The sequence below is a fragment of the Myripristis murdjan genome, chromosome 22, assembly GCF_902150065.1.
Source record: "Myripristis murdjan chromosome 22, fMyrMur1.1, whole genome shotgun sequence".
Lineage (NCBI taxonomy): Eukaryota > Metazoa > Chordata > Actinopteri > Holocentriformes > Holocentridae > Myripristis > Myripristis murdjan.
In genome coordinates, this window is record NC_044001.1 from 27,255,228 (window position 1) to 27,399,406 (window position 144,179).

Here is a 144,179-nt window from a genome sequence, read left to right on the forward strand (position 1 = left end):
TAGTTCCCGGCATTTAGCAGTTCATGAGATGGTGAGGGCATTAGGCTCAGATCGATGTGAAGCCTTGCCAAGATGTTCCTTGCCTTTACTGGTTGTGACACTGTGTCATCATTTGGAGGCAGGGGCAAGAAGACGACATGGGACACATGGAAGAACTTCAGTGATGTGACTCGTGCCCTCTGTGCCTTGGCTACTACACCAGACACCGTAGATGACTTTATGGAGCCTCTTGAGCGATTTGTGGTATTGCTGTATGACCGCACTAGCAGCTAGGAATCACAGAAGCAGCTGTTCACCCAAAAAGGTACAACGACTGATGGACTCCCCCCTTTTTGCAACCCTGTGGTTGCAAAAAGGGGCGTTGTGGAAGATGCAAATGTGCCAAGGCAGCACTTCAGTGCACTGCCCTTTGCTACTGTGGTGGACTGTGTCATCAAACGCAACTTTGTGTTGTCACACTTTCTTTCCTCTTTGGCTTTGTTAAATATGCCTTTAGGCTAAATGCTATCCTGTCTCTGTACTGCTGTATAGTTCCACTTTGGCCATTGCCAAAAACACACATGCATTTCATGGCATATCTGTCAACATCTTAGAAAACATGTACAATATACTAAACCAAAATAGATATTTTGATGGTTTTTACTATTATTTAATTAACTGAATGCCAGAAATATGTAGTTAGGTAGTTGCTAGCGTGTTGAATATAGTACCACTGTATTCCTCATCCTTGAAAATGTAGGATTAGCCACCAGGATCAAGACCCTAGGTGGTCTAGAACCTGAGTTACAGGTAAAATCACAGCAGGTGGCAGCCGTTTGGAAAAATGGTAGCCACGGTTACCACGGGACAAATCTGCGATGGCCCTATAGCCAAAAATGATCCTAAGGGCATGCTCTAACAGTGTGCCAAATTTCATGCTTGTATCATAAAGTGAACGGTTCCATCGAAATATTGCGCGTAGCTGCTGGACTATCAGCCCGCCTGTTGTTTTTGTGTGATTTTTGTCCAGAAATGGAGTCAAGATGTGCTTGAATCTTTCTAATAACCATTTTAATGCATTCCTTTGGTCAAACTTGTATGGAAAACTGTGTTCATTTGTCTCTTTATGATGAGCACTTCAAAAGTTATGCTGCTCTCTACTTTTTCTATTTCGGGTTTGGTTAAGATATGTGTAAGAAAGGGTTCAAAATGAACCCCATGGGACATTACTTCAGCCTGGTACCTGGCAGAATCTTAAAGTGCACCCTTCAAGGATTGAGAAAAAATAATTGGCAAGAAAAATCCACCCAAAATATTTCGTAAACAGAGAAATATAGATGTGATCTGACGATTTTCGCCTAGTTTTTTGTAGTTTTTGTCCTGAAATGGAGTCAAAATATGCTTGAATCTTAATAATAACCATTTTAATGGATTCCCTGGGTCCAAATTGTATGGAAAATGTGTTCATTTGTCCCTGTAGCATGTATGGTTCAAAAGATATGCTATTTTCTATTTTTTCCATTTTCGGATTTTGTACCAGGGTTTTGTAAAAAGTGTTCAAAATGAACCCCATGGGACATTACTTCAGCCTGGTCCCTGGCAAAATCTTAAAGTGCACCCTTCAAGGATTGAGAAAAAATAATTGGCAAGAAAAATCCACCCAAAATATTTAGTAAACAGAGAAATATAGATGTCATCTAATGATTTTCGCCTAGTTTTTTGTAGTTTTTGTCCTGAAATGGAGTCAAAATGTACTTGAATCTTAATAATAACCATTTTAATGGATTCCCTGGGTCCAAATTGTATGGAAAAATGTGTTCATTTGTTCCTGTAGCATGTATGGTTCAAAAGTTATGCTATTTTCTATGTTTTCCATTTTCGAATTTTGAACCAGGGTTTTGTAAGAAAGGGTTAAAAATGAACCCCATGGGACATTATTTCAGCTTGGTACCTGGCAGATTCTTAAAATACACCCTTCAAGGATTTAGAAAAAGCAGGTCCCGATAAAAAACCCACCCTATGCGCGTGGACCTCCCTTTCCAACTAGACTAATAAGGTAACATACATAATATACTATGGCAGCGCGCATAGACGCAGCGGTTACAGCTCTCCACTCTCGGTGCCGTATTATATTATGTTTTTGTATGTGTGAACGGTTGTGTTTTTAGCTTAAAACACCACCTTATGTTGGGCAATGTACACGTACAGTCGTCAGCACCTTTTGAGCTTGGGATTGTGCTGCGAGGTACCAATTTCGCCGGACTTTCATCGCTACCAGGACACTCCGGAGGACACCGTTAGAACACCGGGGTCTCCGTGGATAGTTCTTCCCAGCGACAAGTCCAGGAGGAAACGTAAACAAGCAAAGGAAACAACAGTTATCAGGACCCTTTGAGCTTGGGATTGCGCTGCGGGATGCCAATTTCACCGGACTTTCATCGCTGCCAGGACATTCCGGAGGACGCCGAGGCTGCAGGGCCGGTGCGTTGACACGGCTGAAAGGACAGCCCTTTGGGCGCCGCCTCCCAGCATTTTCCAGCGCCAGGTCCATGGCGAACACGGGATGACGAACTGTGCTTGCACATCCAACAAGTGTTTCCGTGACTGTTGCATTTTTTCTGATATCAGAGACATGGCTGCAGCCATCTATTACTGGACTTGGCTATTCAACTAGCAAGATGCACGATGCTTTCTATTCTCCCCTGCACCGAAAGGACTGAGCCCTAATTTCGTTGCATTATGATTGTGCAATGACAATAAAAATCTATCTATCTATCTATCTATACTGTTGCTGTTGTTTGTGTGGTTGTGGGAGTGGAGTGTTCAGACTTCCTATAACTCTTCCCATTTAGTGTAGTATTTTCATAAATGAACTAGTGATGGTTATCCACATATGGCAAACAAATGTCAAACAAATGTCAAATGAAACTGCATTAAGAGTGAATAAAACAGATTTTTGAAAGTGACTTTTAAGATGTTTGAAGATGGCATATTGTATGCGCTTACATGAATTATAGCTATACTGTATTTAAGTGGGTGAAATAATATGCTTCAGTAAAATGCATTAAAATGTTGAAAAAAATATATGCTTAAAATCATACTTCTGAAAAGTGGGCTGAAGCACATGTTTATTATGCAAATGCTTAAAATATATTGCAGTACACTTTCAAGAATAAATGGCATAAATATATTTTTAACCCACTAAAAGTTGACTTTGTAAACTATATACTTATACAAAGTAATACTAAATGGTATTTTAAGTAAGAATGAAATAAATATGTTTTGTGGAAATATACTAAAATGTAAATAAAAATATGCTTATGTATTAGCATATTTTTTAAAAGCATCACTAAGTATATATTAAATACTAATGTATTCAAAGTATTCTTTTGACAAGTATATTAAAGTGCAAGAGAATACATCTTTAATGCACTTCAAGTAAGCATGCTAAGAATACAAATGTACTATAAATATACTGGATGGACTTCAAGTACGATTTTAATGTATTTAAGAGCACTTCTTTTCGACCTGGGGTCGGCATCTTACACAGAATACATTGTGCAAAACACAACGAGCACTTCAAAGATTTCTTGAGCATTGTATTTGAACGTGCTGTTCTGACCTGTCCAGTCATGTAAAACGCATATTCTGCTTGTCAAATGTTGGCTCCACTGAGCTGTTCATGTGCTCCACAACACATTGTTGATCTACATTGCTGCTGACATCTGACATCTCGTGCGTAACAGGTCTCCATACAGCCAGGCATCCAGAGCTGCGGCGTCCTGAGGCGTCCTGCAGGAGGGACACAGTTGACGTTGCGCTGAGACTTGAGGTGGCTCTTGAGGGTTTTATCGCCAGGCCTGGGTGCGTGGATTCTACACTAAAAGGTCACATAAGCACAAAACAGGAAAAGTGCGTGCGCTGAAAAATATTTCGATTTTTGAAACCGTGCGTACGCGCAGCAATAAGCAATTTCCTTTCACAAATCAAATCTACCTGAAATATTATGCAAGTTCACGGGCCTCAACTTCCACGTTATACACGCCCACAATTTGCCATATTTGATCAAGAAACGTCCTTCATGAATGCCGATATGCATATGAAAGAGTTTGTCCGTGTTGGCGAGAAAATAGGGTTAACTGAAGGGTTAACTGAAATTTGAGGGCTCCTCTCAGTTTTGTTTTGGTGAACTTATTAGAACCAATAATGAGGACATACAGTACAATGATTATGCAAGAGCTGCCATTGGCTTTGTTTTGTTTTGTTTTTAAATAAATTAGATGTAAATCAGATGTCTAGCTAATTTACAACATCCATATGTGCAGGTGGTGAGATGTGCCTGCTGAGGTGACTAGAGAAGTCTCCATTATAGTTGTGAATGAGCTCCTTGTGTTTATCTTTTTTCATGTTACTTTATTTAATGTGGTCTTGAATTATTGTATGTTTTTGTAGTTAATGTTTTATGTATTTCACAAGTAGCTGCACAACAAGTTTCCTTTCCAGGGATAATAAAGTAAATTGAATATGCATTTGTTTATTTATGTGTTTATCTGTTTTTGTTTGTTTTTTTACAGCACAACAAGTCTGTTGTGGATACACACCTTGCCTGAAGTGGACCAGAGATGGACATCCAATGCCCTGTTCAGGTGGACAGCACAGCTGGACTTTATCAAGGTGGACAAATTTTGGTGGTACCCTCCACAGGTGCCACTGAGGACCAGTGATCCTTCGCCATTGGAAAACGACTGTGGCCATTCCCTGTTGCTCTGGATGCCACAAAAGCTGTGGAGAGTCTAGCTGACCTTTCCACATCCAGACTGTCACAAAGAACTTCTTACCTCAGCTGGCCTGCATCAGAAGATCAGACAAGTGTTGGCCATGGGGAGGATGCACTTTGCTGATCCTCTGCTTGCATTTTTGGCAGGCCAGTACCTGACAGACTGCAATGGAATGGCCAGTGCTGCCACATCAGGCCTGATCCTGTCTGTGACATTTGAACTTGTACTCGCCATGCCTCCTGTCCTCAAGCACTGGTGCAGGTTTATACCCAGGAAGTCAAGCAAAGGCTGAATGAGATCAAGGCCACCATCACGTTCCAGTCACTCATCTCCAACTCCTCCAGCAACCAGAACCGTGCCACATGGTGGACAGAGTATCGCAGTAAAATTACTGATACACAAAATAGTAATTAACAAAGTAACAAAGTAGTTCTATTCAATTACTGTTCACCCCTGATAGAAGAACTGATACATCTCTTTATATCTATAGGAGCTATAGGGGCCACCCCTGAACCAAGCTCTGTGCCTCAGGAGGCATTAACATTTCAACACACACACACACACACACACACACACACACACACACACACACACACACACACACACACACTATACAAACATTATAAGACATGAGACTTTTTATTTTGGGTATTTCAACTCTCACAGACCTCACTGTTAACTTAATATGTGTTCTACATATGTAGCACAAGAGTAAAATATTATGGTATATTGTCTCATTCCCACAAAGCCTTAAATCAGTTACAGTAACTGACATATCAAGTCTCCTCACAGACTTTTCTCTGCCTTGTACCATTAGAAAAGGGGCAGTTTGGAGAAATACATTTAATACTAGCATCTGCTGCTCTTCATAGGTGAGCTGACAGGATAACAGGTCCAGCCCTTCATAAGTGCCACTGCTGACAGGCCACAAGAAGGTGAGTACAAGTTCATGTTCAAATGTGATTTGGTGCTTTTGATGTACTTAGATAGTATGAATGTCTCAAATAACTATCTAAAACAAGCAATTCATATGAAGCATGTACAGCTATAGAAGCAGAGGTGTTCAAATCATGTGACTATCATACAAACAGACCACTTTGTAGCACTCACTGGTTCCCCAGAGAATAATGTGTATAATGACAGTTTTTACTTTTGAGGACTGTTCCTTTATGTACAGTGCCAACTTAAAAATTTCAAATCACCATATCATTCAAATTTATTTCCTTCTCAGATATTGCACATTCAGGCGATATCAGACATGATGAAAAGACGTGGCCAGGATCTGCTCTCGACTGCTGCTTGCTAACATCAGTGGCTAAGCAGCACCACCTCCTGAAGACCAGCGCCTCAAAACGGCTGTCAGCCATTCACACTTTTGGAAAAATGGCAGCCTGACTAGTAAAAGGGCTGCGACATTAAAGTGGGCTGTCAGCCTACTGCTGTGGCATGCAGGAAGTCGGGTGCCGGCTCAAAGAGGCGGCTTTCAGCAGGGCGCCCTTTGAAATGTCACAGCTTGAGCTCATCAGTGGCTTTGAACGCCACCCTTGCCAAAAAATACTGAAGAGCTCAACCCCCTCTGATCCCTTGCGTTAGATGCAGGATGTTGTGTTTTGATGCCACTCTATTCTATCTCATCCCTCTCCTTAGAGGCAGGACATTGAGAATGAAGTGTTTGTTCTAGACAGGGGAAGGTATTTTAAAAATTTATAAACAGAGTAAAATTGGTATGAAAGACAGACTATGCAGTTTCAAATGGGAGGGTGCACTGCTTTGTTTACTGATTGTAAGGATGAGGCTGAGGAAGAAGGAAACCCTTCAGGTGCATGACAACACAAATATCCCATAGAATTGATGTAACACTGTCAAATGCATGTCTTAAATCTAATGTCTTGATTTCCAATATACAAAAAAAAATGAACAATGGAGTGAAATACTCTTATATGTTGGTTATGATGGAGCAAAAACAATGTCCTGAACTCCTGAGGCATTTCTAAGTTCTATTCTTTTGAGAACTGAGTGGCATTCGTCATTCACTCATCATAACAAGGTGAAATTTCCTCCCCTTTGAAGCCGTATAGTCTGCCTTCAACTGCAAAGTGAACCGCATGTTTCTAAAAGAGCTTAGATACCCTTTGGCTTTTCCATTTTTCTAAGTTGTTGTGCTTTATATTTGGCCACTACAGACTGAATAATGTAAAATCACACCAGGTGTCGCTTTGGCATTTCCTGGTTGCACATAGACAGCGTGACCCCCGGACAACAGCCTACTAAACGTCCCTCACAGGTCGGCGATGAGTGAGCGACTGACCAGTCAGTGTGTTCATGAGTGAATGAATGCACAGCCCACAGTGGCAGCACTGCACATGCCGTGTGAAAAAGATCTGTAAATACAATGCGAAAACAATGTTAGGAGAAAACTTGATATTTATGTGTATTAATATGACATTACTGTGGTCTGTATTGGCTAAGTGGCTTTGCTGGTGAATTGTAAAACAGTATTTTACAGAATATTTCATTCATCCGTAAACAAACTCAGCCAACTAAACAAAGCTCATGTTTCCTGCTGACTAAAATACCGAGCTTCTACATTGTTTTATTATTAAATTATCAATTTATCTTTATCATTATCTGTTAAAGGTTGTAGATTGTTGATTGATATAAATTGTTGAATCTTTCAACAATCTCGATTTCTGGCATTTTGTTAATTTTGACTAACAGCCAGTGAGCTCATTCACTTCTACAGTGTCTACAAGTGTCACCTGTCTGTTAATAATAAAGGCAAACTAAAAATCCAACATGTATAGTTGTATTTCCTTCAATAGGCTGACCTGCAAAGTTTGTTTACAGTAGCTTAGGTAGAAAACCTCTGTATCACTTAGACACAAGTTAATGGCACAGAGAAAACGGGCATGAACAGCTGAGCAATCTCAACTCAAGAAACTGGTGAAATCTTGTGTGTTGAGGCGTCAGGAAACAGTAACGAGTGGAAAATATTTCAGATTTTTTCAAATTTTCATCTGAGAAGAGTAAACTTGCTCAGTAATTATCTGCTTTAACTGGCCGTGTGGCGCTGCTGTGTAGATTTTGGCTTATTAAAGAAACTTGCTAAGCGATATAGAAACAACATAAAATAACCATTTTAGAAATGTGCGATTTTTCTGACCATCTTGTTTGACTGTATATCTTTGGCAAATTTGATTAGTGTAATGTGCAATTCAAATGAACCACCAATTTTCTACTTAAAGTAAACGCGAAAACTTATACTGAGGTTGACAGAGGTAAAGCTTTTGGATTTAATGATTATAAACATTAATGTCTTTTTATTATGTCATCAGGAATCCATGTTGTATTATTGATCAGTGGTCATGTACAGTATGTTTTCAGAATGGCAGGCATTTCCAAAAACTCACAGGTTTGTAGATTAGGATTAAGGAAATGTTGCATGTTGCAGTATATACATGTTTTCACCACAATGACACACACACATATACTGAACTTTATACATGAACACATAATCTGAGATTTATACCTTGGTGAGACACTAAGGGGCTCCCAGGGGCTTGAGAGATTTCCCTGGCAAAATGATTGTTAAATTTCACTACAAATGAATTCATCAGAAGTTATCCCAATCTGAGAATGAGAGGGAATGGCTGTTGGATTCAATGCGATAAAAATGGGGGTGTCTGTGACATAAAAACATTTGAGAACCCCTCGTAGAAAGGGAGAACTTTCTTCAAGGTTTGTCTTATTTTACACATCAGATCAGTAAGAGGAGTTGAAAATTAGGCATGAATTCAGCCATAATCCATTCATACATGCTACATTCTTCATTCTCTATCACTCTATCACCTAAAAAAAATGTCTCAAACTGGAAGCAGACTTGTTTAGGTCCACAAACAAAGATGTTTTAAAATAGTCCAGTTTTCCCCAAAAAATTCCAAAATGTCACAAGCTGGTGTCAGCTGTCTTTGTTTTTGGAGCGCTGACAGAGTTGGAGTACGCTGTGATGTCAGGCTGGGCGTCTCGGCAGAAAAACACAGCAGGGTTTTTACAGGCCCACATTGCCACCTCTCCTCCTCCCCCTTTTCCGGGACTTGAACTCGAAAGCCGACTGTTATTCACTCCAACCCGACTCACATAGTGGTCCCTGATCCGCTCCGCTTGGTTCAGCCGAATCTCATGGTTCTGGGTTTGGTTGGACAGGTATGCAGTTATATTTCTAGTCCGATAACCCTCCTCTCGACTGCGGCCCAGTAACATGGAAATGTTGGGGTTCCTCAAGGCATAAATTAGAGGGTTAATTGCTCCATTTGCCCAGGCTAGCCAGATAGCCACTGTGTCCATGGCAGGGTTGAATGTGTAGTCCCCCATTGCTGTAACCAACCCCATTAAACAATATGGCCCCCAGCAAAAAATAATAAAAACAATCATAATCAACACTGTGGTTGCTGTTCGCATCTCACTGTAGAATCGTAGTAAGTAAGCATATGTGGTCACTGGCCTGACACGGATTTCAGAAAGCCGAACTGTCTTACAGATGTTGTAATGGCAAAAACACATGAGAGAGAATGGCAATAGGTAGCAAACTACAATAAGAAAGATGCTATAAGCTGTGCCCATACGGGAGGTCCCAGAGTGGAATACATACATACAGTGGTAGAAACCCCGCTTATGGATTTCTGTAGGTGTTTGGACTAACAGGTACCATGGCAGGGAAAAAATAACAGCAGTTAACCATACAGCTACCAACAACTGAGTGGCTTTCTGGCGTCCTATTTTGGCCTGCGGCTGCCTCACTATGGCATAGTATCTGTCAAAGGATATTAGAGTCATGGTCAGGGTTGAGATGATCCCGAAGCAGGTATTGAAAAACCCATTGGCCACACAGAACTGATCCCCGAACATCCAGACCCCGTCTTTACTGAAGAGCATGACGAAGGAGAACGGCAGACAGAGAACGGCTGTGAGGAAGTCCGACAGCGACAGCGACATGATGAACGCATTGGTCACTGTTCTGAGCTGTCGGTGTTTGATGATGACGATGACAACTGCTGAGTTACCCAGGCTGGACAGGAGGAAGATGGAGAGGAGCACCAGGGCCTGGGCAGCCACCGTGATGCCCTGCAGGACAGAGTTCCTCTCGGCGGCACTCAGCACTGATGGAGTTGAGGCTGGCTGGTTTTGTCTGAGATCGCTCCCTTGCTGATCTCTGAAGTCTGATAGGTTCCCTGAGGCTGAGATTACCACTGTGGCCTCTGTCGTGATGGTCACCAGGCTGGTCACTATGGAAACAACCCTAGGGAACCAGAAACATGGAGGGGTCATGATATTAGCAGTAAAAAATGACAGTACATACAACAGTATAATAGGATAACTGAATGAATCAAGTGTGAGGGTGGCTGTAAGTCCACTTCCATTGATTGGGTGTAAGGGCAGCAGGGCGGCAGACGAGTACAAGGACTCAAAGACACAAGCTACTTACTACTAACCTTACTTCACTTTATTCTAAATGAGGCAATAGTCCAATTAATCTGTTTAGATGGGTGGTTTATACAACTATTGCCATCTACATGCTATGGAGTATAGCCCAGCATTTAGTCAGCTTAACAAGTGCTAAGTAAGATATGTCCATTCATTCACTGATTTTCAAACCACTTATCCTTAGTAGAATATTACATGCCCACTAAGTTCCTGCTTGAGAACTACTATTATCTGGCCCCAGCTAAGAGCCAACTTTTCAGTTTGGGAACCAATCTTTGGAAATGCAAAGAACGGTTCAAAATTTGGTGTGCAAACTGAAATGGAGCCGGTTCTTTGATGATGGAAAAGGGGAATCTGAGCCCCGCTGGTTTTGATTTTAGCCAATTAATTAGAGACCGATTTATACCTGGGATGTCAGAGAGTCGGATGAATGTAATTAACTAGCTTGAAGGTAATAAAACAGCAGCATCGTGTGGAATGTGAACCACTGCGCTAATTTCACCTTTGCCAGGGTTCCTACTCTTGCCCTTAAGTGAAAGTTCTCCATACGGACTAAAGTTAACTCTATTTACAGCTACAATGACACAAACAGGCCTCTGAATCTTGACAAGCAGAGTTGAGATCCATTGGTAATAATGAAAAAAGCTGCTTTTTGATATTCCCTAACTTTCTCAGAGAATTCACTGAAACCCTTAACTTTGCCTCTGTGGAGTGCACTAGGGATGCAACTGAGAGGAAAAAATCTCTAAATATTTAGTGAGGAGCAACTTTGGGTGTGAACACGTGTACATCAAAGCAAAAAAACTGCCAGGGGACTACAGTTTTGATGTATAAGCACTTAGATGGCACCAAAGACTGCCAAAAGTGCTAAATGCTGCCGTATTTCTCTTTCATTCATGGCAGTGATTGTGCGTTTCAGTTTCTTATGAATGTAGTATTTTTAGATGTGAAACACATATGAACTGTAGATGAAACTCACTCACTCACAGGGTCACAGTTAGTCATAGGTGCACTCCATTTGGACATGCTGGCTTGCCATTCCTTACGTAAGGGGGTCAACCAAAGCATTAAAAGGGAGTGTGGGTGGCAGCTATAGTAGCTGCTGGTTATTACATCAACTGTGTAACTGTGCCCATGAAAACAACAATAAATTAACCAATATTGTCTCTTCATCAAAGCTGTTAAAATCATCTTTGTGCCTCTGAAAGCACTGTGATAGAAAAACACCAGGATTTAGCTTTGCTGGTCAGGTTTTGGGGTAGAACAATTTCATCTCTGTCTGTGTCTGTCCTGTCCTGCAGTTGTGACCTCGGGGCTCTTGGCTTGAGTAATATTTGCAATGTGAGCCAAGGTTTTAGGTCTCCATTTTAATATTTAACTATTATCATTTTATTTCAGAGACTGCATGTCCCTCTGCTGAGACGACATTCAGGGCATCACAGATTTTTTGCCATAGTTAACTTTTTGATGTTCTTGTAATGCCGGTAGTGATGCTCCAGAAAATCACTTTTGCTTTTTTAAAATTTACTTAACAGAATATCAGTTCAGTTCGGTTCAGACCTTTATTGTCCCAAGGAGGGAAACCTGACTTGTAGCATGGCTCAGCATAAATCACACAGTCACAAACAGCTGATTTCAGCACTGCTTAAGTCATTCTTCCAACATCCTTGTTTTGGAGGAGTCTGCCAGGGTATTTTGCACACAGCACGACAGCTGCCAACCTGAGCCTGTAGGGACCTGTTGGGATCTGATGGGTCAGGCCGGGACAGGTTCAGACAAGTATTTAGAAATTATGTTCCAGTTCAGGTCGGGTTCGGCCAAGTCTGCATTATTTTCATGATACAGGACAAGCAAAATCTCAGGCTCGGGTCGGGTTCAGACACAAAAAAAGAATTCTTGCCGAGTTCGGGTTATGCTCCTGCCTCGGATCTGGTTTGGATAAAAATACATGGCCCAGTTTGCATTCTACCTAATATAGTGTTTAGGGGGCATTACTTATGCTAATAACAAATGCTAAAGCACAGCCTCTAGTTTACAAACAGTCAGATTCATCATTCAGTGCATTTTAATTAAGAGCAGATTTAGATAGTTAAGTCTAGGTTAGGATCCACAATATTCTTTTGTAACCATGATTTTTGGTTGCATGTAAATGGTACCTTAAAGCTGCTGTCCACCTACATCACATACAGTGGTCACATGGTCACATGTTCACAGTGGGCTTGGCCTTCAGTACATTACATTAAGTAACAGTAAAACGCGTGAAAGTCAAAATTCAGCACTAAAATGCATTATTTTTGTTCATGAACATGAAGTCTACTGTCTAACATTGGGAAAAAGAAACACAATGACTGTTTTGTAAGTAGTAGTGTGAAAATCATTATGTGTTACATAAAATTCATTTTTTAAATTCATTTTATTGGTGTGGTCCCTGTTACGCCTGCCTGTGCGATGCACGTCACTCTTTCCATGGCTGCCTGCAGCTACACTTTCTCTGTCCTCACGACTGCAACTTCTGCTGTCTTCATCACAAAAAGCACACAGTTTGACACCTGCTTGTCCTCCATGAGAAATGCCAACTTTGCAAAATGTTTTGTTTGGATCTTGTGAGTGCTTTTTGGCTGGATGTTGATGAGGTCTCAGGACACTGGGCTCCATGTCAGTGATGGATGGTGTAATTTCCCTCCTTAAATGTTTTAATTCAACAATGCGATAGCTATGTGCTGCTGCTATGCGTGGCTCACTTCACAGCACTACGGTACACTACTAATATAAAACTAAAACAGCCACAATAGGTTATGGCAAGGCACAAGGCTATGGACATTGCAGAGCACATATGCGGACAATAGAGTGCGAGTTGGGCCCCATACTTTTGTCCTACCCAACTCGTGATAGTAACTGAACCCGACCCAAACTCAGTATTTTGCTTGTCTTCCATCAAACCTGACCCAAACCCAGCCATAATTTCCAAATTTTAGTTCAAACCCGGCCTGACCTGTCTGGTCCCAACGGGCTCAGGTTGGGTATACATGCTGTAGTGGGAAACATGAAAATAATGTTTCACAATGTTTTATTAGGCTGCGGTAGGAAATCATGTACCATGGAGGGCCGAGACTCTGCAGGTTTTCATTCCAACCAAAAACTCCACCATGTCATTTCACTGATGAGTTCTTCCTCTCTGCTTTAAGGTGAGGTCATCAGTGGAATCACTTGGTGGAGTTTTTGGGTGGAATGAAAGCGTGCAGACTCTCGGCTCTCCATGGCACATGGTTACCTACACCTGTATTAGGTTATAACTAATCAAATTGGCATTCAGTCTTATCTATTTGTGATCCAGGATAACTGCTCATTATTGGGGACTGTCTCAAATTTTTAGGGACATCTGGTCAGCCTATTGTCCAGAGACTGTTAGACTGCTTCCCATGTGTTGTGCAGTTTTAATTACAAAAGCAGAGATAAAAGATGAGAAGGTGGATGGGCCTTACCTTGGAACAACAGGTGACGTCGTGCCTAGTTGGTGGGTGAAGCTTGAGCTAGAGGTATCAGTGGTGTGGTTGGTGCCACTGTTGCCCTGCAGGGCCGTGCTTAAAGGCAAATCCATTGATGAAGTACAAAACAGATGAAATGAAATTCATCCCTCCATTCACACACACATCTGCTCAGATCAGGCTAACTTTAGGTTAAATATGAATGCAGAGTGACTTGTGTTGACATTAAGAAACAGTATCTGTGATGGATGTCTGTCCTTGCAGCAGATCCAAACTGGCAACTGGCCATACATCTCCGTATGTCATCGTTATGGACCTTACAGTGTTAATGTGAGTGGTCTTTTATTAATGAGCATGTTTCTGCAGGCCAGTTGTCAAAAAGGTGGCGAATAAACCTAATCTCCTCACTTCTACCTACAAGAGCTCACTGCTGCCATGAATCTAAAAGAACACAACACAAAACTGCATATCAAAATCCAACAGCATTACCTTACTTTTTTTTCTCTTCAGATATCACCATGTTATATTTAGTCACTTTGTAGTTGTAGGATTTTCATTTGTATTTACAGCTAAATGGTATAGCACATATCTATGTGTAGTGTACTAACTGCTGCATTCATCTATAGAAAGCACTGTAATGTAATAATTCAATACACTTATATGTCGGCAGTGGTGTTACAGGATATGAATGTTCACCTAGGTTGGGGTTAAAATGATCTACAACCTCAGCTGTTGTGGGTTTCTGTTGATGTCACTACCAGCAAAGGTTCCTGAAAATAATCAGTCAGTCAAAATATTGAAAATAATCTTACTTACAGATATCCTGTTTATTTCTAGGCCCCAACGCAGAGATGGCTAACTTACCCTTAAGTTTTGTTTTTGTTGTTGTTGTTGTTGTTGTTGTTGTTGTCATGGCGTGGAGATTTGGCTGGAATATACAGGTGCACATCTTGTTCCTATCTTTGTCACTGTCCCTAAATTAGCATATCGCCCTATAATTTCTCTGTGATCAGGCCTGGTTTTTATGCTACCCCTCTGCATGTCAATATTTCACTCAGCAATCACACCACACGGATTATTAAGGACAAACAAACAAACAAGCAAGCAAGCAAGCAAACAAACAAACAAACAAAAGGATGCCTCTTGATCAGATCCGTTTCATAGGTTGTTTTTGGTAGGCCCCTTTGTTTTTCCTGCTGTCAACTTTGGTCCTTTGAACGCCACAGCTCTCCACAGGTTTCCTCCGAGCAGACACAGGCTTCATGTCGACAGAGCCATCGGCAGCCTCGGTGTGTTGCTCGCCGCCTGCGTGCGTCGTTCACTCTCGGTGTTTAAATGCCCCCGGTGTCAGAGAGACTGAGCCGGAGGAGAGCAGCGCCTTTGTCTCCTGCTCCTCCGCGCAGCTGGAGCCAAACAGCAGAATCAGCGTGGCAGCAAAACGCAGCTCCCATCCTCCGAGTGTCAGCCAGCAAAAACAGACAGACAAGAGGAATATGTTGGGCTCTGGCTTTGCATTAGCCTCCTCTCTCTCTCTCTCTCTCTCTCTCTCTCTCTCTCTCTCTCTCTCTCTCTCTCTCTCTCTCTCTCTCTCTCTCTCTCTCTCTCTCTGAAGCCACGCCTTCCATATGGATCTGCTCTCAGCCTCCAGTGACGTCTCATGCCATTGCCACAGTAACTGCTGGTGGATCATTGTATGTATGGTCCCATACGGTTACACGAAACATGAATATGGATACAAGTTAAGTCATCTTTTTTGGTTAAAATTGGATCTGGGTGGTCAGTGTAACGCTTTATTATTATTATTATTATTATTATTATTATTATTATTATTATGAGCATTATTGTTAAACAACAAGTTTTAGGGTGTTTTAGAGGGTGTTTAGTGTACACTGGGATCAGCCATCTTTCTGTTAAGCAAACCTATAAAATGGGTTTTCCATTGTGGGACAGTAAAATGAAAAAGCAAACCCTTAACTCTGAATATCTTTTTCTTTTTTCTTTTTTGTCTTTTTAGCAGAAACAGCTTTTAACACAAAACACAAATAAATATTTTTTGGCTTACATTTAGCCTATAGGCTACAGCATTTTGAGGGCTTCATTCCAAAGAACCCAAAAACCTCTTCTAAATGGTTCAACAAATGAATGCATTCGTTAGCAATCCACTACAGCCTCCAACAACAATGCAGCACACACCCAGTCTTCTCGCTGATGGTCTCGTTTGCTTATGTAGGTCATATACATACATCAGTATTAAACTGAGACTGCCAGTAAAAACTCCTTGTAGCTGCTTCAATCTAATTTAATCGTATTAAACCCCTGTAAAATGTTGAATCCTTTGTTTTATTAGACCCACTTGGACCTATCTGATATGTAACTTGAAGGAAATGCTAAACGTAGCATGGAGGAGAACGTATAAGGTGTAGATTTGCCCTTTCTTTCTGTTTTTATTCACTGAGGCACTTCTTTTATTTCGGCAGCAGGTGGCGGTAATGCGCCATAAAGCTGGATGCCACCCGCCGTAAAAACAAAAGAAGAAGAAGTAGAAGGAGGTGACGTCACTTGTCCAAACAAGTCGATTTCCCGTGTCGAAATTGACATCTTTATTTTGGCCCAAAATGGGTAAGTTAAGATTACATGTAGCTTTACAAAGAGCTTAATGTGTCGTTTTTGTCATCTGACTTCAGCTGTTAGTGTTAGCTTTGAGTGAAGGTGAGCTAGCCCTGATGCTGTCTGCGGCTGGCTGTCAAGCTGCTAGCTCACTGGCTAACCCAGCCACAGTCTGCACTCAGGACATGGAGCTTTCAGGGCAGTAAAATGACAATTATAAACATGCCTGGCCAGTTAGGTAGCACTGTTGGTACACTGTGGACTTCTTGAAAATGCTAAGTATTGAAATAGCTAACAGGCTCTGTTGTTTGATCGCTGGGCAGCTCCTCACCAGGCTACATAGACTGGCCCAGTGTTTTTTTTTTTTTTTTTTTAATGGGGTCTGGGGACCTCCAGGGGCCCTTGAGGCTCTTCAAAGGGGTGCTCAGCACAATGAGGAATAAATGCTTGTAAAGGCTACATAAACTAGAAATCTGCACAGTTCATATGACCTTTAAATATATGATGTTCAGTGTTTCCCCGAGTGTATTTTTTAGTGGAGGGTGGTATGTTTTCAAGTCTTTTTTCCCCAATATGTGTGTGTTAACTCAATGTTGATGCCTAATAATAAGGCAAATTAATTTATTTCTCCACATTTTGCAACCTATAGGGCATTTGTAAGTTCTTGCTGGGCCTGCATACGCAGTATGCCAGCCAGGAAGACCTGCTGCTACTACTGTCTCTGGTTGGCTAACCCAAACCAACCTTAGACAACCTAACCAACATTAGCAATGATTAGCAGCCAATCAGAAGGAGAGTATGGAGGGATATGCAGTAGGACTGTACCCGACTCATAATTTTCTTAGTCAAATAGGATTTGGCTGTTCAATATGAGGATTCTACTATTTGTTCCTATTTTGTGTGTGGCAATTAGAAAATCTGTTGGCATGAGTTTTATTGAGGATTTTGACCAGAGAGTCATGGGAACATATTTTTGAGCATTTAAAAATCAATAAAAGACAGATATGATATGATGCAAGTTTTGAATTGAAATGAAAAATTAAAAAATTGAATTGAAAAAAAAAAACAAAAAACAAAAACAAAAACAAAAAACAAATGAAAGAGTTGAAAATAAATTAAAACCATTGCCCACTATGACATAACTGACAACTCTTCTTCAATAGGGTAGGCCTACGTCTTTATTTCTCTTTAAAATTCAAAACAAATGAATAAATCAAATAGGATGATATAAAGATGATGCCCATAATGCTCAGCTTTTCTTGTTGTCACGGTAACATAGGTGTTCATTCAATTCTATGTTTGGCATTGAGCTCATAGTTAGTGCTGCTGCTGGACTGGACTGCACTTTACTGAGAGCTGTTTCCAATATTCTGTCCCCCTCGTGTATGTGAATAGGGAGGACAAAAAATTAGAAACACCTCTCAATATAATGTAGTCCAGTACAAGACCTCTGCAAACTATAACCTCAGTAGTAAACATAGAATTAAATCGACACATTCTTCACAATGTCAACAAAAACTAAGCATTATAAACTTTGTTAAAAGGTAGAATTTATGGCAGAGCTGTTGTGTTGAACTGCATTAGATTGTACAGGTGGAGCTGATAAAGTGGACACCGAGTGTAGTTCTGTTAATGATCGCTTTTCTAGATCAGCCAGTTTGGCGAGTATCAGTTGAGTCATTAGGAATGAAAATCATCCGATTTAAATCAGTGGCCATGGCCGCTATATCAGAGCATCCTTGCAAGACAGTTTATAGTTTCACTCATGTCACAGCCTCTTTTTTTCTGCTCTTTATTGTAATAATAAGTGCTTCTGTTTTGTTCCAGCTGTGGCCATGAGCTCCACATGTCCAGGCCTGTACTGCGGCAGGATCATGATCAATGAATCAGTCATGGGAGAGTGTGGTGTGAGTACAAAAACAAAAGATGTGCCTGGTGGGGGTTGTGCATGTGTGATTGTGAGGCAGTGCCATTTATGCCTCATCACTGATCATGGCTATGAATTAATAAGAGGTTTCATCTCTAAATACTGTATGTTCAGTTTTTGTAACACATTTGAAACACAGACTCAGCATCTGAATGAGTTTCAACACAAAACCACTTCAAATGCATGACAGTAGTGATGCATCTGTAGTTCACAGGGTTCCTATTGGTCCTTAAAAAGTAATTAATACAACAATCAGAGTTTTAGCCTAAAAAAGTGATAAAATGACTTAAGTAAGATTTCCATAGGTCTTAAACTTGACTGGATAATGAAGTAACTTTCATAATTTCATTTGAAATCAGAAACCTTTTTTTATGTAGCTTATTTTTCTCTTTGCTTGTTTTCAACTTAGAGGCACCACAAGAAAACACAGAGCCACAGGAAAGCCTTAGATTTGTCAGATTTGTCATATGCACAGTGAATTAAATGAATTTAATCAGCTTCACTGCCACCGCAGAGCTACAGTGGCAAAATGTTAAGTTTAATGAGAGGTGGATGAAATGTAGTGCATTTTGTTTCAGCCAATTCCTGGAAGCAAACATGACATCCTCTGCTGAATCCTAAGAAAATGCTCACATTACACACAGTGTGAGCATAAAGGAGTCATGCATGAAATTGAAACAACATAAAGCTTCATAAAGCTCTCCCAATATCGTTCCATCCCGTTTTTCCCTATCCTTCAGTCTTTGGTCTGCATGGTCATGAAAGAAGTCTTAGATTGCATTTGAAGCGGTCTGAAAAAGGAAATGAAACCTGGTGGACCCTGTATGACATCCTCTGTGGAGCATGCAGCAATTTGGATTGTAGAGCTCATGTCAACTTGATGCACATTTCACACGTTTGGAGCAAAACTTTAACAAATGGAACGGCAGGAACCTGTCTGAAGGAATTCTTGTAAAACATCCCTGTCCAGGTTTCATCTGTCACGCCACAGAAAAACAAAAACTCTTCATGGGGGAGAAAACAATGCTCGCTGTCTTCAGTTTTCACCTTGTCCATGGTGCATCTCTTTTTGCAAACAGGGTGAATTAAAATGTGCAGCAGCATGGCAGAAATGCAGTAGGTCTACAATCCACACCTATGAAGCATCCAAAATCTTTTTCTTAGTATTTACAGCTTCAAGGCTTACATTGATTTTTACCTCTGCTAACAGCGTTTGATGAGTTTATAGTTTTGCCCTCAGTCTGTCTGCTTGTTAGCAGGATTTCTCAAAAAGTTTTGAATGGATTTTTTTTTTGTGGAAAAGGTTAGTCATAGTTGGAGTTGTTCTGATACTTATACCAATTATTTTGTCTTCATGAAGATGCAAAAAATTAAGATAATTGTTACACCTCACAAATTGCAACAGACTATCCCAATTAAAGTAATTGTACACATGGCTACATTGTAACGTACCTGATGCGCTGATGGTTGCTATGGAAACATCATGCAAAATGCCTATCTAACTCATCTAACTAAACTTGCATTTCCAGGTGTTGTTTGGATACAGTTAACAGCTAAACCGAATCTATGGTGGTAATTATAGGCACGAAAACTTATCAAAACGTTATGATATAAACATTAAGACGGTCTAAAACATGTTTAATAATTCCAGCAATGGTGGCTGATCCAGAAATTCAACTGGACCGAAAGGTACCCTGGGAAGTAGGCTGTGATGTCGGCCGCGAAGCATCGTGGAGGTGTGTCCTGCAGATTAGTCAAAAATAGGCTGGATCTGTGGGCTGCATTTGCAGGACCCTACGCGGTAAAACTGAATTGGGACAGCACTTGTCGCGCCGCCGTGACGTAAGCGGCCTACAAATACGACCTAGGTAGCGTACAGCCTTTGAATTGGGACAGAGCCTATGTGAGTCTGAAAAAAATCCTGACATGTGGTTGTGTTTTTCTGGGGTGAGATTACCCACTGCAGGTCAGCAGTCTATAGAGCTGACACATGAAACACAACACTGTAAAAAAAAAAAAAAAAAAAAAAAAATGTGCGTAAAAAGGTTACATAGCCTGATGTTTCACTGCTTTCTTAAGTCAGTGTACCACAGACTACTATAAAAAAAAAAAATGCCAGTAATTTTGCAGTGTTTTACAGTGGAATGTGTATATCAGGCAAGGCTTCAGATTCAGTCATATCACAGCCATACAGATAGATAGATAGATAGATAGATAGATAGATAGATAGATAGATAGATAGATAGATAGATAGGTATACTTTATTGATCCCAAACTGGGAAATTCCCACGTTACAGCAGCATCATCAATAAAAAACATAAAATAAAATAAAAATTAAGAAGTACAGTGGTCCCTTGTTTATCGTGGGAGTTACGTTCTAAAAATAACCCGCAATAGGCGAAATCCGCGAAGTAGTCAGCTTTATTTTTTACAATTATTCTAGATGTTTTAAGGCTGTAAAACCCCTCACTACACACTTTATACACTTTTCTCAGACAGGCATTAACATTTACTCACTTTTCTCTCTTGTTTAAACACTCTCAAAGTTCAAACCTTCGGAGAAAAATAAGGAGGAGGAGATTAAAAAAAAAAAAAAAAAAAAATTGCACAAAAAAAAATCCGCGAAACTGTGAGGCCGCGAAAGGTGAACCGCGTTATAGCGAGGGACAACTGTATATACAATAGAGACTAAATACACTAAATATGTACACTAAAGACAATAAGGGCTAAGTGTATACAATAAACTGACCTAAGAATAGGAGATGTTGAAATGTTGAAACGATGGTAATAATAAATATGAAAAAATGAAATATACAGATAGTAGATGGTATGGCACAGGGTAAGCTACAAACCATGAAACCAGGAAACCAAGTGGCAGAACCCGACGCCCCGTACTGGGATTCGGGAACTGTCCGACTTGATTAAGCCCCATGGAATCACCACTTCCAAATAAATAAACAGTTAAGGTGCTGAAAGGGTTAGTAGTATACAGCTGTTACATTTTTTTAACACAGTGGTATTGGATCAGTATCAGCCGGTACGCAAGTCCAGGTATCAGAGTTGTTATCGGGAAGGAAAAAATGCTATTGGAACATCTCTAGTCATAAGGCTAAGAAAGCTGATAAACTTTTCACGCTGATTGGCCAAAAGGGAGTGTGGTGGTAGGTGTGGTCTGTCACAGAGAGTGCATAACTTCAGTGTTTGAATTTATTCGACAAAAAACATCAATTAACAGCATGAAGAATAAGAAAAGTTTAATTTGATCAACTGTTTGATCAGCTTTCCAGTGTATTTCATTCTTGCATGGTCCCAGTCACATCCATCTGTGTTTTCCCCTCTCCTCCCTCCTGTGTCACTAGGTTTGTCCTCGTGGAGAGCGGACAAATCTGCAGAGGGTGTGTGAGCGCTGTTCAGAATCCCCCGAGCTCTACGACTGGCTGTACCTGGGTTTCATGGCCATGTTACCACTGGTGCTACACTGGTTCTTCATAGAGTGGTACTCTGGCAAGAAGAGGTGTGGCAACGCGCCAACACACACACACACACACACACACACACACACACACACACACACACACACCCACACACTTACATGCTTACACTGGAATTGTATGTTCCAGTGCAAATCACTCAGTGGGTAACAATCACATGACACATCACATGCTGACAGATTTTCATTGATTGTGTTTTACGTAATGCCACTGATGCATTGCAGATTTATTATGCACAGTCTGTTCTATATTTATCTGGTGTGCTGCCTCAGCAGCAGTCTTCTGCCACAATGAGAGTTTCATCCTGTGCTCCTTTGTTTTGTTCAGCTCCAGTGCTTTGCTGCAGCACATCACAGCCATGCTGGAGTGCAGTGTGTCGGCTGTGGTCACCTTGCTAGTGAGCGAGCCGGTGGGGATGTTCAGTATCCGCTCATGCCGTGTCCAGATGCTGTCAGATTGGTACACCATGCTATATAATCCCAGTCCGGACTACGTCACTACCTTACACTGCACACAGGAAGCTGTCTACCCACTGTAAGTAGTTACAATATAGTGGCACTGTTTCAAATACCTATCACATTTGAACAAGCACAATACAGTGGTCCCTCGTTTATCGCAGGAGTTACGTTCTAAAAATAACCCGCAATAGGCGAAATCTGCAAAGTAGTCAGCTTTATTTTTTACAATTATTATAGATGTTTTAAGGCTGTAAAACCCCTCACTACACACTTTATACACTTTTCTCAGACAGGCATTAACATTTTCTCACTTTTCTCTCTTGTTTAAACTCTCAAAGTTCAAACCTTTGTAGAAAAATAAGTCCAGTATTATAGATGAACGCATTCTGTACTGTACAGGAGACACGGCACGGAGGAGATTGACTGACAATGGTCTACAGTCCCTTAGCCAATCAGGACGCAGAACACAATGCGCTGTGTAAAAAAAAAAAAAAAGAACATGCAAAATTGCACTAAAAAAATCCGCGAAACTGCAAGGCTGCGAAAGGTGAACCGCGTTATAGCGAGGGACCACTGTATTACATACTGAACCTTTGTAAAAGAAAGCTTCCAGTATGTCCTATAACCTAAAAGCTGCATCACAATAACTAAACTAAACAGCACCGTCTGTACACTCAACCCTGTAGGATAATGTTTTGACAGTCAGTGTGATAGACATTCAAGATACTGCACCTTTTTTTTTACTAACCAGAAATGAGGCGTCACATCTGTGTCATGTGACCTACGTCGTATGATCTTCTGACACCTTTTAACTACCAATTTTGAAAAATGGCTAACATATGAAAACATATATCTCAACAGATATTTTGGCTTATTTTTGGTTTTCATAAACTTCTCATTTACTCTTCTCATTCTGCATTTTCATACTTTTATCATGTGAACACACTATATACTCAAAACCTGGTTAGAATAGAGTGAGCACTGGGCAGCATGTTTTTGTCCAAAACCCAAAGCAAAAAGTGCATCAGAATATCCTCACTAGATCTACTAAACATGGCAGCTTCAGCCCTCACGACCAAATTACCAAACATTTGGAGATGTTGGAAAAAAACTAGTTGGCCAGTAAAGTGGGCTGATGAATTTTGGGATGCGCTGTCCCATCCCAAGCTGTCGTCTCATTGTTTCTGGCCCCTCTTGCAGCATTGCAAAAATGACACAGAGTTGAAAAGAATATCAGCTTGGTTGCTCAGTCTTCTTTGTCTAACCCTCCTCTGTCCATGGCTTGTATTTTTTTTTTTTTTGTCTATTTCCTCAGGTACACCATTGTGTTAATCTACTATGCATTCTGCCTGGTGCTGATGATGCTGCTGCGCCCCCTGTTGGTCAAGAAAATAGCATGCGGTCTGGGGAAGTCTGATCGCTTCAAAAGTATCTACGCTGCTCTGTACTTCTTCCCCATCCTCACTGTGCTCCAGGCTGTGGGAGGAGGGCTGCTGTGTGAGTGTTCTCGACAAGTAGAGGCACTGCTAGGAAATGGGCTTGGGCCAGAATTTAATATCAAGCTGAAGCTGAAGGAGCTGAAGAGACCAGAGGGTTAATTCCTCTGTATTCTCTGACTCTCAGAATACATACTTGTGAAAGTGAACATAAGAAGATCAGATCTTTAAATAGTCCAGATTCTTCCCCACACAGTGCTATTTGATGGTCTGTGTGAGTGTAACACATCCACAAAGTTTAGTCCGTGAAATCCTTCCCTGTCATGAGAACGAGAGCTTCACTGAGAATGTATTGCTTCAAATTTTGTTTGTTTTTATTTATTTATTACGAGGTGAATTGTGCGGCTCTGACTGACTGGTTGTTTCTTCCAGACTATGCGTTTCCCTACATCATCCTGGTGCTGTCACTGGTCACCCTGGCTGTTTACATGTCTGCCTCCGAAATACAGGTAACTATAGTCTCCTCCCTGTGTGTGCATGTGCATGTGCATATGAGTAAGTGCACATGCACACAGTGGACAGGAAATTAGGCACATCCTGTGAGATGACACTCTCCATGGTATGTGGAGCACTATGTAATCATGGTGGCAGCACACTGTGTGTTTTCTTGAAACTACTATAACCCTTTTGATGCTTCAAGATATGGAGTTCATATTAATACGACCCACGTCTAATTTAAAGACGGTTATGTTGACAAAGGCATATTTACCCATTAATGCATTGATTAGTTGAGGGATTTCAAACTTTTTCATGTTCTGGAACCCCAAGATGATTTTCATGGAGCTGTAGAACTCCATCTGAAATGATTTTGCCTCAGGGATCTTGATTTAAAAAAAAAAAAAAGATATTTTTGTCTGTATTAACTATTACATAGTTTAGATGCCAATCTTTAACACTGACAAAGAGTCAAGGAGGTTGTGTTAAAACAATCACTCATGCTTTTTTGTATCATTAACTTAGGGTGGCTGAATTAAGAGTAAAATTAACTGATTGTCAAATTAGCGACTTTTTTTTTTTTTTTTTTACTGGAGCATTAGTGAATAAAATTGCCCAAAAGTACAAGACAGTTACCATAAAAAATGCAAAAAAAAAAAAAAACTACAACAAATAACCTGAAATTTTAAAAGAAAAAATTAGCTGAACTATTTTTCTGTTTATTAAAATGATACATTTAAAGGTCAGATCAGTGATGCTTGGCTGCATCCAGATACTTTTCTCAAGCATTTCAGCTGTTCTCATTTCACTGTCGACCTGTCAGAAGGCCCTCAAGGCAAACATTTACAAGAGCCCACTTTGAAAACCACTGGATTAGATCATGAAATGACTGTGCCACTCTAAATGATTATGGTCCTGTTGCCTGCTGTTGTGTGCTGTATGCTTGTGGATATTGTTTATATAGTTCATTTGACTGAAACACACAGGCTGCATTGTTAGTTTGTTACTAACATGTTCTCTGCCTCTCTCGCTCCTCCTCTCTGTGTGTACCCGCACAGTCCTTCAAGAACCTGGTAGCTAAGAAGAAGCGCCTTGTTGTCCTCTTCAGCCATTGGCTGCTCCATGCTTACGGCATCATCTCTATCTCCCGATTGGACAAGCTGGAGCAAGACCTGCCGCTGCTGGCCCTGGTGCCCGGTCCTGCCCTGTTCTACATAGCAACAGCCAAGTTCACAGAGCCCAGCCGCATTTTGTCTGATGGCGGCAATGGACACTAATCTCATTTGATGGGAAGTTTGACACAAGTCTTATACTTTGCTGTGAGGGTCCAAAATTAACACCATTCTTTGTTTTGTTTTTTTTTTGGTTTGGCAGGTCAATAAATTGAGCTCCCCAGCCAGGCAGCCAGTAGATAATTTGGACTTACAGTGTTGGGCCAGGCTCACATCGCTGCCTACCAGCTAGAGTGACCCTCTTTGTCCACCACACCTGCTGTGACATCAGCCAGTCAGGGCAAAGCTGCTTATAACTATGTGGCGCTTTCTACACCACAACTATTTTTTCTGTGGTGACAACATTTCCGGTGTTAAGCCACCAAAAAGAAAAACCTGTACATGTTGTCATTGTCGTTCTTGCAGGAGGTGTCATCTGAACGATGCAGGAGCCTCGAAAGCATGAAGCGGAAAAGTACAGGATGTAAATAATGCATGATGCAGTTTTACAGCTCGCAACAAATATTTCTGGCTGTCTTTTTTTTTTTTTTTTTTTTTTTTTTTTCAGTTTACCTGCCATTTACTGATGAGCCAAAAAGTAAGAGTTATGAAGAATGAAAATGCCAAAACTACAGTTATGATGATGCCAGATAAGTTAGAAGGCTGCTGCTCTTCACCAGTCATCATTGGTTACACACAGTGTCGTGGTCAGTGGTGTTTTAGGGCTTTAATGGATGGAGAAATTGTGTCTATATTGCATGATTTAAACATTTCCATAGTTTGGTATTGAAAAGAAAGCATCGATGCAGCCTTCTCACGACCCGCCTGCCTGTCTGCTCACACCCAGTTTGGAAATCACTCATGATCTAACACTGTCTTTAATGGAAGTGCAGTGCATTCATGTGGAAAAACTTCTGGAAGAAAAAATGTTTTTTTTTTTTTTTTTTTTTCTGAATTGATAAGATAATTATTTTAGAATTCTGACAAAAGTTTTCATGGATTTTTTTTTAATTACTGAGAATTTTCTCAGAATTCTCACCATTATCTCATTAATTCAGAGTTTTTCCCTTGTTTTTATCTGTGGTATTGACAGTTGGCATTGTTAGCTAACTAATTGGCCTAGAATGTTGTTTAAGCAGCTCCAGTCATGCAGTACTAAAATTTAAATGAGTGTAATTTGAAAAACAAACAAACAAAAAACAAGCATGTTAGCAGTGTAGGCCATGCATCCATGCTGACATGATGTCATACTACTGCATCTGCTAGTTAAGAATCCTTGTTCAAGCTTAAATGGAAAAGGTGTCAGTGTTAAATATTGAAACAGGGTTTCCCTTTTTATACAACCATTAAATGTATTCCTCTGTATATCTCCCCTTAAAATGCATCCTCATTCAGCCACGTCTCTTTCAGAGTGCAGTCATGTGTTTCCATGTACAACAACCAGGGTGAAGGATAAATATCTAAGCAGGTGGTCTAGTAGGATGAATTGCACATTTTTATTCTTGTTTGCAGATTTATGTCAGTGTACAAATGCGGTTAGTTGCTTGCTTTCAGGACATCTTACTACATGTCGAGAGTGTTAGAGGGGTGTTCTAGTCGGACAGATGGGCCTTATTTTGAGTGCAATGAATGAAAAGATCCTGTGCCTGAATCTAGATGTGACTTGGGCTGGTCCAGACCAGCTGAGTAGAAGCTACCACTCACATCAAGGCATGGCCTTCTGAACAATGTATAAATGTAAATATGTACAGTATATTTATATTTATGTGCTTGTAAATGTTGAATGGTGTGCTCGGTGCTACCTGAGGTCTTTAATTGTAAATGTCAGATGTGTTTTCTGGACTCCACTTTCCTTCAGCAACACTAAAAGCAAATATTGATGGCATGCCGGTACTGTCTGTAGAAAACTGAAGTGAAATGAGAGCTCGCCTTCCTTCTCATGGAGGCGTGAAGGGAGGTAAGGTCCGTACAAGGTAGTGTGCATTTGCAGAAGAGGACTAGGGCTGTGTAAAAATAAAACCAGTTCTGAGATTAATTACAGGTCAAATTCCTTGCTTTAACTGCAGAATTCTGAAAAAAAAAGTCAGAATTTTGACTTGAATAAGTCGCATCAGACACTGAACTGCATGTTCCAGCAGCTGTAGACACAAACTTTTTCAGCGCATCGTTTTTATCTCAATCTGTTGTCATCTAAGAGCAGGCATGCTTGTTTCAGACTTCATGTGCCAGACCCTGATGTGCAAGTGATGTCATACAACACAAGGAAATAAAACCTCATGACTTGGTAAACTACCAATGACTTGTTTTGCTTTCCCTCTCTGCCTCCAGTAAATGATAGCCCACCAGATCCATGTTTCCTTGGTTTTGGTGAGAAGAGCTCATTGCTTTGAGGATTGTTAGAGTAATTTAAAAACACGGTGATGCTCATTCACTAACACTAACACTAAAAGTGAAGATTTTAATTGAACCTCCAGGGAAGCAGCTTCTGTTTCTGGAGTTCCACACTCCCAAACCAAGACTTTACATTTTCTCTTTAAATTTAATCAAGGACTCCATAGTCCAGAAGCAGCCAGTCTGAAGTTAAGATGTTTTGGGAAGTCACTTCTTAGGCCTTGATTAACTATTCCAGATTAAAACCTAGTCCAGTTTGAAATTAATCCCTGTCTGAGAAACCGCTACAATATGTATAAAGGATAATTTGTACCATTTTCGACTTCATTTCCCTCATTTTTGTGAAGACAAATCTGATCATAATTCAAATATTGTCCCTTCACAGTTGAACCATACACTATATACCTTATCGGCTGTGGTGCATGACAAGAAAAGCCCACCACCGTCATTTGAGACTTTAGTACTTGCAGAGTTTTACAAAGCTGCAGATAATCTGCTACAGCATAAGGAAGTCTGTTCAGCATGAGAAAGCCCTCCACCACTGTCACTGAATGTTATATTCTGTGGTAATACAATGTTGATGGCTAAAAACGGCCAAATAACAGCCAAGAACACATTCTATAAGAACATTAACATTTTATTCATATGCATTGCAATACATTTCATGTTCGATATTTTCTCTAGTTATACGTAAAACTCAGTGCAAATGCTTTAGAAACACAATAAATTAGTTAAAAATAACTTTCAAAACAATTTCTTAAAAGAAGGACAAATGCAGCATGGCTACATTGCTTCATTGGTAAACGTATGCCACCGTCGGTGACTCCCGATATGTCGACAGTTTTTCCCTGGCAAAATGTTCAGTAGTGAAGCTGAAACTTAAAAAAAAGAAAGAAAGAAACACTGACAGTGACAGTTTCAATCTTTACCATTAGTGTGCCCTCAGTGCTTACATACCTGAACTCACCAAACCATCCCAAAACATCACCATCCTGATCCTGGACATTTTAGCATCACTTCATCACTTCAAATGTATCAGCAAAATATACAAATGGCTCTTAAAGAACAGAAATAGCAAAAGAAAAATATATGAAATTACATGCTTGAGTGATGAAAAATCCTCCCACACAGTTAAATCTCAGGATTTCAGTTAATTTTCTGTTTCCCTGAACGCCTTTCAACAAACTCCAATGAACAAGTGTGAACATGTTGCTCTCCATCAGAGCTGAGCAAACGGGTTTGTAAATGACTTCATTCAGCTAGCAGCCTGTGTGACTTACAGTAAGTGGCTGCATTACAATCCGTGCATGACTGTTGATAGCTGGTGCAAAATGGTGGCTCTAGAGAGAAAACTTGCTTGTTGATTGTGAGAAACAGACAACAAAACCTGAAATTTACTGCTGTTTTTGATTGCTAAAATATTTTCTGCCATCATTTCATCATAATGAATCAAGCTCCTGTTTTACATGTCAGTCGTCTGAAAGCTGATGTTGAAAAAGTCAGAAAAATGTCAAAATTCTGTCTTTATTCTCTGAAATCTGACTTGAACTTCTCAATTCTGACTTAAATGTCACAATTATGAGATTAATGTTAAAGCAGGTTAGGTTAAATCAGGTTAGAATGCCATTTAACCAACCAGTTCGTTGCCATGACAGGTTACACTGCCACACTACAGGTACATGAACACGCCGTGTTGTAGGTTTAGTACAAAAACACGCATTTCTGATTGTTTAAAGGCATCCGGGTACAGTAAGAATGTTGCTTTTACTGCTTACACCAAACAAATGGCTCACAGTCACGGTTCAGCCACACAGCGTAACACACTCCCCTGGCTCTGCTCCAACAACGTGTCTTGATAACCATCAATCAGGCTTCATTTCCCTCCACAACGTTCAAGTTCTTCAGCTGTTTTCTCGCTGTACATGACATGAATGCTGACATTTCTTCCTCTACGGCTGTCAGTGTAGATTTTCCTGTCCAACCACTGCTCCGCATCTGCTGAAAATTTTCAACTCAGCCACCCAAATTTACTCCGACACCCACAGGACGAGACCAAATGACACTATTTTTAGCAAGAGGTCAGCAGGGGATGAACGAAATAAAATGAGCATATTATGATGTTAATCTTGATTGAATATGACAGTTAAAGTTGATTAGTAATGTTAAGTACTGAATAACATTTGATTACAATGCATAAATCAATTTTGTGTGAGTTTTTCATTAAAATACATAAGTTAGCTACTACATTGCGCATACTCAGGTTTGGACAAAAATTGACTAATTATGTTTGGGTTCAGGTCGGGTTTGGTCACGTCAGCGTTATTTAAAATAAAAATGCTGAAGGCAACATGTAGGCTATTTCAGGCTGGAAATGGAACCTAGTGATGGAGGACAAGCAAAATCTCAGGTTCAGGTCAGACTGACACTAGGGGGCGTATTCCAACTGTACTCCAAGTTGTGTGTGTGGTCATGTACAGTGGAAAGGCAGCTTGACACTGGCATTCACATATGCAAAAAAAAAAAAAAAAAAAAAAATTACAGATATAATCAAAACACTGGGTGATGATGGCAATTAGGGCTGGGACAATATGCAATTTTGAAAAATCAATATATTGGAAGAGAATTATCGATATAATCTATATTTTTATATTTACAGTTGTGTAAAGTTGTCAGTAGATCAGCTGTAATCTACTTGATATGTCTGCCACAGGGAGGCACGAAAGCTTGATGCTGAATTAGGGCCACTGGGGAAGAGAATTATAGAGCCAGGGGAGGGGCGGTAAACTCCAGAGATTTCCAAGACTAAAGTTGTAAAATAATGAGAAAAAAACTCACAAGATTATGAGACATAAACTCTAAAATTCCGAGATGATAAAATCACAACTTTACAAGAGAAAACTGCAAATCAATCCATCAAATTCTACTCTGCAATGGGATTTAGGAACAAGGAGATCCTGCTTAATTTATCCCAGGATCACAACATTGTTTTCTTCTGAATCGGCTGAAGTCACGGCGATGTCTCTTCAAAGTCCAAATGCTGATGAGAAGACTGTGATATTGAGAAAATCACCAGTAATTCCTTGTAACTAAATCTAATAGTATAAGATTTTTTTTCATGTAAATTTACAAATTTAATCTCGGAAATTCTGAGGTTCTTTTTTCTCTAAATATTATCCCACTTCCCAGCTCTGTATTTTTTTCCTTCCCACAACGGCACTAATACACCATCGTACCAAAGTGTCTTCAGCACAGATGAACTAAGTTTTCCCCCTCACACAGTAATGGAGCATTTGGAAAACCAATCGACATTCAAATTAATTTATCCATACAAAATAACAATAATAATGAAACAATATGTTTTAGTCACAGATTATCCACATGTTATGGATTTATTGATAACTATGGATAAGTGGTCCCAGCCCTAATAGCAGCCACAGAACAGTGACCCTTACTGTAACTGAGGGCTTGCTGCGGTGCTGGGAAGGTGATCATGATTAACAGCCGCTTTCTGTTTTACTCGTGTTTTGGTTTTATTGTCCTCATTTTGCAAGTAAACATTACCATGAGCAGAGCCAAAATATTAAATAACAAATACTTTAACTGCTAATAATAAAGAGACAGACAGTCATCCCCCGGCTGTGGAGAGTGGAGCAGAGCTGGCTTCCATGTCATGCTCATGCTACAGAAAATCCACATGCATGTTGTTTAATGCCCAACACGGAGCCTGGCTGTGGAACATCTGGCTTTAACAGCTGTTAATGTAATACCTTCCCAGCAAGGTAATCAATCATTAATTGCAGAGAATAATGCAATCATTTTACAATCAACCAATGAAGCCCTTTAACTAGAATGCACCTATCTGAAAAGATCTGAACATGAATATTGTTTGGTATCAAATAATGTGAACATTAAATGAAAAAATATCAGAGGCGACTGCTACAGCTCTCCAGTGACACGGCACGCTCCATGCTGTGTCACCCTTACATTCAGATATGTGGAGAGCTAGATTTGTATTCCTGAGGCCATATCCACAAAGCAGTTCACCTTACCGTGAAGGCAGCACTACAGGTTCTACATGTAGTGAAACCTTCACAACATGAAGGTTTCACTACAGGCTCTACATGAAGGCAGCACTGCAAGTTCCTGGCTGACAGAGCCCTCTTTACACCTTTTCACAAAGCTGCTGAGGCCAACTTTTACTAAGCAATTAGGAAAACTATCAAACGAACAATAAGGACATGGCTGACCTTGTTGGTAAGAGGATGTAATGTTTCATCAATGTGCTTCATGTGATTTCACAACTGTTATCTGAACAGCACACAGGGGCAAACGGTCCTGACCGTTTAGATCTAAACCTTTAATTCCTGACTCTGTAGCCTACAGCTCTTTCTTTTGTCTAGTTGTAAAACACACAATAATGCTTGAAACAGTGAATCCCACTCTGGTGTCATTTTAATGCTGACTGTAAAGAAGCCTTTCTGCCATTTTGTGTGCACTCTCACAGCCCTGTGGATGGAACCTGTACTACACAGAGGCCTACTAGTTTAATTTTGTTCCATTGAATAAAATACAGCAACTAGAATCAATGTTGTCCATTTTCATCCCTCAGTTGGTCTACCTTTAATGTCGATTGTTGCTAGTGAAATGCTAATTCCTGGTATTTGGGAAACACGACTGCAACACTAAGTCCCACCTATCTAATGGTTGGATGTAATGAGCTAAACATGTCAGCAATAACAACTAAACAACTGTTCAGTGCAATGAGTGATATGGCAATTGCTTGTTATAGTCTCCCAGAGATATGGTATATTTCCCCAATGATAAGCATTATGTGAAGAATATATGATATTTATTCCTCCTGCCCCCCTTTGACTGACATTCTTCAGCTGCACCTGTTATCCTCTGGTAGTCTCAACACACGGTAGTCACTCTAACCGATTTTGTGCTGTTTCTGGCCATAAGTGCACCATTTTCCCACTTACCAATGGTGGAACAAATGGTACAAATCTTGGTGGATGGTGAAACTCAAGAATAATACTAAAGAAGAAAATATCCATTGTTGACTAGGTTTACCATACCTTATAGACATGTACTATACACACTAATTCATATATGGCAGAAAAGTTCTGCTACACTGCCCTCCAAAGCAGTGTTGCACCTTTGGCCGTGTCCATTCAGTGCTGCCACAGTGAGGAGCCTGCAGGCGACCCCTGATGACAAATCCTCACTGTGACATGGCTGCCTGGGTGTGACCGGCTTTTCTGCTAGTGTGTATGCACTCTTTAAACTGACTGACAGATCAAAAGTCAGTTAGGTGATCTTAGTGGATGTACTGAACAAAACATAGAATATCGTGGATATATTCAACACAGCCCTTATTTCCTGGCAATCTGATATGTTAACATGACAATGAATTTTTAAAAATGATTTTGCTCCCAACCATGGTGCCTGTGTTGGGTTTTCCTCCCCACAGTCTGTGTTATCATTGCTTCACAAAGCCATGATGTGCCGCAACGATAAGTATGGCATTTTTATAAGCAACGGATACAGGAACCATTTCAGACCCCTGCTCTTTTTCACATGCAGCTGAAAGAGGGTGATATCTGAAATCCCTCATTTGTGACAAAAAAAAAAAAAAAAGTTATGTTTGAGAGGACCAATAGTTTGACTGTCTGAAATCTGTTGGGAAACTCTCTGATTGTACACTTCATTTTTGCAGTTATTCTAACTGAAAAAGCTTGAAACCCAAAACACAACTCCTTCAGTAGTGACTGATCAAACTAACGCCATGTCCAAAGCCAGCCACGCTGGAAGCACAGTATCTGTCCTCAGACAGTCTCCTACCATTAACTGAGTCCGGGAAATGTCTGCATTAACCAAATAAACAGTAAGAGACTTGGCTCTGGCTGTCAGCTCTGCTTACTTTTGGATATAGATGATAATGATGCAGAGTGTTCCCACCAGTCCCAGAGCCTGGATCCCTAGGAACCAGAGCAGGAGCCAGAAGAACACGATCACTACCGGCTCCACAATCTTCTCTCCAAAGTACATCTGGCTGAAGCCCATCCCACGCAGGCACTTGTTCAGCATCCCGAACAGAGTCCCCATCCGCTCACAGTCGTCCAGCTGCGGCTCCCTGGTGGTGGGGTCGGCGATGTGGGGCCAGTGGGCGGTAGGGTCACTGGAAGATGGAGGCCGGGCCCTGGAGTGAGCGGGGGCTCTTGACCTGGTTCTGCTGTTGTCACCCTGTGGAGACAGAAGCTCCGGTCAGACTGCTCATAATGCCAGAATGGTCATGTCCTGACAGCATTCACCCACAAATTCAATATGAAAAAACATTCATCCTGTAACATTTCCACCCCAACATAAATACTAAAATGAGTCTCTGACGCTCAAAGGAAAGGAGGAGGTAGTGAAGGAGACTAGGAGGCATTTTAAGGGTACTGGGATGCACCCAAGGAAGTTAATCTCTCTTCAAGACACTTTGGCGCCTCCCTGTGGTAAAAATATAAACTGAGGTTGAACAGTTGATTTCTAGACAACTTCACTAGACTGTAAATATAATAAAAATAGATAATTATTTATAAATTTGTCCTTATTTAATTTTGAAAAGTCATTGTACATCATTCTAGCCATACTGTTTTGCATATGTCGCTTTATAATTACACATGAAATGTGAATTTTGCTTCTAAATAATTTAACATAACTTGCAACAAAAGAAAGTAAAAACAGTCACACCAAAAGACTAAAAATCAAGTTGAAGTGTGTGGCCAGATACATTACAACCACAAGCTCCTCCAAGCAGGACTATATACCATGTAGATATCACCACAGGCAGGAAAACACAATCGAAACCAGCTCTGTAGTGTACACAGTTCACCAGGGTCTGCCCCACACTTATTACAGTTTTGCATTTTTCATTCGTTTTTATTTTGATTTCATTTATAATTTTTGTGGTCAATCCAGTTTAGTTTCGGTTCGTTTTCCGAATTCCCAGTTTAAGTATTAGTTTAGTTTTGAAAGCAACCGTATCGTTTCAGTTCATTTTCATTTCACTTCAAGTCTAGTTTTTATTTTTAGTTCAGTTAACTAAAATGTTTCCTGTCACCTGGTTTTAGTTTTTAGTTTAGTTTTAGTGAACTGTAATAACCCTGGTGTGCCCCTGCTTTGATAAGAACAAGTTAGATGGATTGGTGAGTTTATAGCACACCAATCCAGCAAAGCCTTACAGCACCTAGTAAAGTCCTTTACACAGTGCACTTAACATGCACCTCAAGCACAGAGGAAACACATAGCCATAAATCACATAAAGAACTCAAATGGAGGTTGTGAGTTGAAAAATGTGGTGTTACTTGCTAGTCAGGTTGATCAGCAACCTGGTACTACTGCTCTACAGAAATAAATCCAGACACATTCCTGTTCATCTACCCCGTTTCTCACTGCTGATAATCAACACAGTCATCAACACATATTGTTTGACAATATACTGTAATGTAGATCCACCTGTGCAATCTAATGTAGTTCAATGCAACATCACTGCAATAAATTCTACCTTTTAACTTTTAATGCTCATTTTTTGTTGACATTGTGAAATTGTGTAAATTTAATTCTATGTTTATTAATGAGGTTGTAGTTTGCAAAGGTCTTGCACTGGACTACATTATACTGAGAGGGGTTTCCGTTTTTTTGTCCTCCCTATTTACATATACATGAGTATTGGAAACAGCTCTCAATAAAATACAGTCCTGTACAACAACAGCACTAACTATGAGCACATTAGAGCAGACATTTTTATCGATGAAAGTTGAACGGGGTCGATCATGCATGTGTCGACCTGCACGGTGGGCCCTCATTATTCTAGTCACATGTTCCACCAGGTATTAGTTAGCTATAATTAGTGTGTATGCCAGCACATATTAATCTGATATTGTTTGGCGTAACGTTACAGGTCTGTTACACGGGCACAGTTAGCGATATATTAGGCCTAGCAATCAAAGTAGCTACCCTCTAGTGACAAAATAAGTTGTCATGAACAAAAATACACACCGACCGTCACCTGTTTATTACTCGGCTGAGGTTAGCATAGCTTTCTAATCCCAGCAGCCTGACTGTGAGCTGGTTTGGCTAAGCTAGCTGGTCACTACCTGGTGGTGCTGCTGTGCGGCTTCTCTCGCAGTGTGAGCGGCATGACGAGGCGCTTGCCATCTCCTTTGACTGTCTATCGTCAGCTCCTCAAAGTCCCGTCGCTGGGCAAGGTACTGGTCATTGACTGGCCGTGTGGCGGTGGACATTTTGAGTGCTGTCACAGATACTATGGAGCTGGACTGCTGGCCAACTCGGCAAGGGCAAGTCGGCTATCGCTAACTTTCACAAATCAAAACATGCCAGGCGACTGCTCACAGGACGCACCGCCCACTTCCTGGTCCCAGCTAACGAAAGGCGGGCCGTGCTACATTCAAGTCTTCCAGCGCGGGCGGGAAATAGAAACTACCTATAATATGCAACTCACTGTTCCTCAGCTCTCAACGGATAAATGCTGCCCAAAAAAAAAAAAAAAAAAAATCACCAACAACAAAATTGTTCACTCTGCCAAACTCTAACATGACCAGAAAATCTGTCACTCCAGCATTCGACTGTTAAACATGACTTGATCAGCTTGAAGTTTCAGGTTCAAATATTATATAAATTCACATTATATTCAAATAATATTTCTGTAGATCACACCAAATGTATTTCCAAAAAAAAAAAAAAACAGAATCGACATTTACACGTTATTGCTTTTATGCATTTACTTTTCCCCGTTGTTTTATTCACGTATTGTCTTAAGGTCTTTACACAAAGGGTTTTTTTCGATATATTTTTTTCGAGCTGCTGTTTTTGTGATGAGTGCTTTCACACAGGGCGCAAATATTAGCGTATTTTCTACGGAAGGCCGTCGATTTTTTTTTCCAGAGCTTTGATACCGCGTGTAAAATCATCAACCAATCACATTGTGCGAAACGGACGCACGCCACAACTGACAGTGACTTGTTGATTGGGTTGACTGTGATAGTTCTTTTTCTTTTCCATTTCTGTTTTTTTTTCCTTTTATGATACTAATAGGTGCTGATGCTGTTCACCTTGTGAATTTTGATTGTCCTGTTGACGTTTAAAATGAAAATGAATGTGTTCTTGATGTACAATCTAATGAGATGTTTTCATGAATGTACGTGAACGTTAAATGACCATTGTATTGTATGCGAAGAGCTGAAGAAGAAGAAGAAAAAGAAAAAGAAAAACAAAACAAAACAAAACAAACAAACAAAAACAATTGTTGATTGGGTTTAGTTTCACATCTCCCAGCCTGGTGTCTTTTACAGGGATCAAGGGTCAACAGAGCATTTTCCTGCAGCGTGACTCAGTGGGTGAGGAAAGTGGGAATGGAGCATTAAAGTATTGCAAAACATACAAGCTGGATATCTGAACCTTCTTGGCAAATGCAAGAGCCGAACATTGATCTTACTCTTTTACAAGAATAGGCTAACAGTGTGATAGTGTCACAAATGGAAACTCTGTTTTCACAACTCATTCTCATTTTTTCTGATTCAGCAGCTTCTCTGACCTCTTCAATGAAGGTAAATCAAAAGCCTGGCCTTTATCAATAAGATCCCACCTGTCTTTTTCAGCATTGGGAGGACTGGTTCTGAAGTCAAGTTCTGCTGGGGTCCAGGGCATGCTGGAGATGAGGGAAATGAAACAGCTGACTCTATACCACAGGCAATCCACAGGCACTATTTTTCTTTTAATCCTCAGATCACAAAAGCCACTTATTGTTCTGGCTCCCTAAGAGATTCAGTTAAATCATGCAGACTGAGACTGGGACACTGTGGGTTAAACTAGTACTTGCACATTATAGGAAAACATTTAAGTGAGTAATGTGAGAGCGGACATCCTGAAACAGTCCAGCATGTTCTCCTAGAGTGCACCAAATACAGCACAGAGAGAAGTACTTTTTTACAAGAGCCTGACAGAGCTTGGACTCTTGGACAGCTGATCCCAAAAGCACTTACACATTTCCTGCATGATTCAGGTTTATATGTGAAAATAGGTGTGGTGTTATAGTAATAGTGTGGTTGTGTCAGTTGAGTTTGTCCTGGGGAGGGCAGTGATACGCCTGGTAGAGTTTCAGCTGCCAGAGAGGAACAGGAGGGATTTCCTCGAGCAGCATTTGGTGCGAGGGAGTGTGAGGAGAGAGACGCTGGCTCTGTTTCTCACTAGCCGGGCTCCAGCCGTGAGACGACTGCCCTCACACAGGCGGCCGAGGCTCCAGGTTGGGATGCAGGACCTGCTCCATGAGGCAGAGACTGCTGCTTCATAATCACAGCCGCCAAATGCCAGCTCACATTATGTACAGCTGCACTGTGTGTAAATATGTATGACACGTGCAGTATAATTGTTTTGATGTTACTTTAAGATGTTGATTGTTTATATTGTACATGTTCCTGCTCTATGTTTTGGGAAAATGAAATCACATTTACTTTAGCATCATGTCATTTTTACAGCCTAGAGACTGTTTTAAATATTTGACAAAAAGGAGAAATGGTTAACCTTGCTCTTGTGGAACAATGTACCGCCTTATATTGTATGTGAGGATGCACATGTGCAGTCAGTCAGTGTGTCCTTTCACTGCAACACCGAGGTATCTTTTTCTTCTTTTGTCATTTTTGCCAGCTGAGCTTAGTTTTCCATGCCTTTGAACCCTTTGATCAATGTTCTGAACAATAATTTATTGTATTATTTTGAAGCATAAGAGATGAATTTATCATGAGTAATTAAAATTGGAATTTACTACAAAATAAACATATGCACAACCTAAACATGAATGAGTCTAGCTAAAGTTAATATTTACAAGTCAAGAGAGACTGGGCGATTCGGACAAAATCAAACATCACAATATTTTTGATCAAATACTTTATCGATATTGCCGGGATGACTATTGATGCTTTCACAAAATATTTACACAATGACATTTTTGATAAATAATCATCAGTAATGCCTTTGTCATACTTAAGTGGGTAGAGACAAATGATAGAACAACTACTGTAGTCTGATAAGTTCAGAAAATTACAACTCTATACTGTAATACAGCCTTTAAAACCAGGAAAAATCATAATATTATGATATCCAAAATCCCTGATGATATTTAGTGTCCTATTGATATAATAGAGATATTGTCCAGTCCTAAGAGAGACCACGGCACACATGGTCATATCTTCCAGACTCCTAATGGCAGTGAGCTAAGATGTATTTTAGAAATTGTTATATAAATAAAATTATATTCCTCTTCCTCTTATCGTTATTTATGTAAACAACATGGATTTTCTGCTTGTGATTGACATTGCAATGGGATGGTTTGCTGCAAATACTAAGAGATGGCACTGGGAGCATAGTGGTGTATCCCAGTTTGCATATTGCTGAATAGTATTGCTCTTAGATGCCAGACCTGTCCAACAGCATATCAACACACAATTAGTGGTGTGTATTCTTGCTGGAAAAGGGTGTAAATGAAGGGGATTTTGGATTGAGATGAAGTGTGTAACCTAAATTGACAACCAAAAACCCCATACGTTTTATGAACAAAAAATAGTGTGCACACTATTTTTTGTTCATAAAACATGGAGCAATATGAATATTGTCCAGTTGTGTTGTCATTCGTTTCTGTTTTAAGGTTGGAGATTATTTCCTGTCTGATGTTGTGCATCATTTTCACTTTAAGGTGTAGGGTTATTAATTAGCCCACCATATCAAAAGTCCATCAAATTCATTCCAGGCTGTGTTCAAAGTGCTTGATCTTTTCATGAGCTTGTCTGACACTAAGACACAGGATTAAACGCTGCGTGAAACCTGCGTAATCTCAGCTAATCTGACCCCCAGTTCCACGCTGCTGTACAAAGAGTCTGACACTTGACAGGACCTGGACTGGGAATATGGAGCTACAGAGGGCTTCTGGAAACGTGGGGCTTGTGAGCTGAAAGATGTATCTGCTGATGCTTGTGGTCACCTTTCATTCTTACCTGATGGCCGTCCACTCTTGTCCATCTTTGTGCGCCTGCGGCAATGGAAGCACTGGGATAGGAGAGCTCAGGTGGAGTGACACTGTTTCATTCAGCTCATATTAGCACTTCTGTAAGACATTCACTCTTTCATGAAATTCTTGCTTGGAATAGTTTAGGTATTGTTAAGCTGTGACATCAGTGCAACAGTATTGTTAATATAAAATATGGAGCAATTTTCTGTGAAGTACATGTAAGCAAATTTGTTTGTTAGATGATGACATAACCAAATACCAGCAAATATTTGCCAATTATGTGCAGTAGCATGGTGCTAAAGAAAGTTGTAATAATACTCTGACTCTCATGCTTGTTTGTTTACAACACGTGTACAGTAACAGGATTAGACTAATCTAGCTGCAGTCAAAAATGGTGAACTGCTATCTGACAGGTTCACTTAATCAAACACATACTGATAATCATGAAAACACTTGATAACACTATTCCAAGTGCATCAGTAGAGTGGAATAATTGCCAGTTTAATGTAAGGTGCAGGTGTCTGCTTGATCATATTGGTGGCTGCACTTCTACATTTTAAAAGCAACCTCTCCAGCCTTGCTTTATCACATGCATTAAGCTGTGTTGGAGTAGCTTACTCAAACAGATACTAATACAGAGTGGGAGTTCAGCAATGGCTTTCTGATGTTTGCTTCATCAGTGCAATCAACGTCCTGGCAAATACTGAAGGAATACTCAGAATTATCCAGAATTAGGCACATGAACTAAACTTCTGTGGCACTTTCATCTGTCCATACTTGAGAACTTACACTGTCTGTGACATGTCAGGTGGGTGCAATGCAGCGACCCTGGTATCTCAGCTGTTCCCATCAATGCCCCGGCCAACACGGTCAAACTGCGCCTGGAGAAGACCTCAATCACCAGAGTGCCCAGGGCAGCCTTCTACAACCTATCAGAGCTGCAGTTCCTGTGGCTGACTTACAACTCCATCACCTCCATCCACCCCAGCAGCTTTGTTAATCTGAAGGCGCTCCGGGAGCTTCGGCTGGACGGGAACCTCCTGTCTGCTTTTCCCTGGGAGGGGTTGAGGGACATGCCTTACCTTCGAACTCTGGGCCTGCACAATAACCGGCTGTCCAGCCTGCCTGCCCATGCTGCTCTCTTTCTCCCTAACATCACCTACCTGGATCTCTCCAGCAACAGGTGTGTCTGTATGTGAAGGGACCATGCACTGGAATAGACAATGTTCAAAAGTGCAGGTTTGGCAACTTTGGGGAAAGACAAGTTGTGGTGGAGGTGTGTTTAGTTGCAGGTGGTGCAAGAGGATTTGTTGTAAGGTTGCCAAAATCAACAGGGTGTGAGTGATTATTGCTCTTTCTGGGAGCATGAATGAAGTGATGAAATTTGATGTTAGTGAAACTGCAAATGTTCAGTCATGCTGTGACTGCATCATTTAACTGACACACACCCCCACAAAAAATAATCTTTTTGCTTACATTGCTATACATTAAGACATTAACTGTATACAGCCAGTTTGCTAAACCTCCATTATGGCACCAGACGTGGGTGAGGGAAGATTTGTTAACAACTGCAAGCCTCTAAGTGCTGAGTGTTGTATTGTGTTTTGGCAAAAGCCACTCTAGAGAGTCTTACAAGCGAATTAACAAGAATATTAATTCTCTTTCTCTTCTCTCCCCCAGGTTAACTATATTACCTGCTGAGCTGCTGGATCTTTGGTTCCCCCTTCCAGGACAACAGGGAGGTCCTGTGCAAAGAAGAGTTTTAGGTACTGTATGTTTTGGATTAATAGAAAGGCATCTCCTTCTATATCTACATCTAATACTTCTAATATAAAATAAACTCATGCTTGTATCTTTTATCGACTACTTTATTTACCTTACTAATGTTAGTCAGATCATCATTTTACCTTTCTTTTCCCAAACTGGGTGTTTCTCACCTTCATATTTGCCAGCATTATCAGTTATCATCTTAGCGTTTCCCGCCCTGAGTATGATGTAAGTCAGAAATGGCTACCATGTGAATGAAGCAATTTTGTCCTGGATACCCAGGTCTCCATGACAATCCCTGGCTGTGTGACTGCCAGATCTCCATGGCCATGTCTTTGTCAATGTCCCTGGGAAGCCCTGTTGTTCTCATGGACCAGCTGCTGACCTGCAGCAGGTCTCTGGGGCAGTCAGGGCTGTTGCTAACCCAGGCAGACCTGTCCCGCTGTATGAGGCCCTCAGTCCAGCCTGCAGCCACCAGAATCGTTTCTCCACTGGGCAGTAACGTAATCCTTCGCTGTGATGCCACTGGCTACCCAACACCCACTCTGACCTGGATCAAAGCCTCAGCTTATACTGGTAACTATTCTTAGGTCACTCTCAGGTGATGAAATGATATCACTCACATTTGAAGAATAATCAAATTATGTTGTCATGGTTTGTAATGCTATATAGATTGCTGCCAACGGGACGTCCCAGGCAACTCTGAACAGCTCCCAAAGACACTGTCAAGTTGTAAGTAGCACTACCTTATTTCATCAAAGTTGTTCTTTGTTCTTAAATTATTTTTTTCTACTCAGCTTTGTACATGTTTTATATATGAATTTACAGCTAAACAAAGTCAGTGCCTTGGCCAAAAAGTGTCTGTCAGATAAAATCATCACTGCTAACTTGTGATGTGTTGTGCTGGTCGAGCTTTTTCATGTTTAAGGACCAAACCAGTGGGTACTAAAGATTAGATACTGAAGAGGCTAATCTAATCACAGAGTGGGAAAGAAACTGTTTCTCTGAGAATATATGAGCATAAGTTTCCTTTGAGTGCAGAGGTTTTTTTTCCATTTCTTCCCTAACTGAATGCAGAATATTATTGGGGCATATCTATATTGATAATGATGTTAATTAGTCCCAGCAGCTGAGTTAATGCTAACTGATGTCTGCTAATGCAGTGTAGTAGCTATTAGCCACACCCTGTGTCCATATGTGCTTTAGTTAACTTAATGTCAACTAAACGTTTTGAATGTTTGACCCATTTACTACAGTTTACCCACATTTTTACATTACAACAAACCAGTTTGCAAATCATGCAGACGTGTTAAAGATTTCACAGCATGTAATCAAAATCCCTCATTTTTCAAATTTGAATTTTTGGTCAAAATAGCCACCTTATAATGTTCTGCTTCTGTGGCAAATGAATTCATCGCCACTCATAAACCCTGGAACTGATAATTGGGGATGATGTTCCAGCAGAGAGGCTGTTTCACTCTGCCGAGTTTCAAGTCATCAAAACACAACAGTGCTGTTGTTCTGTTTGACACAGCAGTCACACATCTTCTCCAGATAATGCACCTTTCTAGTTATTCATAGGTGCTGTTAGCTTTCATTTGTCAGAATCTGTCCAACATGCATGGTCATCTCTAGTGTGTGAGAAGCTGCCAACTTGTCACTCAAAGCTCTGGTATGCATGGGATCAGTACATACAGCCATACCATAACGGGTGCAATATGTTGTGGAAATGTAAGTACATAGAACCAGTATTTCTACTGAGAAATACTGAAAGCACCAACAAGGGCCTTTAAGTTGTCTATGTGAAAAAATGTGTCTGCCCATTTACGTAAAGAGACCATTTAGAGAAAAAGTATATATTTTTATAAATGTTTTCAGTATGGTAGGATTGGGTCAGTGTGAACTGCACTGTGTTCTATTTGATGATTTAAAATTTTCTGCCTCTTATGTTTCAGTTATGCAGAAATCTCCTCGAGTGGGAGTTCGCTGGTCAATCATTAGCCTCAATGGTCTATCGTACAAGGATGCTGGTGAGTACCGCTGCCAGGCACGGAATATGGCAGGCATATCCGAAGCCCCTATTAAACTTAAGGTGGTGGCTGTCACTGGAGCATCTCGTTTCCCAAAGATCAAGTCCCAGAAAACTCTATCCAAATCATTATCAAAAAACAGAAAGCAAATATTCTTCAAAAAGCCAAAACCCTCTCCAGCTGCGTCTTCTATCTTCATCTCCAAGAAGGATAACCAGACACTGATTAGTGTCAAATCATTTACTCCTGTTAACGAGACCCGGGCAACTGCTTTTGGTGCGGGGAAAGTGGTGCCCACGAAAAAGTACATCAAAAGGCGCAAAATAAACTTGCTGCCAGTGTCAAAGAGAAAGACCCGCATGTTCATCAAGACAACACCTGAGCTCCCAGGAAAGTCCACTAGTGCTTTGCTCTCAGAAACAGAGACAGCTTTATGAGATGCAAATGTGTGTGATCTCTGCATTGTAGACGCAAAAAATGTTTCTTGTAGACTGGGTTTTGTTTGCAAAAAATGCAAAAATGATATGAGCTGATTGTACTTTCCAACCATTTTTCTAATGACAGCATTATCTGTGTGAAATGGACAATTTACTCATTTTCCTTTAATGTTTGTTTTTCTGTTTCCATAGAAGTCCTTCCAGTTGTAATCCTTTATGATATGTACACTGATAACAACGCCAGTGATACGACTTGGCTCAATGAACTTCACTTTCCTAATCTAACTATCTGTCTATTGCCACATAGACAGATAGTTAGATTACCTCTGTTTCAGGGTGTTCGTTTCTGTTGCTGGCCTGTTGTTAGCCTGGCCCAGAGTGCAGATCAGACTGCATATTTTTGCCCGAACTGGACAGGCATTCTTTTTGTGTCGGAACCCAACCTGAGCCCCAGATTTTGCTTGTTCTTCATCATAGGGTTACTTTTACTGCCTGAAATAGCCTACGTGTTGCCATGTAAACTCTAGCACTATACAGGAAGTTGCCCAGAACAGACAGTAGGTCCATCTTTTATCGCTAAAATAACACTGACATGACCGAACCCGACCTGAACCCGAATATCATTTCTAAATTTTTGTCCAAAGCCGGGTTCTGACAGATCCCTAGGGGCGTGGGTCAGGTATTCACATTCTACCCATCCCCACTAACCATTGACCAAATTCTCACTGTCTCTACTTTACAGACTGGCTTTAGTATAGTTAAGTTATTCACTGCAGTAAAGCTGTTTTGTAATCATGAAAGACTTTCTCCATGCTGGCTATGGTCTTCATTCTCAAAGTCTTGTTTAAAAGTACATTTTAGCATAAAATGTGATGTTGCCGTGTTCAGCTTTCAGCTTTCAGGTCAGCATGCACCAGATTTCTTTCTGTTAGTAACAGAGCAAGCACGTTTTTTTTTCCCCCCTCTGGCAGAGCATCATGGTCTAATATCCAGTAATATCCAGTTAGAATGAAATTATTAGTGTCTTCGGAGAGTTGGTGGTAAATAGTGATTGTAGCCAGGTGAAGGCGTCGTCATGCCAGGTGTGCTCAAGAGTGAATATTTCTCCATGTCATTTTGTGATTTAACTGAGATCAAAATTATTATTATTATTATTATCCAGGTTGCCACGTCAAATGGTTCTGGCTATACTTGATGGTGCTGAATCAGGCAAAAGATTAAGACTGAAGTTTTGGCTCTCAACTTCCCAACGGACTGCTGATATGATGTTTTGATGTTGTACAGACTATGCCCTGTAAGCAGTCACACTGTGTGCATTGACAGAGCAGGAGGTTCAGTGACTCGGCCATGACTTGCGATGACTCGTTCATGGAACATTTCCTATGGGTAGAAGAATGCGTTATCATTCTAACAAACAGAAGTTAGTTCCTCTTTTTTCTCTATAAAAACATAGACAGGAATTCAGAGGCTGGGTGTCTTCTGCTTTTTGCCACAGAGCCTTTATGTGTTTAAAAATTAGAACTTTTTGAGCAACAGCCTTTTTTTTTCTCTGGAGTCTCTCCTTCCATCATCCACCGTGCTTGGTGAGCTTCTCTACAGTTCAGGTAAGGTCCCCTTCCACTATAAAGTTAACTCTGATCAGATCTAACAGTAGACGCTTGGAGCCCCAGTCAGACTGGGGGTCTGTCAGGAACAGGGTTTACAGGCTTTTTATTACAGTGAATGGCTGTTGGGCTGTTCCCTGACACCGAGATCAATCTGGTGTATCTAGAAAACAAAAAGGTAGAGTAGGAAATCTCAGCTGTTCAGCTACATGTCGACCTGAGGCTCAGGCAGACCTCATGGAGAATCGAGCTCTAGTGCTGTTCACACTTACAAGAACGTGTCTCTTGAGATCAGGCCTGCTGCTCTGTCAAAGCCTGACACTTGCGGTGTAGAGAGGTCAGTTGTGAGAGCTCTGCATCATTATACAAGATGATAGCAAAATAAAAAGTCTCATTTATTATAAGAGGCAACTTTTTACATTGACCTCTATGTGTGTCTTATCAATCGCCAAAAAAAAAAAAAAAAAATGGCTCTTGCTTCCTTGATTTGATGTAGTTCCTGTTGAAACAGGATGTTAGAGCGGGACATGGTGCAGGGAAGGATCATTCACAAGTGCAAACACAGTTTTATTCTAAAGGGACAGGTGGATGAAAGACGGTTTTTAAAGATTCGTGACGGTTTTATTGGTTGAAATTTTAATGTACACACACTAGTGCAGGATGATGTCACTATTTCAGATGCTCAGTTTTACAGGAAGCAGTCTTGTGAGGTCATTTCATGGGAACTTTAGGGCAAAGAGCACTCAGCTGCAAAATGTTATGGGCATGTTTGTGCTGTAATATCATTAGCACAATATCTTTTTTTAATCGGACCTTAAGACGAGGCAGATAGCGTGATGCAGAAATCATGGCGCTATCTGTGGCTGCAATCTATTATTTGTGAATTCACCCTGAAAGTGCTAATGCCACATTTCATGTTAGACTGTCCTTTTTAAACAAAGAAAAGGAGAAAAGTCATTCCTGAATCCATAAGTGTTTACTTTACTTTACTATTTCTATTGTCCCTGGTACGGTGTTAGTAGAGTAAGGCTAACAACAGGCTAACTACAGAAACCAGCGCCCTGGATCAGAGCTAAATGTAGATGGGTTAATGACAAAGTTGAAGGGACAAAGACATTTATTATGATTGTAATGTATGGTGATGATAACGGTCTGCTCAAATCAGTCTGTAAATTGGAATAAACTTGTTTTAACTGCATGTTCTTTGGATTTCAAAGCAAAGTTATTTCAAAGCTGTAGTAACTGGTGGAAGTAATCAGATTATGCTGCAAAGTTTGAGTATTTGAGGGAAGTGCGTTAATAGTTAAAAATCTGATCATGTTAATCTGAAATTTGTAATTTATTGTGTTTTGAAGCTAACCAAAATTGCACAGCCTGCCCAACACTAAGTTGCCTCTTTAATCAAGAAGAGAGATGTTAATAGCGGACTTTTATTCAGATGTTATCATGACCACATTATGCTTGACGACACTGACAATGTTTACCTCAATACAAAATTATCAGAATGATTCTGATCTGGAGAACCAGCCTGATGTCATTATGTCATCAAGAAAGTAATTAATGCACTTGAAAGGAAGCACTTGAAAACAGTTAAATGGTCCACTTTTTTGTGTTCTTTAACTGTAAACTGGCTTATGTGTTTCCTTTAGTATGACTGGATGTCACTAGAGTGCCCCAAACACAACATCTCTTTTTTTCATGGTGATAACAATGTTTTAAGTCCTATTGTAGAAACCATATGCACACTGACCAGTAGGTGGCACTCTAAATATACATAATGTTGCTCTGCCTACACCTCAAACAAAATAGACAGATTTGGAAAATGGAGAGAAAGAGTCATTTCTCGGATATCGCAGAGAGGAGGAGATCATTGTACATCCTGCTGAGTCACTTGGTGTCTTGTCTGTCCTGTGTAATGTGTGCCCTTTACCAAAAACTACAGCACACATAGTGGTGCATGCACTCTGTACCAACAGTTTTCATCAGATAGGCACATCTAGTTTAACACAGAAAAATGCACGTTGTTGAAAATTTAGAGGGAAAGATTCAGTCCTTGCCATACAAAATGCACGAATGCAATTTTATTTCTTTGCAAATTTCTCCAACATTATAAATGGCACTCAGCCTGTGCTGGAGCTACAGGTAGCGCTGTGCTTGTGTTACTACTACTTTCAAAACCAATTCTTTACTTGGTCACTTCACTTACAAAGTAAATTACATTACAGGTTACTTTTTATCAAAAGTAACTGTTGGAGTTCTTTGTCTTACTTAAGGCAATATGGTTTGTGTTGCCCATCATTCAGCCGGCACAAGATATTGTGATTTTAACTTTAGTACTTTTGTGATGATAAAAATGACACACTGAAAACAACATCTAAAAGTAGCAAAATAATTTCACATAGCAATTACAAATAATTACAATTGCCATAAAATGCAATTTACGACATAAAATAAGCTTAATACTACTCAGTCTTTTAAACATATCTTTGCAGCTGAGATGCCCACAGCAATTTTTTCAACTTAATAATAGTAACTTTCAATGCCTTTTCATTAGCATTCATCACATGTTTGGCAGATTTTATTCATAGGATGAACAGTTAACTCATTTTCAGACATATTGAAGATGCTGTAGACTGCACCTCACCTCCATGATCAAATCATTAGGATAAGGAAGCATAGTGATGGAATATTTCAGCAGAAACATGTTCTCTTCAGGGTTATTACTGGTTCAGTGTCTTATCAGGTGTATAGGTCAACAATCTGTATAATAAAGTTCATACACGTGATAAAACACCATCAGAGTGGGGCAAAATGGAAACCTATCACAGTAAATAAGCTGAAAGAAATATTAACAAAATGAAAAGAGGACAAACTTCAGAATGATAATATTGATCAACATAATGTTAGGAGATCCACTAATTTGGAGCAATAAAACATATACACTCAGTGTCCACTTTCTCAGGTCCACCTGTCCAGTCTAATGCAGTTCAGTGCAACAGCTCTTTCATAAACTCTACCTTTTAACAAAGTTTATAATGTTCAGTAGTTTGCAGAGGTCTTGTACTAGACTACGCTACATTGAGAGGTGTTTCTATTTTTTCATCCTCCATATTCATATACATGAGGGGGGACAGAATAGTAGAAACAGCTCTCGATAAAATGCAGTCCAGTCCAACAGCAGCACTAACTATGAGCTCAATGCCAAACATAGAAGTTAATGAACACCTCTATTACTGTGACAACAAGAAAACCTGAACATTATAGGCAGTTTATGGATCAATCAAAACAGTTTATGGATCAATCACAGTGATATCATACTAGAACAATTATAGATATGGCCAATGGAGATTTTTTTTTTTTTTTTTTGTAGTTTTCATGATTATGGATGTTTACATGCTATAATATAATTAACTGGGCTCTGTTTAACTCATGGCCCTTATTTATGGATCTATGGTTTATTATACAGTTACAGTGCAGCCATTCTGATCTTAAAATGAGATCTTTTTTCTCTATGCTTATTGGTCAGCTATATAATTTTTGCTCTCTGATCACTGTACTTGATCCAGAGAGTTTTTTCTACTAGTGACATTCAGGCTTTCGGAGTTCTATATATTTTGTTGCACCCAGTGAATGGATCTTGTGACATGTTGACATGATATGGATGTTGATATTATCATACTAAAGTTCTTTTCAATTTTTAACTATGTGATAGATTTTTGTTTGGCTCCTCTCTAATTGTTGTGATCATGGGTATGAAATCCATTATGCAGATTGTTTACACCTGCTGACACGTGTTTATGACTACAGTCTTCATGTCACGCCAGCAATGACCCCAGAGGACAAGTTTCTGTTGAAGCTAACTAATAAAATGCATCGGAGCTAGAGTGTGTGTGAGCTAGAGTCTCCCTCCTGCTCAGCTGGCACCACATCAATACATGGTGTGTGTTGCTCTCTTCCTTCATAACGTAGCATAGCAGCAATGCCGGTGCTCTTTTCTTTGTGTATGCAACATGGTGACTATTAATCATTTTATTTCAAACAAACTGGAAACATGAAATGCACCACTTCCTGAGCCGCAGAGAATTTTTCCAGGAGAGAGCTTCCAGTGTTTACAGCAGGATGGAGGAGATTTCACAAACTGGATTGTGTCTTTAAATATGAAATGGCAGTTTATTTGAAAATGGTTAAAGTTAGAGTAGAGCTAGATGCTCCATTTTTTTTTTTTTTTTTTTGGTTGTTGTTTGGTTTTTGGATGATTCAACAGTTCAAAACACTCTGCTTTCTACCATGCTGTATTCCCAGATATTTTTACAGGTCTTTTATGACTTGAATTCTGAGCTGGGATGCAGATCATTTTAGTATAGGTTGAAGGTGAGAGAGCAATAACATTTATGAGTGACTTATCTCTCAAAATTTTATCTTGACAATAAAGATACAATGAACAGTGTGAGGAAGGAGCTCAGGGTCAAATCAGTTGCACAAGCTGGTGTGTGTGAAAGGGAAAACGAGTGAGAGATAACGGTATCCTGACACAAATGAGAGGCTCTGAAAAGGTCATAGCAGATTTATTAAAGCAACAATGTACACATGTTGCAAGATAATAAGAAATATGTTCAGAAGCAAATCTGTTTGCAGACTGTAAAACACTCAGGAGAGACAAATGGTCATATTATTGATACGGGTCAACTCCTGTTGTTTTTAAATGTGCTATATAAAAAAAGTAACTTGTCTTCACTTGATTAATGTGTGGATAGTTTCTTATTTCCTCCACTCCGCTCTATCAGACATGTTAGGTGTACCTTTCAGGCACTTACCAGCCACCTCTGAAACTGAGATTACAATATTTTTTTTACTCCATTTCAGGCTGTAAAAAGTCCACCTCAATGGCAGGAGGCTAACAGTTAGCATTTGGAGCATCGAGCCAGTATCCAGCACTCAGTAACAATGAGAGGAAGATAGTACCACTACTGTCCTACAGAACAGCTGGGGGTAGGTTTGGGGAATAATATCACATTTTTCAATATAACTGAACCGTCCCTTTAAATGGAACTTCAGGACTTATTTTATTACACTGCTGTGATTGCATACACAATATAAGCATTGTTTTGATGTTGTTGCACAAGTTAATGTTCCCACTGCAAGTCAGAGAGAACATGGACATGTGAAAGAATGACTGAAGAGCTGGCAAATGCAGCTGCATACTCAGAGCTATCAAAGCACGACATCTTCCCAAGTGTGTTTTGGCACCATGTTAGCATGGCAAATTCCTTCCTTATCAGACTTGGAAATTAAAGTAATTCTTACTTTGATTCAAAAGAGGTGAAATGATGTATGCTAATGCACTCACGCACAAACATGTATATGAAAAGGACATTGATCACACATCACACATGAGATCACACATGAAAAGTGCATTAAAGCTTGCATATTCATGTCCAGTTATTTATGAAGTTCATTTTAGATTGTTCCTTGGCATTTTAGTTACATGGATACAGAGAATGCCAAGCATATTGAGCACACTGATCACCACACACACACAGCACCTACAGTCATACTTGACTTTAGCCCAGAGGTTGTTGATTTACAGGAAATGATAGATGTTTAACAAGAGGAGTGGGTGGGAATAGTCCTGCAGTAGCTGTTCTGTGGACAGAATAAAGCTCTCATTCAGTGTGTGTGTGTGTGTGTGTGTGTGTGTTTGGTGGATTTTCTTCACGTCTCCTCCTCTTTTTCCCCTCCACCCCTTAATACCACAGAGGCAAAGCTCAAATCAGCCCACTTTGCTAAGCTTCCTAAGTTAGGTACCAAAGCCTGGGGCTCTGATTTCAGGCCAATTCAACCGCAGCTTGCTTGGGGTCTGTCAAGTCTGTCAATATATTTTTCACTTGATTCTGGTCTGAGTGGATCAGCTGTCGTGAACATCAGTGTCATCTGGGCTGATATCTGCTGCTGTTCCGTTAAAGGGTCCAGGGTTGACCTACAGGTCATCATGGTGGAGAGCATGGAGTTCGAGAAGCAAGACAAGCGCTACTGCATTAGTGGCAAGCATGCGGCCATCATCGGCATAACCATTGTGGTTTGCTCTCTAGCTGTGGGCCTTGGTGTGGGTCTCACCTGCTCTGATACCACCCCTGCCCCCACCCCAAGCCCCACAGAGGAGCCTCCTCAGCCCCCGCCGGCAGATAGAGGGCCCTGCAAAGCCTCCACCGATTCCAGCGGGGACTGGAACAATTTCCGTCTGCCCAGCTATGTGAACCCAGTGCATTATGACCTGCATCTGGAACCTGACCTAAGCACTGACCTGTACACAGGCAGTGTAGCGGTCCATCTGAAGGTCAGCAAGCCCACCCGCCACCTGTGGCTCCACATCAGGGAGACTTTTGTCACTGCTGTTCCCAAGCTGGAGCTGAAGAACCAGGCGGGCCAGACTGAGGTGCCGGTGAAACGTTGCTTTGAGTACAAAGCTCAGCAGTATGTGGTGGTGGAGGCTGAGAAAGAGCTGGCAGCCACTGGTGTGGATGAAGAGTATGTCCTCCACCTGGACTTCCAGGGATGGCTCAACGGGTCTGTGGTGGGTTTCTACAGAGTCATCTACATAGAGGATGGGGTCACCAAGTAAGTTCTTTGCATATATTGTATTGTATGTATTGTAATTCTTAATTTTGTTTAAATGGTTTTGAAAGACTTAATGACATGGCCTAGATCAAACTTTTATTCTTTATTTATTTTACTTTTTTTTTTTTTTAACTAATGTTCTAATAATGGTCGTTTTGGGTAGGAAGATATCAGATTTTGGCATTAGCCTCAAAATTATCATTCAAAAATGATGTCAAGTTTAGTCAGCAGTTCCTCTCTCTTGGAAATGATCAGAGATGTTTCTGTTGACACCTGAACCCTGAGCATCTTTCAAAAACATGGTGACAAAGGTGCTGAGAAAATGAGCAAGAAACAATGTGAAAATGAGCAAGAAATTGTTTTTAATTACAAAAAATCAGCAAAAAAAAAATAAAAATAACAAAAAGGTAACACATTATCAAAAATTTTCCACAAATAGTAGAAATTTAAAAAATAAAAATTAAATTAAATTAAATTAAATTACAAGAAAATTACAAGATATTGACATAGAATTACCACAAAATTCATTCCCCCAAGTAATTAAAAAGACGTGAATTTTGTTAAGAGGGTAAAATGAAACTTTCCAAATAAAAGCTCATCCATAGGCCTCTGGATTTCAAAGGATTAAGATTACACAAAGTCCATGGAAAAACATGGCACCATGGCAAGATGGTGGCCCTCCAAAAAAGTTACATGCTGATTGTCAAGGGTGAACCTAGAACTTTCCTTAACCTTGGACTTGCTTGAACCCTTGATGTTCAGGGGCTGCCTTTCGTGTCTTTTTCCACTGCATGGAGAACCAACTATGAGGGCAAGAAGTGCCCCATGGAAGAATCTCAGTTTTAATCTTGTTGTAGTGTCTTCGTTTTCCGCCACTGTTTGCCTGTGTAATGGACGCCTCTCCCAAATGCAATGAAATTTTTCAATAGGATTTTTTTTTGTTTTTTTTTTACATTTCTAACCACTGACCTATACTATTTTACTCTTGATCACGCTTAGATCAGTCTTGCTTCACTCTGGACTCAAACTCAGGTGCCTACAGTGAAAGTCCTAGACCAGTGCTCCACCTCAGCCACTTGTCAGTCCTTATACTGTGTCACCTGAACACGTGATCTCTTCACAATGGAGGTCTATGGGCACTAAATGGCATTAAATAATGTGCAAAAAAAACAAGCATCATTGTACCAAGAGCACCTTAAAGGTACCTTAAAAGTAGCGTACTATTTACACACCATTTGGTGATACCATGCTGTTCTAACAGCCCAGACAAGCTCCTGGTGAGTACTGAAAAACTTCAGTTAGAAGTCAGTTATATTAAAACAGTTATGCCTCAGTGTGTTAAAGTAACCTTGCTAAGCTTGCTTGCTGCCCTGGGATCAGCATCAGTGCTCCTGCTGAGCGACCAGTATGCTGTTGTTAAACTGTGTGCACAAGGCATTCAAGATAGACACTTTATTCTCCCCAAATACTGATCAAGACATGCACCTGGTTGTACAACTTGTATTTTGCATTGTTTCACCACTTGTTTGTGCAGTTTGTTTTTCGTTGGCTGCTTTCTGCCGGAGTCCTGCCGGATAGTACATATTTGTTGCCAAGTTGCCGCTTGGACCAATGAACATGACAGCCCCACCAGACTCTTAAAGCTCCTGGAATTCAGATTTTAGCTTCCTCTCTCAAGCAAGGTCTAAATCATTTTCCAGAAACATAATGTGTAACCATGTCAGTGCCAGTGGAAGCACTGCTAGAACCCGTGGAATAGGTGCACCCGTGGTCTGGTGTGCTAGGGCGACTGCCATGTAGCTGAAGCCTTCTCAGTTTGGATCCACACTTTTCTAAGACCTTTGAACCTTTGTCACATGTCCCCCTCAACATCCAATTTACATTTTTTTTTTGGAGAGTACTTAAACCATATAACCCTTATGCTATACATTGTCAAAGATCTCTTCTGTAATTCAGTTGTGCTAAATCTGCTTTTTCAAGCTATATAAAATATATGGAGTTAATGTGTAAGCTTCACCATGACTTACGATCATTCACTCCCAATCACTGCTGACACTGATGTTCCTTTGAGCACCTGTGTCAGCATTTTATTGGATATGACACACAATACATGAAGGAAAGGAACAGTTAAATTTACATAATCTGCTCAGAGTTCTGTAGTTTTTTAATGTTGTTGAGTGTTGTTGTTGTGCGTGTGTGCATGTGTGTGTGTGTGTGTGCATATATATATATATATATATATATATACCTTATGCAATAATTTGTCTTTTACCTGTTACCAGAAAAATTGCTGCGACTGATCATGAACCTACAGATGCCCGCAAGTCCTTTCCCTGCTTTGATGAGCCCAACAAAAAGGCCACCTACAAAATCTCCATCACTCATGATGCTGCCTATCAGGCTCTGTCCAATATGCCAATTGAGGTATGACTTTAGTTAGCAGTCTATCATTTTATCCACATGAAAGGCTTTATTCCAAAATGCTGACCGTTTTGTAAAAGATGTAATACGAGGTAAGATGAGGAAAGGTAAGATAAAATGAAACTCAAAGTACATGTACAGTAAGTATGTACTCAGTGACCACTTTATCAGGTCCAGCTGTCCAGTCTAATGCAGTTCAGGTCAACAGCTCTGCCATAAATTCTACCCTTTAAGAAAGTTTATTACGTTCAGTTTTTGTTGACATTTTGCAGAATGTGTAAATTTAATTCCATGTTTATTACTGCGGTTGTAGTTTGCAGCGATTTTGTACTGGACTACATTATATTGAGAGATGTTTCTTATTTTTTGTCCTCCCTATTCCTATACATGAGGGGGACAGAATAGTGGAAACAGCTCTCAGTCAAATGCAGTCCAGTCCAACAGCAGCACTAACTATGAGCTCAATGCCAAACATAGAAGTGAATGAACACCTCTATGTCTGTGACAAAAAGAAAAGCTGAGCACTATAGGCATCAGAAAAGGAAACTTTATGGGACAACAGTTGGATTGGACTGGATTGGATTGTACAGGTGGACCTAATAAAGTGGCCACTGAGTGTATATTTTTATGATTAAAAATGTCACATGGTGCCAGTGAAAGTCTTTGTAATGTCAACCTTTAAGGAGCTACAAAACAGACTGTTTTTTAGCTTTACTACTGTGCACTATGTAGATTGTCCAGTTGGTTTTGAAAGGCCTCTGTGAACCTTGTAGAAGGCTTGTAGAAAACTCAAAAGCGAAACGCTCCCAAACATTGCCAGAACTTAGAAATGGCAATATTACCTCTTCTTTATGCATGCAGACGCCTCTGATTCTGATTATTGGGGCGGTTATATTCTGTGGTAGCATCGTTTCCCCAAAGTTTCAATGGTTGGGAGCGCACAAAGGGAGAGGAAGGAATACTGTGAATACTAAAAGTGGAGGAATCAATCTTCTGCCTCTGTTTTGCAGGGCAGAGGACCCACCCAGCTCTACAGGCTGAATGACATCCACATTAACCCATTACCCTTTTCCTTTGCCTTCCAGGGTTCCCCACAACCACAGCCCAGTGGTAAAGTGAAAACCTCCTTCCTCAAATCAGTTTCAATGAGTACCTATTTGGTATGTTTTGCTGTGCACCAATTTGGCTATGTGGAAAGACTGTCTTCACGAGGAATTCCTGTGAGTTTACCACTTTGAGCTCAAACCATCTACACACACACACACACACACACACACATATATACATATATATATATATATATATATATATATATATATATATATATATATATATATATATATGCATGCATACATACATACATACCTACAAAATACAGAAATATCTAAAAAAAAATATTTGAAACTTTTAAACGTTTTAATTTCCACTTCTCCCACTGCCATGGCTGCAAAAACACTAAAATGCATCTTTATTTAATGTATAATGATGTAACATATATTTAAATATTTAAGTATATAAATATATTTAATATTGAATATTAAATCCATGATATTACACATATAATCCATCTCTATCACCATATTTTGGGGGGGCATATTTATTTTCTTGTCCTATCTATAAGCAATTTGTGAATCCTGTTCTAATAACTTCTGAAAAAGAATTAATTTTCTTCCTTATGTTTTACAGCCATCTTAAAGCTGTGCAGTAGGATATACCTGCGGTTCTCAAATAGGGGCATACGTACCCCAAGGGTTACATTGGAATACTGCAGGGCATATGTGAGATTTTTTAAAAAATGTTAATTTAAAAAATATCAGCCATGTATAATTCCTAAAATAATTATCCTATGTTAAAATAAGTTTAATAAAAAATGTTAATGTACGGGATATACCAACAGAAATCCGCACTGTTGTGGATTTTATGTCCAGCAGTTACAATGCTGGTCTTAGTCAAAACATAAAAACTCACATAGAGTCACAGAGATGATGAATCAGTTGTCTCTTAAATAGGATCCTGTTAGAAGTGCAGATCACACATGATACCTGATGAGCACATTGGTGCATTTCCACAGATCCTCTATCTCATCTTGTATTTGTAGGAAACTACAGACATTCAATACTTTTTCAAAAATGGAAATTCTATGGTGTCTGTCCACCTGCCATCAACATATCAGATTCAAACCTCACAGGCTCAACTCACTATTTGTTTTCTCTTGTTCATTACAGTTGAGAATCTATGCACAGCCAAGTCAGCTAGAAACTGCTGAGTATGCTGCCAACACCACCAAAGTCATCTTTGACTATTTTGAGGAATATTTCAACATGACATACTCCATCACAAAACTAGGTAATTTTACTAATCCTGTTTCCTTCATTATCATTTAGATAGCAACATTTCACATCTGACTTGTGGGCTACACTATTCTTTTTATGCAACTTCTATACTTCAGCCATTGGATCTCACTGAGCCAGACACGATTTGCATCCACACCAGAGAGAGAGAACGTTATCTCTGTGATCACAGATGTAATCTTCTTTTAAACTTTATTAAACATCTCAGTTGACGAAGGGCCCGTGCAAAGTGTACTCTAATGAGAAAGCAGCAGATCAGACTATTGTGCTGCTACTGATAGGGTGGTAAGGAGGGTATGGAGGTGCAAACACTGGTGGATTCATGTTGTACACAGCCTCATTGATTGTGGCTTTGTGAATTGACATGACAACATCATGCAGTTGCTGCAGATTTGTCGGCTGCAATCTGCCGTTTCATCACATCCCAAAGCTCCTCTGCTGGATTGAGATCTGGTGGCTGTGGAGGCCATTTGAGTACAGGGAACACTGTCATGTTCAAGAAACCAATTTGAGATGATCTGAGCTTTGTGACATGGTGTGCTGTCCTGCTGGAAGTAGCCATCAGAAGATGGTCATAAAGGGATGGACATGGTCAGCAACAATACTCAAGTAGTCTTCTGCTGCTGCAGCCCGTCTGCTTCAAGGTTCCACGTGTCGTGTGTTCAGAGATGCTCTTCTGCAGACCTCAGCTGGCACAAGTGGTTATTTGAAGTCCTGTTGCCTTTCTAACAGCTCCAACCAGTCTGACTATTCTCCTGTGACCTTTGGCAACAACAAGGCACCCTCACCCAGAGAACCACCGCTTGCTGGATATTTTCTCTTTTTCACACCATTCTCTGTAAGCCTTAGAGATGGTTGTGTGTGAAAATCCAAGGAGATCAGCAGTTTCTGAAATCCTCAGACCAACAGCCATGCCACGTTCAAAGTCACTAAAATCACCTTTCTTCCCCGTGCTGATGCTCAGTTTGAACTTCACCAGATCGTCTTGACCATGTCTACATGCCTCAATGCATTGAGGAGCTGCCATGTGATTGGCTGATTAGATATTTGTATTAACAAGTAGTTGAACCGGTGAACCTAATAAAGGGGCTGGTAAGTGAATGTGTGTGTGTGTGTGTGTGTGTGTGTGTGTGTGTGTGTGTGTGTGTGTGTGCGTGTATGCGACTTGCATGCAGTATTAAACAGGTAAAACTGAAGTATTTGCACATGCACAGCGTTTCTGTGTCTGTGCAGTGTAATAACTTTACTGGAACAGGTCAACAGGAGATGGACATACTGTATTTACACAAAATGTCCCAACATTTCAACGTGTTGAAAAAGATCATACACTTGTCAGTGTATTCACTTTGACATACAGAAAGCATCTGTACAGGGTGTTGGTGAATGAATATTACTGAGACACACACAGGCTATAAAAGCCAAGCCTTACTCATATATAGTGTTGAGTCAGTCATTTTCTCTCTGTTGGGAACAATAATTATGCTGTAACACAATAAAAGCTGATAAGCTCACGGCAGTGTACTCCCTTTGTTTTCTTGATACAGATAAGATAGCCATCCCTGACTTTGGTACAGGCGCCATGGAAAATTGGGGCCTCATCACCTACAGGGAGACCAACCTGCTGTACGATGAGAGCCAGTCATCGTCCTACAACAAGCAGCGCGTGGCCAGCGTCATCGCCCATGAGCTGGTTCACCAGGTATAACACCAAACAGGCCTGGTAAACCAGACCAGGGTTTAAATCATGCAGACATCGGGGTCAACTCACACAGGTTTTCAACACTTTAGAAACACATTTCTCAAGTCAGAAACTGTAGAAATCATCCCTGTAAGCATTCAGTAGCTTCACTGACGGCTGAAAGGCAATATTCTGTGTCTATTTTCAATTCAAATCTTAAATTAAACTAGATCAAATTATCAGAAAGTTTCCACAAAAAATCTAAACCTTTGCGAATAATTTTGTTTAAAAAAAGTAAAAATTAGCAAACATTGCCAGGAAACTACACTTAAAGTTATTACATGCAGATAGATAGATAGAAAAATGAAGGTAAGTACAATAAATAGATAAACAGAACTATGTTCACAGAGCAAGGGCTTCTTTCTAGAGTTGTTGCTTTACTCTGATGTTCAGCAATAATGGTGGCACAAATCACTGTACAAGAGGCACAAAGAGCATTTTGTGGGAAAGTCAGTGGTGTAATGGCAGTTCCAGTTCACTGTTATCTCACTTAGTCAGTTTAATCATGTGGGATGCAAAAGCCAGATGTTATTATTCTTTTGGCAGTGGTACAATGCTATCTTTATTTCACTTGTTCATGGAATTGAGCATGAAATCACCAGAGTGACACTGGCTAAGCCAATAAAGTTCAATGCTCTAAATGTTGTAAATCCATTGTGTGTTATCTTTCAAGCTTTTTACGATAAGCGATGCAGGAAGTCTTTGTGAGATATCAGTTATTTTCCAGTCAAGTGAGATAAAAATAGAGGCAGTCAGTATATTTTTATGGAGTGTTTATTGTTAGAGACTGAAAGATTAGCAGTACAGGAAATTTTAAATGTAACCCAAATGTTGTAAATTTGTTTATTATATATATAGAGGCAGTAAGAGGTGCACCAGAGCAAGTCAGTGAAAGTCTGTAGCAAGAGAAAGCAGATCTAAGGCCACTGACTGCTGAGACAGAGCACAGTGTTTTTGGCACTGCTGCGCTCTTATTAAATCAAGTAGAATACATCGCAAATGGTACTCAGTGTTATAAAATGACCACTTGAGTTGATTCCAAAATATTAACCAGTAACTGAACTTTTTCCATCATTCTTACATGTCACTGTTACACGGCCCAATCGCAATGAAATCCATAGTTGCAAAATTATGGCAAATTCACAAGATTTCCACTGACACTGAGGCTATGGGACAGTTGCAGAACCAGAAGAAAAAAATACTGCAATTTTTGAAGATTAGATGAAATAAAAAAGCATGAAATAATAAAAGCATTTTTCATCTGCATAATCAGTGAACTGTTTTTAGATAAACGGTGAGCAAATATTTTTGGGTGCATGTGTATGTATAGGCAGGCCAGGGACACATGGGCATTAATGAAGCATTCCAACATTAGCAGAGCACAGGCAGCCAGAAACTGGATGGTCCTTAATTGTAATTGCCACCCGAATTGACTTTGAAATACATCTGTGCCATGAAATAACAGTAAACTTGAATGCGTGCACTGCACCTTCCTTTGTGTGGGTCCAACAACTCATGCCAAGTGTCTTGTCTCCAGTGGTTCGGGAACATAGTGACTATGGATTGGTGGGATGACCTCTGGCTGAATGAGGGCTTTGCCAGTTTTTTTGAGTACATCGGCGTGGAGAAAGCTGAACCTACCTGGGGAATGGTGAGTCCTTCTTTAGTGACCTGAGTGTGTTTTCATGACATTGTTCTTCTACAGTTCATCTTGCACTCTGCAACCGTACGTGGAGGCGCCATGAAACGCTGCCCATTTTTTAATCCCGTGCCCGTGTTGACTAACTGGGCTGTTCAGGCTGAGCTCCACGGGCAGCTTGTGATCAGAAGCAGCAGTTCCAGTGTCTGTCAGAGCTTGCCAATCCTTCTGGTTTTCCTGCCTCTCTTCCTGCTGTTCCTCTGGGCTTTCATGTCCCCTGTTTTTCTCTCACAGTTTTCAAAACCCGCCACTCCACTATAATTGTTAGAAATAGTATCACTTCTGTTTCTGAACGGTCAAGAGGATACATTAGAAAATACATTTGCATGGTCTCCTTACTAGCGGGTCTCTCTTCCAGCTGCTTCCATCTCCACTGAAAACCCATTGTTTTCTGTCAGAGTCAGTAAAATAAGGTAAAGTAAAGTAAAGTAAATGTGTTGTCACACTGCAATTAGAAAACAGAAATCCACAGCTAGTAGGTCAGACTTACTGTTCACTTTTAGTTTACTTGTTTCATACAGAGGATTCCCCATCAGTCACCCTACCAAAAACCAGAATATTAATAATAATTGGTGAGATTGGATAAATGCACAGCACCCTAAATAAGCCGGCAGGGCTGCCACTCTCTGCTCTGTTGATAAAACAGTTGAATTTTAGATGCATGGAAACCCTATGGCTTTGTAACCTCACAACACATGACTTTTCATGACTTTACAATACTTTAAAAAAAAAAAAAAAGTGTGTGGGAGGGGGATCTTAATGTATTAGTTTGTAAGATTTTGGTCATAGGGTTTAGTGTTACAGAATTGTAAACACTCAAATAGTAAGTAAGTAAGTAAGTAAGTAAATCAGTAATTTTTCCAACTGACATGCACCAAAAGGTGCCCAGTCTGCAAGACAAAACATAATAGACAAGAGCAATAACATAATGAGAGCGAAAGAACAAATATCACACTCCTCCATGCATGTCAAACAAAGTCCAAACCAAACAAGCCTGTTCATCAGACATCACATCGGACTTTTAAACACAAAGTGTCTTCATACGCTGGTGATAAGCATTTAACACAATCTGAGCTAGATAAAACTCTGCATGCATCAGTCTTGGAAAACAAATCAGTACATCCTGCAGCAATTTTTAAGAAAAGCCTATATCTAAGCTTATGATATAATGTTTAATAAAACAAGAAGTGCATTTTCAACCTCTCCCAGATCACACAAGAGACACATTCTGTCCCCCTCTGGAGTAAAATGGAAGCATCCAGCCTCCACTGCCAGATGCAAGACACCACATGTTAAAATAAGTTGGCGCATCATAAACACTCAAATAACAGTACACCTTGCACAGCACACCTTGGCCAGCTTGGTGAAAGTTCAAGTCCTTGACACTGGAAGCAGCAATCAAAACTGCTCCTACCTGCCTGGACTCCTCCTCTTCCAGGTTTACGCTCCCTCCCACCCACTTCACTCTTCCATGGAGCGGCGCCTGGTGCCTCAAGCACAGCAAGACCCTAAATCACCAGCTAGACTCTTCTCTTCTGTGGTTCCTCGGTGATGGAATGAACTACCAAACTCCATTCGATCTGCAGAGTCACTCATAGGGCCCTATCTTGTGCCACCCGCTATCCGCTGCCACTACCCGCTACCCGCAAATTGCGGATTTAGGAACCTCCGCTATCCCTAAACGGTATCTTGCGCCACCCGCTACCCGCTATCCGTTATGCCGACTCCGTCATTTGCGCCTGGAGGTGTGTCCGTGGGTGTGTTTCATGCGCTATCCCTAAAGTTGCTATCTTGCGCACACACTTTAGGGATAGCGGATAGCGGGTGGTCAGGACCACCCGCTATCCGCTATCCTAAAGTTTGGGCTGTTACGAGAGCGCGCCCAGGCGGCTTCAATGCGCGCCCCGACGGAGCTTCGCCACGCACACGGTCGGACTGATACCGGGACGCCGCCGGAATGGACTGAGTATATTACTCATATAGACTGTTTAGAGGAAAGACTGTTTTAATTGGACACTTACGCCAGCACGTTTTATTGTTTTATCATAAGCCAGCAGCTGTGCTATATTTTTATTTTTAATATTTTATTTGCCCAATCTACCTTGTGAATAAATTAGTTTACACATAGTTCCACCTCTGCCTCTTGTGTGTCTGTGGTGTGACCCGGGGATTTTACTCAATCAGTACAACCTTGTGACACGTCCACTTGGACACATGTGGCTCCACCTCCCGAATTAACTCACCTATAATATAATGTATAATATGTATATAAAGCCAACTTGCTTTAGCCTCAGCAGAACCCCTGAGAAAATCTACCTCCCTCTCTCCATCGCGGGTTTAGGATTTAGGATTTAGGATAGCGCATCCTGCCCTTAAAGGCAATGGCACCTGGCACACTGATTGGTTTAACTGGCGTAACGCCCAAAACACGCCTATGCATAATATAGCGGGTAGCGCAGGTGTTTTGCGGATAGCGGGAGGTGCACAAGATAGCAACTTTTACGGGGGAACGCCTCTTCCTAAATCCTAAATCCGCAAATAGCGGGTTTAGGGAGTCTGGCGCAAGACAGGGCCCTCAGTCTTTAAGAGAAGGCTAAAAACTAGCTCTTTTAGGGAACACCTTCTCACCTAATGGATAATGGAAAATTCTGCCTCTATGCTTTGTTCTGTCCTCTACATACTTTATGCAGAGGACATACTCTTTGCATTGCCTTGTAGCTCCTCTGCCCTTTGGACCAGAACCAGAGCTTCATGGCACTTGATGTCGTTGCTCTCTCCTGAATAAATCTTTGCTTATGGTGTACTGTGGTGACTGACATAGTAATGCAATGCCACACATGGTACAGGGACAACATGACAGGCCTGCTGACTACAGCAGGCACTGAATTTGTTGTGGTGAAACTGGCTTTGGACTTGAGTGTTTTATCCCCTGTCTATGTTCTACAGCGCGACATCATGATCATCAGTGATGTACTTCCTGTCATGGTGGACGACGCCCTTCTCTCCTCTCACCCAATCATAGTCGATGTGTCGACTCCTGCAGAGATTACCTCTGTGTTTGATGCCATCTCATATAGCAAGGTATGAGCACAGTACCTGCTATTACCTAGAATTTAAATCCAGAATGAGATATCCAGCATTTTTTTTTTTTTTTTTTTTTTTTAAATGGTACCAACCCTTTTGCTTTAGAATTACTGGCATGAAATAAGAGGTCATTATGGATTACAGGGTTACACTCATTGGGCTCTACTGATCATCTATAAATTGCTTCTATGATTGGTTGATTATTCATTCATTAATCTAGCAAATGTTCAAAATATTTAGAGGTACCCATTACAAGTTACCAGAGGCTAAATAAAGCCTAACCAGGGACAAGTACCACAAATTAGCTTCAGCTAGAAATCCCTCATACACTATAGACTATCAGTTGCATTTTTTTTAATGTATCAATATCTATCTGCATTGTGATTGTATCCCTGTCAAATAAAGCAATAAAATAAATAAAACTATGGTCTTAAAAATGCTGATCAGCATCCATAAAAATCAGAGTATTGGATTTGTAATAATAAACAAGTAAAGCAAGCACAGACTTAACATTTGTGAAGCGTCAACCAGAAAATGTTTGGTATTTTTATTGGATTAAAATTCAACTTGTCGCAAAAGTGCACAACCACGGCTCTGGATAGCCTCCAGTACAGCATATGCAGTATGTTCTGTAACTTTTATTGTTAAGCTCGTTAAATCTTTGTTTCCGATGGGGACAAAAATATTTTTCAGAGTGAAAAAGAGGCAAGATTGTAGATGTTTCTTCAAGACACCAATAAATGTGTCACATACATCAATGCACTTTGTAATGAAAAATATCTGCTTTGACTTCCTAGGGGGCCTCCATTCTCAGGATGCTAGAGGATTGGATGGGTAAAGAGAAGTTCAGAGATGGCTGTCGAGTAAGTCAAAGAGCATCCTGACTCATTCATAAGAAGCCATGATAAGCCATTTTAATGAAGTCTGAAACCTTTAAGCCTGTTAACTGAAGTTTTAAGGTGTTTACGACAGGATTCAGTCTTTGAGCAGTCAGAACAGAAGCTGCTATTCTATTGAAAACTGTTTGAACAGACATATAGCTCTCTCTCACATTCATAACGCCTCATGTTTGCATGCAATGCCTGACTAAGAGAGAGCAGGGAAAATGACTTTCATCATATCTATTATGCCGCATATTTCAGCATCATGGACAGAGAGCAGAGGTCTAATTATCATTTGTCTGAACTTCTTGTAAATTAAAGGAATACATGGAATTGCATGCTAATTTCTTGTCGGTAACCAAAGGCTGTTCAGAAAACACAGCAAAACAAAAGGCAGTTTGGTCACAAAATTAATTGTTGACCAATCAGAGGCCTATTTTCTCCTTATTGACAAATGAGCCTGAATGTGTGCATATTGTGCATATAAACCTGATTCCAAGGTATGGCAGCTGCCAATTAGATTTTTTTGAAAACACATTTACCTTCAATGTTGTCTTTATTCAATAACGGCATAGATTTATTGTAGTGTCTTCTTTTAACCTGATGAATGGACCTAGTAGAAGCAGAGATGACTGCACCTAGCCCAGCTGACATTATCTATTGCTATTGACTCTCGTTGGCAAGTCATTTGCTGTCAGTGGACATAACAGTGTTTTTCTATTTTCTGCGTCCATGTTGGTTGGACCACATTCAGCATGGAGGTGGAAAGTTGCAACTAGGAAGTCTGAACATTTGGCGTTTATTTCTCTCTCTCTCATCAGAAATACTTGAGGGACTTCGAGTTCAGGAACGCCAAAACAGCTGACTTCTGGGCATCGCTTGCAAGTGTATGTTTGAACTTCAGTATTTTTGTACACACAGTACACACAAGCTGCAAATAACAGCTTACTCATGCTAAATTTATTAATGATGAATTTCGGTAAATTTCTCTGAATAGTATCTTCCTATCCCCGCTTAGGTGAGTGGTTTGCCAGTTGCAGACGTAATGGACACATGGACCAAACAGATGGGTTATCCTGTGCTGGATGTGGCTGTTTCAGGGACTGGTGCCAGACTGAGACAAAAACGCTTCCTCCTGGATCCCCTGGCTAATCCCAACGAGCCTGCTTCACCTTTTAGGTCAGAGATACTCATGATCCACAGGCATTGGTTGAATTCCCAGAGTTGTGGAAAGACAGGGCAAATGGATAGAGATGGCATCATCTTGTACCTAGTCATCTGTTCCTGCCTCAAAATGCATTAATTCATTCCTTTATTCAAAAGATGGTTTAATAGGATATTTTATATAATATAATATGTTTGAGTAACACTTGTATGCCAGTGCTTTACAACAATAAATGTGCTATCCCAACAGCTACAAGTGGACGATCCCTGTGAAGTGGCACTCCATAGAAAGCAACAAGAATAGCCTGGTCATGTTCGACAAGAGTGAAGCAGGTAGTGTGCTGAATTTTCTAGTTACGTCATGATATTCATAGTAGAGAAATTAGCATAAAAAACCCATTATGATGGTTTCAAAGCTGGAGCCACATCACGTCATCCATGTTTGCCCCGCATGTTATACAGTGGGGTAACCTGTCTACTGTTTTCAATCACACAACGCCAAAATACAAAGATATTTTCCCACTTACCTCTATTGTAATCCATTCATCCAGGTAGTAGGTAGTCTTTGTGTGATTTGACCAGGTGACAATGGCACAGATAAATGTCAAAGCAAAGAATTTTGTTGGCCACTATACACTAGCATACTGTATCTATCCAGTGTCAGATTGAATTTTCCTGTTTCATGCTCTTGTGTCTTTAATTACTTGGTAGTTCCTTGAGGGATTTCTTTTTTTCTCTTTTCCAAAAAGCCTCTGCAAAATAAGTACTTTTGTTACAAGTCAGGTGAAATTTGATACCCATTTTGATATTCTGCATACAGGCTGGTATTTGTTGTTAAGCTAATTTTGTCCTTGAAACAATTGTGAATATGCATGAATTAGGCATTTCTTGTTTTTGATTATTACTCTGTGAAATTTATGAAACAAGAAACATGCATTTCCTGGAGAAAATGTATGTAACTGCTGAGTCAAATATACCTACTGTTTATTTTATTTTTTATTACTATGTAAATCATAGTCTTGGTGGAAGGCTTGTAAAGCGATATTTCCAGGAGCAGCTCCTGCCTTCATTGCTCAGTAAAGCTCCTACTCCTCCACCAGCCGGAGTTCCTCTACAATTTTATCATTTGAAATTGATTTTTTCCCCACAGTTTTTGGAGTAAGCTCCTAAGGCATTATAAGCATCAATAAGTTGTGTGTGTGTTTTTACACAATAACAGAATGGAATTTTCATTGAAAATTGACAATGTTTTATTATTATTTAATTACTATAGAAATGTAGAAAAGTATGAAATAAGCAAGACATCAACAAGAGGGAATAATGCAAAGATCATAATGTGATTGCTAGCCAAGCAATTTCATGCTGACTCACATGAAAAGCTATACCCTCATGCTGTCTGTTTTTCAGAGCTGGTGATTGGTACCTACTCCCCTGCAACAGATGGGCTGCTGAAGGTTAACAGTGATCACACTGGATTCTACAGAGTAAACCATGATGACCAGATGTGGAGCATCATCAGTCAGCAGCTTCAAAACAACCATTCGGTAAGGCTAATAGATCCAATTGATGACAGTAGATTTAATGAAACACCTGCAAAGATGTGGTGCACTGTGACTGTTGCATAAGCTTTGGCTCCATATGACATCCAGGCATCTGTTGTTATGGCCACTCGATGTGTTTTTGACAGTTCTTGTCTAACTTGGTTCTTTACTTTGGTATATCTTGTACCTTGGCTATTTATCATGTCATGAAAGCCATCACTCTCGACTACGCTGTAAGGTTCAATCAAACGGCTATAACGGACTATATATTCTGGCTAAGTTGGGAAGTGTTTAATATCCATGTCCTTGTCTTGCGTGTTCTTGCTTGTGCCAGTTGAACTAGAATTCACAGATTCCTCGTCACCTAGGCAGCACAGGTGACGCTGCATAGGTGCATGCCGTCTCACCGGGCAAGCGCTAAGATTTGTCATGCAACCACTTAATTGCTGTTTTACAGACAAATGCTCAGACTTTAGTCCAGTTTTCCCTCCTTCTTATAAATCCCATTTCTTCCCAGCTTTAGATTTTAGATTTGATAGTGAACTGTAAATGTATGACATGTGTTGTCAGACACCTTGTTCTTGTTTTTACCTTGCAAGCAACACTATGCTAACGTTACTCTTGTAAAAGATAACAGATGAACGTGAGTCGCTGCGAGACTTGCATGAGAGTGGAAACACTGTGCAGAATTAACAGCAAAGCCTCAGTCAACTTTTAGAATCAGGCCAATGACCGGTTCATGGTGCATTTAGATTGATCCAGGGGTCCCTATGTCGATGTAGTCACATCTTTAACAGTAAAACTATTTTTGTATTTGTGAATCATCGCACTCCTCATAGATATCCTCTGGAGATGAGAGCCTCCCCCCTGCAGGGGAAGATGGTGCAACAGATGAAGTGTTGGCTTTGGCTAATTTTCAAGATATCATTGAAATATCATGATGTCATGCCTGTGGACATTTAAATCCCAAACCAAGGCCTGAGGTCATCCAAATGAGATGATGGGGGAACATGCCCAGCCTCAATCTCAACCCTGGCCCTGTATCAGTGAGTCTGAGGGTCCGGTGGAGCAGCTGCAGCACGTCTCTGGGCTTCTGCTGTCAAGGGTTTTGAAAAAATAGGTAGAGGCTTAGGGGTTGGCTGTCTAAGCCAGAGGCTAAAGAGGAACTGCTGAGAGTCCGTGACCCCTATGCCTAATCTCCACAGGACCTCTGGACTTAGCTGGATAATGGACACCAGGCGAGGGCCAGGCAGGGTAAACAAGGCAGCAGATTTCAGGCCCACAACTCCAAAGCCCTTGCTCAAGCCCTGACCATTTATAACACCTGACCTGCACCCCTTTAGGCTGGCTCCAGGCCCGGGAGGTGCTCAGGGCAGACCCTGAGTACCTTCCATTATGACCCAGGGCTGTTGTTCACAGTTCATGTGTAAACGTCCAGTAACAAATTCAGCCACCCACTCAGCTGTTACACGAGCTCAGCACAGGCAGCTGTTGCTTACAGAAACTGCTACAGTGCTACAGCAATGCAGAAGAACAAAGAGCAATTTGTCTCTTAGCTGTTTTTTGTTTGTTCACATCCACAAGGTTTTCTTCTTCTTCTTTGTCTTCTTCTTCTTCAACTTCTTTTTCTTCTCACTGTTGTTGTTGATGTTGTTGTTGTTTATGTATTCACTTATTATTTCTTCTGGCACACTGTGGGATTTCCAGAATGCCAAAGTCTGGTGCATCTGGGGATACATCCCCAGTGCTGCAAATGGGTGCTTCTCCAGCTGCCAGAGGGGGAGACAAAGTGGGAAAATTTGTAAACTGAGTAAACTGATGGAAATTGAAAAACAATCTCTTAGAATTTTACTGTATATCTTCAATATGTTGAGACTGCTGTTTTTTGTGACTACTGTATAGTAAATAACCCAAATAATCCAGGTTTTATTTATATTTAACTTTATTTTTATTTGCTATTATGGATTGCTACAATAAAACCCCAAATTTCTCAAAGATCATGAAAGTTTCATCTTATGTTAGATCTAAATCTCATATTTGTTCTGTTGTTTAACAGGGGTTTGATGCAGCTGATCGCACCAGTTTCATTGATGATGTTTTTGCTCTTGGGAGGTAAGCTCTTAAGTGAAATAAAAAGTAAAAATACTGTGTTTAAAAAAATTCCCTGTCATATAACTTTAAATTAATGATATGTTATTGCTTGATTTCACTGATTAGGGCAGATGTTGTAGATTATGGCAACGCCTTCAACCTGACCAGGTACCTGCAAAATGAGACTGACTACATAGTTTGGGACCGTGTGTCTTCTTCCACTGCATATGTTCGGAATATGCTGCAAGACAACGACGCACTCTACCCAAAGTTTCAGGTATGTTGGTCTCTCTCATATTTAAAGCAGAATATCTCAATCGCAATCATTTTTTCGTCATCCCATCTCTTTTTTCTGTCTTCTGAATTGCAGCTAAACATTTAAGCAAAATCAGCTCATCAGTGTAGTTCTTTATTTTTATCTTGCCGTTGCTCTGTGGCATCTTGAACATCAGCATATTGTTCTCATCTTGAAGATGCTGCATGTTGCATTTTAACATTAATAAATCACCTCATTTCTTTGGAGACATTAAGATAATTACTGTGAGCAAACAGAACTGTCATTGTCTGGAAAGGTAGACTCTTAAATCCAGTGGGTGTGATCAGTAATAGTAGCAGTATTGGTAAAAAAAACAAAACAAAACAAAACAAAACAAAAAAACAGCATGAGAACAGTCTACAGTGCTAATAACAATAAAATCAGGAACGGACTTGACAATGAGTGACACTGCATTTAGGCTCTGTGATGATGCAGTAAATGGACCAGGGGTCACCTCCTTCCCTGCTCAGAGATTTGCAGGGATGAGGGGAAAAGAGGGGCGATGCTGCGGATGACCCCTCTGAAGAAAAGCAGAAAAAGGAGAGAAATCTGCCATCAAAGCAGACAGTTCTCTTAAGGCTTAAAGCTCAATGTTGAGTACGTATATGGATACGGACGTAGCCTTCTGTCCATACTTGGTGTTCATTTAGTCTGTATTTGCATATTTTCAGGAAGCTTATGGCTGTGAACGAAATAGAGCAGCGCCAGAGGAAATTGTGGGCGCAGTGTAGCCAAGAGTTCAGGAGATACTATGAGTCTGTCAGAGGAAATGTTTAAAAATGATAATATTAGAGAAAAGAAATCTCTTTCCTCCTGTGGTGATGTATTTAATGACCTCACAGCCCACCGCCGTCTTCAACGCCGCCTCTGTTGTTGACTCTTTGTAGCAGGTTCATTATTACGACCCCCTCCACCGTTGCCATGTTTGCTGTTGTCAGAAACTTTTGACTCTGAGCTGCCCTCTAGTGGATTCATTGCTTAACATCCACGCCAATAGAAAGGACGCAGGAAAGTATGTGGACAGTGAAAATTACATCATTTGAAATGGACATGTTAATTTTTCGTTCATAAAGGGAGCATAGATGAGCCTTAAGTCTGACAAGTAGATGTGTTCTGCAGCCTATTTATTTTTGTGATGACAGCTTGTTGTACTATTGAATGTAGTGATTATTTATTATTCAATACTGAAGTTTGCTGCATGGTGCACAGAGAGCTAAACTAAACAGTGACTTGACAAAATGACATTAAGCGTATTAGCACATCTGACCAAGTAGTACTATCCAAAGTACTGTAATGAGCAGTGAGGGATTTAATTCTTCCATGTTAAATTAGCATTTAACCTTTTGTGTCGCTGTATATGATCACACCTCTTATGTGTCTGGATGAGGAAGAGACAAGGCATGAACCTGACATCACATCACTGAGAGTGAAAATATCACACTACATGATTATTATTATTATTATTATTTTTAATTAGATTGCTTTTACAATAAAGTAATTGAAAATTTAACTACTCATTTTATGTGCACTTTTTTTTTTTGTTTGACCCAGTTGTTGCATTCAAAGCTGCAGCAGATATTTTTGTAGGCAGAATATCTCCCTATTTAAAATATCTTTAACAGCCATGTAGGTTGGGATCAAATGGGCTAAAGTCGGCCATTTTTTATATTATCCTGGTGTTAAATAAAAGAAATTGTAATTTGTTTATTTTTTCCCTAGACACTATTTCGCGGCCATGTCAAAGACATCTCAAACAGGCTTGGATGGCAAGATGAAGGAACACAGACTGAAAGGTAGGGACAACAAAACAGCTGTATTGCTGAGGGTGCCCCAATGGCTCACTGGATAAGACTGAGTACCATGTACCAAGACTGAGTCCTGAACGCAGTGCCCTGGGTTTGAATCCGTTTAAACAAACAAATTATTTCACGGTGAATTAAACCAATACATTGTTTGTAACACTGAACTTTACATATATAGAATATACAGTTTTGTCTCTTCACTTCTGTCATGTAACTGAATGGCGTTGGGTTTGTCTGACAGGTTACTGAGGGAAAGTGTCCTTGGTATTGCTTGCCAGATGGGAGATGAGGACGCCCTGAGAGAGGCATCTCGCATTTTTGACCAGTGGATTGCTGGAAGCGTCAGGTAAAACCCAAAGAACCAAATCACCATGCTGGTTTGAGTTGGAGGAGGAGGAGATGTGGGTGGGCTGGTGGGCTGGCTCGCAGGCCACTGCCTGTCAGCAACCGGTCCACAAACTGGCTACGCACAGTGTGGCATCTTTGCAAAACAAGTCACTCATTCTCAGCTAAAAAAAAAAAAAAAAAAAACTTCCTCTCATTTACCGTTCAAACTGACTGCAATTCTCCTGGTCACTGTGATACATTTTGCTGACTAAAGCAAAATTGTGACCAATGATGTATTAGAAATTCCATCTGTAATACAGTAAAGCTTGCCTACATACATAACAACTGTGTCTGCTCTACTGTGCTTTTTTGCAAGGGTTTGCTACACTGTGAGTAGCATGTCTTAGGCCGAGTTACTTTTTTTTTTCAATTGCTTTACCTCCTCTGTCAACTCAGAAACCATGGTATCAAAACAGTAAATCCATAGGCCTTATGAGAGGCGCTCTGCCCAAAATAACACATTTTGTTTGCAAAAGGCTCTTACCATAACAAAACATTTCAAACATGGAGCAAAAGCACATTTTGTCACATTTTGAGTGAATCCAGCCACTCACTCACTTCATACTCAACACCAAAATGCAACACACCCTTTTCAGTCTGAGCAGGTTCAACCTTACTTTTTTCCTGTGTGTATTGCAGTCATATTTTTGACAATTTACATAGTTACATATTGTAAAGCAAGTAGCAAAAGCCAATATTTCCCTCAAACAACTCAACTTCTGCCCAAATGAGTAGATTTCTTCAGTCAGCTCTACTGTACTGTAACAGCTGACAACAGAATACAAAATACAGCTATCAGTTTGAACAAGTTTCTCCTGTGAGCTACACATTCAAATGTGAACTTACAGTAAAGAACTGCATCCAAACTCTTTGAAGTGAAATTTTACTGTATTGATGGCAAAAACTGTAATACTGCAATTCACATACAGTATTACACAGAAAAACTCAAAGGAATTGAAAAAAAAATACAGGTGTAGGTGCATACTGATTGATTGGTGAATGGTGATTTGTGGAAAGGGTAGTGATGCAGGTGCACTAGTGATTTCACAGTGATGCAGTGATTTCTATCTGCTGTGAGCAGATGTTTTGCTTTTGACTACCACAGTGAAGTCAATGGAGTCAGGGCCATGTAAATGACACATGTGAGAATGAAATTTGAAAAAGGAAAACTTCTGCTGTGGTTTGGAGGTGAAGATGATGACAAAGTAGATCCCAGTTTCATTATACTGGAAAAAGCGATTGAAAAAAACTGTATCAATGATCTCTTAATGTGCTTTTGTTTTTGTAGGGAAAAAAATCCAAGGTTTTATTTTATTTTTCTTCTGTCAGTGAAATGAGCTTAAACAAAATTATCAGTTTAAAGCTACGTTATGCAATATTATTTGCATTTTTTGCAGCAAAATGACTTTTTGCAATGTGAGAATGGTCGCTGTATGGTCACTTCCCAAAATACAATCAATAGCCAGTTTGTTGTTCCTAGTTTCTAAAATTCTGTATCAGCCCAACAATAAGTTCCTCCACTGTCCTCCACATGTCCTGCTTTTAACAGAAATGCAGCAACATAAAAGATACATCTATAGCTTACCTTGCAGCTGAACATCTGCAATTTTACCACATTGAATTCAAGTTAAAAAAAAAAAAAAAAAAAAAAAAAAGTAATCCAAATAATCCAAGAGGAGCAATCAGAATCAAATATTTTACTGATCCCTGAGAGGAAATTGGTTCAGTTGCAGTCATTTAATTCCAAGACATAGAAAACCCAGATTTTGTTCTTTATTTTTGGTTTCTACAAATGTAGAACCGCTGTGGAGGGAGTGGTTTTCTGTACTTACAAAGTTGGTGCTCTTGACAGCCTCTAGTGGTCAGAAAATCACCGAGTGCAGCTTTAAGCTTTGCATTTATGCATTTGTTTGCCTGTGTGACATATACGTTTTCCGTTTCTTTATTTATTTTTACAAAGTTGTTTTTGTAGTTCTGTGTTTTATCATCTTCAGACGGTGGTGCCATGGAGGGGATATTGGGTTTGGTTGTGTGTGTCTGTTCATTTGTCTGTCCACAGCTAATGTCAGACACCAATGGACCTATCAACCTAATATTTTTGCTTATACATACACACATGTCCAAAAATATTGGTGTGCTGACTAGCATCTAAAAATAGTTAAATGATTATGCTGATTATGTTTAAGTGGAAAAAAGTGAGTTACTGTCTTAGGTGTGACCTGAAATTTGGATCAGGCTAATGCTACACTGTCAGCCTTTGTTTGCATGAAAAAGAACAGCACTATGAATGAACTTTGTGTGTGTGTGTGTGTGTGTGTGTGTGTGTGTGTGTGTGTGCGCGCGCGCATAGTCTGTGTCACTGTTGGAGAAAAAACATGTTCATAACAGAAGGTGAATGAGAGAATTAAAGGCAATTCAGTGAGTACTGAAATATCAGATATTTACAATCTTTAATCAGTGTTTTCAGCCTTACAGTTGCGGAGGAATGTGGCTTCACCCTGCCTCACACAGAGCCAGTGATATTTACAGAAAATATACAGCTTGACTTTTACCCCCATTTGGCAAGTTGGTGGGTCTTCATTTCAAAGCCTGCTCAAATCAACATGAAATGCTTTCTTTTAACTTCAGTTTTGTCTGCTGATCCTCTCCCATAAAAAATAGTGTCTCCCTTTATTGATGAGCTGTGATCTTACCATCTCTCCCTCTCCACTTTGTGTACTACATCACCTCATGTGCTCATGCCAAGCTTGTACATTCTCATGTGCATGCCTGAAAATCACATGGGGAGTGGTACTGTTGTACAGGGACTAATGCTTTTGGCAAAGAAAAAAAAAAAAAAAAAAAAAAAAAAAAACCTCCTTTGGTCATCTTGAAACAGGCTCGTATTACAATTTTGTCTGGAGCCAGGCATTTTGACACAGATGTATACACTGACCTTTACTATTCTTATGGTGTTGGAAACCCAGAAATTTAAACTCATGTTTCACCATGTCAAGAAACACTTCTGATTGCTTTGCATTGCTTTTATTTTTCTCCAGTCTTTGCCTCCTTGCAGCTTTTCTCAATTACTCTCTGTATGCGTCTGTGTGTAAAAATCAAACACATAGTTTCCCATTGACTCAAGAAACCTGGGAAGGCCAAATGGACAATTAATTTTTTCCAAATGGGAAATTGTCTAAGGATGTTGGAGTCTGTTTGCTGTGGTTCAAATCAGGTGAATAGTTGATACTTTGTTACACTGATCATTTATTTTGGTTTGAATTTATACAATAAATTTTGTCCTCTCTCACTTTATGATACAAACACATGTGGCCAATACAATATCTAACATGGGTATGGAGCGCCAGCTGCAGCTTTGGCATTACTTCATTATCACAGTGCTAGTTTGGTCCTTACAGCAGTCTATACTAGCATGGACAAAAGTATTGGACCGCCTGCACATCACACCTACAGGAGCTTTTCTGACATCTCATTCTAAATCAATGGGCATTAATATGGAGTTGGTCCCCCTTTGCTGCTAGAACAGCTTCCATTCTTCAGGGAAGGCTTTCTACAAAAGTTTGGAGTGTGTCTGTGGGAATTTTTGCCTGTTCATCCAGAAGAGCATTTGTGAGCTCAGACACTGATGTTGGACCAGAGGGCCCGGCTCACAATCTCTGTTCTAGTTCATCCCAAAGGTGTTGGATGGGGTTGAGGTCAGGGCTCTGTGCAGGCCGGTCAAGTTCCTCCACACCAAACTCAGCCGGCCATGCCTTTATGGAGCTGCTCTGTGCACTGGGGCTCAGTCATGCTGGGACAGGACAGGGCCTTCCCCAAACTGTTCCCACAAAGTCTGAAGCAGAGAATTGTCCAAAATGTCTTGGTGAGCTGAAGCATTTAGATTTCCCTTCAGTGGAACTGAGGGGCCGAGGCCGAGACCAGAAACACCAGCCCACAGCGTTATCCCTCCTCCAGCAAACTGCACAGTCAGCACAATGCAGTCAGGCAGGGAACGTTCTCCTGGCATTCACCAAACCCAGACTCATCCATCAGACCGCCAGATAGTGAAGCCTGATTGGTCGCTCCACAGAACACGTTTCCACTGATCCAGAGTCCATTGGCAGCGTGCTTTACACCGCTCCATCCGATGCTTGACGTTGTGTTTGGTGATGTAAGGTTTGCATGCGGCCGCTCAGCCATGAAGCTCCCAGTTTTTGTGCTGATGTTGATGCCAGAGGAGGTTTGGAGCTCTGCAGTTACTGAGTCAGAAGAGCGTCGGCCACTTTTACGCACTAAGAGCCTTGGCGCTCGGCGACCCCACTCTGTGGGCTCTAGTTTCCCGGCGCAGCGCAGGGTGGCGCAGTGAGGCGCACCCCGCGCAGAGCTAGTTTCGACCAGCACAACACGCGAGGCGAGCGGTTTCCAAGTTTCGCAGACCGATTTGCGCCGAGATGGGAGTGGCGGCGCAGCAGGGGGAGGTGTCGACAGATTCATCTTGGCGCAGTGGCAGTTTCGTGCCAAAAGGCTTTGCCGAGGTGCGCCAAAAGCTCGCCTCCTGAAACCACGTCTTCTTTCAGTGGAAGGCGCAGCGGGGCCGGCGCAGTGGAAGTTTGGCTGGCAGGCGGGCAGTGCGCACACGTCACCACAACCTCACAGATTGTCAGGCACATTAACAATGCAATAAATACCCACAGAAACCACTATTCAATGCTATAATCTCAGTCAGCACATAAATGTATCTCCATATCGACTGTGCCGTCACAACTGATGTCAGATCAAAGGAGATTGGCACCGTTTGGCAGCGTAATGGAAACCCAACCTGATCACCTGTCAGTCAAACAGTGTATCCAGTACTGTGATGTCTTTTTTCCAGTCATGGTGTCTGGCGCTGCTCGTGTTAACTACACAGTTCTTCTTCCATATATATAAATATTCCACTCTGGGTTTTCGTTATCTGGTAATCACCGGACTATGACTGGTAAATCTGTTAAAGTCCGGAAATTTTTAAATGTCCGGTGAAAATATTCACAATTTGAATTTTATTAAAACAGTCAATTTCCACGTAATTTTATTTATAATTTAAAAAAAAAATAGACTGCGTGATCCCTGTCTCCGGTGCAGGGACGGTTTTTGCTATGGGCAGTCTGGGCAACCGCCCAGGGCGCAATCTACTTGGGGGCACACGAGAAAAAAAAATCGCCCGTTTTCTAGACTACCGTATTGACCCGCACATGCCATCAGTACCATCAGTCAGCATTAGGCGGGCCGGCGGGCCGGGTGCGGCACCGGCCGGTACCGCGCCCACCCGGTCTGGTCTGCCAGATCTGACAGGTGAGCGGCTTAATGCCGGCCAGTGCCGGCTCGCCTGATGCCGACTGATGCTGCCCCGGTTGGAGTAGTAACATGAAAGGGCGCAAGCCAGTAATTTTGCCTAGAGCGGCAACATACGCAGAACCGCCACTGCTCCGGTGTACCAGAGGGAGAGAGAGGGTTTTTTTCTGCAGAACCGGATCAAAACAGTGCAGCGAAGTCGCCTGGGGGAGAACAAGGTCACAAGACTGATGGCATTGCAAGTTGCTGAGAGACACTTAAGACTTTTGATTTTAATTCAGCTGCTGAATTAAGTTTTTATTGCATCTATTTGATTTCAAGTTGGCAGCACGCCGCGTTATTAAAATGATATGAGCCCGTTTTTTTGTTTGCAAATTGTAGTTGCAATTGTATGCAATGTTCATGTTAAAAGAGCACAGGCTTGTGCAATATTTATTTATTTATTTATTTTAGACGTTACGCACGTGAGTCAATTGACGGCGCTAATTTTATTTGATACAGCCTGCTTTTCAATAAAAAGATTACGCTATAAATTGACATGCCTTGATATCATTCTTATATAGCCTGCATATAATTTTAAGCTCAGTAAATTCAGATAATATTTGACCGGAATTTCAAACATTTGTCCGGTAAATTGAAAACCTGCCGGTCACGTTGTCCGGTGCCAATTTTTTCTAACGGAAACCCTGATTCCACACAAATCGAAAATGTAAAACGCATCGGTTCCTTGCTAGACTCTGGGCGTTTAGAACAGCGAATGTAAAAGCTTTCATGAACCGGATTTTGTTTTAATCTCTAGTGTGTTGTTGCATCAGTAGGTGATGGAGTCGAAAGTTGCAAAACAAACATGTAGGCTATTTATATGAATATGGCAAGGATTATCCTTTGAGGTAAAAACATTCATTAAAAATGGGGGCTTCACAGTAAAATTTATATTTGCCTGTAAAAATCAATAACTTTAACAGACGGTGACAGAGCTGGAAAAAAAGAGATGCGAGGCAGGCAGGTAATGGAAAGACAGGGGACTCAGGAAGACGAATTTAAGGATAGATGCATGGATGGATGGATGGATGGGTGGTTAGATGGATGGGTGGACAGATGGATGGCAGGTAGCTCCAGCAACATTGCAGCAGCCAAGACTGGCCTCACTGAGTGTGTGATGCGGCTGCTCTCTTTCTCCATGTCAAATGTGTAGACTACCACTACGCCTTCGCGGAGCGCATTTTAAAGGCGAGGACAGGGGCTCATTTGATTGGTTTAAAGTGAATCGGCTGTGTCAAACCCACACCATGCCTTCTCTCCTCCCTTGCGCAGGTAGGAGGAACGGCGCAGTAGTTGCGCCAAGGCGCACGGCGTGCCAAACTTGCAAAATCCACTTGGCCACACCCAGTTGGCGCAGCGCAGCTGTGCTGCGCCCGCGCCTCGCCAGGTCTGCGAAACTAGAGCCCTAAAACTTTACGTGGTGCTGCCACCTGGTGGCTGTGTTGCTGTGGTTCTTAAATGCTTCAACTTTGCAATAATCCCACTTCCAGCTGATGGTGGAATATCTAGGAGGGAAGAAACTTCAGCAGCTGACTTGTTGCAGCGGTAGCATCCTATTACAGTACTATTACAGCAGCATGCTGGAGTTCAGTGAGCTCTTTAGAACGAGCCATTCTTTCACAAATGTTTGTAAAGGCAGACTGTATGGCTAGCTGCTGGATTTTATACACCTGTGGCAATGGGACTGAATGAAACATTGAATAATTGAATTATTAAGAGGTGTGGCCCAATACTTTTGTCCATATAGTGCATGTCCTGCTCCATATCAGCTCCTGCTTCATTTTGTCCCTATGCTGCTACCTGCTAGTTGCTTATTCTAACCAGTTGATTCTTTCTGTATTAAGTCCATAAGTCCACATACCGGTAATTTGAATCAGCCCAAAACACACTATGCTTTCTTTAGTTATGTTGAAGTGTGTGTGTAACCATACCAAGAACACCTCCACAGCAGGGTCTCAGTCCAGTTGTTTTGATCCACACTGAGTGTGACTGCTGGTTTCACACCTGCCCAAACAAACCACATCAAGGTGTTAATGCACCAGAGTTCAATTCAATCAATCATACAGTAATTTATACAGGAAGAGAAAAATATAGTAAAACCATGGTAAAATGTTTCTGTACACACCTGCACATGTGAGCTTTATACACAATTCAGTAGTCTGTTAACCCCCCGTTTCCTTGGTGTTATCCTCCTGATGTTTATCAAGCAAGATGAAATGTGTATGAGAAGAGATCTGTTATGGGATCTGCTCACAACCATTGAGAGCAACATACAGGGAGCCTCAGTGCTGCCAGGATTGCATTCCTTCCTCTGATTCCCAATTCCTGACATGGTTAACAAAACCGGTGCCCTTTTCCTTCTACCATGTTCTGACAATTCCCGATGTTCAGCCAGGAAAATGTTACAGGACTACCAAACTGCCAGATGTCTTCATTTTCGCCCCGTATTTCAGCGCCAAAATTAATAACTGCAACATAAGCAGAGCCGCCTGTTTCAACCCATAGGGCTAAAGCCATGCAACAAAGTCTTACAGCATTTGTTTGAGGAACATGTAGCTTATTAAAGGACCTTATCAGTGATTCTGCACGTTAAGCATGATCTCTACAAAATATATTTCTGCCAATCTTTGCGATATGAAAAAGAACTTTCAGAGACTTCAAACTTTCTTCACACCAGTGAAGTATCACTGTGATAAAGTCCTCCACATAAGTTTTCCTAAAAGCAGCAGCACTGTTGTGTTTTGATGACATGGATGACTTGAGTTGGAGTGAAACAGTCTCTCCACTGGAAAACAGTCCCCAGGGAAATATTTGCTCCACACAGGGAGTTATTAATTCATGGTTTATGAATGGTGCAGAACATTATAAGGTGGGCATTTGAACAAAAAAAAAAAAATCATACTCAAAAATGGAGGGATGTTGTGAAATCTTTAGTATGCCCACATGATTTGCAAAATGGTTTGTTGCCATGTTATGAATGGTGCAGAACATTATAAGGTGGGCATTTGAACAAAAAAAAAAAAAATCATACTCAAAAATGGAGGGATGTTGTGAAATCTTTAGTATGCCCACATGATTTGCAAAATGGTTTGTTGCCATGTAAAATGTGTGTAGTAAATGGGCCAAACATTCAAAATCACTGGTATAGTCCTTTAACAGTATTGGAGCAGGCCAACCATAAAGCAAACAGCTGTACTCTAACACTGACAGAATGACAGTGAGTTATACTGTCTGATGTCAACAAGATGTCCCAGCAGCCAGAGACTCATCTCATGATGTAGACAAGCCTCTCTGACTTACACCTGTAAGTCAGAGAGACTTACACCCTGACCTACACCCTTACCTAACAGAATGCAAGCAAGTGAGAGGAGGGCTGACGTGAAAAAAAAATGTATTTCAGCAACATATCACAGAGGTACCAAGCATGAAGCTTTGCTATTGGCTGGAAACTGCATTCCACGTTGTTGATGCTGGTGAAAGTACAGATGGATGTAGAGATGCTTGTCTTGGAAGTGGAGAAGTGTCCGCCACTCTGTGATGTTCCAGCACAAGTTACAAGGGCCTGAACAAAAACCAGAACCATGGGTGGAAATTCCTCAAGATTTCTGCCAGCACTCTTTCTTTGTTGCCTTAGTGACTCTCCTTTCTTCTCCGCTTCATCTCTAAACCTCTAAAGCTCCGTGGAATTTTCCTCCACAGCCTCTAGAATGTATTTCGAGGAACATATACATTTTTGACTTTATGCATTGACTTTTATGACATTTTGTGGAAGTTACAACAACAAGCGAATGTACATGAATGGTTGATTGGAACATACTGTATTTACAGTGATCCTTGCTGAATCCTCCCAATGGCACTGTAAGATCAATAAAATATACTGTATGCTTTGGCCTGGAAATTAGTACCACTGCCGCATGTGTTCCATTAACCCTATTTTCAGTGCAAGAGAAGCAGAGTGGTTCTCAGTATGAACACACAGTCTCTTTGGGCAGGTTAATATTAGAGCTTGTGTCATGTAAGAGCCTCTTTGAAATCAGTCCCAAGGCCTCCCACAAACAGGTTGTACTTTCTGCCCTGGTTATATAGCTGTCCCAGGCAGAGGAACCACAAATCCAACCAAACCAAACAGCATGGCCTGTGAATATTTGGTCTGCTGCTTCTTTTGGGGTACAGGTTGCTTTTTTGCCTGTTTTGGTTTCAAAATGAATCAATCAATAGCAGGGATGTGCAATGATGTGTTTAAATAAACTATATAGTAGCTATTAGAAAACAGTAACACACCACAGTTCTAACCTAGCTCCATAATTTACTAATAAACATGAAAGGCAACACAGAAATGGTATTACTTGTAATTAGTGATGTTTGTGAAAAAACTGAGTTGCAAACCTTTCATTGCCTTGTTCTGTTGTAACCTGATTTCCTTATTGAGGAACAGTCAACAGGGATCTGGTTTCAAGACATCTAGCAAATTTTGAACCTTGCAACTATGTGGATTGCTTTTCTAAGTAAATGTAAATGTAGTTAGTGACCTGATATTAAACTCTATTTATCTTTTGGTTTTCAGCAGTGTGGCAGTGAACCTGAGGCTGCTGGTCTATAGATACGGAATGAAGAATTCAGGCTCTGAAGAAAAGTGGAATATAATGTTCCAGAGGTACAAGGATACCACATTGGCCCAAGAGAGGGACAAGCTGCTGCATGGACTGGCATCTGTGGAGAATGTGACCCTTCTATACAAGTAAACAAAATTACACGCCTCTTTTTAGAATTAACTTTATTAAAGTCAATAATATTTCATACGGACAGAAGACATTTCAGCTTCTTATAAATGTGCATGATCTGTAATGCTATTTATTAATACAAGTCTTACCAATTATTTGTATAGTTTGTATAAGATTGCCCATCAGTGACCATGTAAACAGCAGAAATTAATCCAGCCAAATAGAGTAAATCTATGGTATTTTCATTAGTGCTTGCAGACAATGAAGTTTGTTCTCCCCCTTTGTCTTTCTTCAAAGGCTTCTAGAGGCAACTAAAGATGAAAGTGTGATGAAGAGTCAGGATCTATTCACTGTGGTGCGGTATGTCTCCTCGAACCCACTAGGGAAGGACATGTCTTGGGATTGGACAACACTCAACTGGGATTACTTGGTCAACAGGTCAGTGCAAAAGGTCTTATAATCTGATGGGTTCAGTCCAGTCAGGTTCAATGTCTCATTAATTCTCTTGTGCTTGGAACAGTTTCAGAAGCTGTTGAAAGATGCTGTTATTATTAGAAGACTTAAATTTTAGTAATTTAGTCATTTTGAGCAATAGTCAGGTTTGGGATGTTATTGTGTCTGGAATAATGCATGGACTGGATTTGGCTGAAGTTTAGGGACCTTTAGGGATTTCTGGGTGAGGCTGCTGTGTTAAAGGGGTTACTTAAATCCATTTATTTGATAGAAATGTGTGTGAACAGAAGAGGGGGACAGTCTGTTCCATTCTGTTGGTCCAAAAATCTTTTTGTGCCTCCGCTCCCTCAAACCACCTCTCAGCACAGACACAGGTGCTGTGTTCGTGGCTTCAGCTGGCAGAGGTGCGTCAGCACAGGCCTTTCCAAAATCTCTACTACCTGTTGATGTATATTATGCTGACATGTTCACTTGTACATCAACTCCGCTCTGTCCAACACAATGGAAAAGTGCGTAGGCTAAGTCACACTGATTTTGGAAGCAAGCAAGTTCCTTGTAAGGTTCCCATTTACATGTTTTGAAACTCATATTTGAACTATTTCTAGAGATGTGTGGTTTGCAACTGACTCCTTGATTATACTGCATTATAATGTAAACTTAAAATAAATGGTCCTATGACCTGTCTCAAATAATCACTTTCATATCAACTTTTTTGGGGTTGCTATGCTAGCGCAATTATGATCTAAGACTAGACAGTACATCCACTCAGCCCTCAGTGACCCAGACTCCCACTCCCTTTTTTATTTTATTTCATTTTATTTTTATTTTTTTTTTTTACAAATATGAGATAAGAAAAATCTTCAAATCAGGACATGTGGAAGAATTTTGTTGTTTTGATGGTCAGGTCACTTCTCGAGTGCATGGTGTCATTCAAAGTGGTCAATGGGATATGTATTTTGCAAAAATGTCCACAAAAAAGACTTAAAACTTTACATTTTGGAAATCACTGAAACATTTAATGATACTCACATTGCACCAGCTAATTCAGGACTGGTTCCGCTGTTGAAACATAACTTATTTCAAATTGGAGAGGATCATGTCTCAAACCCAGCATACAGTACGTTCTCGGTGGACTTCCAAAACCATAGCCTGACCAGTGATGACGTGCACCCACTGTCCTACTCTATAAGGAGGATGAAGTAAATAAGTGTACGTCCCAGCAGCTGCAACTCAAAAGCCTGTTGCATAGGCTATCCAAAGAGCACTTACACAGAGAGCAATGCTAGACTTATCTCAGTTTCTTGAATTGCAAAATGGGCAGCTGAAAAATTAATTAATCAATTTAGCGCAAATGTCTGTTTCAATTAGTCTTTTTTGCAGTTATTTTTTTAGTGGTGACAGAATATCATGTAAAGCATGTGCTTCTCCATGGCAGACATTTTTAAATCTCCAGCTTTAAATTCTCCAGCTTCACAATTGGCCTCATTCACCAGTATATTGCTAAGTTTTTTTCTTGAATTTCTTTTTAAGAAAGGTCCTAAGAAAAGTCAAAGTTGCATTCTTGATGTGCTCTTAAACCACTCGATTGTTCGCACCTGTGTTCTTATCCCGCTGTAAGTTGAAAGCATGTGCCAGTTGGTCCTAATTAGCATACAGCAGGTAAATGCCCTGCCAGTCCCCATAAAAGGGCATGAGACTGCAGGGCTATGTGCACACTAGAGTCTGGACACCCGACCCAAACCTGTCGGGACCTCTCAGGACCTGTCGGGACAAGCAAAATCTTAGACTCTGGTCGGGTTTGGACACAAAAAAAGAAAGCCTGTTGGGTTCGGGTCAGGCTCGGTTACTATGTTGCAGGGCTCAGGTCGGGTTCAGAAAAAAATATGCAACCCGATCCGCACTCTAGTGCACGCACACAATCACACACAGACACAGGTAAAGTAGAGAAGACAAGTCAAGAATGCCCAAATGAAAGTCTATAGCTCTGAAATGGGTGTACTGCTGCAGGTAATGAACACCAAATGAGCTGTCATATAATGTATTTTTTTTATTGTGCAAGAAAGTGATTACAAACAAGTGAGGGCAAGTACAGATGGAAGAGGTCATACAAAGTAAGTAACAACATGCAGCCAGTTAGTCAAAAATGAAGTGTGTTTCCTGCAGCTTTCAGTTGGGACCAAAAAGTAGCCTTGATCACCATATGATCACCACTGAGTTGATAATGTTGATTTGCAGCCCTACTGCGGCCATTATCATGTCATCATTTAGTTGCTGTTTTATTGACTATGGATGTTGCTTTTCTGTCAACAGATACACCATCAACGACAGAAACCTGGGTCGCCTGCTGACTCAAATCACAACCACTTACAACACAGACTTACAGCTGTGGAAGGTTAGTGTCAGCTTTGGACATTTAACTGTGGGACTTTAATACCATCAAGAGAAGTCTCTATCCTGCACGTGATGCAGATGTCCACACTGAAACACCACTACAATCTTTCCCGAAAATTGTAGATTCCACTAAATAGACATGGTTCAACACGCAACTGTAACAGTACTATTTAACAGACCATTTGTTGTATTGTCTGATGGCTGAGACGTTGGCAAAATTAGGATTTTCCAAAGAGGGATCCTAAATAATATGAATATTATGTTATAATATCTAACATTAGGTTAGGTACCTAAGATACCTAACATACATAGTGCCTCTAATTTGCATTTTTGAACAATATTAAGAGATTATATGCATTTAAAACATATGCAATTTTCTTGTAGCAGATGACACTGAGGGCTCTAGTTTCGCAGACATGGCGAGGCGGGGGCGTAGCGCAGATGCGCTTCGCCAACTGGGTGTGGCCAAGCGGATTTTCCAAGTTTGGCACGCCGTGCTCGGTGGCGCAAGTACTCCGCCATCCCTCCTACCGGCGCAAGGGAGGAGAGAAGGCGTGGAGTGGGTTTGACACAGCCGATTCACATTTAACCAATCAAATGAGCCCCTGTCCTCGCCTTTAAAATGCGCTGCGCGAAGGCGTAATGAAAGTTTACACAGCTGATATGGAGGTCTAATGCCGCAGGCGGAGCGGAGCTCAGGAGACAGGCGCAGAGCGGAGACCGGCGAGCTGTGCGGACACGTCACCAAAACCTCACAGGCAGGCTTCCGGAATGTCAGGCACATGAACGATGCAATAAATACCGAAAAAAACACTATTCAATGCTACGATCACAATCAGCACATACATATATCTCCATATCAACTGTCCCGTCACAGCTGATGTCAGATCAAAGGAGATTGGCACCGTTTGTGCTGATTGTGAGGTTTTGGTGATGTGCGCCAGGCAGCCAAACTTCCACTGCGCCGGCTCCGCTCCGCCTTGCGCTGAAAGTAGACGTGGTTTCAGATGGCGAGCTTTTGGCGCACCTCGGCGAAGCCTTTTGGCACAAAACTGTCACTGCGCCAAGCCGAATCTGTCGGCACCTCCCCCCGCTGCGCCGCCACTCCCATCTCGGCGAACCTCCGGCTGCGAAACTTGGACACTGTCCGCCTCTGCCGTTTCGCCGGTCGAAACTAGCTCTGCGCGGGGTTCGCCTCACTGCGCCACCCCGCGCTGCGCCGGGAAACTAGAGCCCTGAGTGTTCACACATCACATAACATATTTCAACATGCTGCTATATGTGTGCTTGTCTTTTAGATGGAGCATTTCTTCAGCCGAACACCTGATGCTGGTGCTGGAGAGATGCCTAGAAAGCAGGCTCTGGAGACGGTGAGGAACAACATTGAGTGGGTGCGGAGGAATGAGAACGAGATCAGATCATGGTTGGAAAGCAACGTTGTCTAAGACGGCATCAGGTTTTAAATCCCCTAAGCTCAGTGGTTTTCTCAGTAACCCAGCTAACTTTAAATGGACAACCTTTCCCAAGGCCCTATGGATTCATGTGGCACATATACATACCTACAGGTTACAGCTAACCACCCCCTCTCCTTTTTCATGTGTTGGTCTCATATTCTCTGTTTGTTGAGGTGCATTTATTTAAGGGATACTGGTCAATACTGATACTGGTGTTGATGGGGTGGAGTTTAAAGGATTGTACCAGTGATTTTGCCTGTTTAGCATAATATCTACAAAATGTACAAACTTCATGTTTCTGCTAGTTATTTATATTTTCTTAAAGGAAACTGTCATATTTTAGAACCCCAGTATCATTTTTCGTATCCTGTATCCAGCCATTGTTTCCATTCATTCCACTACGAGATGAAAATGAACTTTCAAAGACTTCAAACTTTCTTCACACCAGTATTCCATTACCGTAATAAAGTCGTCCACATTAGTTTCACTAGTATGGTCATTTAAGACAACAGTTGAAACTAGCAGCAACCAGTTGAGTTCATTGTTTGGTGTGCATCCTTGCATATATGTGCAAGGTTGTATGAATATATTAAAGGATGGATGATATGATTTTAGTTTATGTGGTGGTAGTGTTTACCTTGACCATCATGCGGTTTAGCTAGTAGCCTACCCTAATATATTCATACAACGTTGCACACAAGTAAGGACACACAACATACGATAGACTGAACAGTTAAATGACAACCACAAAGAACCAAACCACTGAAATATATGGCAACTTTAATTCCTTTTGAATTTACATTCAGTGGTATTAACTGTTTCATAATAAATGTGTTTTTTTTTTTTGTTTTTTTTTGCACATTGCCTCATAATTGCCCATCCCTCCCTCACACCTAACAACAACAAAAAAAAAAAAAAACAAAGTTAACAATAAAAATCAGTAATAATTATGATCTAAACTATATAACCAATAATAGTAGTTAGTAGCTAGTAATAATAGCCCACACAGTCATAAGAGGGCTACAAGCACCTTGGAGGCCACCAATAATATTAACAATATTAATAATGGTAATCTGAACAAAAACGTGAGGTATCAGCACCTTTGGACCACCTTTATTTCTCTAAAATTCTTCCTCTCCTCCTCCTTCTTCTACTTCTTCTTCTGCTCATTATAATTTTTGTTATGGTCCTTGACGTCTGATGAGAAACCTTCATCACACACAAAGTGATGACTAAAAACTTAAGAGTGAAGTGCCTCTTAAGCTTCACAAAGTTAAGGTGAACATTTGGGCCAGGCCCTTTCAGATAGATCCACATTATCCAGTTGGGATTTGGATGATATTAGTATTCATTTACTTAGAAAACTTTGTGTTATGTCCTATCAAGGTTGCTTTTCTAGACAATAGGGATGAGGCGTGCACATCCAGAATGAGAACTCAGGTCCCAGACAGGCAAGGTAACAAGTTGAAAAGACCTTGACCTTGCAGAATGAAGCCCTCCACCATGCATGCAGCTGACTAGTGCAGCTTAAAGAAGCCCCTCTCCCTCTGGTTGCTTGAGCACAGTAGTTTTTCCCACTATACAGCTAAAAAAAATTTAGCATTGCTTCCAGTTTGCTGTTATATGTTTTCACACTGTTTCGGTTTGTCTCACTGGTGGCACAATGAGTTGACCCTGCTGTGTGTATTGACAGCTTCCATGGGCCAATCACTGAGTCACACCTAAATTATCAGTATGGAAAATTATAAATCCTGTTTCAAACCCCTTGGTAATTTTTTGACTCAATCACTTGAGTTCCCTCATGCCTTATGTGACAATGCCTTTAGTATTTTTATACCTTATAATGCATTTTTGCAAAATTGTAACCCGTAAGTCATAATGTAAGGATGAGCAATTTTGTTCATCAAAACTAACAAACAGAAATTCTATGACACGCCCCAATTACTCAGGTTTTGTAATTTACATGAGCACGGGAATTATGTCCATTTTGTATTTGTAAATTATGGCTCGATCAAATGCAAACAGACATATGAACTTTGTTGTTTAATAAACACATTTTTGCTAAAACTACCTCATGTTCATCTTTATCCTGCAGTTGTTTTTTCATGTTATTTGTTCAGTACAATTACATAAATCCGGTTGGGAATAGCTGTATTGTTTTCACCACAGTGCAAATCCTGGTGCAGCACATAACACATAATCCTCACCACAGAGCATGCGAGGAGGGAACGCTTCTGGGTTTGCTCCTCTTGCTTTTGCCTTATGCAGGTGATAAAATAGCGTTCAGGGCACATAAAAGGATTGTGTCCGGGTGTTGAGGAATGCGGGTCATACACAGAACAATTTACATTTCAGTTTATTATTGAAGTCAACCACTGAGTGCTGAACAAACAGTAGCTATGGTACCTCAAAAAGTGGAATTTACCCAGTAAAGACCACCCAGCATATAAAAAGTCATTCAAAAAAATGATTGATTGACAAATACTGATAATGAAAACTAAATGGTTATAGCATCTAAAATGAACATTGAATGGAACTGAGATGCATGATATTTTTATGGAAATCCATAGTGATTCATGCCATGTGCCCAGTGCCTAGTGGCTTGTTTTATAATATCTGGGGATGTTAATACGCTGCGATGTAAAATACTGAGGCAGTGTTACGTCACTGGGTCAGAGGGAGTTGGGAAGTCGTCATGGGAACCTGGTTATTGATGGTAATTCGCTGCCTGGTTTGACATCGGATCATTCCCATGATGGCTCTTCTGAACCTGCAGAAAAAGATTTCACAAGTGAATGAGAGTACTGCCTAACCATTAGCTAGAACTATCACCAGTAGATTATAGATTCAGTGCATTATCATACTGTGATGAGGAGAAAAAGACTTGCTTTTTGTTGGCAACAACATAAATACAGGGGTTGTAGAAGGTGGAGGACTTGGCAAACAGTGGAGCAATGATGGCCATTGGGGCAGGAATCTTCTTGGGGTCGCCAAACGATGCCCAGAGACACACCATGGAGTATGGAGACCAGGCAACCAGGAACATAATGATCATCACTACGGACATCTGTTGGCCACACACAGGACACCATGGCTTTAAAGCAGCAGTTTGGACACTTTCAACAACCAGTTATCTCAAATGCAGATGCCCCTCTAGGCCTGTTGGTGGAGCTAGATGGAAGGTCACAGGCTCACCCAAATTGCCAGGTTTCATCTGACATGATATACTTTATTGACCCCACAGGGAAATTTGGCTTTGAGTCAGAAGTCATTGCACTTTATCAAATAGACAAATGTAAGGGCATATTTATGAAAATGGATGTGTGGTGAGAGTGTCTGTAGCTTCCAGCAGATCTCACACCATGCACACACAGAGTTTTGTGTTATTTCCAATTTCATTGTGCATGCATGATTTTATACAAGCCATTTTTTTTTCAATATTATTATGGTTATATTTATGAGCGAGAATCTGTGTGCTACACTGTGTCACACATAATCCAGATGTGACTGATGGGAGGATTGATTTGGAGGCACATGTGTGATCAGTTAATAGTCAATATGATGAGCTATAAGCAGGTTTAGTTGTGTGTAATGACAGCAATGGTAGCTTTGGTGCTGTGGAAGGACCTCGCTGTCCTTTTAGTTGCCATGGCCAAAAAAATGAATGAGCAGCAGCAAGTATTTATATGGAAATGAGCTTATTGGGGAGGGTGTCATCTTTCATTTATGGCTGATTCTGGGAGCGTGCATGAGGCTCGTACACATGCAAACAATAACACGGAGACTGAGATTTATAAAACAGAAGCATGTGTATGCACGGCTTTATAAATGTGATAAAAAAGAATGCGTATGCATGTTTCTGGCTTTGTGCGTGCACAGTTTTAGTCATGAAACACAACAACATTTTATGCATCTGGCCCTGGTTGAATTAAACTCAGTGGGTGCAGCCAAAGAGGCAGACGCAAAGAAAGAATTCTGATCAAAATATACATAAAAAGAGAAACGTCTGGGGCATCTTTCCTCATTCATGCATGATGATGGCATTCATGATCAACAGGCTAACAGGTAAGTGAATAAAAACAAAACAAAACAAAAAAAAACTGTGAATAAGTTTGGCTTGCTTTTCACCTTGGTAACATCTATCTGGTCCGACCAGTCCAAGTTGATGCTATCCAGGCAGTTGCTTGCTTTGTATCTCTTCATGGTGACGGACACATTATAGTAGCAGTAAAACATGACGGAAAGAGGCATCACAAAGTTTACAGCAATCACTGCCATGGTGTAAGAAATGAAGGAGCTGTGAAGAGAGAGCAGAAACATTTGTGGTGTCTGTTCACAGAACAGTACATCGACTTTTAAACTTTTCAGGAACTGACCAAAATTTCTTAGTATCTGTGTTAGTATTAGTTAGGGATTGACCAGTTATCAGTCCTGATGATGATCTTCATAAACAGCTGATTTTCTTCCGCCTCCTCTCCTCTCCTCCACAGTCAGGCACACACACGCGAGTTGCGACACCCCCTTCTCAACATGCTGCCTGTGTTTACAACGTACTCGGACTGTTGGGGCGGGTGTTAATCAAAACAAACCAATCACGTCTTGATCTCTTCAACGGTTGCTGGCCCCTGATTGGCCTGACCTGTCTCTCTGACTTAAAAAAAAAAAAAAAAAAAAGGTCAGACTGGCGGGGCCAGCCAGACCGGACCGGCCTGACAGCTGATTGGCCTGGCCGGCGACCTGTCTTAAAAAAAAAAAAAAAGACAGGCAGGCCACCAGGCCAGTGGCAGGCCGGCACTTTGTGAATTCTCCTGGTTCTCCCGATGTACAGTCCGGGTCTGAAAAACACTCACATCCCACCTCTCAGTCTGAAATAGCTGCCTTATGGACAGAAGGGTGACATTTTTTGTTGCAGTCCCACTGGATTTAGATGCTTGTGAAAAGCGTATGAATATCGCCTCATGCTGAACATGAAATCTGATCCAACATCACTGATCTGACCTGTAACCCCTCACCGGCAGGTCCAGCCAACTTAATGTCTCTGAGAGGATGTAAAGGGCTCAGTCATGCAAGGTTATTGGTAAGCAGTTATTGGTGTCCTTGATTATTAATAATCAGTATTGCTATCAGACCTTATCAATAATAATCAACATAGGTCAATCCCTTGCAATAGTATTGGCATCAATGGTTGTAGTAGTATCACCAGTAGTAGAGAAAGCTGCAGCAGCACTCGTACAAACAGTAGTTTCTAGAAAGTGAGTGAGAAAGTGTGAGAGTAGTGGTTATATTAAGCAGTAATACTAAAAACTAGAAACAGCAACTATAATAGCAGCAGTAGTAGATAGTTATGATATTATATTGTTAGCATTAGTGAACACTTCCCTGTCATTTTTAGACCAAATTTGCACTAACTTACACTGACTGTATGAGTGCTGGGGAAACTCAACCCAAAACATCACTCTTTTGAACCATCCTGCGTGTTCCCCTGATCTAAATCCAATTGAGAACATTTGGGATTGGATGGCAAGGGAAGTTTACAAAAATGGACACCAGTTCCAGACAGTGGATGCCCTCCGTGAAGCCATCTTCACCACTTGGAGCAACATTCCCACTAGCCTCCTGGAAACACTAGCATCAAGCATGCCGAAACCAATTTTTGAGGTGATTAACAAGAAAGCTTTTTTGCCTTTGCCATCAGGAGGTCATGACAGTGTGGATACCTGACAGAAAATGACACTGAATCCACATTTTTGCCAAGATTTGGGCTTTTAAAGGCTGTGGTCTTAAACTTTCAAAACTGATCAGCTGATGAACAGCTTATTTCAGTTTAATGGTTGTTTGCAATAAATTGCTTACTCAATTTTTTTTGTCTCACTCCCATTTCTTCTTTTTGCATTTTGAAGCTCTACTTAGAACCTTCTTAAGATCCAACAGTGCAAAATGTAAATTCTTGCAATTTCTCAACTGGTCTTAAGATTTTGATCAGGAGTGTATGACCTCTATCATGATCATACACAGACAGAATGATGACTCACGCATCGTTTTGTCTCCAGTTGATGGTGCACGTGGCTCCAGTGGGGTCGGGGGCGTAGCCGGCCCAGCCCACTATAGGCATGGAGGACCAGAACACAGCGTTGAGCCATGCTGCCACAATAAGAAGGGTGTATGATCGCACGGTCATCTTCTGCCCTGTGGGAGAAAAATCACATCAACATGGACAATAAATGTCAGGATGCATGACAAACTACAGAGCCAAATTATTGGCTTTATGAAGCAACACTAGGAAGTTGAGTTGAAAGCTGCCAGAAACAATTTTTTAGAGGCCAAACAAATCCCTTATTAAAATTCACTATGGTTCCCTGTGATGTTTATCTAATAATCAGTTTATGGTAGCTTATGGTAACTATGGTTACTATATTATCCACAGTAGTACTACAGTTTTACAGTGACACTGACTGATTACTTGCTTCTCCATGCTTTTAACTGCCTCTATTTTTTATTTGTGTCATTGTTGTTATAACAGTCTCTGCTTTTTTTTTTTTTTTTTTTAATATCCACCTTTGTACTATTGTTTTATTTATATGATTTTGTTCTCTTTATAGTAAAGTGTCTTGACGACCATGAAAAGCGCCAATAGTATTATTTATCATAAAATAAAGTGAAAATTGATTAAAGTCACTTAACAAGTAATATTATTAAAATATTTTTGAAAATATGAAGAATTAATACACACCAATCATCTGTGAGACTGATTACCAATATAATGCAAACATATATTAAAACTACATTATGTATATGCACAAATATGTAATAACAATAATAATGATTTAAAGTAGAGATTAATAAGAAGGTGAAATATTAATATAAATATTAGTGCTTTTTTAAATTTGAATAATTCCACCAAAAAAACATAGCTCCCACACACAACCATGGGGTTTGTTTGCCATAATAATAACTACGTTTCATTTTTGTACGGGACAACTGACAGACATCGTTCATTCAGATCTTTGTCAAAATATACAAAACATAAAGTCATTTATTTCATGTGTTTATGCAGATGAGCAGTGAGGTAAACACATACCTATGTCAGGCCTGCAGATAGTGAGATATCGGTCGATGGCCACCACAGTCAGGAGGCCAATACTGGCCATGCCAAAGAAAATGTTGAGAGCTGCATAGATCTGGAGGCAGAAAACGCATACATCATTCCTTTTTTCTTGGTAGTTCATATTAGGCCAAGTAACAAAGTGTCCAGTGTTGTAAGAAAAAAAAAAAACCTCACACTTCCTTTGTATAATCCTCTATATTGTAGATATTCAACAGAATGTCACCTGACATACAGGTCAAACATTAACATGAGTTCAGTAGAATATCAGCACATAAAATACATTTTAACAATCAGCATTCTGAGAAAATGATCTCATTAATTCAGAAAAATTGTTTCTTTTTTTCTCAAGAGAGTTGCTTTCTTAGCAAGGAGTGAACGACTGATGGAAGTGATTTCTCCATCAGTCTTTCATTCCTTACACTATTTGCTGCTGGCTGAGACTGCAGGGGTTGGCAGGGGGAACAGGACATAGTGATAGCCATGGTCTCATATTTAATTTGACAATGACATAATGATGTTCAGAAATTTGACTTGTAGCACCTTTACAAGGCCCTACTGATGCAACACGTAATGCACACACTCAGTGTGACTGAAAACACTGACAGGAGAGAGCAGGGACAGGGGTTTTGTGTAGATTCAAAACATTCATAGCTCTAGGGACAGAAAAAAACACTGTGCATTAATGTTGGTCTGTAGAATCTGTGAACAATCAGAGTACTTGGATCTAGGTTTCCCAATTCAGTTCCTCGTTCCAGATAAGCAGGCTGTTACGTGGCTCAAAATTGCTGTATGAAAAGCCCATAATCTGCCAGAAGAATCCAAACGTGGAGACTGCTGCACAACAGCAGCAAAATGTGAGTACTAGCTTCATGGGCAGCTGAGGATTCAGCTATTTTAGAGTCTTTCATCATGTGATTTTGGCCTCTTTAAATGTGAAAATTTTGACATTCTCAAGTTCACGTTTTCTTCTGTTTGAAGCTTGTGTAGGTATTTTTTTCTTCGTAGTTGTACAAAGGAAGTGTCATTATCCAAGTTCAGTCATCTCTTGTGCACGTGCACCACCGCCGTGCATGCTGGCTTCCCCTTGCTGCCTCTTCCTCCCGAAAACTCTCCTCAGCCCACCTTAGCTGGAAAAATTAGTTTTACCGTAGCTATGGCTCGCCAGTTCCTACTTCATCACTGCATCAGCAGGCCACACACACCAGCGTGCATGTGCATGGTAGTGACATGGAAGTGGGACTGAATTTCAGGTGGGTGCTGTTTGAGTTCACATTTTTGACAAATTTAACTCTGACCATTTTGGAAGGTTCCCTACAAACTCCAAGCAACATTTAGGCCCTGATTTCAGAAAATGACGCCGGGTGACTATAGATGTCTTTGAACTTTTATTTTGGTGTTGTATACCAACGCTGACATAAGCTGTCGTATATCATTTCACTAACCTGGCAACCAGTGTAGCCAAATTTCCAGCTGCCATGAAGGTCTGAGGCAGCAGACATTGGATAGCCGATGCCAGCCACACCAATGTCAGTGAAGGCTAGGTTTATTATAATGGCATTGGTGGCAGTGCGGAGCTCCTTAAATTTCACAAACATTAGCAGCACCACAATGTTGCTAGCTAAACTGATGACACCTGGAAAAAGAAAAGGCAAGATGAAAACGCTGTGGAAGGAAAAGTAAAATCGTCATCATGTGGTCTTACATAGTGCTAATAATGGTAAAAGAACATAAATAAGTTATTATTTCTGCAGAAAGAATGAATCCCTGATGTTATATGGTTAGATAATATTTTTTTGACAAAAAGCTTCACTTACCTATTTAAAACTATTGGAAAACAAACTCCGTTTTATTACAGTGCAGAATGAAAACTGCCGCAACACACAGAATTTCAGAAAAAAGAAATGTAACCTAATTACTAGGCCAAATCCGTATCATCTTTTCAAGAAGTGCCTTACATCATACTTTCATGTCCCATCTATCGCCCTGCTCCAGTCACTGCTCCTTTACCTGGAACTTCTTTCTTACATGATCATGGTATGATCTAGGAATATTCTTGGCAAGGTGCAATATTGCCTGCTAGTTATACTGTCAATCTGGGAAATGTAACTTAACTCTATTGCATCTATTATAAGACAATAAAAAAAAAAAAAAATCTAAAAAATTGTTTCTAAGGTACCCCAAAGAACAACATCAATAAATCATGTTAATTTCAGACATTAATTACCAGAAACTACAGAGACCATCACCAAGTGTAGACCTTGAGCAGGATTTGGTGGGAATTCTGCTGGATTGCTTTACAGCACAAGAGGGTGCTGTGCTTCAAGAGCAAATGGAGCTTAAGCATTCAGGGCTCTATTTCAATGATCTAAGCACACAGTGAAGAGCACAGTGCAAGTGCATTTAGGGTGCGTCTAAGTCCACTTTTAATATTTTAACAGCAGAAAAAAGGGTGGTTGCACCAGGAGCATGGTTCAGAAAGGTTGTACTTAGTTTCTTTATCAATCATGGGTGTGTTTTGGGTGTAACATGCAGTAAACCAGAGTGCCTTCTCCCATTCCCTTCAAAAGCCATGCACGCTTGCATCTTGGGGGATTGCTGTTATAACGACACAATGGATCTGCTCATGCACAAAGTCAAAGTGCACAACCAGAGCATCTTCACAACAGCAGGATTCAATCAAAGCCACTGAGGTGAAGCAGGTGTCTCTGTGTGAGGAACAAGCAGAGTGAACTCACGGTGGTGCCTGTCTATGTAGACACGCATCACTATCTTGATAATGACCTTAAACTAGCAGTGAAAACTGCACCGCTGACTTCAGACCTGGTTCTTGTTGGTAAGTCGTGCACTCACTTTCAGGTTCAGCACAGGTGATCACACCTCATTTGAAGACAAACACGTCCATGGGCACTCAAATGGACACAAATGACTTTGCTATTTACACAACATGGGCGCTGGACAGGAAAATGACAACTGAACTGGTTGTAAACTAGAAGACACACACATGGTGCCGCTTTACAACAGGTGGAAGGTTGGCCCTCAGTGTTCCTGGCAGATGGTGCAAGGAGTGAAGGTTCATCCACCTCAGGGAGGAGGACAGGGAGCAATGAGGCTGATGGGAAATGTGCTCTTAATGTGGAGAGATGCTTACATTAACCCTTTGAAACCTGAGGAAATTCTTTTTAACATGAGAGAAAAAGATGATGAGCAAATGAACAAGAAATGACCCAAAAATTTAATTGTAAAAAGATACCAGAAAATTGGGGGAAAAAAGTGTTTATATTTTTAAAGTCTTGTGAGCAAGAAATAAGGAAAAAATTACAAAAAATGAGGGTCAAATAAAACCTTTCAAAGAGTTAACAGCACCTCTGGTATGAGCTTGATACTACCAGTTGTCTCCACCATGATCTCACTGATTTACACTCATTATTCAATGGTATCATAATTCATTTGACAGTAATATATTGATGTTTAAAAAAGGCCACACATAGAAATGTACACAGTGCATAAAGAACCATACAGCCTTGGTAGAGCTAACTGTTTGCACTGCACTAACCTGGCTGCTTTGTGATGCTTCCCATTACTGACCCCCATATTCTATCACTTACCTCCAGCATTCTATTCATTATTCATATTTAATTCTTCATTTCTATTTTGTCGCCTTTCTTCTTTGTTCTTTAGTGGTCAGTAGTCCTAGTCAAATTCCCTGTATGCGTACGCCCACTTGGCTAGTAAAGATGCTTCTGATTCTGATTCTTTATACCAAAGCATACCAAAGAGACAGAAGAGACAAAGAACTAAGGCTAACTCTCTCTGGACAAAGCACTCATTAATAATATTAATACATTCTCAATCTCAGGTTGTCAAATATCACAGCCTGGTCACAGCTTTTGCATCTGATACCAATGCCAAAGGCACCGTTTTGGATTCAGGATAAGATGCATCAGGCCATTCTTTTTTTTTCTTTCTTTCTTTTTATTTAAGGGAGAAACAAATGGTGAGAAAGGTTCTGTGTAATTAGTGCAACGATCCTTAGGCAATGTTGTCCATTGGTGTTTCCCACAATATTGCCTTGTGTACTAGCAAGGCTTGGATAAGTTACATAATGCTCTCAGAGCAGCCTTTTAAGCAATGAGTGAATGGCTAAGCTGGACAAATACAGGCTCTTTTGAAAGGCCATTGTCCATTGAGAGCAGCAGCTTGACAGATTCCACTGGCACGGATTTACTTCTGCTGTCTTTTTTTGGTTGTTTCCCAAGCATCTTAACATTCCTTTGTTATCAGATGTTAAATCACATTAATGCTTCTTAACTATTATCGGAATGTCAGATTACAACATTAACATAACAAGTAAATAAACTATATGTAGTCAGAGCTCACACAAAAGGTTTGCCTCTTTATCAAAGTTTTTTTTAATTCTATTTCTTTTATTTAACATTTTTCTTGCATTCATGCCTTCCGCCAGTGCATGCCAGCATAGTCTCCATCGTCCCGTAAATCTAATTAGGAAAAATGAATGAATGGATGGATGCTACCTTTTCTACAAAAGCAAGTAATTACAGCTATTTTTGAAGTGCACTACTACATAACATTCTCGATTTATTCAGTGTTTTTGTACACACACCATGGAAAAATAGAGAAAAGCTCCTGTGTAATTACAGAATCACATAAGCCAAAGGTCTTGCACAGAAGCATCAACAAACTCAATACTTCACATATTCACAATAGAGTGCTATCTGTCCACTCAGTAAGTTGTGTGGTTGTCTTGCTCTGTTACCTGCAGTGATAAGATATCCAGCCACTATGTTGTGCTCCAGTTGCGTAAAGGCACTTTTGCCCCCATAGGGTACATCATCCGAACTATTAATCGCAGAAATCAGTCCCATTTTCAGAGGTGTCAAAAAGCAAAAATGAAATGGTATAAACAGCCAAATGAATCAGCAGCCGTCACAAAAACAGTCTCTGAACTTGGGAAACTACCCAGATCTTCTGGTGCGGCGGGATGGTCAATACAAAAGGGATGTGGCAAGTCAATGTTGCAAAATACTACTTCTGGGAGATTTCTGGAGACTTGAATTGCGAGGTGGGGAGGATTTGTGTGTGAGGGATTATTGCTTACTACTGCTCCCCTATTACCAGTTACTAGGAGCCAGTTGTATGTATGTACCATGAGCAACACGAGAGGATTACAACTCACGTGGAACTACTTGCAAATGGGGCTCCGGCCAATCAGCTTCAACATTACAAATTTGATGCTGAGCTTAGGCCTGAACTACCTCAGACTGAAGAGAACTAAAAAAAAAAAAATCTCCTTGTTATTTTCAGAAATTCCCAGACAAGTGTTACATACAAGTGTTGCATACAACACCACGTATTATAAGCAACACACTTTCTAGGGTAAAGATATTAGTGAGGTTTGGCTGTGTATCGTAATTGAAAAGGGAGTGCTGGATGGATGCTCCAAATGCTAAACATTACTTTTCAGCCATCTGCTAGTTCTCTGGAGAAAGTTTTGTCCTCTTCCTCCAACATGTGTACATACACGACATGCACAGAAGTAGTACCTCTTTACCATTGAATTCAGGTGTTTCATTCAGTCCCATTGGATGGAGCGGTGTAAAGCACGTCACCACTAGACTCTGGAGTGGTGGAGGCCCTCTCATCCAACGTCAGTGACGTGCTTCAAAATCTTGTAGAAAGCTTTCTCAGAAGAGTGGAAGATGTTAAAGCTGCAAAGGGGGACCAACCCCATATTAATGCCTATGGATTTAGAATGGGATGTCAGAAAAGCTTCTGTAGGTGAAATGTGCAGGTGGCCCAATACTTTTGTCCATAAAATGTATCTGAAATTGGAATTCTGACTAGTCGTAATTCTACTGTTGATATATGCAATTCACATTGCAGATAGCCCATCTTCAAGTGAATCGCAGATTCTGTAGTTAGTCTAAAGCGTGGATTGAGAGCACAGTAACCACGCCTGACCCAAACCCGACAGATATTTTTGTTTTTGTGTCTGAACCCAAGACCAAGATTTTACTTTTCCTCTATCGCGAGGTTATATTTTACAGAAAGTTGCCCAGAACAGACAGTAGGTCTATCATGTTTCACTAAAATAACATCAATGTGACCGAACCCGACCTGAACTTGAACATAATTTCTAAATATTTGTTTGAACCAGGCCAGACTTGTTGGGTCCAGACAGGTCCTGACGGGCTCAGGTTGGGTATCCACACACAAAATTAGACCACCCATTCACATGAAAGAATTTGAATCTTACTAGTCAAAATTTAAGTGGATACAAAAGACACTGTTTTCACTGGTCAAAATGTAATTTCACATGTCTTTATGGAGTTTTAACTAGGTGCAGTTTTTAAACTAATATATTCTGGGTGCTGCTATAGAGTCGCTTGACATATGATTAAAAATATATATATATTTTTTTCATAACTGTGGTGAATTTATTTACATAATACATAGAGTAGTTTATTGGACCTATCCAGGAACTTGTCTTCTATTGATAATGAGCTTTGATGAACAACTTTAAATTGGGTTCACTCAAATCACTAGCTTCCTTTCTGGTCCTGTCAACATGTTTGCCTGTCATATTGTATATAATGTGGTGATTAATATGAGTTATTTTAAAGCATGTCTATAACACAATTCTGTGTGTAGGGAAAAATAAACTGCATTCCTGTGAATGCAGCTGAGCCACTGGGGAGGTACGCAGGCCTCCAAGTCATCACCATGTCTGCTGTCACTGTCACTATCATCATAACAACCACTGCCACTGCCAGTCATTATCACTACTGCTAGTGTTACCTCTGCTTCAATGACTAGTAGTGCTGTTACTTCCACTATGTGAACTATTAATACTTTCACCATTACTATTACACTATAACTTGTAATACTACTGCTATTACCACTATATCTATTACTGCTGTGTGCGCTGCATGCTGGCTCCCATGGAGAGCTGCTATATGTCTCTGGCTTCCTCAGGCCTTCAGGGAATTCCTGAGGTCCGATTGGCTCTGGACCACTTTAAAATCCACACATCACCACCACTACAATACCCCATTTCCCCTACAGGACTTGGATCCACATCTCTAGCCATCATGGATTTTGTGGTATGAGGCCCAAGCCATGTTTTGGGGACTTCCTGAGGTCCCAATGACTTGAGATCACTTCAGATTGACTCAGCACCCCCCAAAAACCCATCCCCACAATTATGTTAGTTGATCTCCAGCATTACCATTTTGCTACAGGACTGTTATGGCACTTGGTATGGTACATGGTTTGGGGTATAAGGGTATCAGAGACTCCCCCAGGTCCTATAGCCCATATTCACAAGGCAGACGTTTTATTTAACACTGTAAACAGTAAAGCCTGGGTGAGAATGACAAGATGGTCATAAAAAAATGACCTTTACCATCACTATCCTTTGACCAAACTGATAAAGGTGAACTTGCCAGGATTCCCAAAAGGTAAGACCAAACAAACTCACTGTTAAAGTTCTTGGAATGTGTATGCTGGATGTAATCTGTATGAACATTATGCAGAAACATGTGTTCCAGTGAGCATAACATCACATGATGTTAGAGTTAAGCAGGACATTTCTGTGGCTGGGTGAAAACACAGCAGGACAGCTAACGTTACACTGCAAGCCTGATCACATCCAGTGGGTTTAACTTTTTCAAGCTGTTCATCAGTAGGGAAGCAGTGAAATGACAATTTTTCACATTCCCTACATTTATATAAGGTGCAACCTGGAATGCAGCAGTGCGACATGACAGCAGCATTTGAGCTCCCCCACTGTGAGCTTGATGTCAGAAGAAAATGGCCACTGTGTGAACATGGTCTGTTATTTTAACAATTTTACAACTGTAAATCAACACAGGGCCCCTTAAAACACCCCACAGGACTTGGTTCCACATCTTTCACTACTAGTTTTTTTTATTTATGGGACTGACTATTTGGACTCTTAGTGGCACTAGAGGGGACAGTCACAGGGTCACCAAACTTGCCAAGTTTCACCCTGGAGGCAACACAGATGACATCAAATTTCGTAGCAATACACAACATGGATTTTAAGACATGCCACAGTGCCAGTTGATTGGCGCAACTGCTCACCAACCAACTGACACTGTGACATATAAAGCCCCACTTCCCACTTCCCAGGTCCTTTTTATATATACACATACAAAAACCCTGCTTGGTTCTGAATTTTCATTTTAAACTGTAAGGGTGGATTTTATCCTTAGAGTGCAAAAATGTAGGCATGACAAGCAAAACTGTTGTATTTAAGTAAGATTTAATATCAGTGTAACATACTCCTTATGAGGGAAGATGTCCAATACAATATTCAATTGATGTAGCACCATCAATTGTTAAGCAAATCTTTCTTTAAAACTGACATCTGGGTGGAGGAGAGTAAACTGTCAGAGAGGTAGCAGTACGACAGTGAAGGGTTAAAAACCTTGTTCCACAATTTTTCTTCTATTCCAGGGAATTTGGTAGTGATGGTCCCAGGTTATTACTGGAGTGACTATGACAGCAAGCTGGACAGACCAGGTAAGACAGCTAAAATGTCCATTTTATTCTTTCTTTTTGTAGTCCTCAAGGTGAGCAAGAATCCAGCCAGATGGTCCCAGGATAGCCAGAGAAAACATCCCCAGTCCAATGGCGGTTTCCTGGACAAGAAAGACAGCATCTCATCATGAGTTCACTTTCTTCTACAATCTTTGCTTAACATGGCAAACATTTTAGAATATTCCAGAAAAGTGTAAACAAGCCACAATTCTGGATTGCTGCTCATCACTTTGAGATGACTGTTCATACACACTCTGGGATGTTAACGCATATCTGATGCTAAACTTTATTCAAATAAAACCTCAGCTTTGACTTACTACCACCTTTCACTGCGTATTTTGGTGGAGAAAGATTGTATGACTAATGAACTAACTTGCTCTAAAAGTTGAATTTATATTTGGCTCCTAAAATGCATCAGGGGTACTGAATGCATTGCGAGCCACATAATGGATTCTGGCATTTCAGACTCAACTCATATCAACTTATTACGTGCACGCGTTAGACGATGACTCAGTCTTTAAGACAGACCTGAATTGGAACAGACTATTTCATAAAATGTTCGTGCATTAGTTAGTTCCGGTGGAGTGATTTGATTGGATAAGGAACATTCCATGAGTACCTATAAACAATAAATTTAAACATGTTACTGTCATGTATCACTCCGCTTGACAAGACGTAACTTCAATCAGCACGGCTGTGATCAGGTCGTAGGCACAAGGCCGCAGACCTACTGGTTTAAAGAGACTCACGAAAAAAGGTTTTCTCCTCAGGTATATTGTGACATAGTTCGATTTAATGCTGTTATCTGTGATTAAAAACATTTTAAAAACCGCCTTAATGGATTTAGCCGCTGTCTTCATGAAAACTTGGCTCACCCGGCTCGCTGACCTCGTAGGTGAGCCAAGGGCGGTGAGGACGCTAACACTGGCTAACGTTAGCTACAGCAACGAGTGGCGGTTACGGCGACACTTACCACGGGACCGAGCTTGTCCTTGGCCGGTCTGGTGTAAAGACTGGCCCGCTGAGTCCCAACGGCTGCTCGCAGGGTAGGAGCGGCACGGGCCGCGACAGTCCTCAGGACCCCAGGCATGTTTATCTGCAGCGGTGTGGAAGCTTCTCCTTGTCAGAAGATGATCTGAAGAGGAAGTGTATCGATGCGGCGGTCAAACATCCTCTTCCGTTCACATGGGTGACTATCATACTGCCACCCGCTGTCTTGGATGGTGATGTACACGCCTGGTATTCTAACAACCAGTGCGCTTATATACGTTTTTGTCTTTTTTTTTTTTTTTTTTTTTTTTTTAGAATTTGCACCCCCCAAAAACGAGACAAAACAATATGGGCTTGGTAAAAGAAAGGAAGAAGGACACAGACCTGTAGGTCCACTCTGCACAGGACTTATAATATCTGTATAGTGTGAGACATGTTTACAACGATGAACTGTGAAAGGCGACAAAATGCCAAAAGGTTGTCTAGACCAGGGGTTCTCTTTTCCTTGTTCTGGACTCTGAAGTTAACTTTCATGAAGTCATTTTGCCCCAGGGACCCTGATATGAAAATATATTTTGTTTTTTAAGTATGAATTTGTCAAGGTGTCATAATTACACACTGTCAATTAGATTCAAAGTAGGAAGATTACAATAGCATCAATATCAAGAAAAGAAGAAGAAATAGTTATTAGGACACACACAGTTAAATAGTTAATCCAAGAGAAAAAGTAGGGAGGCCATAAGGGGATGAAATGGTGTTTAATTTTTAAGATTCACAGGATAAAAAAAATCAGACGTAAATTTCCCGATTCACACTCCAATCCAGTAGGTGGCGGTAATATGACTAAAAGTTGTTTGCCGGCCGCTCTAAAAATACAGGAATAAGAATGCTCGTCACATGCCGCTTCAAAGTCACGTGACTTTCAATCGGTCATGTGACCAAACAGATGTCCTGAAACAACTGACTTTTCCCAAGACTTGTCGACCACTAAACAGCGTATTTTATCAGGTAAAAACACGCAAATACTGTCTCGTCTAGTCTGCTAGCTATATTTTATCACCAGCGAGTTTCATCTGAACAAAGTAACGTTGAACGTAGCTGGCTGGGTATTTTTTTATGCGCATGTAACTAAATTGCGAGTTCCTACTTTAATTCAGGTTAGCTTGGTTCGCTAAGCTTAGCACCAACCGAGCGAGCTCAAGCTGAAGCTGAATATGTGGATATAACACTGGTGTCATGTCTGATATCATCACTGCTGTGACCTTCTCATGTCAAGTTGGCCCTGCATTGCTGCTCCTTTTGTTCTTATTTGTGACTGCTTCAGTCACAAATAATAATAAAAATATAATAATATATATTTTTTAATTTAAAGGAATAGTTCACTATCCAAACTCATCACTGCTGCCATGTTGGTTGGGCAGACATCACGCCCAACTCCTTAAAGGCAGACGATGCAAAACAATGAGAGGAGATTCTTTGTATTAGATAGCTGCTGTCCATTTGCAAGCCCTGGGCAGGCAAACATAAACAATATAAAACACAGCAGATACGATAAATCCGAAACTTAATTCCAGTCAAGTCAATAAACCCCACAAAGCCAAAGCAACCTCTCCAGCCTACTCTCAACCTATGGCACGTTCAGTATGTAGTGTAGGCCTGCCTAAAATTTAAACCCCCTTAAAATCTGAAGAAAGGGTTTTTCTGAATTATTAGGAGGCACTTTCAATGTTGATATATATACCAGACACCTTGCAGAACTTAATTCAATATATTATCTACTTTTAGGTTAGGTTCACAGTTCTCTGTGCTGTCATTACATCATACTTTTGCCAGAGGCAAGCAGGATTGGACTAGAGTTTCTTCCATAACAAGTGAGCACTGGTAGTGAGGTGGTGTGGTAGTAACAAGGTGACTCCTTCTTGCTGTAATCACTGTAGTGTTTGTGCAGCTGGTCGACAGCATGAGGCTTGTCATTCTGGAGGACTATGACTTGGCCAGTGAGTGGGCAGCCAAGTACATCCGCAACAGAATCATCCAGTTCAAGCCCTCTGCTGAAAGATACTTCACTCTGGGACTGCCCACAGGTAAACAACATGCTCCATGTGCAGTGGATTCTATCCTTATTGAACTAGTGGGCAAACAATTCCTGTGACTTCATCATGATGTTTAATGTATAGTGGGGCGGCATAGCTAAACTATCGTTCATTTTGTGATAAAAGCACCAAATTTGGTAGATGTGTTGGTGGATATATTTCAAACAAATCTGGATATTGGGCCATCACAAAAGCGCCCCCTAGTGGCCATAGCAGGCATTTGATTTGTTAAAATGAATAAAAATATAAAAATGATTCATTAAAATATTTTAAAAATGTAAATACACATTAAATTAAGAAAAAATACAGTTATACACACTCAGTTTCTCAAACACTTTCTGCCCCCCCCCCACCACAACAACCACTGAAAGCCAGCTAGCCAACGAGCTAGCTAGCATATATTCAGGACCGAAAATTGAAAAAAGCCCCTTAGAAAACAACATGGTGGGCATTTTTGAGGAAAAGCACTTTATCTGTTGTTTCTGTATGATTATTTAATGCTGAATCCATTTCTGCTGTATGCCAAGCTGTAAAAGTTACCGTTTAGTCATAATTATTGATTAATTAGCATAATTATTGATTAGTCGCCCAAAGTCAGAAATGGCTATCAGTTTCCTATTTGTCAATATTCTATATATGATTGTTTGGTATCATTGTAAAGGGGACCTTCTCAGCTTTCATTTAAGCCCATGGGTGTCTCTTTCTGACAAACACAGAGGTCACATGACCTCCTTAAACCATAAATTACACACATTTTCCCACATTTTTCGCCTAAACTATATAGTTTCTTTTATCCCTGTGGGATCAAGGGATATCAAGGACCCAAAAGACAACATCCACAATACCTAATGGACTTTGAGGATTCAGGAAATGTATGATATACCCATACTATTTCTTTGTGAGAGGTTATTGTGAGCCTTAAAATAGCAGTAACTGACTCAGGCCCATTCACCTCCATTCATTCTCCAGCATTACGTAAAAACGACCTCACCAATTGTTTACTGTAGATATAATGATATTATTACTAATACAAATGTAATAATAATCAAAGGCCAGGTAGACATTTTTCATCAATTTAATTAATTAGTAAAAAATTAACTGAACATGGCTGCTAATTTTTACAAATATGGATGATAATGATTGGATCAAAACAGTAGTGCATTACAATTTTTTTGTGATCACATTTTTTTTCTTCTTCAGTGCATTACATATTCATGCAAAGGTCACCTGACTTTCGGCACTGACAAGATGCAGTGCATGGGTTTGGCATCCAGTTGTGCAGCCACAGGTCACTAGCTCCTCACAGGCATCTGGAACTGCAGGCAGTGACATGAGTTCAGGAACAAGCGCATTGTCCTCCATCTTCCATCCCATATTTTCAGGGGGTGGGAGCACCGGGTACTGCAAGTGGGCCTGCCGCCAGACCAAAGTCTGGAAGTGAACACGCTGGATGTGAAAGTTCAGAGCATCTCTGGTGGGTGGCAGTCTCTCTATGGTCATGCTCTTGACAAACATGCCCAAACGGACTTCACTGATGTTGTTTGTGTTGACTGCACCATATAATTTGCAGAAGAACACTTCTGCATCCATGATGGTGGAGTCATTCACCTCCGGACCTTCACCAAGCCTGTTGAGTAGATCACTGGGCTGCCTAAACACATTCCAGCAGGTCTTGTCAGTGCCGAAAGTCAAGTGACCTTTGCATGAATATGTAATGCACTGAAGAAGAAAAAATGTGATCACAAAAAAATTGTAATGCACTACTGTTTTGATCCAATCATTATCATCCATATTTGTAATAATTAGTGGCCACGTTCAGTTAATTTTTACTAATTAATTAAATTGATGAAAAATGTCTACCTGGCCTTTGATTATTATTACATTTGTATTAGTAATAATATCATTATATCTACAGTAAAAAATTGGTGAGGTCGTTTTTACGTAATGCTGGAGAATGAATGGAGGTGAATGGGCCTGAGTCAGTTACTGCTATTTTAAGGCTCACAATAACCTCTCACAAAGAAATAGTATGGGTATATCATACATTTCCTGAATCCTCAAAGTCCATTAGGTATTGTGGATGTTGTCTTTTGGGTCCTTGATATCCCTTGATCCCACAGGGATAAAAGAAACTATATAGTTTAGGCGAAAAATGTGGGAAAATGTGTGTAATTTATGGTTTAAGGAGGTCATGTGACCTCTGTGTTTGTCAGAAAGAGACACCCATGGCTTAAATGAAAGCTGAGAAGGTCCCCTTTACAATGATACCAAACAATCATATATAGAATATTGACAAATAGGAAACTGATAGCCATTTCTGACTTTGGGCGACTAATCAATAATTATGCTAATTAATCAATAATTATGACTAAACGGTAACTTTTACAGCTTGGCATACAGCAGAAATGGATTCAGCATTAAATAATCATACAGAAACAACAGATAAAGTGCTTTTCCTCAAAAATGCCCACCATGTTGTTTTCTAAGGGGCTTTTTCAATTTTCGGTCCTGAATATATGCTAGCTAGCTCGTTGGCTAGCTGGCTTTCAGTGGTTGTTGTGGTGGGGGGGGGGGGGGCAGAAAGTGTTTGAGAAACTGAGTGTGTATAACTGTATTTTTTCTTAATTTAATGTGTATTTACATTTTTAAAATATTTTAATGAATCATTTTTATATTTTTATTCATTTTAACAAATCAAATGCCTGCTATGGCCACTAGGGGGCGCTTTTGTGATGGCCCAATATCCAGATTTGTTTGAAATATATCCACCAACACATCTACCAAATTTTGTGCTTTTATCACAAAATGAACGATTGTTGTGATATATTGAGCTAAGCCGCCCCACTAGTAAACTAAACAGGTTTATTTGTTTTCCTTTAGGGAGTACTCCATATGGCTGTTACAAAAAATTGATTGAGTACCACAAATGTGGGGATATCTCTTTCAAGTATGTGAAAACCTTTAACATGGATGAATATGTCGGTGAGTTATCACACTCAAATGTACACTCAAATGTAAGCTTTAAAATAATAACACTGCTAACATTTTTCAGGTCATGGAAGTGTCTGAGTTGATTGTAGAAAGTTTAAGCCTTAAATCCAGTTGTAGAAGATGAAAAAATGATGTTTGCTGGTGTGGTTTCAGTTCAGACGTTCAGATCTAATAATCATGATCTAGTCCTAATCTTAATCTAAAAGCAACAAAAGTAGTGATTTAGGAATAATATTTATTTTATTGACATTTTTGATTTGTTTCCAGTGAGATATTGAGTTCACAAAATAAAAGTAAATTCTAATTCTACAATGCAACCGTCTATAAATGATTCAAAAGTACAGACAAACAGCAAGTGTAATTAATCTGAAAATTTGTCTGTTACTCTGACTGCACACTGACAACACAGCATAACCTGGGCACTAGTAAAAAAAAAAAAAAAAAAAAAAAAAGCTCAGTTAAAAATGTTTTTTTTTTTTTCTCAGTAGCACCCATAGTCCCTGGGGGATAATAATGACTCTAAGTCTTGCTAAGTGCATTGTTAAAAGTTTCAGGACCATTTCTTCTCATGAGGCTGATGACAACCCAGGTTCTGTGCTTATCAAAATAGTTTACCTCCTGTCCTGTAGGTCTGCCCTGCCAGCATCCAGAGAGTTACCACTCCTACATGTGGAACAACTTCTTCAAGCACATTGACATTGATCCAGCCAACGCTCACATCCTGGATGGAAATGCTGAGGACCTGGAAGCAGAATGTCAGGCCTTTGAGCAAAAGATTTCGGAGGCTGGAGGGATTGATTTGTTTGTTGGAGGTTGGTCACATTTTAACTTGTGTTTACTGTCACTGTTAGGACACAACAGTTAATCAAAACTAGAGCACACTGCCTTTCGGGTGTGGTTACCTTTGCTCTCTGCTTTTTGCCCTGATCCTTCTTGCTGCCACTCCTGCCCATCCACATGTGCAAAGATGAGACACATTATTTTTACTTTTTTTTTTTTTGATAGGTTAGATGTAAATCATGACCAAACCCATATGAGGAACAGCTTGTAGCACCATAGACACTCCAGAGTGTTTAGTGGAACTTAGTTAAAAAGCCATGAAACATATTTTGAGATTTCAAGTTTTGGCTCACAACCGGATGATAAATACAAGCAAGAACTGCAGTCAGCTTTGACCACTGTATTCCTGCTCAACTTCAACAGTGGCATTTATTGCCATATTATATCATGTGAACCCATGGCCCACTCACATGACACACACACACACACACACACATACAAATGCATACATACAAAAACATGACCGCTACACAACATACACCCTCTCCTGAGTGATTATTTGTGAATAATTGACTTTTTTAAGTTGATTTGACATTGTCATTACATTCTCTATTAGTCATTAACATTAAGTAAAAACAAAAGTTATCACTTAAGTCTGGACTGAATGTTTACAGTAGTTCATGTGAGGCATTACCTTCAACTTCTTTGTGAAATTCTTTCATATTCCCTGTTCTCTCTCTAGGTATCGGCCCTGATGGCCACATAGCGTTCAATGAGCCAGGTTCCAGCCTGGTTTCCAGAACCAGAGTGAAGACCCTGGCCAAGGACACCATTGTGGCCAACGCTCGATTCTTTGGCAATGATCTCTCCAAGGTTCCTACTATGGCTCTGACTGTGGGTGTAGGAACTGTAATGGACGCCAGAGAGGTCAGAAAAAGAGGCAGCAGATTCATTCATCTTTCGACTTGCAAGAAGATAGTGTGGTTTTAAAAATGATTTGAAAAATGCTAAGTATAGTCAGTGCAGAAGAAGCCGTTTGGGTGACATTTGCCCAATATGTTTCTTTTTTTTTTTGAAGACTGATGCTGGTATTTATGGATTTAGGCTGCCAATAGCCAACATTAAATATCTTTAAAGTTAACCATTGTCGTGCATTTGGCCTAGGACAATAAGAGCACTTAATTTTGATTTTTCCACTGAACGTATTTTAAATGTCTGGCAGGTTAGTTTATGCACATCTCAGGCACTTAAAATATAATGACTACTTGAATATTTTTCTTTCTCCTTCCTGACTCTGTTTTCAGACAGGCATTGCGTGTAATGAGTATTCTAATTTTGCTTTTCTCCAATGTTGTTTTCTTAGGTGATGATTCTGATCACTGGAGCCCACAAAGCCTTTGCCTTGTATAAAGCCATAGAGGAGGGAGTGAACCACATGTGGACCGTATCTGCCTTTCAGCAGCATCCACGCACCATTTTCGTCTGCGATGAGGATGCCACGTTGGAGCTAAGGGTCAAAACAGTGAAATATTTCAAAGGTACCAAACATGAGCACCCACTGCTGCTGCTTTTTCCAAAAACTTATAGTTACAGCTTATACACACTTGGCCTCATTCATCAAAGTGGCATAAGATAAAATCTGAGTGTAAAATGGCCCTGCGCTCATTTCACTTGCAGGATCGATATCAGTGTTATCTTTGGTGTATCAGTAGAATCTAAATCACCTCAGGTTGAAGCGTGTGTAGCTGTAAAATCATAACAGTTTGACACGCCAGAAAAATGCTTGGTTTGGATATAAATATAAAATGTGCTCTGGTAATGTGATCAAAATTAGGTCTGCTCTCAACAATAAATGATTGGGAGCTGTACAGTTTTTTATCCTGCAGCTGTAGTTTTAGTAGATATGTACACCTCTTCTCTCTAACACTGTTCTCAATAATAGCCTGACTTTTTTTATTTGAACAAAATAATCTACTTTGTCAGTAAATAAACTTTCATGCTTACTGTAATCCATGCTGATCAGTAGGTGATGCTGTTGCTCTTATGCTGAGAGAGAAAGACAGAGAGAGAAATTGTAGGCAAATATTTATATTTAATTGAAAAGCTGCGGTCATGTGATGATTCTTTAGATGATGTGAGGAAGCCCAGGTGTAGCATTGTGGTTTAAGGCTGTATAGGTGGACTAATTATGATTGTGTGTGATCTTTGAAAGTGGCCTAATTTTTTTCCAGTTTTGTTATTGTCTTCTAATAGGTGCAGCGTACTGCATAACCTACCCAACACAACACTCCTTATAGCCTACAGCAGCAGGACATGAGTGTATCCAGATACTGTGCACATAGTGTTTGGTATACATGATGTAGCTAATGGTTTATGACTACATGTGAGCCAGATGCATAACGTTACAATATGATATGATAAAATTTGAAACATTCAACTATGTTTGTTGTAAAATAAGTAGATCTACTTATTAACTATACTATGGTATTCTGGCAGAAGATAATATTCTGGAAAAAAACAAAAAATGGTTTATGTAATCCATAGACTTTAATTTGACTTGTTAACAGGATTCATTGATAATACATTCGTTTTTCTCATTTTATTCAATTCAGCAGACTTAATAGACCTTTTTCACAGCAGCCATTTTGTAATAAAATAGCAGGGTAAACACAGCTGCTGCTACTCTCATTAATGAAGGTTCCACTTCATTTCGGAGTAGCAGAGCCTTTCCAGAACCAGAATGCACAATACTGGCTCTGCTAGACCTGAATGGAACAGAGTACTCATTAATGTCATCAGCGACACCTGGGTTTGCCTTGCTGTTTCATGTCAAAATGGTTTCTCTAAAAAGAGTCGATTGACATTTAGTAGCTTATATGAATGTTTTCCTGTTTCCTTGTGTCCTCATTTTCATTCAAGGTTTAATGCACGTCCACAATAAACTGGTAGACCCATTGCTCAGCATGAAGGACCAGTGACCCTGAGGACATGACCAAGGAAGAGGACTGAAGATGTCATCATGGTAAATGGATCCCAAGGCCTGGGTGACCACAAGGCAGGAGAGCCCCAGTATTCTGGTAGTCTTTTCACATGCCAGAGCAGATTTTGTGTCACTGCCTTGGCCACAACATCTGACCCACTGTTATGGCCTCTGCAAATGGTTCTGTCATAGACTTCAACTATCTTTGGGTATTGTTTGCTTCTTTAACTGTTACAGAATATTCATGAGAGGTAAGTGGCCTCTTACATCTCAGATTTGTTGTTCTTGCACACTGGCCAACCAGGAGACAGATACAAGCAGAAATGTAGATGGTATGTTGCATTGAGGTTAACAACAATTTAAGGGGGATTTCAGAAATCCTGTAAGAGTGCCCCTTTGGAGTTACATACAGAGTCTCTTTTTTTTATTAAAGGCCTTACTCCTGTAAAACAAACTCAGTATTTTTTAGTTATTTTTTTCTTAAATACTCAGAATGCCTTGTACTGACTCTGTTTAGAGTTCTGAGTTCTTCACTCACTTCCTTTCCACCCCATTTCCACTCCCCTGTTGACAATTTGGTGGGTCTACTCACTGCTGTAAACTGGTTAGACTACACCTGTTGAAATGTCATTATAATGTATATTCTACAGTGTGTCCCTTTCAGCCTTTGTGTTGAATACTGTATGTTAGCTTTATGTTTTGTTCATCAGCCATCCTGACTTGAATGTTTACCCAGAGAAAGAATGAATATACTGGTACTATCAAATTAGCTGGTTGGTTAGCCAGAAGGCATTATTTGATAATAAAGATGTTGTTTAAAGGACTATGCCAGTGATTTTGAATGTTTGACCTGTTGGCTACAATTTTACATTGCAACAAACCATCATGCAGATCATGAAGGGTACTAAAGATTTCACAACATAATCAAAATCCAGCAATTTTTACATCTGAATTTTTGATTGAAACACCCTCCCTAAAATGTTCTGCTTCTGTGGCAAACAAAGCCGCCACCATTCATAAATCACAGAACTACCTGTGTTTCCCTAGGGACTGTTTCCTGAGAAGGGACTGTTTCACTCCAAACAGATGTGTGGCTGCTTTTAAGAAAACAAGTGTGGACGACTTTATTACGGCGATGGAATGCTGTTGTGAAGACAAACTGAAGTCTCGAAAAGTTCATTTTCATATCGTAGTAGAATGAAACCAATGGCAGGTTATATACATTTTGTAGTTACTGGGATGGTCCTTTAATGCCTGGCTTACTTTGAATTAGCTTTTTTTTTTTTTTTTTAAATCTACTGTTTATCCAGGCAAAGTTGACTGAGCCCCTGTGCTCTTTTGCAGCTACACCCTGTGCCATGTTCATAGTTGGGTTTGCACTAGGAGCTGTCCAGTACAGTCACAGTCTTCTGCTGGTGGCCTCAGCAAGTTTGGTGATTCAGTACCTTGCTCCAGAGCACACTGACAAAAGGTTTTGAGGGAGTGAAGAGTTTTTCCTATACACTTTCCCTGCTCACTTTTCCCCAAGGGTCTTGGTGATTTGAACTGACTTAAGACAAATGGAAACAAACGTATCTTATTACACCTTTAACTTTTACTAACAATATTACAGAATGGATGTCTGTGATGGCTCTCAGTTATTCATGTCATCGTCATCCAAGGAGTGTTGAATCGGTCTCAACTGGACTTTTTTGTAGATTCTTGAATACATTTCATTTCTCATCCAGGAAGTTTCTTCAGTCCCCCCAGTCTGTCAAAACTGAAGAAGACATTTCACCTGTTCGATGAGGTGACACGTCTTCCAAGAATCAACAATGTATGTCCGGTTGCTCTCGATTCAACTCTTGGTGGACACAGAATGAATCTATAGCCATGGCACAATAGTTGCGTTAAGGGGGCTCTCTTTTTTTCGGAGTGTGTTTATTTTAAATATAGACATTACTAATGCCAAATGTAACTTTGGTTGAGTGTTGGGTTGTATAGTTACCTGGGCATCCATATGGTGGTGCAATGTCCTCATTAGCTGCTTCATGCTCCCCTGGGCTGGTAATTCAAAATAATGAATTAGCATGGCAAAAACAGCTCCCCAAATAACACTTATAGCAACTTCAGGAATGTGAACAAAGCAGATTACGCTAATATAAAAAATAAGTCTGTGTAACCAGGTCGAATTACTTTCAGGCTGTTTCGTCCTAGTGCAAGGCTACTCTGTGTAGTTTCCTGCAGAAGTTACTTACCAGATCTACTTTCTAATTCACATGGCAGAATAACAGGAAAAGAATTGACTTATCTCAAAAAATGCGTACAAATATTTGTTGAGTTTATTTCTTATATTAACATAAGGCCAAATGAGGCACCAGACCACCAGATGTTACTCTTTTTGCCTGTTCCATATGTGGATATATGTTCTTACTGTCAACAGGCCGGGAAATGAGAGAGAGAATCTGTATTTTGATAGCTTCTGTGTTTCTGTTCACTGCACTCTATTCTCAACATGCATGATCTTGCTGTCATAACATACATTGCATGCAATGGGAGTAGTTATTTCTTAAATGTTTTTATGTGATATTTTCCCATTGCTTGCACAAATCAGGAGAATATAACATGAAAATGCCCTTTGTTATCTGTTCATATGTGAATGGTGTTTTCTACCTATTTAGACATTACTAGGCTCAAGTAGTAAAGTCTCCCCACCCTTTTCTGTGTTTGGTTACAACATTCCCTCTTTGTCATCCTTGTATTCAATGCCATTCATTCTGTGATATGTTTTAGTAAATGTTTTTGCACTTGAACTATAGTTGTTAACTCTTTAGTTTTCTAAAGACAATAAACATTTTCTTATGAATGCTTTGCTTGATGCCTTCCTTTCATTAAGACACATTTGTCCTGTAGTCTGTTACAGCCATTACACGATCATGTATTTTAAGGTCAAAGATGTGGTTTCAAATTCTTTTGACGACAGATAGGATGAGAGGGTTTCAATACTTTCATCATAATGAGTCAATCAGTGTAGAAATGCATTTCCACTGGTATACTGGTATCCACAGGGTGGCAGTCATTCCTAGGTTTTGAAACCACGACCCTTTGTAGTATCTGTGCAGCCTCATAACATGAGAGTGATATTCTTTGCTGATAGGGTTAACCTTAACCATCACTAAGAACATCATGTAGCCTATCAACATTCCTCAGAGTGATGCTCGTAGTTGTGAACTGTAGGTTTAAGGCAGGACCTGATAGGAAATAACAAGATGTGACCACTGAGCATATCAGAACTGAGTAGTACAACATGTATCTTGTCTGCTTTACTAAACACACCTGGTCCTCATGTGCTTTCAAGGCCCATACTGATGATTTTTGAATTTGGTGTGGCTAACAAAGCCGTCCTCTTTCATAAACTGTGGAACTAGTAATTCACTGTGTAAAGCAAACCTTTCTGTGCAAGTTATTTCTGATGGAGAGGCTGTTTATAAAGTCGTCCACATTAGTTTTCCTAAAAGCAGCAGCACTGTTGTGGTTTAATAATAATAATAATAATAATAATAATAATAATAATAAAAATAATTTGTAAAGCACTTTTCATAAAAGAATCTCAAAGTGCTAGTGGTTTGATGACTTGAAACTGGGTGGCTTGACATTTCCTTGGATTGACTATTTTTCACAGGGGTAAAACACTGAAACAGTGAATTATCAGTTCCATGTTTTATGAGTGGTCACAACTTTTCAAATTCAAATTTGAAAATTTGATTATATGCAGTGAAATCTTTGGTACCTCTGCATGATTTGCAAAATGGCATTTTTTTTTTTTTTTTTTTTGCCAAACATTCAAAACCAGTGGTATGGCCCAATGCTCCTTTAGACCCCAGTGATGTGTATAATGTATAATGACCAGACACTAGTTGGTCTTGGTCAGGTGTCTTTAAGATGCCTCAGACAGTATACTTTTAATGGGGCATGATACAGTATCAGCTTTGAGGTGCCCAGATAGTTGGAAAGTTGAAAAATGAGGCTGACATCATGCTTGGTAGCATAACAAAATGTTTTGTTATGCACTCCAATCCTTGGTACGCTCTATCCACTTTAATTCACGCGTTGCTGACTACATTGAAATGCAGAACATGAAGCAGACTATTATCTTTGCCTGATTGAAACACGTTCACGGTTCAGTTTTCCTGTGCTGAATTGCCAAGTCTAGATCACTCAGTTGCCATTTGACACAGTAAACAGCACCGAGTTTGCTTTTTAGCCCCTCTAAAATCTATGATGCTGATTAAATTTGTCACTTATAAATACACAATAATTACTTTATTATAATGCAGCGAGGCTTGATTAAACAGCGTGCAGGATGACAGCCCCTCTGCATATTTTGTTTTACTCACTGATGAAATGATCTGGCATTTGTTTTTTTGGCTTTCAACTCTGGGTGAATGACAAAGGCAAATGGAGCAGGAGTTCTTCCAGAATTGATTGTATGGAGTGAAGTGTGTGTGTGTGTGTGCGAGAGAGAGAGAGAGAGAGGGAGAGAGAGAGAGAGAGAGAGAGAGGGAGTGGGTACAGTGCGGGATTTTACAGTTCTAAAAACCTTCTCATATACTTTGAAGCAGTGGTTCTCAAATGGGTGTACAATCTGCTGCTGTGGTCAACGAGTGAGGACGTTTGTTCACTATGACCAGGAAGCCAAGCCAAGCCAAAAAAAAAAAAAAAAAAAAAAAAATCCAGAAAATGGTTTTGTGGTTGAAACGTAGCAGTGATACAGCTGAAAACAAGGAGACAGAGATGAAAAAGAAGCAAAAACATAAACAAAAAAATATCGTTTGTATCAGGTTATTGTTTCAGACACTGATGGAGCTCAGTTGGTCTTAAATCTGATTGAATGTTGATCTGGCAACCTCACAGTGATTGGGGAAAGTATTGGGGCTGTTGAAATAAGTTCTTGTTAAAGGATAAGTTCACTATTTTGAAACCCAGGCCCTATTTACAGATGATCTGGCATCATACTCAGATGTAGAGACCGTCATTCCACCGGTCACTTCGGTATTGATCCTGATATCGATGTGCTGCAGGCTCCCGCTTGGCTTCAACAGTGCTCGATGGGACAATCGTAAACGGCTTGACAAGCTAAGATGACGTTACTTTTCCAAAACGAGAAGCTCTGTGTATAATTTCAGAATGTTTTCCTTTACAGTGCATGTAATGCTAATTTGAGACTAAATTGGAATTAATTTTCATTCACATTTCCAATACTTTTGCAGGTGTATCTACTGTATCTACTTCATGTATCTGCTCTATGTATCAATTTGTCAAGTGTGAGAGGACAGGCTACAACACACTGATTTGTCAAACTTGGCTATTAGATACATACTGATATATTTTGAATAACAAAACAGAAAACGGGAAAACAGAATATGGGCCCGTCAATGTCATCCTCTGTCATTTGTGATTTATTGCAGTATTAATAAACACTGCATTGGTTATCAATGGCAAGCCCTAAATCGTAACTGATTCTCTTCTTGCTGATTACTGTTGTCATTTTGGGATCCACTGATACATTTTAGTGTGACCTAAATGCTGTTTCAAAGGGATTTCCACCTCAACATGAATGAAATTTTAGAGGAAACACGGAATGCTATGACGTGTTTTACTTTTCATGAACAGATTTGAATTTTAAGATGCTGAACTTAGGCTTAAAATATTGGCAACGTCAATCAAAAATATATTGCTACTTGTGGCGTTCAGAAACACCGAATCCTGCGGCAGCTTTACTTGAAGAGGAGAGGTGTATGCAGGGCATTAGGACTGTCACATGTATATGAAGCTGTTGCATGGCATGATGTTTATGGGTTCTTTACAGCACTTACATCCAGAATGATGAACACTATTGCTTAAATACCTAGGCACTGACATGGTGCAGAAGTAGCAGCCACAATATGATGCCTCTGAATCCCCCCTACCACCACACAAATCTCATCTCCGTTTCATGCTGAATGCTCATGCTGATATTCCTGCACTTTGCCTTTTTGAGCTCTGGAATTTGTAGCATTTGCTTGTAAATGGAAATAAACAGCAAGTAATGGAGAGGAAAATTGCCTGTCAGGCTCTAACCGCCACCTTTAGTACAGCAAAGCAGTATGCTAAGCAGCTTAATGTTGCTGCAATGCAAATGCAAGAACAAATCAGTTCCATACAAACACAGTGGCACATTTGCCATGTGTCACTTCCCTTTACACTTGAAGCTGGAATTATACTTCTGTGAAGGCACACATAAACGTCTCTGTGGAGCAACGCAGAAAAAGGATTTATGGGTAGCCGTGGGTCGCGGAGGCTTGCAGAGGAGCCAAAATGCACGACTCCCAAATCTAAACGACTTGCTGTGCGCTCCTGCGTGCGATTGGTTGAATTGTCCTGCTCTCTGTCGGGAGGTGGGTTCTAAATGGAGGAAAAATACCGGAGGAAAATGGAACAGACAGAAGAGTGCTTTGGAGATGAGGTTCACAAATCTGAATGCAACAATGCAATTTCTTCTCACTGAGAGTGAAAATGATTTTCTGCCTCCTTGTTTCTTCTACAGTCCCTGTATTTTGTGGATTACTAAATGTGACACTTCCCCTGAGTGGATGCGTTACTTATTGTACATACAAACTCTGTACAAGAAAACAGGCACACATGTCTCCAAACGACAGCTGACACGTGCAGATGGAGAAACCTGTACAGGGAAAATACACCGTGCATGGACACGGGCATGGACTGCAGAAGAATCCCTCCATTATGCTGGCTTGATGACTCCTGCCTCTCCTTAAACCTTGACACAATTATCATATTATTCCCCAGTAAGCCACATAAACATCCTTACCCAGATCCACTGATTAGAAGGGAAAAGATGAAAAATGTTACTGAATTTAAATACCTGGGACTAATGCTTGACTCCACTAATACTTAAAAACTGATCCATACATTTAAAGTTCAGACATATTTGTACGATTGTTATATATCACTCAAAGATTAGTAACCTTGACAAAAACTAATCCAAGATATCTTTTTTGACATCAGACCATATGTCCTCCAGCTATCTTTTTGAAGCTTTTCAGTCAGGCTTCAGGTGATTTCATTATTATTTTTTCTGGAGTTTTTCCTCCTCCGTTCGTGAGATTTATACTTTTTCCCCTCCACTATTTTACTATTGGATCTTGTTTATTTTTCAGCTCAGTCTAGGTCCACTATTGTTCAAAAGTGCATCAACTATGGTTGTTGTTGGTACTATCCAGCATGGCAGCATACTGTACTTGCAGTTACAGAAAAAAAAAAAAAAAAAAAAAAAAAAAAAACCTCCAGGTTAGGGGTTATGAGCAGTTCAGGGTGACAAAATTAAGCCTCAACTGATGTGCACTGCCTACAGTTGCTGCAAAATATAGTCTTATTAATGTATATCTGATTTGATATACATTAATAAGGAATATAAGGAATAAATGCCAGAAGAGACATTTAAACAGTGAATTAAAAGGTTACTATATATATAGTAACTTTTTAATTGACTGTTATATAGTAACCTTTTAATTCACTGTTCATTAGCGTATATCAAATCAGATAATGTGTAATATGCATGTGTAAACAGAATAATTCAAAGAACTTGTAATTGACTTTTTTTCTTGTCTTTGTGTGTGTAATCAACTTGTGAATTTTTATAGTGATATCTGAAAGTAAAATTTTGAACCTCTTTCCCCTGTGTGTTAAAAACTGTGTTTTTTGGTAATATGTGGTCATAAATAGGTGATTTTCAAAACTTTCCACCAATGGGATTTCTTGGGACTTTTTTTTCCCTCACTCAGGACAAACTGAGGATACAAAATCAGTTGAGTTTTCTTCTCTTGCAATTTGTCCTGGGTTTTTTCATAAAATGACTGGACTATTTAAAGCTATTGTATTTTTCTGACCACTTGAGGGTGACGGCTTATTTTGATTATTTTCTCCCTGACCTCCTATTCAAAAATGTGGTGAAGCTGTAGACCTTCAGCAACAAGGTAAACAACCGCTTTGAATGCACTTTTATGTGTTTATCTGGACAATGTGCAGTTTCAGAGATGCTTTGAATGATGCTGAAGAGGTGGGGGAGTGAAGTAGGAGGGGGAGAGTACCGGTTTTATATCGTATAGGGTAGAGTGTGGATTGAGACACACATTTTGTCCGGGCAGGAACATGGGGACCGAGCCCGACCTGAACCCCACAGGCATTTTTTTGTGTGTGTGTCCAAACCTGGCCCAACCCATTGGGTCCAGTCGGGTCAGGTATCCACATTCTGGTATGGGGGGGAAATGGGCGGAGTGGCCAGAAGTACATTTGACAACAAAGAGAAAAGAGATGAAACAGCTAAATGGCTGTGCTAGGCAACTTGCTATTCATATAATCAGTGGTACAAAAATCCAATAGTCTGATAGTTTTAGCATTGTTAATATGTTGTGAAATCGCTAAGAACAGGTTTTAAGGGGATGCTCCATAGCGCACTTAGCTTTATTTGATGACTTGTCCCAGCTGTTAAGATTAACCTTGGTTTGGCTGAACTTAAACTTAGCCTGTTCAATCATTTCTACTCTTCCCAGCTTGTATGTGTGCTGGCCAGTAACTTCTCTTTTGCTTTCAGCTCCATTGCTGCTGATGCTGGTAGGTTGCCAAGTTCATCTTCCCACATGGAAATGCCTGCTTCACTTGTTGCAGCATCTGAAGGAGTCATACATTTTACAGAAGCTCATTCTTGTCTTCAGCTGACACATTATCATACAGAGGATGTTGCTGTGTGATTTGTTGCTTGCTGTTGATGCTCCTACATGCCGCTGTAAGCTGCTGATCTTCTGATGTCTGGTTAGTGAAGTTTCCGTGAATCTTGTAGGACACACTTTAAAATTAAAAGGGGAAGTTTGACGTCACAAGTTTTTTTTTTTTTTTTTTTCCTACCAAAGAGGATGCCAACTAATGAGCAGAAAGCTACAGCAGGAGAGCTGGTAATAGAGAGAGAGCAACAGGGAAGTGAAGAGGTGGAGGATGACGAGCGCCAGGGAGTTGACGAGGTGGAAGAAGCAGCTCACCAGGGAGATGATGATGTGGAAAAGGGAGAGTTACACGAGCGAGAGAGATGAAGACACACTCTGCTCAGACAGTGAAAGTGCGAAGAGAGCACTTGAGCTATAACAAGTTTTCTCCAGTCCAGCTGGTCCACATGTTGCATCAGTGTTTTTTTTACACCTGAATAAGAAGTACAATTGACAGGAACTGATATTTTCCTGAATGATGCAGTCAGGGGACATAACACAGCCTAAATGTAATAAATATATTAAATTAAATTGTCATTTTTTAACAAACAAATATGTAGTTAATTACTGTGTCAGTGTATTACCGGCAGTTTGTATCTTGTCTAATCAGGTTACCTTCATTTTAGGTTTTTAGGTTTTTTAGGTTGGCAGGGATACTGGACAGTATCCCCAACACCCTACACGGGGGAGCCAGGAGAGGCTTTCTAACAGAGTACTATAAAACCCATTTATGGCTGGAGTACTCACTGTCCAAAGACTATTTTCTCCCCTGTAGACATTTCTTTCTGTGTGATGCCCCCAAAATTGTGTTTACCTCGATAGAGGTGTATTGTAATTGGAAAAAAACAGACAGTGCTTTCTGTTCTTACCGTAGGCATAATTTACGCTGGGGGTGGTTGCTTTGGCCTATTTTGTCCCCACCACTTTGGGAAAGACTTTAGTGTATTGGAAATGGAAACATCCAGACAGCCATGTCTTGTCTGCATCTAAAAACAACGACGATCAAGACTGTCACTCGCACACTTTGCAGCAACAGTACCAAGCTCAGCTGGCAGTGGGTCTGATGACCAGCATATAGGGGATGTGTCGAATTCAGATGTCACTGAAACCTTCACCCTCTCACCTGAGAACTCCACCAGCAGCAGGAGTTTGGCCCTCACTGGGATGTGGAACGGCTACAGGTGAGGCAAATTATCATAACATTGCTGTCATGACCAGGCAGGAAGCTAGTATTGGCATCCAGTTTAGTTTATTCAGTTAGTACTTCTGTATTTGTATTCTAGCAAAGAGGCAACCAGATGTTTCATGCTTAGGAAGTTAGGAAGCTGTGGTCTACAAGTTAGTGATAAAAAGACATGTTAATGTCAGAGGAGGGAGGGGGCTAGAGTACAGTGATCTTTTTTTTTTTTTTTTTTTTTTTTTTTTTTTTATTATTGGTGAGTAAAGGTTACTAATGTTTATGTCAGTTTAATGTGGAGGCTGTAGTCCAAAAGCATAAAGAGGACTGAATCACTGAAATGAACCAAGAAGGTGAGTGTGCCTATCTGAACATGACAGACTGCCTCATTGTTTGAGACATGGTTGGGCATAGCCAGGTCTGAAGGCACTAAATAGCACTAAAGCACCTCTCTGCTTCAGTCTATAAGGCAAACAAAAAGAGCAAACAAAAAAGTGTCCCACCTTGCTTGAAGCACCTCAGGTACCCTGCTCCTAAAATCTGTGCCTCCTCTGTGCTGGTATTGTAGCTTTAGTTGGAGTTGAACATGGCTAGTTGCGCTCTCAGGGTCTGTGACTGTAGATCAGGATACAAATCAACCAGATCATTGACTTGTCTAGAAATCAATACCTCCTCCAGCTTAACAAGGTCATGCAGGCCCTCCTGTTCAAATCTGCTGGCCAGCTGTGTGGTTGACACAGTGTCCAGGACATGAAAGAACTGCACATGGTACCGCCCCTCAGGGGACTGGATTGAACTGACTAGCCAGACAGCACATTTCTTTGAAGGCTTTCTCGAATGGCAGATTTATTGGCTACAGGTCAATTTAAAGGCGTCTTCTGATCTTTGTTGCTAAAAACTTGTCTTGACACATTCAGCTACCCTTACCATGCCACCAGCTGTTGCCCTTCTCCACTGCAGTAAAGTGTTCAGTGTTTCCAAAAGCATCATGATGTCTTGAGGCAGGGGGCGACCATGGACGCTGTTGCCCTTTTGAACTGCTTGTGGCGGCCATTTGCTCTGCAAACGGTGTAATTTGTGCCACACGATTTCCTCCCCTCCAGTGCAGCCAAGATAACCTCATATTGGCCAAGGACAGACTCAATGGCTGAGGTGCGCACTATCCATGTTGTCAGAGATAGGGATTTTAGTGTGGAGCCAGATGTGAACTGAAATTTGGAAATTCCTTTCAATTGCCAGACTGGACAAATAAACATGCTAGGTGGTGGATCCACTGAAAGATCACTGATCAGTGATGTGGCTGAACAGGCTGCTTGGGTGACCAGGTTCAGTGAACAGACAGGGCAAATGGCTGCTCTCTACAAATGCACTTCTGATGCCCGGACATGTTAGTGGCTCTGTCATAGGCCCCACACACCTGAAATGGGAAGGTTCAGATGGAGGAACACATCAGAAACAATCTTCCCAAGCTGCTCCCTTGTCGTGTTAAGCCCTCATACAGAAGGCCACCTGCTTTGTATCACTAATGTCCTGTGTCTCATTCATTATTACTCAGTACTGGATCACATGTAAGGTTGTGATTTCAGTTGCAATTGCATCAAATATTGTGTTGCTTATCAAACTAATTATCTCATTCTGCATTGCAGGGCTTCTGTAGCTGTGATTCTTTTGGTACGAGCTTGCCAGAGCAAGCTTGTTAAAGTTCCCTTGTTGGGCCAGGCATTTCACAGAGCTCCTAGTTCAACAAATTTTATCTGGCCTTCCTTTGAGCCGATAGTGACAACTCACACAACTGCACTGGTATCGATTTCTGTGAATGTATGTGTGAGGTAACCACAATATTGTGAGATTTGCTTTTAGCATGTTGCTGAAAAGCATCCACACCACCAGTTCTTAAAGCCTTGTGAGATAAATGCTTGTGCTGTTTTTTTTTTTTTCTAGAGTTGACATGTATTTTGTACACCCTTCAGTTTAGAACAGTAATGTACCCAGGTGAAACCCCTTTAGACTTAACCTAACTTCACAAATCTCCATTGAAAAAATAAAATAATAATGAAACAACAACAACAACAGTAGTACAGTAGTACAAAAGTAAAGTAGAAAAATACAAGCAGCAAAATGGCACAAAAAAATGAAGGCAGTTGATAACATGGAGGGAGAGAGTCAGATGCTAAAAGCTGTTTTAAGGGTTTTCAGGGATGCCTTGAGAGAGGAGAGTGTGTTGGGGTCTCTGATGGGTTTGGGGAGGGGATTTCTGGAGGCAAGGGCAGTGAGAAGGCTCTGTCACTCCAGGCTGGGTGCTTGGTCCTAGAGATAGGTGTCAGGAGGTTTGTGTCAGCTAAACAAAGGGTGTGGGAGGCGGTATGACAGTGAGAGAGGTCAGAGAGATAAGAGGGGCCAAGGTTATGGAGGGATTTATAGGTTGTGAGGAGCAGTATGAATTAAATTTGTTGTAGAATGGGGTGCCAGTGGAGGTTTGGAAGGACAGAGGTAATGTAATCTCTGGTGCATGAGTGGGTGAGTAGTCAGGCGGCAGAGTTTCAGATATCCTACTTTGCTGAGGACTTTGATTGCCATAAAGGATGGTACTGCAGTATTTGAGTCTTGATGTGATGAAAGCGTGGATGAGGGTTCCAGCAGCTGAGAAGGAGAAGGATTGACAGAGACGGGCAAAACTGAGATGGAAAAATGCTGTTCGAGTGATGGGATTCACAAGTGTCTATATATTTATTGTGTCAATATATAGTGCTAGGGTTGCGGATGTGAGGTAAGGTGTGTAAGGTGGTGCCATCAACAGTGAGAGAAAGATTGTGGTTGGATTTGGTGAGGGACTTGGGACCAGTGATGAGGATTTCACATTTGTCACAGTTCAATTTGAGAAGTTGGTTAGCCATTTTATTTCCATGAGACAGCTGGTGAGGGTGGTGTGGGCTGCAGTGGTGATGGATTTAACAGCGGATGGTAACAGCGGAAGTGGAGGCCATGGTGGTAGATGATAAGGGACGCATGAGTAAAGAGAAGGGGACTAAGCACCGAGCCTTGGGGGACAATATGAGGAGCTGTTTTAGATTTGCAGTTATTGACATTGATGTAATGATGTCTGTCTTTTTTAAAGAGGATTTTTTTTTTGGCATTTCTGCTTTATTTTATAGTTACAGTAGAGAGAGACAGGAAAGGTAGGGGAGAGAGAGGGGACAACATGCAGCAAAGGGTGTGGGCTCTGGTTCTAACCCAGGATACTGCAGGCAGGACTAGGCATTAACAAGTGGCACCTGCTCCACCAGGTGAGCCGCCAGTGCACCTGGACAGGTGTGATTTGAACCAGGAGAGGGCTCTGCCACTGACGTTGAGCTTGGATTCAAGGCGGGTGAAGAGGATGGAATGGTTGATGGTATCAAATGCAGTGCTAAGATCTAGGTATACATAGCAATCCATCCATTTGGATAAGATATGTTGAATGAGGTCTGTGCCACCCTCAGTGGCCTGGGGGTGGCACTAGAGGAAAGGTCATGAGGTAACCAAAGTTGACAGGGTGCATGCTGTGGGCACCATGGAAGTGCTCACAAAATTTCATGGCAATCCGCCCAGTAAAGTCAGTTTGACATTGTGGTCAAAAGGTTGTGCCACAGGAAAGGTCACAGGGGTGTGTTCACATATGAGAACATACATGGTGTTTCTATGCCTCTGTCAGGGTTTGGTCAGCGGTCAGCGGTTGTCTCTTCCATTTAGTTCCTGATAAAAAATAGACCAATAGGGGCTGTTTTCACCAGAGTAAGTCAGCCTCTGCTGAGACAGAGCAGTCTCTTACTGCACCAGTGATCAAAGTGGAAACTAACAGTATCTGACATGCCAATAAAATTCCTCTGACCTGCACGCTTCACCCACCATCTCCCACCGCTGCCACAGATCAATTTTTATTCCAGGGGAGACATTTGAGGTGCCCCATCCACATGGCAAGTGAATGTACACTTTTCCAGTTTCACTCAAAGGGACAGTTTCTCCACACACAGACACACACATGCACTCACATACATATATACATAGAAATATATCTATATCTATCTATATCTATACACACACGCACACACATACATATATATACACATAAATAATAATAATGATAATAATAATAATAATAGTAATAAGAAGAGGCAGTGGTCACACTAACTGTTAGATTGGTGTCGGTAGTTTAAAGGCCCTTGAAATGACCTCATATGACTTCTACTTCCTGTGCGGCAGAATATCTTAATTAGTGACATCATCGAACTCTAGTGGGTGTGAATTAAGTTTTCAAACAATCAAACCTTCAGAAATCAAAAAACGTCCTCTCTCATCCACCTTTCCCTTCAAATAAAATTGTGTTTCTCTGCAAAACTGACATCCTATTGGTTTGCACTTGTGAACGATCCTTCCCTGTACCTGGAAGTTACTGGAAAACAAAAATCAATCTACTGGGCAACATCAGACCCAAATTAATTGGTAGAAGGTTTTTTTTTTTTTTTTTTTTTTTTTTTTTTTTTTGGTATTTCTGCTTTATTTGAAAGTCACAGACTTTCAAAGAGAGAGAGGGGATGACATGCAGCATTGGCCTGGGCTTGGATTCAGACCCAGGACACTGTGATCAGGACTCAGCCAGTAGGACGCACTCTGCCATGAGAGCAACCAGGGCACACACAGTTTTTTTATTTTTATTTATTTATTTATTTTTTTAAGTGAACATGTGATTCGCATGTCTGGAACAAGGCTATTGCAAAACCCTTCCAAGGCGAGAACGTTTTGCATTTAGCTGAAGTTGTTGGCAACATACAACTGCATTAGAGGTCATGAAAGATGGAGTGGAAGGGAACCATTTTGGAGCTAGAGAAAACATCAGCACTCTTACACACTTATATAGCACTGCTCTTAGCTTCAGACCAAATCAGCCTGCTCCGCCCCTGCTGCTCTTCTCTCTAGATTAGACTCGACTTGCGTTGCTCTGAGCTCCAGGCTAAATCAGAGTGCCCCACTCCCCACTCTGCACCACATGCTCTGGTACCAATATACACAGGGGAACAGAAAACATCCAATTTCTCATCAGTACAATCAGTAACAAATATGCTACTGTGGGGGTTGTTTACTGTAGTGCTATTATATGGCTTTTGATCAACACATGAATGAATTAACAAAAACATCAAAAGAAACTGGAATTGCACTTATACCACAAACTCATGAATTGCATAATTTCCCCCAATTCATGAAAAAATACAATCAGTAATGGCTGAGAATAAATGACGTCCCTCTGGAGTCACAGTGGACCAATGATCAAAGCCTCTGAATGTGGGCTTCTCATTCCACAGGCGTGTTGTGTTGACTGACGCTTCCTTCCCGACGCCACTCATGGCGCATCTCAGTGTATGATTAGGCTTGATTAGGATTCCCTTTGGATGGGGAGGTTGGACATCCCTTTGGCAGAGTGTGGGCACTGTCGCCATGGCAACTGCTAGCCTTGCCACTTGGATGAGCCTCCACCAGCCAGCCCAGTGGTCTCTCATAATGCCATGCCATGTGAAACAGCCCTGTGTCTGTGGAAGCACTCAGTGCTGCAATTTAAAATCGCCCATCTGTTGTGGGGAGCTTTTGCCACACATAGAAAACACACTGTAAGGGCCATAGTAAATTATCCCATTTCAATACATCTGATATGGAATACTAACAAGGTAGCGCATCCCCTTACAATGTATCCTCATCAATGTTGTTGGGCAGAAATTATATAAAATATAAACATCTTCAAGCGTCTTATAATAGTTCACTGCCATATGTAGTATATCCTGTGATCTTTTATTGTGTTTGATCTGACTGTGTGTGCATCATGTTTTGTGTTGTATGTCAAAATGTTGCCCCATATGTAAGGATCAAATCAAATCAAACTCTTACATGTTGGAGAGCTACATCCCACTGCCTCAGGTAGATTACTCTACCAGCAATTGAAATTCCAGGGTGAGAATGATGCATTAATCCCAGCATCCAAGCAAACAGTATTTTCTCTTGCCTTGCATCACCCTCCTTATGATTCACCTGAACCGCTGCTATGAATCATCATACCAGTCCTTAGTGTGTGCTCAGGCTCTGACCTGACACTCACCACACTAGTATGCTAGTCATGGTCATTCTTGCTCTCTTGTCTGCTTCCATGGAAACTGGGGCATTGTGATTAGGAATGGTGAATGAGTATGACAAGAGCTCATCTCGTACATCCAACAGCACATGGATATGAATCATGTTCTCTACTATCTCGACAAGCTTTTGTGTCATTGTTAGAAATGAATTCACAGGAAATCTTGAGTGCGGTTAAAACTCTTATACTTCAGTAATGACAAATACACTAGCATATTACACGAATGCATCTTAAATATGTAAGGCATTTTCCTTCTCATTTGGTATTTTTTCAGCCAAGCACCTGCACATAATTGTGTATGCATACCCATCACAACCTAGGGCTGGGGTGGAATCTGGAGGAATATTACACAACCTGGAATCCAAATTAGGAAATGATTTTTGCTGAAATTATCTGAAACTCCAGATTAAATTTGATGCTGTTTAAGACACATAGGAGCACTTATATATATGTGTTGTGGGATTCCCTATGCCTAAAACATCCTTGCAACAAGTAACAGCATTTCTCTCCAGCATCATGCATGTAGAAATCAACTGTTCTAAACCAATGTTTCTTAATGATCATTACGATTTCAGTCTCACGGTGGGCCAAAGATGACTCTAGCTCACAGGCAGTGCTGCTGCAAAAATGTTACCTCTTAGATGGAAACCACCCGACTCTCTGCCAACACATCGGTGAAGCCAGTTACTCTCTGATGTCTTATCAGTGGAGCTCTTCTCAGCCAGGATAAACGGCGGCAGTGCCTGTGTATAACAGGACATAAATCCACAGTCTTTTTGTTTATTCATTTACTTGGTGGTTAGATATGTGTAAGTGGCACCCTGTTAAAGTAGAAACAAAAAACATAGTGATTCTGTTGGTGCATTCACAAGATATTTAAACATGAGATTTTTGATAAATGCTCCTTAGTAATTTGCATATGGGAACAGCTCAAAGTCTAAGAAAATTGCATCTCTCAAATGCAGCTTTTAAAACCAAGTAAAAGTCAAGGCTGCCATATCTCAATATATTACAACATCCAAAATTCCAGAGGACACCTGGCCTCATATCACGATAATGATTTAATATTGATATGTCACCCAGCCCTATCAATACATAACACTGAAATTAGTTGTGTTCAACCATTAAACCAGAGGCTTTTAACTACTGTGTTTCAGGTCAGAAAATCAATTAAAGCTCTTTTGAAATACTGTTGTCCCACTGCTTGTATATTTTGATTGGAGACATAATATTACCCTTATGATGATTTACTAATCTGTGGATTAAAAGCAAGTGCCGGGTAAGTGTTAAATTTCAAAACACATAACACTGACAACTTGACACTGTAAGTCTGCATTTTCCATCGCTTCAGTAAAGTGAGTTAAAGCAATAATGTAAAATGCATTTTTGTATGATTATATTACAACAGTGAGCATGCACTAGTGGTATAGCATAAGAATGCATGTGTAATATGCTATGAACCATAAAGTAACACTTGATGGTTCAGTTGCTAATGCTATGTATATATTAGATGAGCACATCAATATATAAATAGTAAATGAAACAATTTATAACAAAATAAAAAAAAAAAAAAATGTATGTCAGAATCCCCCTGGTGTTTGATCTCTCTCTCTCTCTCTCTCTCTCTCTCTCTCTCTCTCTCTCTCTCTCTCTCTCTCTCTCTCTTTCTCTCTCTCTACACCTGTCATCAGCTACAAGCTTGCTGAGGTCCTGACCTTGGTCATTTTTTTTCCCCTCTCAGCCTGATGTTTTGCATGGCCATGGCCGTAGCCAGCTGAGGACATCAAGGTCTGTTATGAATTATGTCATATAATCAAAAATAAAATCAGACTTCTATAACTATATGAATAATCGGGGTTTGAAAATGTCTCTTTCACTCTCAGATTTAGAAATTAGATTTTGATACATGTTATAAGGACATTATTGTTTTACTTGCTTCTTCAGAAAAACATAACCTCATTGGCATGCATGTAGTTCCAATAGATTTTCTCTCATTGCTGTGAAACTGGAGATATTTGACAATATATATATTTTTTTCAGATATTGGTAAATTCTTCCCCAGTTTTTACAATACAGTATTGTTGATGACAGTTTTCAGCATATTTCAGTCCACATAAAAGTATTTCTGCTTACGGAAATGCACTTTACAAAAGATAACACATTACAAGCTTCACCAATGGTATGAAATGGACTACCTTTAGCCACCAAAGCTAACAAACTTAGGTTTTCCACTGCTTTATTGAAACAATGATAAAACAGCTATTACATTTTACCGTCAGAATGTTCAAATAGTATTTGGTGTGTGAAAAATGGGTCCAGTATGCAGTATTGCAGGACGGCCACTAGTCTCCTAAAGAGGCGAGGCAGTGGTGAAACCCACGTGATACAGATACAGGAAATTTCTCTAATCTCTCTTTTCCACCAACATGGTGCCGGTGCCTCATCTGTAACTGCTTCCATGTATCTCCACTGAAAAAAAATACTGGTCCCGCTGCACCACCTTTGTTCCAATCATCTCTCAGCCTGCCAGATTCACCTGAACATCTGTCCTCACTCAGCTAATCAGCCCTGAGGCATTTACAACTGTCAGCTTCTCTGTAATCTTCACCAGTTTAGCCCAGTATGTTCCCCTCTGTGTCATACCAGCTTTACCTGGGACTTATTGCTATGTTTCCAGGGTCCTGTTTTCCCCAAATTTATATGGCTTATGATAGAAACATGACAAATCAACTTCCCCAGTTGATATCACATGATGGGAACCTGAAGATGATGTTCCTCTGCTCTGTATTTGGGAGGGTTAGGGTTAATGAGTCTTAATAGAATATTGAACTGGGGAACATAGGCCCCCGGGACCATAGGACCATAGGAACTTAGGACCCTGGGAACATAGGCATGCGCTCCCTTATCTCCTCTTCTATAACCCCACAGACCTTTTTTCTGATTCTTTTTTTGTCAATTGATTTGGTGCCTGTGTTTGATGGTTTTGGATTCTTTGGTGTTTAACCTGAACTGTATTCTGTCTTTGCTGGTCAGTTAAAGGCTTGTTGAATGTCCTCTTGGTCTTCTGTCATGTTACTAAAGTAACATAAGGGGTTGCGTCAACATTAATTTGTATGATCAAGCGTCAGTGCTACTTTCATGTGTGTGTTTCCAGTAACTCCAGTGAAAGAAGCCTGACACATCAGTGGTGAAAGTAGGACTAAAGAGACAACCCAACAGGGACTAAATAAACATTGGTTGAAAATAGCCCTGGCAGGACAGCTGAGGCCTTCCTGCAGCAGAGAAGCCATTGAGCGTGTGTCTATTCCACAGAGGCCTGTCCACCTCCTCCGGCATCTGGCCCTGTGCGTCTGAGCTGCACACGCCGACACACAGTGATTTACTTACAGCCAGCAAAGATATGTGCTTCTGTTGCCTGTCAATACTTCACCAAAGATTTATGGACATTTTATATGCTGAAAACCAAGGCCAATAAAAAAGGCCTTGCATTATGAATTCAGATTGGCTAGTATTTCACAAAAATGCATTCATTTGCATCGCATAACAGATTTTTTTTTTTCTGAATTTATAAAATTGCATTTGTGTAAAAAAAAAAAAAAGATGAAATATTTACAAAATATTATGATATGGCAAAAAAAATGTAAAAATTCCAAGATATAGATACCAAGATAGAAATGACTAAATCTCAGATATCAGAAAAGGGCATAGCTGGTGGTGTAAGTGGTGTAACAGTAACAGATGTGTGCGTAAAATTGCTATGGGAGGGACCTCCAATGACATGGCAAGGAGTGGGAACGTCTTTTGGAGTACAAATTACTACATTTTTCTAAAATTGTGACATTGTATCACATGTTTATGATGAACATCTTCGTTTGTAAAGTATACAGTTCCTTTTTTGTCGTTCTTTACCAAGTTTTGGTATGCTGAAAGGTCAAAAAGTCAGTGCCAAGTTTGATACTTCTTGGTTCTCCACAGCAATGGCGACAGATGCTTGTCTTGGGGAAATGCGAGGACTGTTAACATCAGAACAGATGCGGCTATGATCAAGGCTGAAATAGTGTCTGAGCTTCAAGCTAATGGTTTTTCAGGCCAATCAGTGGTATCCACAGCTGATTTTTTTATTGCGCAGCTGAGTTCTTCTGAAAATAGTGGGCAATGACTGTGCCTATGTTTTAGGGTCAGGATTAGGGTTAGTGTGTGTATGAATTTTAAATATTGCTGTTCAGAATTATGTAATAGCAAACCACTGCTGAAAAACAGTTTTTTGGGGTTGTTTTTTTATGATCACAATCACGTTCGGAGAAGTCATAAATTTGAACCTAAGAAGAAGTGCTGCTTACGAGTGTATCAGTGAATGCCACATGTTAATTTGCAGTAGTGAGCGATCTTTCCCAATTGGGTTTCCTTTGCCAAGATGCTCACAGCCAGCAGGCATGTAACCATTACTTAAGAGAGTCTCCCCTTGTTTTTTATTTCATCATTTTTTGGCACCTTCTCACCCTGTGCCAATTGCAAGGACAGCGTGACCTTCACTACATAACGCTGCTGTGAAGCACTGAAAGCCGTTTCATGTAAAAGGCTGGAGCCACTGTGCAATCACAGCTGCTCACACTAGATGAGATGGGGACATTCAAAGGTCATGACCTCTCTCTTCCACTTTCAGCGTCTCTTTGTGTGTGAGCTGTTTTGCATATATTGATCCAAATTTGTGATTAAGACAGTTGCCGTCAGGGACGGGTTCAGACTATAATTTGTTATGGGACAATTAGCCAGCAGCCCTTCTTACTGGTGGCCCCATACCATAATGTCATTGGTTGTGACACTTCACTCTCTAATTCTGTCATTTAACGTAGTGCATGGAAGAACGGCACCAACAAAGAAGTCGAGGCTGCAAGTTTTAGTGTTGTGGAGTTTTCAGATCAAATGCGAAGTGAGTTTGTAACGTAGCACATACAAAGTCAATGCAAAGTCGCATATAGATGCGAATTTGTGGTGGGCATCATGAATGATGTGAACATGTGAAATTCTGGTCATCAGGGTAATTTGCATGAGTAAAAATTTTTCAAATTGAACAAAAGATATGGCTGTATATTTGCGAGTCTATGATGAAACGACATACTTTGTGTTTGGTCTGAATACACGGAAAATTGAGGTATACCTAAATTTAACTACATTTTAAAGTTTATTTATACACAGGAGCTGCAGGCAAGTGAAGGGTTAAGGATGTCTGTTTGTTTTAGTGAAATTTGACATAGTTTGTTGACATTTTTCACAACAGGTCTCACTTACTTTTGTAGGGAGAATTCTCTATGAAGCAGCACTGGAGTGTTTGGGGAAGTCAGCAGCTGATACCATTATATAAATAACGAAAATATATTATGATAAAACCATGACATAAAAAACAAGACTAAAGTGACAAATTCTCTCTTACTAAAAGTAATGACCAAATTAATTATTTTGATGAATGGACGTGACATTTCTAACCGTAGTTTGTTACAGTCTTGAAACCAGAGCTTGGCGCTCCACTAGTTCCCATTGGACCCTTCACACTCCACTGAATGGGGCTGGTCTAGTGAAAAGATCCTGCACACTGTTCTTGCACACCACCACATTTCATTCACTAATGTTTCTGTCCCACTAATAAATAAAATGTGATGCTTTAGAGCTGGGCTGAGAGAAGACTATATCCTGGTTCCACACCTGTGAATCGCATCTTTACTTAAAAAATAAAAAATAAAAACAATAGCAATTCTTTCAGATCTAGTGTTGCCCAATTAGTGCATTTGCTTGGTTGAAAAACTTAAGCAGGCAATCAGCACTGCTGTGGGGTGGAACAAACACCATTGATATAATCAAGCTGTAGCAGTGTCTTTGACCAGAGCAGAGACATCAGAGCAAACTAGCCATCAACTTCAACAATTCTCATTGCAGAGTGATGTTGTGTACTGAGGGCATTTCTGAGACGGTTGATGTTTTTTTGTGTTCTGCTGATGGGATTCGAGATTTGTTTAATTTATTTAATTGGCAGGTATCTGAATTTTAATCACGTGCCTCAAGCGTGTCAACATTAAAGCTCATAAACAAACATTAAGACATGCTCTCTCCTTAACTAAAGTGATTGTTAGAGTTTCAATGGATTACCAACAAGTTTACAAAAAGAAGATAAGTTGAAACTTTTAACTACTGACCAACGACCTGGCCTGTGATGTTCTAAAACCTGTCAATTTACACCACTAGACAAGACACCATATCGTTTTCATAGCAACAGCTCTTTACTTGAGTGTTTCTGCCAGCTTTCTGTAGCTGGATAGTTTTTAGCATAGCTCCATGCTGCCCTCTGAGGAACAAGACTTGAGAGCATCTATAAAATTTCAGCGAAACAGTGTTTACTGTGTCAACTCAGGAAAATGGACACCCTCTTGACTGGTATTCCCTGTGGCAGAAATTAAGAGTTTCTTCCTCTTGAAAGCATTCATTCCTCCAGAGGTTACACTGAACGCTGTGCCATCCGTGGTTTGAAATTCTGCAGTCAGACTTACTGTGAAAGCAGCTTAATTGTCTTAGGCTGTCTGTCTTGACATTTTTGTGTTGTTATTTTTCCATCAAGGATTCAGTCAATGACCACTGCTCGAAGCGGGGATCACCGATACTGGCACTTGTACATTTTACTCTTACCATGACTTTTTCCTTACGCACTTATTCTTCGCACAGGCTGCCAGTACTCTTCTCTGCCCTCTCTGTGTCAGCTTCAATTCATAATGGCCCTAAATTCCCTTGCTTTCCTCTGTCAGCAACTACTCTTAAGTGAATGTGGTGAGGGAAATGGGGTGAAGAGGATGGAGAATTTGGGGAATAATGGACAAACAACACCACAGAGGGAATTTCTCCCCAGGAATTAAAACTATAACTTTTCGTATTTGGTGAATTAACAAGGTGCACAGACAGATAAACTGGATTTTATTGAAATAACGTAATTCAAAAGAGCAGGGACTGGAACTGCTGAGGAAAAAAAGGAAAAGGATTATAGTCAAGAAAACTACAGAGATTTTGATACCATGCTTTTACAGGCTCCAGACCAAGCTTCAGTGCCTGTCCGCAGTCCCACAGCAGTGTCCCACTGTATCAGAAAGTAATTCAGTTTTTAATTTCATTCTGTGTAGAGCATCAGCATTTTCTTTTGCCAGTCTAAAATAATTTTGTGCATTGTTTTGTTATTGCAAAGACTGCAGACTCCAGGACAGAGACACTTGAAGCTTCATCAACTCAGCTGCCACGTTTGTGGTCAGAGGGCTTGCCACCTGAAGACCACAAATGGATTGTGAAGACCCTGTTGAAGGTGGGGCCCAAGAGAAAACTAGAACTTCAAGACAACTTGAAGCTCTTGTACTTTCCACCACAGCCAAGCATCTGTACCACCAGGCTCCGGCTCCAGATCACTTTTTTGCCCACCTGCTTCTTGTCTGGATCCCCTACAAATTGTGGAAGGTGAAGGTGGTCTGTCCCAACTCTAGCTGTGGGCAGCAACAACGTACAGGAGCCGGAATGCACAGGAGGGCACGGCAAGCCCTGGATGTGGACGGGATCTACAATGTGGTAACAGAGACTCTAACCTGCACCAAATGTAAATCCTCTGTGTCTTGGAGCCAGGCTGTCCTCACACAAATGGACTTGGATCACAGATCAGAGTTTTGCATCATCCTCACACAAAAGTAACTAATGTCTCTTTGCTCTCTCTTTGCCTTTTCTTATAGCATTAAGTAAAACATTCCTACTGATATCTGTCTATAACCAAGGTTTGTGTGTGACATCCAGGTGATCCGGCTTCTGCAGAAGAGAGGCCTGAGGAACAGTCCAACATGGGTTTTAAAGCAGCTGAAGGAGAGCCACACAGGGGTAGCCGCATCATGTAGCGAGGTACACCACAGAGTGTGTGGTGCCCCGGACTGTTGCCCATCACATGAGTATAGGGATACCCCTGTTGCCTTATATGTTGATTGTGGCTGCAGCTCTGAGACAGAGGAGACAAAACTGAAGGCCAGATTCTACATCTAAAGGTTCCCAAGCTTGAGTGCAGGATGCTGCAGTTAGGACTCTGCCTTAACAAGTGGTGCACGCTCTACCAGGTGAGCTTACCGGGGCATCCCAGTGTTTTGAACTTCTCGTTTCACAATTATAAGGTAGTGTCATGTGTGGAGGTTGGTAATGCAGGAGCAGGCAGGCAAACAGGCCTGAAAGAAGAGAATGAGAATATATTTAATAACTCAAGAAAACTACAATCACTTGAACACTGGGGAACATGAGCACAACACACAGCAAAGACAATGACTGGACACAAAAAAACTAAACTGAGGACAGGACGTAAATACTCAAGGAACTAATTAGGAAACAAGACACACCTGGGGAAGGATGTGGGACACAAGACTGGAGAACACAGAGAACTGGCTGAGGGAAACACTGGGCTGATTACACAAACTCAGGACAGGTGTTGGAACCTGGGAGGGGCAAACAAGACTGACACCCAACAGATTTGGCCTAATACCATAATGTCCTCCTGGTCCTGCCTGTGAGTGTGTAGAAAACCTTCAATGAGGCAGTCCTGGGAGTCGCATGGTAAGGGAGAGAGAGGTACAACCTAACGTTTCAGGCCAAAGGCAAAAAAATGTAGGCTATGTAGGAGTTAGAGAACTCATTTTTTAATACAAGCAACATACACATCTCTGCTACAAATGAACACTTTAACTTTGTTTCTAGAACCTACCCTTTCCGTGGAATTTCACCCTAAGTGGAAGAAGAGAAATGTTACAATTTACCCCACAGGTGGGGTAAATTGGGAGGGAGTCTTAGTTGTAACACTTATAGAAAGGTTTGGTTTAACACAGTTTAATACAATCTCATTTACATTCTACTGGGGGGTACTGATTGTGAAGCGAACCCCGCGCAGAGCTAGTTGCGACCGGCGAAATGGGAGAGGCGGACAGTTTCCAAGTTTCGCAGGCCGAGGTGCGCCAAGATGGGAGTGGCGGCACAGCGGGGGGAGGTGTCAACAGATTCGGCTTGGCGCAGTGACAGTTTGGTGCCAAAAGGCTTCGCCGAGGTGCGCCAAAAGCTCGCCATCTGAAACCACGTCTACTTTCAGCGCAAGGCGGAGCGGAGCTGGCGCAGTCGAAGTTTGGCTGCCAATCAAAACCTCACAATCAGCACAAACGGTGCCAATCTCCTTTGATCTGACATCAGCTGTGACGGGACAGTTGATATGGAGATATATGTATGTGCTGATTGTGATCGTAGCATTGAATAGTGTTTTTTTCTGTATTTATTGCATTGTTCATGTGTCTGACATTCCGGAAGCCTGCCTGTGAGGTTTTGGTGACGTGTCCGCACTGCTCGCCGGTCTCCGCTCCGCGCCTGTCTCCTGAGCTCCGCTCCGCCTGCGGCAATAGACCTCCATGTCAGCTGTGTAAACTTTCATTACGCCTCACGCAGCGCATTTTAAAGGCAAGGACAGGGGCTCATTTGATTGGTTAAATGTGAATCGGCTGTGTCAAACCCACTCCACGCCTTCTCTCCTCCCCTCCGCCGGTAGGAGGGACGGCGGAGTACTTGCGCCACCGAGAACGGCGTGCCAAACTTGGAAAATCCGCCTGGCCACACCCAGTTGGCGAAGCGCATCTGCGCTACGCCCCCGCCTCGCCTGGTCTGCGAAACTAGAGCCCTGAAAGTCCACTATTGTGTTTAATTGAACTCACTGAGAAGTGAAAATTAGGTTTGCCCTTTTGTTTAGGTACAGTATGTGCAAAATACTTGGTTGTGTCTGCTAGGTCTTGGATTCTTGGAGAATGCAGTACTGATCTCAACGCAGGAAGCTGTTCTACGGTCAGTAACAATTATGAGTAAGGTTGAATTAAGCAGGAGAACAGCTGAAGGTTGCTACATCCAAATATTTTTGTCTTGACATCTTGTTTCATGGGTAACTGCCATACAGTCAGCAAAACAGAGACACATTTTTTCCACAGTTTTTAGAAAAATCAGAGAAATCAGCATTGAAACAGTTGTTCTTATTTGGTAAGATCATCAGAGCATTGTAATACAAACCAGGATTGCCATTGCCATGTGTTGTTGTAACACAGTTATTTGTGGACTGGAGTTTCCGCCTTAAATATTCTGTCCAACAGATAGAAGACCTGCTCGACCACATCTTTTGTTTGCAATTTGTTTTTACAAATTTAACCCAGGGCCATGTGAACATCAACCAGGCCAAATGAAAGATGCAACAAAGCGACAACTTCACCCCTGAATCATTCAGACCAAGGAAGCAGACTATCAGGTGTGAAAGTGCCCTAAAAGTCCAATCTATCTTAAGTTTATCTATAGCTTAAAGACATAACACAATATTTAAGCCTGTCACCTACTGATGAGATTCCTGCATCTTGCACCATTGTGAAAATTACATTGCAAAGCATTGCTGGTGTCTGTGGCAACATCCCCAGAAGAATTATGTGTTGCTCAGTGACACATTTTATGAAAATTTAAAATGATGGCATGGCTAATTACCACACCCTCGTCCATCATGGCTTAATATCTTGCCCCGGGGACCAGTTCCAAGATATAGACATTTTCACTGCTTTCTCTGCACTGGGACCTCTAGCAGCCAGATGTCCTGAGATGGGGCATCCTTTGAGGACAGTAGGTTCATCCTTTGAGGACAGTTTTGGTTGAAATACCCACCCCAACTGGTCTATCTGTGGTTAACAAAGTCACATTCTCCAACAGAGAGAGCATGTGTACTCAAATTTAAATTGCCAATACACAACATTGCTGCTGCTTTTAGGAAAACTGACAATGACGTCTTTACTATGGTGATAGGAATACGAATGTGAAAAAAAGATTAAAGTTTCAAAAGGAAAAATTTCATATTGCAGTGGAATGGCTGGATAAAGGGTAGGAAAAATGATACTGGAATAAAATACGACTGCTTACTTGCGGAAAAAATAAGCAGAAACGCAAAGTAGGTACATTTTATAGATATTACGCTAAACATGCAAAATCACTTATATTTGCCTTTAAGCTTGTAATCAGACAATTTACCACAAACTAAAAGAAAGAACCAAAGAACCTGGGGCCAGATATATAAACGCTATGTATGCACAGAAACATCCCTATTGTGACAGATTACGAGCAGCTATGAGCTATGACTACAAGCGCGTGCAAAGAAGCAAAGTGGTGCCACTGATATCAGTGTTTGTATAAAAAAAAAAAAAAAATGGTCGCCGTGTGCATGTGACTTTAGTATACACCTCCCTGATGGCAGATCTGTTTCCTCCTCTGTGGCCCACTGAGAGACTATTCCTAAAGGTTATTTATGACACGAAAGCCCAAGTGTCACAGCTTCCATTACATCAGGACTGATGGGGGGAGGGCTCCACATTATGTTATTTAAATAATGAACACATGTGCCTTGCCACATTAATAAGTTATGCACCAGCTGCCTCTGAATGTGAGGAAGTGGGGACTGATATGCCATTTGTGCAGCTGGAGGACAATGTGGTAACTGATCATTCTAATTATGTATCAGTTGTACCCTTAGCTAAAAGAAATTTTAAGATCAACCCTTGAGCCACAGTATCATAAAAGAGAACAACCTCATGGGTACAGGATGATTAAACCATGTCCTTATTAACCTGTAGACCCAGAACCGTTCATGCAGACTGACAGCTCCATCACTTCCCGGACACATAAGCAAATAAACATTTAAAAATCAGCTGCTCCACCTGCATAGCCTATTAGCTGAAAATGTAAGCATTCATTACAGTGCCACAGCCAGAGGTGAGTAAAGATGCATGTGTTTTGCATTTTCAAATGCCAAAAAAAAAAAAAAAAAAAAAAGACCAGAACAGCACATGTAACTTGCTATACTTACAGAATATGGAATATTGACTGATTTTAAAAGCTCCTGGTTGTGATCTGATTGAACTTGGTGTTTTAATTGGGCTATAGCCTAGTTATTAATAACAGTTTTCTATGTTTGTGTATGAAAAGAGTGTGAATTAAATTTGTGAGGCATTGAGTCTTCAAACTTGTACTATTACTATTACTAGTACTATTGAATTTAGGAACAGAATTATTCCTACAGAATTATTACTTCCCCTCAGCCCGTTTTGTTGCTTCACAGGTAGAAGCACCTGCCGACTCAAGGAGGCCACACTGTTATATTTTCTACAGATGATTGTGGTGCACCTACATTTGTTCATTTGGTCTGCGCTGATTCTTGCATTTGAGGTATACAACAATATGTAATTTAACAGATGGGTTCAATTTCCATAGGATTACTATAATTATATGGATGTTTGGGTTTGTTTACTTATATCATTTGCTCATGCAAATAATAGAGTTGGTGGTGCTACCAGATTGACTGCATTATGGAGGGTAGAATTTACACTGTCAAGTCGTTCAAAGACCCTTGCTGATCAGTGAATGAAGTGAGGCAGTAGGAAGCATTGATATGACAACAGCTGCATACCATGGTAGAGGTAACTAGCGGGAACTGGGACGTTACCTGGAAAGTACAGTCATAAGAAAATGGTCAGAAATGGCAGCAGAATAGGTAGACTGTGCTACGTGAAAGACATCAAGGCTGTGAACTAGGAAAAGATCTAAAGTGTTGCCATTGGAATGAGTGGGTTGGCGGATATATTAAAGCCCAAAGTGTCAAGAATGTGAAAATTGTTACTGATGTGAATATTAACATCAGTCAGTATCAGGATTTTATCCAGTCTAGTAATATTCAGCGATTCATTCAGAGAATAGATGTTGGAAGTAAGGTAGAGCACAACAATGAGGACAGAGGAGGTAGGACAGGATTGCCTCATGGAGAGCAACTCAATGGAGGCAAACTTAGGTAAGCTGAGGGTATTAAAATTCAGTATTACATTAGTGCTACACACCCACCTTTGTTTGTTGTCCTAACATCATGAGAAATCATGAGGGTGATGCTTCACTGAAAAGGAGAAGAACCTCAGACTTCACACAACCCCATCATGTAAAGGCTGAGTTCACTGACCAGCAATGCCTTATGGGAAAGTGATCTTATATTGATAAAAAACCTAACTTCAGCGTTACCGGCTTTACAGCAGTCACTTTGGAGCCAGATTGATACAAGATTTGTTCTGTCTGCCTCTAGACCAAAAGGAGTTGTGTGGGTGTGAGAGCACACTATTGGGAAAAGCTAAATTACTTCTGTAAGAGGAATAATCAGCATCCAGGTTATGGTGTACAACTATAACACCAGGAGGACCAGGAGGGGTAGAGAGGAAAGTAGTCTCTACTACTACACAAGCTGAATACTTACTGATATTACCCTTAGCCTTCACGTGGGGAAAAGGACTCGTTAACTCATGGGACTCAGCGCCTTCTGGGGGCTCTAAGGGTTCTCTAATCCCCAGCTGCGACCTGGCCTGCTCTAGGGACAGATGTAATTCTTGGCTCAAACAGTGATCTGTGTTGCCTGATACAATAGCAGCACCAAGCTGCAAGCTGTCTGCTTTCAGCAAGCCAGGTTGACCCCAGAAGGGGAGCAAAGAGAATCCCTGATGTGCACAGAACTGCACTAGCCAGCAATTCAATGTTACCAATCTGCTGTACTTTTCATCATCATCGTCCCCATACTGTTAGAGAGCCAGAGACAATTCATCTATGCTGACACATCTTTCCAGCAAAGTCACAAGTCCTGGCAATGTTACCCTTTGTAACTTCTGATTGCCTCATCCTAACATCACTGGCACTGAGACTGGTGCAGTTTATGCTACTGTCATCTGCTGGCATAGTATGTAAAACAGTCTGGCTCCAGTGTCAGGGAAGGTGGCAGGTAGGCAGACTCAGCAGACTTGAGTTCCCAGACTATTTATTTATTTATATGAAAATGTATTTACAGCCCTCTCCATTGCATGTGTAAACTCAGGTAAAACAACAAATAGTACATATAAAACAACTTGGAAAATTAACTCATCAAACAAAACGCACGTGTTTGTGGCCGCACAGCCTCACCTCTTCTCCCTAGTATAGCAAAACCAGCCTGACCAGCCTATAGAGCAAGGGTGTGGAACCATGTGCCATGGAGGGCCAAGAGGCTGCAGGTTTTCATTCCAACCAAAAACTCCACCAGGTGATTTCACTCAGTTCCATCTCTCTGCTTGAAGGTGAGGTAATCAGTGAAATGACCTGGTGCAGTTTTTGGTTGGAATGAAACCTGCAGCCTCTTGGCCCTCCATGGCACCTAGATTGATATAGAGTGATCATATTTAACACACTACAGCCAGTACCATCACACAGAAGGTTGAGAACACAGTAACCTTAAGACAAGGAAATCAAATAATGTTCTTAAACTTACATGTGAGCTCACATTGCTAAATGGGTCTATATAAGGTTAAGTAATCCCAACATTACTTTATACCACATCAAACGAACAAAAGAAGCATTGCAACAGAAAAGAAAAACCCACCACTTGGTTTGGCTCAGTGATGTCATCATCAGGAAATGCTGGGCGGCCCCCTCCCAAACGGTAGTCCTTAATGGTGACTCTGAAAAAGAATGCTCAAACCTGCAACATGATTAAGGTAACTGAGGCTAATTGTCTGTGGCTGTGTGTTTGCCTTAGTGTGGTACAGGACAAAGAACCAACTGCCTAAATGCATCAATGCAGCATAATGGCCATGGAAGCTGCAGGAGTGCGCGAGGCCAGCAGGTGGAGCAGGACCAGGTACAGCAGGGCACGGGGACACAGCCGGGCCGCCAACCTAAAGATGCGAGCCACATCCGTGCAGCAGACAGAGACACAACCACTCACACACACACACAGAGGAGAATGGGTTAGTGAAACAGAACATCACAGCCACAGCTGAAGGTGGAGAGGAAAGAGAAGGAGACTGTGGGGGGGACATCTAAACCAGCAGAAACTAAACCAGGGGAAGCCAGAACAGGTGTGATGTGGACAAACCTGTTCTGGTCAGGATGCTGACAGCAGCATTTTGGACCAGCTGAAGTCTCCAAGTACTAGGAAAGCAGACCAGAGTACAGAACACTGCAGTGACATGATGTGACAAATACATGAACAATAGTTTCTGCATCAGCCATGCTTAGCATAGGCCTAATTTTAGCAATATTGCAGAGGTGATAAAAAGCAGTTTTGGTGGTGTTTTTGATGTGGGTGACTCGCGAGAGACTGGAGTCAAAAATCACACAAGACTAGACACTAGACATCTCTGTTGCTGATCTGCTCTAAGTAGCTTGCCTACTTCTCTTGTGAAACTGACTCTTATGTTTTTTATAAAAGCCAGTTTCAGTATTTACTCAATTTTAAGCCTCGGATGTGCCTACACTTGCTGACAGAGGTTCATAAAGGACATACATTACTGAAGTCATCTTTACATTAGCTTCAACTGAAATGTATTTGCCACTAAGGTGATCCGTTCCAAAACATCCTTAATGCATTTGAGGCTGCTGCAAGACATCGTTATGATGTATACTCCATAATCTTTCCATCAAATTAGATTTAAAAGTGGCAGAGCTTTTTGGGGCTCGGGAGAAGAGAGATGACTTTATGGAGCAGATGGAAAATTTCTGCACCATGCTTTTAAACAGGAAAGGGCATCTCAAAGTGCACTTTCACTGACATATATGTGTCATGCATTGTTTATGAGGCATCTCACTAAAAGAAAGACTTGCTACTCCTCTCTTCTGAGTGCCACATGAATTGAGACTGGGAGATTGAGATTTCTGCTGAAATCTTCAATGCCAGATAGCTAGATAGGCTGCCAAGATTAGCTTTATTATTTATTAAAGCTGATAGATTTTAAATGTCTTCATGAAAATACCCTGAATCTATCTTTATCTGTGTGTGTGTGTGTGTGTGTGTGTGTGTGTGTGTGTACATTCTTGTTCTTCTGTTCTTGTGAGACCCACTTGGAGTGTAACATTTTGAGTGATGACATTTTTGTGAGTGAACTTACATTTGGGAGGTGATATTGGCTGGTCCTCCTGTCTTCAGACTAGTTTCAGATTTGGTCTTACACATAGGGTTAACATTTAGAATTAGGATTAATTTGGGGTAAGTATACAATGTTAATGGATTGTGTTGGTGTTGATGATTGAGCACATTCATGTTATCTATGTATCTATATATATGAAGCCAAAACACAACTTCAAATGTGGGAACTTTATTTTCTTTTCCATTAGTGTGTGAGATCTTCAATTTTTGCAAAACTTGCCTTTAAGGATTATTATAAAATATTCCTTTGGAGAGGTACTTTGTTACATATATATAAATGCACATGGTTGGAAGGGCTATTTTTAATTTATATTCCATTACAGTTTATGATTGCATGCTACGTGCTCCAAAATGTAATCTGTAACTTATTCTGTTCCATTACTCAGT

The 144,179-nt window shown here is 40.6% G+C and overlaps 8 protein-coding genes across 10 annotated transcripts; 4 read left to right on the plus strand and 4 right to left on the minus strand.

The window, feature by feature from the left end:
- Positions 1-7,809: 7,809 nt before the first annotated feature.
- gpr135 (G protein-coupled receptor 135) lies at positions 7,810-15,237 on the minus strand. The gene is made up of 2 exons (XM_030082080.1): positions 13,721-15,237; positions 7,810-10,053 (listed from the first exon to the last, which is right to left on the minus strand). Exons 1-2 carry the CDS (start codon positions 13,834-13,836, stop codon positions 8,703-8,705), a joined length of 1,467 nt encoding a protein of 488 aa, XP_029937940.1. The 5' UTR covers positions 13,837-15,237; the 3' UTR covers positions 7,810-8,702.
- A 1,011-nt stretch (positions 15,238-16,248) lies between these two features.
- Positions 16,249-27,640, plus strand: jkamp (jnk1/mapk8 associated membrane protein). The gene is made up of 7 exons (XM_030082081.1): positions 16,249-16,342; positions 18,158-18,237; positions 21,617-21,771; positions 22,076-22,282; positions 23,522-23,703; positions 24,075-24,151; positions 25,196-27,640. The coding sequence occupies exons 1-7, from the start codon at positions 16,339-16,341 to the stop codon at positions 25,412-25,414; spliced, it is 924 nt and encodes a 307-aa protein (XP_029937941.1). The 5' UTR covers positions 16,249-16,338; the 3' UTR covers positions 25,415-27,640.
- A 3,260-nt stretch (positions 27,641-30,900) lies between these two features.
- Positions 30,901-36,137, minus strand: fam241a (family with sequence similarity 241 member A). The gene is made up of 2 exons (XM_030082082.1): positions 35,884-36,137; positions 30,901-33,985 (listed from the first exon to the last, which is right to left on the minus strand). Exons 1-2 carry the CDS (start codon positions 36,028-36,030, stop codon positions 33,659-33,661), a joined length of 474 nt encoding a protein of 157 aa, XP_029937942.1. The 5' UTR covers positions 36,031-36,137; the 3' UTR covers positions 30,901-33,658.
- A 3,616-nt stretch (positions 36,138-39,753) lies between these two features.
- On the plus strand, positions 39,754-44,040 carry lrit3b (leucine-rich repeat, immunoglobulin-like and transmembrane domains 3b). The gene is made up of 5 exons (XM_030081977.1): positions 39,754-39,863; positions 40,615-40,989; positions 41,487-41,572; positions 41,856-42,149; positions 43,529-44,040. Exons 1-5 carry the CDS (start codon positions 39,754-39,756, stop codon positions 44,038-44,040), a joined length of 1,377 nt encoding a protein of 458 aa, XP_029937837.1.
- A 7,582-nt stretch (positions 44,041-51,622) lies between these two features.
- Positions 51,623-86,514, plus strand: enpep (glutamyl aminopeptidase). Of its 2 annotated transcripts, none has more exons than XM_030044727.1 (20): positions 51,623-52,259; positions 54,542-54,683; positions 55,766-55,900; positions 56,906-57,026; positions 58,576-58,730; positions 60,307-60,420; positions 63,415-63,549; positions 64,350-64,415; positions 65,255-65,320; positions 65,452-65,612; positions 65,848-65,930; positions 67,005-67,141; positions 69,195-69,250; positions 69,356-69,506; positions 71,265-71,338; positions 71,589-71,693; positions 81,651-81,824; positions 82,105-82,245; positions 84,571-84,652; positions 85,950-86,514. In XM_030044727.1, the coding sequence occupies exons 1-20, from the start codon at positions 51,634-51,636 to the stop codon at positions 86,094-86,096; spliced, it is 2,871 nt and encodes a 956-aa protein (XP_029900587.1). In that variant the 5' UTR covers positions 51,623-51,633; the 3' UTR covers positions 86,097-86,514. The 2 variants fall into 2 exon arrangements, with proteins under 2 accessions (XP_029900587.1, XP_029900588.1); XM_030044728.1 differs by having other exon boundaries at positions 55,784-55,900; positions 65,848-65,935; positions 67,007-67,141; positions 81,654-81,824.
- A 1,931-nt stretch (positions 86,515-88,445) lies between these two features.
- Positions 88,446-98,256, minus strand: rrh (retinal pigment epithelium-derived rhodopsin homolog). The gene is made up of 7 exons (XM_030044720.1): positions 97,985-98,256; positions 94,653-94,843; positions 93,184-93,283; positions 92,138-92,291; positions 90,234-90,402; positions 88,994-89,172; positions 88,446-88,875 (listed from the first exon to the last, which is right to left on the minus strand). Exons 1-7 carry the CDS (start codon positions 98,091-98,093, stop codon positions 88,770-88,772), a joined length of 1,008 nt encoding a protein of 335 aa, XP_029900580.1. The 5' UTR covers positions 98,094-98,256; the 3' UTR covers positions 88,446-88,769.
- Positions 98,257-101,496: 3,240 nt separating this feature from the next.
- Positions 101,497-103,017, minus strand: cox8a (cytochrome c oxidase subunit 8A). Its single transcript, XM_030045315.1, has 2 exons — positions 102,767-103,017; positions 101,497-101,894 (listed from the first exon to the last, which is right to left on the minus strand). The coding sequence occupies exons 1-2, from the start codon at positions 102,881-102,883 to the stop codon at positions 101,799-101,801; spliced, it is 213 nt and encodes a 70-aa protein (XP_029901175.1). The 5' UTR covers positions 102,884-103,017; the 3' UTR covers positions 101,497-101,798.
- A 681-nt stretch (positions 103,018-103,698) lies between these two features.
- On the plus strand, positions 103,699-114,472 carry LOC115354616 (glucosamine-6-phosphate isomerase 2). Of its 2 annotated transcripts, none has more exons than XM_030045041.1 (7): positions 103,699-103,791; positions 104,732-104,867; positions 107,757-107,858; positions 108,497-108,679; positions 109,390-109,574; positions 110,011-110,185; positions 111,567-114,472. In XM_030045041.1, the coding sequence occupies exons 2-7, from the start codon at positions 104,744-104,746 to the stop codon at positions 111,623-111,625; spliced, it is 828 nt and encodes a 275-aa protein (XP_029900901.1). In that variant the 5' UTR covers positions 103,699-103,791; positions 104,732-104,743; the 3' UTR covers positions 111,626-114,472. The 2 variants fall into 2 exon arrangements, with proteins under 2 accessions (XP_029900901.1, XP_029900900.1); XM_030045040.1 differs by having other exon boundaries at positions 103,723-103,791; positions 104,721-104,867.
- The last annotated feature ends 29,707 nt before the right edge of the window (positions 114,473-144,179 follow it).

Bases quoted from the DNA above. Each gene is read 5' to 3' on its own strand.
- enpep (XM_030044727.1), top strand. From the start codon at position 51,634: ATGGTGGAGAGCATGGAGTTCGAGAAGCAAGACAAGCGCTACTGCATT. The intron at 57,027-58,575 runs GTAATTTTACTA...TTCTTGATACAG, and splicing joins ATACTCCATCACAAAACTAG to ATAAGATAGCCATCCCTGAC. The intron at 82,246-84,570 runs GTCAGTGCAAAA...TTCTGTCAACAG, and splicing joins TGGGATTACTTGGTCAACAG to ATACACCATCAACGACAGAA.
- cox8a (XM_030045315.1), bottom strand. From the start codon at position 102,883: ATGCCTGGGGTCCTGAGGACTGTCGCGGCCCGTGCCGCTCCTACCCTG. The intron at 101,895-102,766 runs GTAAGTGTCGCC...TTTCTTGTCCAG, and splicing joins AGGACAAGCTCGGTCCCGTG to GAAACCGCCATTGGACTGGG.
- fam241a (XM_030082082.1), bottom strand. From the start codon at position 36,030: ATGTCCACCGCCACACGGCCAGTCAATGACCAGTACCTTGCCCAGCGA. The intron at 33,986-35,883 runs GTAGTGACCAGC...CTGTCTCCACAG, and splicing joins CCGCACAGCAGCACCACCAG to GGTGACAACAGCAGAACCAG.
- rrh (XM_030044720.1), bottom strand. From the start codon at position 98,093: ATGGGACTGATTTCTGCGATTAATAGTTCGGATGATGTACCCTATGGG. The intron at 94,844-97,984 runs GTAACAGAGCAA...TTCTTTTTCCAG, and splicing joins TGGATATCTTATCACTGCAG to GTGTCATCAGTTTAGCTAGC. The intron at 93,284-94,652 runs GTTAGTGAAATG...TTCTGCCTCCAG, and splicing joins TTGGCTACACTGGTTGCCAG to ATCTATGCAGCTCTCAACAT.
- jkamp (XM_030082081.1), top strand. The intron at 18,238-21,616 runs GTGAGTACAAAA...CTGTGTCACTAG, and splicing joins CAGTCATGGGAGAGTGTGGT to GTTTGTCCTCGTGGAGAGCG. The intron at 23,704-24,074 runs GTGAGTGTTCTC...TGTTTCTTCCAG, and splicing joins TGTGGGAGGAGGGCTGCTGT to ACTATGCGTTTCCCTACATC.
- gpr135 (XM_030082080.1), bottom strand. From the start codon at position 13,836: ATGGATTTGCCTTTAAGCACGGCCCTGCAGGGCAACAGTGGCACCAAC. The intron at 10,054-13,720 runs GTAAGGCCCATC...CTGGTTCCCTAG, and splicing joins ACGTCACCTGTTGTTCCAAG to GGTTGTTTCCATAGTGACCA.
- LOC115354616 (XM_030045041.1), top strand. From the start codon at position 104,744: ATGAGGCTTGTCATTCTGGAGGACTATGACTTGGCCAGTGAGTGGGCA. The intron at 104,868-107,756 runs GTAAACAACATG...GTTTTCCTTTAG, and splicing joins CACTCTGGGACTGCCCACAG to GGAGTACTCCATATGGCTGT. The intron at 107,859-108,496 runs GTGAGTTATCAC...CCTGTCCTGTAG, and splicing joins TAACATGGATGAATATGTCG to GTCTGCCCTGCCAGCATCCA.
- lrit3b (XM_030081977.1), top strand. From the start codon at position 39,754: ATGTATCTGCTGATGCTTGTGGTCACCTTTCATTCTTACCTGATGGCC. The intron at 40,990-41,486 runs GTGTGTCTGTAT...TCTCTCCCCCAG, and splicing joins CTGGATCTCTCCAGCAACAG to GTTAACTATATTACCTGCTG. The intron at 41,573-41,855 runs GTACTGTATGTT...CTGGATACCCAG, and splicing joins TGTGCAAAGAAGAGTTTTAG to GTCTCCATGACAATCCCTGG.